The sequence below is a fragment of the Actinia tenebrosa genome, unplaced genomic scaffold (genome assembly GCF_029948245.1).
Source record: "Actinia tenebrosa isolate PJP-AT-01 unplaced genomic scaffold, QUT_ActTen_1.0 PGA_scaffold2__45_contigs__length_23673736, whole genome shotgun sequence".
Lineage (NCBI taxonomy): Eukaryota > Metazoa > Cnidaria > Anthozoa > Actiniaria > Actiniidae > Actinia > Actinia tenebrosa.
Genome location: NW_028292579.1, coordinates 18,987,960 through 19,132,138, shown reverse-complemented (window position 1 = coordinate 19,132,138; position 144,179 = coordinate 18,987,960). Strand labels below are relative to the sequence as shown.

Sequence of the window (144,179 nt, the reverse complement as noted above, 5' to 3'; positions counted from 1 at the left end):
GTGTATTATTTGGGCACCTGTAGGTGATGGTGCAAATTAAGCCTCTATACTACTATTGATAAGGTGCATGGATATAATACAAGAGCAGCAACAAAAAAGTCTTTTTATTTACCCAAGGCTAGAACTAATTATGGAATATTTAACATACGATTTCAAGGACCTAAAATCTGGAATTCTATTGATGAATCATTTAAGAAATTGTCTCTTTATCAATTTAAGAAAAAGCTGAAAATTGATTTAATTTCTAAATATTAAGATCAAGTTTTAATACTTTTACAAATTAACTTAAATATACTGTAAAGACTGATGATGCTCTTGTACGCTGCGTGTGCACGTGTATTTGCATAGTTTTTATGTCTTTTTTGTCACTTTTTCAATCATATTGACTTTTTTGCCTATGTGTTTATACGGTGTGTTATTATGCTCATTATTATAATTGTAAATAGCAGAAATCCCGACCCTAAATGTAATGACTTTTAATTAAGAATATGTAAACCGACTTCCAAGCATTTTTAGCTTTCTAGTTATTTTTGGAAGTTGGTACCCCTCAATCTGTTTAACATAAATAAGGTATCAAATTAGAAAATAATGTTATAATGGGTACAAATAAAAGTTCTTCTATACTGCTGTATCATGTGATATCTACACAATTTGTGATTGGCTAAAATTGAATGTGTACTCGCTGTGAACACAAATAGTTAAAAAAATTCAACTTGTTTTACAATTGTGTACTCGCTTGTACTTAATTGCTGTGTGGAAAAAAAGTACTCACTAGTTCATTGGAGTGCTTTCAGGGATAGTGGAGAATGAACTAGTTTTAAAGCTTATATAACCAAACAAAAACAAACTGTTGTTGAACATTTTGATGGTTTTTGAATGTCTGATGACCAAGAAATGGTGGACATCAGGGCTAAAAATAACAGCTGGTCAGTAGCCAGTCATATGCTGACTGGCCAAATTAGTTTTACATAGGTCATACCTAATTACTGGCTCAATTAGTTACTCAGGTCAAAATGACTGCCAATTTTGGAAAGACATTTTCTAGCAGGGACATATATCTGCTGAGGTGCTATAAGTCAGTCTGTTTTATTTCTAACATGCTTAGGTATTTTGTTGTTATCATTGGATAAAGACACATACGAAGAGCTTGGACTGGTCGGAAAGCAGTCAATATTCCAGAACAAATTAAGATTTAGTAAGTAGTACTATTTTACCCCTGGATCCGCACTGTTTATATAACTTAGAAATCTGCAGTGGATTATTACTGATAGTGCAACATGCAAAAGTAGGTGCAGGCAGAGTTGGTTTGTGAGCAGCCTTCACCCAGGGGGGGGTTTAGCGATTTTACTCTGGAACAGGGTATATAAAATCGCGCTCGCTCTGGGACAGGGTATATGAAATACTCTCTCCTCTCTGGAAAAGGGTATCTATTTTCTCAATACAGGAACTGGGTATGGTTTTCAGCGATCTTGCTCTGGAACAGGGTATGAATTTCAGCAATTTTACTCTGGAACAGGGTCAGGGTTCAGAGGGCTCAGCGGCACATCCCAACCCTAAACGGGCAAGAGTACCCCCTGGCAGCCTTCAGAGCTAGAGGTCCATTATTCCATCCTCAGGATACTTGTTTGTTTTGACTTTTCTCTGTTCTGTATAGCTTTAGATTTAAATACCATTAGTATAAATACACAGGTTGGTGATCATTGAAAATCTCGCACGCTGATTGGTTGAGAAACTCAGATTATCACACGATAATTACCTCCAGTGATAAAAATGGTGGCCAGCTGCTTCATTGTTTAAAAATGTGTCTTTTATCTTCTTTTTTTTCTTTTTTTGAAAGAATCACCTGTGTATTTATACTAAAACAATTATTCACCTCAGGCTCAGTGAATATCGGGAATTAGCATATACCAACTTGTGTACTTCCTAAGAACACGCATGCTCATTGGTTAATTGGAGGTGAATATTGTACGATATTCACCTCTGAATCTTGGAATATTGAGTCAGCAACAAAATGGCATCTACCAGCAATCATTTTGCTACAATTTCAGATGAGGAAATTGAAAAAATGAAAGTAAATGCCATTCCTATCAATACTAAAAAGGCAACGAAGTATGGCCTAAAAGTTTTGCTAAAAGTTTTGCATGAATTTGTCATGCAAACTGCAAGTTTCTGTTTGTTTGTTTTTATTGAATTGTTGTATATAAAAATAAGTTACTCTGTACACAAGTTGGTACAGGAAAACAATTATTCGCCTCAGGCTAAGCGAATATGGAGAATATTTACCTCGCTGCTCAAAGACTTGCGTCTCAGTAAAATTAATATTCCCCGATATTCACTTCACCTTCGGCGAATAATTGCTAATAATAACCTCAACTTATTTTTATACTGGTATTTATTTTCTGACACTGAAGCTTAATTATTAACTATTAACTAATCCATGATCAAGTTATTGACATAACCTCTAGTAGTTAATGCTTTTATTGTATCTTTTTTATTAATTTTTGATAGTCGTTGAAATTGATTTAAAATCACCATCGTTCCATCCTGGGAAAAATCTTTATGAGAGGGTAAGATGGTGCTTAAAAGAGCATTTGGACTTGGAATTTGAATTTGTCTTCACTTGGACAGATACAGGTAAGTGAACAAGGAAGGTAGTCTGTTAATCTATCAGTAGAACTGCTGCCACCTAGTAGGTGACGACAACCGTGACCAAGAATTATTTATCATTAAAATTGCCATGTCTCCTGAAAACATTTGTCTGTGAAACGTGATCTTGGGTCAAGCCCTGAGATTTATCCACTGGGCCAGGTTGTACGAAGGGTGAATAGGGCTATCCAATGGTTAAATCCTTATCCATTGATAAGTCGATGCTGTTAGCCAATGAATTTATCCACTCTGGATATAAGATTTATCCATCAGATAGCGTTATCCATCCTTCATACAACCAGGCCCTGGAGTGTACAGATGCTAACTCACATGTTATCTTACTACCTTATCCAATTCTTTCTAGACAACAAACTAGACATCAAGGATATCCAATCCCACTTCAGGTTATATAAATGCTGTCCATTTAAAAATAAAGAAGATATAAGATCTCTAAGTAATGCAAGAATACCAGTTGTAAACTCTCAGGAAACACAGTTAACAGACAAAGATAACGACAACATAAGCTGTGCTGGTGCTAGTGGTTTCTATGAATGGCTTGGTAGCATTCACTGTGATATTGAGTGGTAAGTTTGAGAACTTTGTTAAATGTGGTAGTTGTGTTTGAATTAGTATATTAAGGAAATCGACCTCTTTTATTACCTTGGGTGTAATTTTGTCCCATTTCAGACTACTCCTCATTTCCTAGAGTATTATTTCTTTGTTTAATGGTTGCACATTTAGAAGACACCTGAATTTTGGTGAAAAAAAAAATTAAGCAAAGAATCTTATTTTCAAGTTTTGACATATGAAATGGGAAACCATTTATTTATTTACACCCAATCAATTGTGGTAAAGAGTTCGTATATTATTGTGCAGCCAATGGGCCAGCCCCTAGCCAATATTGACAAGAGTGTATCATTCACACTGAAAGGATTACCCCGTGTAACTAAAAATTATTTTGTAACTCCAGAAATTATCCCTACCCCACCCACATAATTTTTTTTTTTGATATCCCCACCCCACCCCCCAGAAATTCCAATTATCTCTCATACAAACTCTGTAATTTCGTTCTTTCTCTGTACACCCACCCCGCGGAAATTCCAAATCCCTCTTACAGGGGGGGGGGGGGGTGGTTATGGATAATTGGGTATGGATAATTTCTGGAACTAAGCATTTTTATATATTTACCTCTATCTCTATTGACACATTGCCAGTGTTGAAGATGTGGTTAACATAGCAAGGGGGGGGGGGGGGGGAGGAGGGATCCAGGGGGGCTACTAGACCCCTCGCCTTTTACACAAATAAAATAATAATGATTTGAAAACATTAATCCAGATAAACTTTCAACTTGGTAAACATCATCTAAACAACCTTCATCTAGATATACTTAATTCCTGTCAATAGACCATGGCCATTTTCCAATTATTATTCTTTTGTTTGCCCCTACAGCAAAAGATTATCAAAGGGGATTAATTTTATTGACTTGCACGCCATAAACCATTTCAGACAATTAAATTTTTGTTCATTATTTGATTATCTTTTTATCTAGTTCATCGGGATCACCAGACAGTTATGTGTCAACATTTACCTGTCCAAATCCTTCAACAGTCTCTAAAGAAATGGTAAAATGTCAATGGACAGGTTTTATAACACCACAAAGAATCCTCAATTTACTAGAAGCATCAAGGTATGTCTGCAAAAGGAATATTAATGACATACAGAGCATTTTCACATGACATCACAGCTGCCATCTTGGCGTACCAAAACAATACATTTTCTACCCTTGGGGAATTGGACTCTATTTTTATGCTAAAACTGTGCAGGAAGTTTCTATTGTTTGGTACACTAATGTGGCTTGTCATTTGAGTGAAAATGCTCTATACTCAATTATAGTCACCAAAAACCTACAAATCTGAGATTGCTGAGGATCATTAGAATAACTAAACTTTCATTTCAAACAAGGTAAGCTTTTGATTCAAACTGAGGTCTGAAAATCCATCAATGCTTGTGACACGGTTGAAACATGTAAATTATATCTACCCATAATCCTCGATGGTCTCAGCTTTGGTAGTTTTCTAGTGACTAACGTTATTGAAATAAGTATATAGGACAATGTTCACACCATTGGGATACCTGTGTAATTCATAACACAGGTAGCCCACCTATCAGGGACTGAAAGTTTTAAAAACTTTGTAAACCTTGTCTAAGATTTTGGAATTCAACACCAAATTTCATTCCCTAGAGAATAATTGCATTTGTTTCTGATAATGCAAGAGGAACTAGACTTGGTCTTGAAAAAAACATAATTTACATTAAAAGAAATGGGGGCAGCAGAATCAACTTATCAAATGACAAGCAAAGTTTGTTGTGATGCAAAGGAACTACTTTTTGTGATGTGAGGTCTGCGTTGTTCAAACCACAGGGATTCCAGCTATCTGGGGGGTTAAGGGGGCCATCATTTCTTTAAGCAACACTTGGGAGAGGGTGCTATCAATATGGATAATAATTTCTGAAACTACTCAGTGCCCAACAAAATTGATGCACACCATTTGCACACTAAGTCACACGATTATTTATCACAACCTTTACATCATTCCTTAAGCGTCGCCTGAAAAGCCACCCTGGATAGCTCTAAATGTGTTTTACACACCATTTGCACACTATGTCACACGATTGTTTATCACAACCTTTAGATCATTCCTTCAGTGTTCACCTGAAAAGCCACCCTGGATAGCTCTAAATGTGTGGGGTTTTGCCGACACCCCTGTTAGTTGGCTCAAGAATGAGCATGGCTTCCACTATGAAGGAGACAACATGTACACTATGATCATCTTCCCCAGTGACATATACTGGTGCTACATGGCTCTTGGTAGCAACGATGTATGCTCATAAACTTTGTAAATAAAATAAAGGCATTCTCAAATCTTGAATCTGGTTATAAATTTTAGCTAATCAAATTTCATCACTACCTGTAAAATCCTGGTTATGATGATATGCCTTTCAGTTATGATCCCTCCCACTTATAAGTTCACTAATCTCCTAACGCAAATGTCTTTCCAATCATAAGCCCTCCCAATTGCCCTATTTCACTATGACGTCACATCGAGACAATCTATATATTGTTTAAATGCAAAGGATCATGATTGTCGGAGGGGGTCAAATCAACGCAATTTCACCGAAAATTGTTCTAAAACCCGTATCAATCTGCGAAGAGAAGTAGAATAGCCAGCAAATGCTCAGAATATCTTTTAGTACATATTAACACATATTATTTAACTGTTTCGCTAGGAGCAAATTTTGCTGAATTTTCTATTGGATTTGGCGATTCTATCCCCCACATAAACAAGCAGTGACGCCATAGTGAAATAGGGCAATTACTTAAATGTCTACTTACACAAATATTCCAACCCCCTCTCCCCCCATCACAATTATAAGCCCTCCCATTTTTTGGGTGCCTACATTGCTTTTAAAACATCTGTTCAGTCATTAAAATGCAAAGTCATAATAATTAATTTAAAAAACTATAATTAATTTTATTTTAGTAATAGTATTAATCATTTCTTTAATAACTAGACTAAGAGTAATTTACATGTCAATCAATCAAAAATTAAAAAGTATAAAAATTTTAATGAAGTATTTTAAGACTTCAGCTTAGAACAGTCCTTAAAATTTTTTACTTTTAACCACAAATAATAATTGTTAATTTCTCGCATGCTGATTGGCTATTTTTTGCAATCGATAAGAGGACAGACAAATAAGCCGATGTCAACAAGTGCCCTTTTTTTGGTTGTTTTGATCACTAAAAAACGTTGAAAAAATGCTTGTTAGTGAATTTTTTGTGGTAAACAAAATTGAGGTCCCTTTTCTATGGTCTACTCTGACTAACTTATCGAACATGCAATGGCGTCAGTATATGATCTCGCTGCACTCATGGTTCCACTAGAGTTTGGATCATATGCTGACATCATTCCATATTCGACAAGAGTACAGACCATAGGAAAGGGACCTTGATTTGCAATTAAAATTCATTACAGGGTAACAATGAAGTACATGTGTAATGGAGCATTATCAAGTGACATTGCAGCAACCATGTTGGTGCTGTACCAAAATCTATACATTTTCTATACTCCAGGAATTGAACTCTATTTTATGCAAAAACTATGCAGAACGTTTTTGTTCTTCAACATGGCTGTCTTCTCATGTGAGTGAAAACGCTGTAGATTGTGCATTTATAGTCATAATGAAATAGGGCAATATTGATTGTTGATTGCTGTTACAGTGAAAATTACTGTATATGGCGACCCACTATTTCAAAACTTTGGTTGGATTTTGTTTTTTCCTCTAGCTGCCAATCATCTTTGTGGGCGGGACATGAGCAAATAAATATACCTATCACTCAGCTTCGCCTCTTCACTAGTTCTCCAAATGATTTAGAGCTGAGATACTTTCAAGGAGTCCATTTCCCTAGGTCTTTTCCTGTCCTTTAAGATGAAATGATTTCTTTGCTGTGAATGTATGGTAGACAGATGTGAAGGAAGAGGGACATCTGCAGCTCCTGTTTTGCCAAGATTCTTGATTCCTTCAATCACACTTGGGCCCTCGAACTTGACTGTGCATTTAAAGGGGTTTTTGGTGATGTCTTGTTCTTTTGATCCCTTAAATCTAGTCTCCATCTGCAGAGAAAAAGAGAAAACAAATGAAAAATTTTTTTGTATGATTCTCCCCTCCCCCAAGAATCTTGTCAAAGTGCCTGTTCATATCTCTGGTTTCTGTAATGAAGTGATTAACACAGTTTTTGTGCTGAGGTAACCACTTAAAATTAAAGGACTATTCAAGGAGTATACAAGGACCCAAAAATGAATTTTCAAGGAATATGTTCAGCTGACTATGCCAAGGTTTTACGTGGTGGTTGCACAATCTTTCTGACTAGATCTAAGCAAAAATTCAAGTAGTTTTCAAGGAGTTTAGTTAAAATCGTAAAATTCAAGAGCTTTTCAAGTGCCCTTGAAAACGTGAATTAAATTCAAGGAGTTTTCAAGGAATTTAAGAAGTAGCACGAACCCTGTTAACACTGTTGGACAGACTGTTAATGATATCAATAATGGTACGGATACTCATTATGAGTCTATGAATAGCTAACTTATGAGGCTAGATGGTTATCAAAAACAGCTGCAGCAGTACATGCATGAAAACTTACGGTAAATTTTACTTTCTCCAAAACAGGCTGATCACATGAACCAAAAGCATTCTTCATCCATTTGTCTTTTTCCCCAATTTCTTCTTTATTTTCTTCTGTTATTTCAGACTCAACGATTACTTTTTCACCTTAATTTGTAAAAGAAGTTGAAATAAAATGGGTAAACCCTAGGCTACATGTATGCTGGGGTGGAGGGGTACTCACCCGGGGGAGGGAGGTACTCAAGCATTGCCTGTTTAGGGTAGGGATGTGCCGCTGAGCCCTGACCCTGTTCCAGAGTAAAATCACTGAAATTCATACCCTGTTCCAGAGCAAGATCGCTGAAAACCATACCCTGTGCCGGTATTGCAAAAATAGATACCCTGTTCCAGAGAGAAGAGAGCGTGATTTCATAATTACCCTGTCCCAGAGCGAGAGCGATTTTATATACCCTGTTCCAGAGTAGAATCGCTGAAAACCATACCCCGTTTGGCGGCACGTACCTGTATAGAAAATATAGGGGAGTACTCCCCCCTCCCCCTGGGGTACTCAAACCCATTTCGGATAGAGTGAAAAATCCATACCCTATTCAAGACAAATAAGAAATTGTATACCCTATATAAGGCACATCCGGACCCAGTGTTATAGGAATTTCAGATGCTTCACAAATTTTCTTTTTCTTTGAATTTTTATTCTCTCATGAGAAGAGTAAGACAATTGGTGCTAATTAACTGAACAAAAGAAAGTGTGTAAGGGAGTCTGGTAGTAGAGGTCAATAATGCCATCGTGCAAACGTCCTATTCAATTTAATGCTGGTTTTCAAGTCACTCCATAATGTAAGGTTACAGCAAATTAAAATATTTACCAGAATGTCTCCTCTTTCGTCTTGCAGAGTTTTCTTGACATAGAGGATTGGAATCCATTTTCTTTAGCCTGAATTCACTGAAATAACCCTTAGAATAGCAAGAATGAACCAATTGAACATAATAAATGTAATGTGTAGTTCCTGAAAATGTCCACATCCCCGCCATGGAGGTGTAATTTGTAAAAGGACCCCCCTACCCCCAGTAATTTTGTTCTTTCTCTGACCCTCCTTTTCAGAATTTCCAATTTCCTCTGTGAGTGAGGTATGAATATTTTCTGGAACTACACAATCATACATGTAGCAAAGGCTAACAAGGTTGTTATATATGGACTTTCTAATATCTTCTCTAATATATACCAATAAAATTGTATATTTCAAACATTTTTATTTATTAAAATGATTAGTTATATGGATATTGAATGGAATGGAAGGATGGATGAGTGAATGGATGGGTGGAATAACTGAATGAACGTGAATGGATGAATGGATGAGTAAATGGGAGGAGATGAATGACTAGATGGATGGATGTATGGATGGGTGGATGAATGGGAGGGTTGAATAATTAAATGGACATGGATAGATGAATGGATAGGATGGTTAAACAGGTGGAGATGAATGGGTAGATAAATGGGAAGATGGATGGATGGGTGGAATGAATAATTGGATAGATGAATGGTTGGGAGGGTTAAATGGGCGGATATGAGTTGTTGGAAGGATGGGTTCAAACAAAAATGCTAACCTGGCTCTTTTTGTTCAGCAACAAATCTGCCAAGGACTGGACATCTTTTCCTGATAATTTCTGTTGCTTAAGTTCCGTACAACCAAGAACATCAGTTACAGCCTGTCAAATGTAAAATTATCACAGTTATGATGCACTGTGTGTTAATTACATTTAGAGAGTGTTTGCATTACTGACTCAAGCATGAAGCCTGAGAAAATGCTTTGTCCAGTAACAATTCGTTCAGTTCAATTATGTTGGAGAGATGCAAAACTGCAATATGCATAAAATTAGCCTCATTAGCATCATTGATGATCTAACCTTACTGACCCGACAATATTTCAATTTTCAATTTACTGTAAACAGAAATATATATATTCCCATCACAATAAAGACCCAATGAAATTGCTAAAAGACTCCAAGTCTTGCTCAATATTTTCTCAATCTGTTCTTCGGTACTGTAAAATATTATGTTGAGCTATGCTTTCCTGCCATAACTTTGGAATGTTGTCATAAATCCATAAACAGCAGACAAGTATTCCGGGAGGGGGGGGTGGGGGGTACACTTACCCATTTAGGGTAGAGATGTGCCGCTGAGCCCTGACCCTGTTTCAGAGTAAAATCACTGAAATTCATACCCTGTTCCAGAGCATGATTGCTGAAAATTATAACCTGTTCTGGTATTGCGAAAATGGATACCCTGTTCCAGAGGGGAGAGAGCGTGATTTCATATACCCTGTCCCAGAGCGAGCGCGATTTTATATACCCTGTTCCAGAGTAGAATTGCTGAAAACCATACCCTGTTTGGCAGCACGTACCTGTATAGCGAATATAAGTATATGTATATGTTTACTATTAAGTATTAATACTATGTTTACTATTAATAATAAAGCCATGGACTTTACATAGCCCACACTTAACTGATGAAAACATCAATTACAATGCTGTGCTCTATAACAGCAGCAACCTATGGATAAATTGAATCACTGTAAAAAGCTTTGTGAAACTGACGTTTCCAACGAAGGACTAACGTCCGAAAAGCCAGTTTCACAAAGCTTTTTACGGTGATTCAATTTATCCACAAGTTCCTGCTGTTATATTCAGAAACACTGATGCATTCCATGCTAGTACTCTACTAGTTATCACTGCTTTAGATATAGTGCAGTATATATCTTCAAATCTGATATTAGGGAAATATCAACCAAAAGCAAGAATTATTTGTACAGACTGAGACTTTGACTAACCTGTAAGATGTACTGCTTGTAAGCTGCTTTCATCTTCGTTACCATAATGTAGGGTGAGAGGGGATAGTAGACAAGATATACCTTATCCTTAAATGTGGATTGTGAAGTTTTATTTTCTAAGAACGCCAGATGGATCCACAGTGCATTGTTGTAAAGCTGGACACAAACATCCTGCATCAGACAATAATTACAAACGTTTAGAAAAACAATAGAAGTGGGGTAATATCATTATTGGGAATCAAGGGAATGCACTTGTCCTTCAAATCTGGTAACTTCTCCCTGGTTTGATTCCTGGACTCAGCATCACACATGAGTATACAGTTTAATAAGTCTTTTGCAACAACAGGTCGTGTGACCCTACCCCCCATAAAAAGAGACGTTGTGTCAAAGTGAACACCAAAATGGAGCATTACCACATTAAAGTATAGCTGTAGTTTTGAGCAGATTTGGGTTTCAAAGTTCTTGGGATCTGTTAATCCACTGCCTCTAGCTCTCTCAGGATCTATAAACAAAGGGGATATTTGGATATTTTTGAAATTAAATATTTAAGATAATCATGGAAGCAAGGCTGGTTCTAGCTGCTTAATTACTACAATTTTCATAAACATGCAACCTCTGTGTCTCCGAGTTGCATGCTGAAATTTGGTTTTTTGCTGCCGCCAGTCAAAAATATGAAAGGTACCGACTGATAAGGTTTGATTGATGGCGGTGAAAAACCAAATTTCTGCATGCAGCTGGAGACACAGAGTTTGCATGTTTCTTGCATTAACACTCTATTAAAGGGGTTTGAACTGTCATTTCATTTAGTCTAGAGAGCTCTGGAGCCTCTTTTTAATTTTGTTACCTATGTATGTGGCAAAGATTCCGAATCTGAGTCAATCCCTTTGAGAATGCAATGATGAGGTCAATAAAGTTCGTATACGAAGAAAAGATTATTAGGAAAATGTTATGCCCAAGGTTAGAGGTCTGTTGAATTGATGCATAGAAACCTCAAATAACATACCAAACCCTGACAATAAAAAGACATCCCATTCCTTGGTTTTAGGGTGAAGTTGGTGATCTGAAAATAAGATAATTAATACAAGTATATCAGCAATGATTTAGCATCTCAATCAATCAATCAATCAATCAATCAATCAATCAAACCATCAACTAAAGTCATTAGCAGTGGGGTCCTATGCATAACAAGATAAAAGGTTAAAAAAACTAGGGTTGGATTCAGAGTGAAATTATAGAGGTACAAAAATGGAAGGTACTTTATGTCACATATACAATATGAAAAGCCAGGTGTAAACAGATCAGACTATTGTGTATGGGGAATGGTGATTTCATGACCAAACTGATTCCAAAGAACCCTTAGACAATGGACTAAACATCACATATGACTAAGAAAAGCTTCGTTGGTGCAGTGCTTAGTGCTCCCGGCTTTGGTGTGGGAGGTTCTGGGTTTGATTCCTGGCTCATTCCAAAATCGAGGTGTCAAAACCTGGCTCTTAACATTGGGGATTGTGAATCCCTCTGGGCTTGGATGACTACGTTAAATGACGGTCCCGTCTCAATAAAATTAGAAGTAAAAGAACCACTGAGTAATGCAACAAAACCCTGGCTGTGGCCACTCTCAGTGTCAGCAATTGAGGCCGGCTTGAAGTATAGTACCCAAGCTATTGGTGAATGAGGCCTCAAAAAAGGGCATTACAACCAGTAAGTCCAATGGTACTGAATATGAGTGCTGGAAATGCAGAAAGCATAAACAGGAAAGAAATGTGGTCACACTATCATGGAAACATGAACCAAAAAACAATATCGTCAACTCTACATCCAAGGTCTCATGGTGCAGACATTGTTTAGGTATTTAAGAAATGAACATGAAGACATTCTTATTACTCAATCATTCCTTTTGCTTGTGCAATTACCAATCACTTATCACCATTAGCATTTTGCCCTTTCAATCTTTTTTGTAATAGCTGTAATTTCATGTTCTACTAAACATTTTGAGATTGCAGACTTGACTTTGCCTTTGACAGGGAATTAATCCATGTTAAATTTGAATGTGAATGAGGACGATTTTGTATCTGATTTAGACATCTCCCTGGTTGACTGATTTCTACAGTATTTTCCTCACCATTTATTCATAATATTCGATAAGCAAATATAACTATCATCATAAGTAATATTCTATTGCTATTTTTCAATCATAATCCCAAGTACCCTGCGAGCAGAGGTTTTTTTTCTGACCCTCCTTAGAGCTGGCTCCAAGGAGGGTCAGAAAATAAACCTCTGCTCGCAGGGTAAATTCCAAGAGGAAAATGCACCTATGAATGGTAAATTAACTGGAACCGGTTGTAGGAAGGGTGGATAGCACTATCCAGTGGATAAATTTATTGGATAACAGCGTCGATTTATCCACTGGATAAGGATTTATCCATGGAAGAGCACTATCCACCTAACATTTGATTGTTCGACACAGCTGATGGGAAGAAAACTTAAAAGAACAAAATCAAACAAGCAATTGAATCAGCACTAGTAAAAATGTTTAACTTGAAGATCATAGTTTACTTACAAATCAAATCCAATACGGCAACTTGTTTATCGGACAACTTTTCGCACAGGAGTTTTAAAATTCGACTGACGCTTGCTGATTTTGTTGCAGTTGTTCTTTGAAAACCTTCGTCTAAAAATCCTCTATCTAATAAAACGTCTATAAGTTCATCTTTCTTGAACTTGTTAAAAAGCTTTTTGAGGGCATCGCGATGCATTTTAAAAAATAAAAAAGATTTTTTTGCTCTCCAATAAAAAATACTGTTATCTTTTGTCCGCCATTTTCGAAAACTACCGCCAAACATATCAAAATGACCAATCAGAATAGAGGATTGGAGTTTACCCACAAGGCCTCACGAGTTCTGATTCCACAGGCAACCCAACAAGAGAGCACGGCAAATGCGCGCACGTATGAAAGCATTTACGACAGCATTTACAGCAAATTTATGGGACGGATTAAAAACATATGTAATTTTTTACTGGGATACCTTTTGCTTATTACACACAGAGAATATGTTCGTTTTCTCTTGATGTCATCATTCGTATCATCATATATCGTTATTCATTAAATACAGGCAAGATGAGAGATGCGCTGTCTTAGATAAATTTTGAGAAAGCCTTGACTGACCTGCGTCCTGCGCAAACGTTGTCAACGCCCAAATGTACAATCAAGTAATAAGGTTTCTCAAACTGCTCGCACTAGTGAGCGCTATCAGAATTCGTCTGAATGTTTTTTCTTTTTCTTCTTCTTCTTCTTCTTCTTCTTCTTCTTCTTCTTCTTCTTCTTCTTCTTCTTTTTTTCTTCTTTCCTTTCTTCCTTCCTTCCTTCCTTCCTTCCTTCCTTCTTTCTTTCTTTCTTTCTTTTCTTTCTTAATTCTTTCTTTTTATTCTAGGTTGTACGGTCGAATGAATGGGCTATTGACTCAGGCAATGAGAGCGAAAACACTAACTGTTTTAGTCAAATCCAACTAGTCGGTCAAATATAGGTGCAAACAAGTTTTGAATTGACTTTAAATTTAATGTTTTCGTTTTCAAGTTGGCACTAGCTTTTCGTTACTGGTAGGATATCATCCAATCCGAACGCAGTATTGATGATATAATAGCTAGTTGGATTTGACTAAACTAAATTTGCTTTGATCGATGGATACTTCTAGCCTGCCGTGCAGACGTTTTTAGGCTCGTTCCGACACTAAAAACGGAACGAGCCGGCACTAAAAACGTCTGCACGGCAGGCTATCATACTTCTCAACTTCACTGGAAACGAATATCATTTAAAAAATTATTTTACTCAAGATGATGATTAGAGGAATTTGTTTGTGAAGTTAAAATATATGCTTAGTACTTTTCTCAAGTTTTCTATCAGAAGGGAGATGCTTTTGATTGGACGATAATATCACGTGATCTTTGTCGCTGTTTTCAAAAGCAAACGTGAAGCACGCGAAGAAGTGACTCCATAACAACACTACTAACTGCTTTAACCTGAATTTAAAGGAAATTATCCTCCCTAAAAAAGGTAAATTAATGCCAGATAAATCTCATCATATTCCATAGAAGCTATGGACAATATTTTTTAACTTATTTGTATCGTAGTTCCAAGCGTAAAAGTGCTGACATGCTGAAACTGTTTTAAGGTGACTGACTACTTAAGCAAGTAATAATTAGAAAACTTTATTAACAAAAATGTTTTATTTTACTTTTTAAGATATGTTAATGTACAGAATCTAACGCTGATTCTAAAAATGTAAAGAAAAATAAGATGTCCCGAGCTCGCTTTCGAGTTATTGAATACTACCACCTTGACAAGTTTTCGAAAGAAAAATGGCAAAAACCAAGCTTTGAACAAAAAAATTAAAAACTAAAAATTTAGAAAAGCTACAGAAGGAATTTTTTCATGACATCGATTTTAAACTCTATTTTTGATGACTAACTTAAAATATTTGAATAACGTTTTGAAAATAAGCTCGAAATATGGCATTTTGTTTGTTCAATTTACCAAAAAAATTGTACTCAAACGTGGTGACAAGAAAGACACAAGCAACGGGTTTTTTATGAGTTTATAATTAGGTTTTTTCAAAATTTGACAAAAGAGTACTTCATTTTAACTTGTTGTTTTAGGAAATTAATAATGATATAAATAGGACTGAGTGGATTCCAATAGACGACTTGCACTAACAAGTCACGTGACCCCACTTCCTTTAAAATGAGCAGCTGCGCTAAAATGACCAACAGAAATGAAAAGAGCACCTCGACATTAGTAGGGTGGCGGAGTTTTAGCTCACAACAAGCGAAAAAGGAAAAATGACATTCAATATAAAATGGAATGGCAAATGCTGGATGACAAAGCACATTTTTCCATACATGGTAGGGTCACGTGACCTGTTAGTGCAAGTCGTCTATTCGGTCTGTAATCATACGAGTCAACAAATAGAGGTTATTACACTATTACAGCCGGATAATTTTACGAGTGAAAGCGGCCGTATTTTTTTATTTTTCATTTTTTAATACAAAAATACAGACAAAGAAGTACAAAAATACAAAATACAAAAATACTGACAAAGAAATGACCGTAAATAATTTTCGCTATTGCGGACGCTCGCTATTACGGACATGAAGTGACGGTCCCGAGGGTGTCCGCTGTAACGAGAGTTGACTGTGTATCAGATTTGAGGAAATTGTAATAGTTAGGGACTGGTCAGAAATTAGCAGGGTGTGCAATCTTTACTAACATAATGTCATAGAAAATCCTGTTTATCAGACACCACTTCTAAACGACAAACTTTTCCTTTATTTTAGATTAACTATTACCTTTTTCGCTCTTGTCGAGAAGAGCTTTGCAAAACAAATATAATGGCGTTCTGGTCAAGAATATTTCCGTGCATCAGACGCACTACTCGAGTTCAAGCATTTGAGCCCGCCCGCACTCGTTATGGTTTAAAGAAGTTGGCCATCATTGCTGTGGTAGCAGTTGTTATTATAATAGTGCTAAGCGTGTCAATCGCAGTCCCTTTGAGTGTAACAAGTGCATTAAGTAGTGCATCATCTGGAACAAGAGGTGGCCCCACAAGTAACACAACAATTAACGCAACAAGTGGTCCAACAAATGTTTCAACAGGCATAACAAGTGGTCCAACAGGTGGTGCAAGCAACGCAGCAATAGGTGAGTAGTTGTCTTTACTTGCAGTGAAAGAGCGATTTACACAGTACAGCTTTTGCTTATGACTGTTGCATGCAATCTTCTTACTCCATTAGTACAACACGAATTGCTTTTATCGCAGTTGAGCACGTCACTCCGACAAACCAGACTATCGGGTTGAGCTTCGAAGAGCTTGCTAAGAAATCAAATCTTCGAGAGATCACATTTTGATAAATATATCTTTGTTATACAAAGTATTTTTTTTTTTTTTTTTTGTCTTCCTAACTGTGGTCAAACACTATATAGCTTTTGAAGGTATGACCACAGTTTTGAAGGCAGAAGGCAGAAGGCAAGGAATTCTATCGGGCATTTGCCACCGAACAAAATTCATAATTTGCCCCGGTTGACAAAATTTTGAAAGAACACTCCAGTCGACACAATTTCTTACATTTGTAGCAATAATTTCAAATACCGAATGCTTTTTTAAGCCACATGGAGGACAAGGGATTTGTGTGACATTTTTGAAGCCAGTATCTGTGCCATAAAGTTCGCTTTTATCGTAGAAAAGATAGAAATGTAGTGATCGTTCGTACGGCCAAACATACCCGGACTTGTAAACTACCATATTGATTACGGCAGTCGAATTTTTGGTAATCTAAAAGAAACATGAATCAAACTATGCTATGTTTGTGAGCGTTTAGTCTGCTAGTCGTGACCATCGCATTATTCGGTCCTTATTTGATAGCCCCAAGTTTGTGAGTCTGTAAAGCTATTCGCTTCCTATTTCTAAACGAAGATAGGATAGTTAAGATTCGAACAACTCTTTTTAACATACTTGAGAACTTAGGCCCTGGCTAAACGAGAAAACATGTTTCCAGAAACATGTTTTCTTAAATGATGTTTCCAAAGGTGGCAAAACTGTCAGGGAACATCGGGAAACATCTTTACTTAATATCGGTTAGCGCATGCGCACTTTCAAGATAAAGCTAGCGTTGCTAAGTAAAGAACTTTTAGAATGTTGACTTTCGTGGCTAAACGAGGAAACATTGGGAAACATTGTTTCCATGCGTCTTGGAAACATGAAATCGCATGTGGCTAAACTTGGAATCATCGGGAGAACAAGCGAGCGGGAAACATGTTTCTGGAAACTTGTTTCCTCGTTTAGCCAGGGCCTAAAGAACAAAATTGACATCCGTACGAATTAGAGCACTTGTAACCGGTGTTTCAACAAGAGCCTCTTCGCATAGTGTGCACAGTGTAAAAACAAAAAACTTGGACTGCATACATCTCGCCTTCAAATCATTTATCTTTCCTCCCAGTGGCTTAATGAAGCATTCATATTCGAAATGTCGACTATAGATGTAAGACGTTTTGGTAACTCACAGTTCTCTCGACGTATTTGGATGAGCCATGCCATTCAGCGAGTAACTTTTTATAGTTATCAATGGTAGCATAAGCCACGATAATTTATTGCGTTCTGCCTTCAAACTGTTCATACATCCAAAAGCTATAGTCGGTTTGACCATAGTTAGAAAGACGACAAAAAACTTTTTATAAGAAAGACATCCATCAAAACTGTTGTGACCACTCGAAGTTCTGTAGTAAATTTCTTAGCACGACCCGATAGTCTCGTTTTGATGTTACGCTCATTGCAATACCGCTGGTTTGTTGGAGTGGCGCGCTCAACTACGATAACAACCAGAGCAAGCCTCGTCCCCAGGGCCCTCTCTGCCGACTCCAAATCATGGCAGTCGTCGGGGAGAAGACCCTGGTGTTAATAAGCGCTATTGCGGGCGTTTGATTCATATTGACTAGACGCCCGCAATAGCGCATACTCGGTGTTCTTCCGTGTTTAAATAATAAAGTTGTCGACCTTCAATTCCTCGTAGTAGGCTTTCACCGAGTTTCAAGTCATTTTTACTCGTAGATTCTCTTTTGTTCACTGGTTATGAGATAAAATATCCCTAGGCTTCGATCGATATTAGACACACTTAACCGCCGTCTCGGTCAACAACTCGAAGATTTGCAACAAAAAGTAACTAGCGATTTACATATCCAAATAAAGGCAAGTTATGATGAAAAGGTAAATTATACACCGTGAAAAGATGAAAAAACTTACTGACGTTTCGGACGCTAGTCCTTCGTCGGAGTAAAAGAGGAAGCTCTTTTACTCCGACCAAGGACTAGCGTCCGAAACGTCAGTAAGCTTTTTCATCTTTTCAGGGTGTATAATTTACCTTTTCATCATTACTGTTTCATTAGAAACACCGACGCAGCTCACACTAGTTTTTAGCTAGTTATATCCAAATAAAGGCAAGTTGAATAATATTTCTAAAGGAATTTGTAGAAAAGATCGGCTTATTTTGTCGAGTAAATGAATATTTTCTGATCTTGTCGCATTGTGACGGCATGTTGACGAGTACTGTGACTGACATGCATTAAAACGCAACACTGTTCATGATAAGTGTGCTACATTTCACACCCTTCTAATATTCGGTGCGCCATTTTGAATAATTTATCGATGACGTCAAACGCGGAAAGATGAGCCCTTTGTTATATATATTTCCCGCCATGGCCACTTGTAACTCAGCGCTTCACGTCCTGCAGATGTATTTAGCCCATATTCAAAGAAAATTAAAAGTATTAGAGCCTTTACTTCAGTTTGTGAATGTTCCAAATTTCTATACGTATTATTTAAACCTCCTGGTTGGAGACGAAGAAGAAATTGTTGCGGCTCCAGCTGATCCAAGTTGTACATACGACAAGGCAAGTTAATAATAGGTCAACGTTCGTTCAAACATCACCGAGCTATTTTTTCAAAATATTGCTACTTGGGGTCTATCGAGATCACAAGGGAGTCAGTAGTTAAGATTTGGAATAAATATCAACCTCAGAAGACGATAATTTTTATTGTTCAGTAGCCGTTTATTTCGAAGTTGATAACTGAATTGCATAGTTTTGACAAAGTACAGAATCAGCGATGAACAATATTGGCGAGGAAATAACAAGACAAGATTTTAAAGAAATGGTTAAAAACCACTCTAAATGATATGTATCGAAGTATTTTTACCTTAATAAAATCTTTTCTTGGCGAGAACTTTGCAGTTCGTAACTTCAAAACCGTTTCGAATATTTGCTGTTTAGTTACATATTAACACGGGGATACCAATCAAAGTATTGTTGCTTTTTGATTTGTTATAATAGAAGCCTACATAGTCTCCCTTGCATCCATTTTTAGTGTCGGTCTAAAAACGGATGCGAGGGAGACTAAAGCCTACATTAACCGTTCTGAAAAGCATGTGGGGGAAAAATCTAAACCATTTATCGTAAAAAAAGTTGAAAAAGGAAACAATGATTTATCTAACATAAAATGGTTATAGATTGGCTTTCTAAAATATCCTGGGAATAAAGTTATTATTATTATTATTATTATTATTATTATCATCATCATTATTATTATTATTATTATTATTATTATTGAACAGTTTGCAAAGGAGGTTGGATTGAGCGTGTTAATATGTCTACTTGGTATTGCTTCAGTCATTCTGCCCAACGTACCTGGAACCAAGCAGTTGAAGCATGCCGCCTTATAGGTGGTCATTTGGTGGATATCCGTACCGAAGATGAATGGTTGTTTGTTAAGGTTCACCTCATCAATGGTACTGCAGCACATGACCAGTACTTCATCGGCATAAGTGATATTGCAAGCGAAGGCTCGTGGAAGTATCTCGATGGTACCGATGCCACATACGTGAATTGGGCTAGCGGGGAACCAAACGGAGGTCGACGTGAAAACTGTGGAGCCATGTATTCTAATTTTGAGTATAAAGGTCGTTACAATGATAACAGTTGCACGTATAAAGGACGTTACGTTTGTAAAAAATGAAGATAAATTTTAAACTTCCTAAGCAAATGAGCTTTTATCGTTTTCTTTTTTCTTTTTGATTGTTTTGGTTTTATTAAAAGACGTTTGAAGGCAAATGAAGTTACAATCAGAATTTTTTTAAACTTGGCACAAACATACCCCAACATATTCTTGTACAAAAAATTAGATAACAAAACATGTGGGTTACCGAATTCTTTTTTCTTTTTCTTTGCTAAACGTAGTATTCATCAAGGAAGAAACGCGCGTAGAATTGCCACAATTTAAGTACGCCGAAAAGATTAGGCTTTTTTTCGGCGAAGCGATCGACAAGTCGCGAGTAGTCGACCTCAACTTGTCCAGCGTGCAGTAAATCAAATTTAATTTGCATAAAACTGGCGCGAAAGAGTCGCATGTACATTTTCGCTGCTAAAAGATGGCTGAAAATTACTTACTTTCGCTTGGTCCGTGTACTGTTGATCCAAATAGCCTTCTACGTCCCGTGAAAAATTTGAGGGTTTTGTCCTGTTGAAGTTCGAAACGCGTATGGTTCCTCAATAAAATCATGTAGATTTTACAGCGGTTTTTGACACAGGGAGCCCAATTTAGATTAAAGTGAATGGTGAAAATAAAATCGGAAAAATTAAATATTTAATATTTTTTTAAATTCGAGATCAAGATAATGTCCTCCGTAATGCGAAAGAATAAGAAAATCAATAAAAAATGCACTAGAACATTTTTTTTTCGCGCGCGCCTTTGTTTTCCTATGCAATTCCCCTATGGTATCTGATGTCGATCTTATGTATATATACTCTGACAAGGGAGGAAACTTCAGTTACCATATTTGAACAACCAACTCACTTTAAACCACGATTTAATTGTCTTTTAAACCTCGAACTCCACAAAAAACTTGATAAAAATGATTCCTATCATGGGGACTCATTTATTTCAATCATTTATTTCAATCATTTATTTCAATCATTGATTCATAATTTTATGTAAAACAATAAGTCTATCAAATATGATGTATTTATAAAGTTGTTTGTAATTATTATTGTTTAAAGATTTTAATGTATACCACTTAACCACACTAAATATCTATATAGTTATATTTTTATATGTTTTATCAGATCTTCTTGTAAAGCGCCGTTGAACCATGGGGATATTAGCGCTATATAAATCATAATTTATTATTATTATTATTATTTATTATTATTAAAACTCTGAGTGAAATTTTCGTGCAGAAAATGTTTCGCTTGCAGAAAATGTTCTGCCATGTTATGTCAAGGTTACTACCTGCGTAGGACTCGGGCGAGAACGAATTTCGACCTTACTACTCTCCCGCACAGTATTTTCGTAACGTGCCAGTACACGACCCACCACCAGCCACCCTACAGAACTTTTTCTTGCCAAGGATAAAACATAAAATTCTAACACCACTACTGTTCATCATTTGCGACCGTTTGTGAAAAGTAAGATTGTATTTGCTGTGGGCTGAGGTATTCCTCACAGCTAAAGAGCTTTGAGCCATCCATATTTCGGGCAAATCTCACATCACGAGAGACGGCATTTGGATCTTGCTTCTGACTTGTGGCCTGACCAAGGTTGAACTTCTCTTCCAAGTATTGCTCTTAGCGTCATTGAACCGATTGGCTTTTCTATTTGTTTTCAAAGCTCACCCTTCAGGTAAAGTAGCAGTGGCAGATGTGTTGCTATGTGCAGCTGATGTTGTTGACGAAATGACGCTATCGGCACCTTCAGCTAAAAGAAGATGATACCTTTTCTTTGCTGAATCAAGAAGGCAGTGGCGGATTCAGGATTTTTCAAAGGGGGGTTCCGGCCCGTTTCTTAAACTGCGTATAATTCACTTTTGTTTAGTCGATGTCTGACAAAAAAATTGGCTCTAATTATCACCTAATTTACTATCTAGTAACGGAACTTTAGGTAAAGGTAAATTAAACATTATAACAGCAAATATTTATCATTTCGTGTTCAACATTATCCTTGTGGATACTTTTAAGCAAAATTTATATAAGACAGATTTCTATTACCTAAAAGATCAAACCTTCAAGGGGGGTTCCGTGGAACCCTTCGAACCCCTCCTGGATCCGCCACTGGAAGGGAGTCCCTTTCAGGAGGCATCATCTTGCATTGTCCGAATGAAAGGTGTTTCTCGAGACTAGAGTAACGTTGGTACATCTTCACACACCCTTCATTTGGACAAGTAAAGATTTCACCTATAGGTGAACTGTCTTGCTGCACCCCTTTCGGCTGCTGGTCTTTCACTTTCAAAGAACTTTCCTTCGAAACATTGACAAAGTCGCAAGTGGAAAACTTAGTCTGGAATAAGCAAGTCTAAAGATAGTCTGGAACTACAAGTAAAAAATGAACAGCCTTTTATCACGTCACCAAAGGGCAATGCAATGCAATACAAAATGATGGGGTTCCGAGAAACCATGCAATTACTATCCAACAACAACAAAAAAAAAACTAAAATAGCATAAAATTAACTTATTTTCAAAGATTTTGAGATAAGTAAAAAAAGGGAAAAGGGTGAATTAAAAAAAAAAAAAAAAAAAAAAAAAAGAACTGGAAAAGCCTTGGGCAGCTATTTCAGTGAAGTTTGGGTTATTGCTCTAGCTGCTCCTAATAGCTGAGCTACAGAAATATTTTTAAGAATGAAATTACCTCTGATTTCGCTTTCTTTTAACAATTTTCTTTTGCCTATTTGAAATGCCTTCCAAACTTTTATACCCTTATTACTGTACTCGAAATTGTTCAGGAAACTGATTCCGGCTAGTTTTACTTGAGGCACTTTGGAATGCATTTCCGTGTCATCTGCATCGACCAGAGCAACACGGACACCATTTAACCCACCTTCAGATACAATAGCATCACGGAGATCTTGAGCATTCTGCACATCGTGGCCCTCATTGATGTATCGCCTTATGTGAGCCTTTCCTGTCGCACGCCCCCTTGCCTCCTTGGGTGTCGCTAAAATCAGCCCCACGAATGCTGATTCCAGTCTTCGTCTTCATCAGACAACAAGACGCTATCAAAAGTGAGCTATGGCATCCAGCGTTGTCCTGGCGAACATCAGCTGTTGTAATCTCTGGATGCTCAGATTTCAGTGAACGTAAGGTGTGCTCTAGGATACGTACGACAGATAATGTGTCTTGAGAGCATTTCTCAGCAATGTGAATAAAGGACTGAGTTTGCAGGTGTCCATCCAGAGACTTGTTATGTCATGCATTTTCTCTTGTAAAATACATCCAACAGCGTACGTTCAACTAAAAAAGTACGGTGGTTTTTTCAATAGAATTCAATCTAAACCATATAATACAGTCCGTGAATTAGTTGAATTAACTGAATCCACTTCTGTTTTTTGCCTAGATAGTCATTGTTTTGAGAAAATATCCAAAAACCGTGTTTTTGAGCAGTTGTATGGGCTCACATGAGGGGGCGTGAGCTTGAAATCGTCGATGACCAAATGTTAACAGATTTTTTCTGATGAACATCGGGATTAAGAGTATTTCTGTAAAAAAATTTCCGTGTAAAAATACGCTTTTTAGTAAACCTTTTTTTAAAAAAGACTTGTATGTGAAACATGGTTTCATATATTCAGGGTTTAAATTCTCTTCGAATTTCGAAAATATCAATTAGGCAGCATCGGGAAATGACTGGCTTCTGATCTGACAAAGGCAACCCAAACTGGTGTCAAGCTTAGTGTCGCTGTGGCTCGCAGCAAAAACGTTAAGAGAAGAGAGGCATTTGATTGGACGATGCATATCACGTGACCTTCTTCGCACGTTTTCACTTTGAAAACCAACTTGAAGTAGAAAGAGCGACGCCATAACTCTAAATACTGTTTTACTGGCATTTTCCTCCCTGAAAAAGGTAAATTAATTCAATATTGAACCTTACATGTTCTGTAGAAATTGTCGATTATACTTTTACCTGTTCTAACTGTTTTTCAGCGTTTTAACGGACGTCATTTTATTTGCAAACTTTTGAAAAACTTGCAGACCAATCTAATTGTGGAAACTCGCTAAGGCTTTTAGGGAAAAACATATTAGCTTAACTCCAAGAAAGAATGTATGCTTTAGAAAATGTCTTTCTTTTTTAAAACATGAACAATCTTTGTATTCATATTTTAGTTCAAGCGTCAAAGTTGTGTTTTTAGCTTTTGTTGCTTCATCAATCATTTGCTGTCTCTGTTTTCTTCATTTTGACAAACCTCGGTAGTCAGAAAAACTGTTTTAAGATTATAATTTAAAGCCTTCCGGTAAGTTTTTCTCATGCTATCCTGAAATAGGTTATCTTCTGTACAGTTCAGTTTATTATTTTAGTTTACTTACTCCATGATTTTGAACAAGGCTTTAATAAAACATGTCTTTTTTTACCAATAACGAGCCAAATTCTTGGTAATTTGTCCGCCATTTTGACTTCCGTGACTCCGCTCAGTTTTGTCGGCCAAGTACGTTAATAGTGGCTTTGAAAACCATGGAAAAAGAAAAAACATCGTTGAAAAAAAATAATTCACAGGTCGGGAAAGAATCATATGAATCTTGAGCTTTTGCTTATTTAGCTAATGTGAAATATTTGAAGTCTTGTAACTAATGAGCTTTTATCAGGTATTTTCAAGTTAGTCAAACAGAAAATACTATACGAGCTAAAAAGAGCATTTTAGGATAAATAAAGCTGTATCTTAAGTTTGGGAAAAAATAAGTCCAAGATTCGCGAAGATAGAATTTTAAAAAGTGTTGATTTGTATTGAGTTAATCGTATGGGGTCGAGTGTTTTCAAAGTTTTGAAAGTGCCCGAGTCGCGAAGTTTATCATATGTAGGGCAAAATGCAACGCAAAAAATCCCTCTTGAAACCAATATAATGTCCGTGCACTGTCATTAATTCTGAACTATCAAATCAAATGTAGTTATGGTTCAAAAGAATTTTATTTAACAGACACAGGATGTTGAGAGAACACGAGAGGAGCGTAGGAAACCACGCGTAATAGATTAAAATTTGACAGTTGCAATACTCGCGCGCACTAAAATGACGCGAGCGCGTTTTGATTTAACAGATCAAAAACAGTTTTCAATGTTTGATACTCTGATCAAAACACGCGGGATGTTGAGAGAACACGAGAGGAGCGTAGGAAACCACGACGCGTAGCGGAGTGGTTTCCAGCTTCTCGAGTGTTCTCCCAACATCCCAAGTGTTTTGATCAGAGTATCAAACACAGAAAACTGTTTTTGATTTGTTTTATAAAATAACAAACTCGTGAAAAGATCGAAAAAAAGCAAATTTAAGTAAATTCTCCCTACATGCCGTCTTATTCAATGAGCGCGCGCGATAGATTAAAAATGACGATAGCGTGTTTTGATACTCTCATCAAACATTATTTTCGACCAATCATTAGCGCGCGTAGTATCCCAATTATTTTATAAACTCTCATCAAACATGGTTTTCGACCAATCGTAGCAGCCGTAGTATCCCAATTATTTTATAAACTCTCATCAAACATGGTTTTCGACTAATTATAGCGCGCGTAGTATCCCAATTATTTTATAATCAGAATTCAAACGTGTGTCTTCATCATTACGTGTGCTCTCTTCTATCAAGCTTTGGACAAGAATACTTCAAGGCTTTCTCAAAAAAATAGAAAATATATCATCGATCACTGAGTTTAAACAATAATTATTTGGCAAGTTTCCCTTGGATCCCGGTGAATGAAATGTTAAATCTTGAAAAAAAGTGCTTCAACCGAAAGAATGGCAAACGTAAATTATCACGTCAAAACCAATAAAAACATGCATAAAACATGATTCCTATCGACAAAGTTCTTAATCTGAATCAGAATCCAAAGGAAGAAGCCGATTAAAGTGGTGTTTTGACTGATTAAGTCCAGAGCAAGATGATCGTACTGAATTATTTCCAGCGATGGCATTCAAAGTTACATTTGGAGCTGGTGAAGTTGTACACATTTGGGACTACTTGATTGGTCTTTCCGAGGCCCATTTACGGAAAACATTTATCCAAACACCTGTACTCTTTCTAGTGTTCTTATTTTCTTATGTTCTTGAACTTTTTAGTTTTCTTGTGGTTTCTTCGTCTGCCGATGCAAAACATGAATTCTTTTCTGCTTGCAAAAAAGAAAAGTTTACAGTTTGCAAGCGTTGCTAGGCAACTTAACTACCAATCATAATCCAGTAATTCGGCCTCGCGAATTACGGAAAAAAGCCCTCCTTCATTAGCCAATCAGCATCATGTAATTTTGCCCTGTATTTGATAATATAAGAAACCTTTACTTTTTGACATCTTATCTTATTCGCGAGATGATAGATAATAAAATATCATTGCGAAACTGCTACAACGAAAAAACCCTTTTTAAAAAAATTTATGGGCAATTTCAAATTTTCAAGATTGTGCTCCGGTTTCGATAAAATACTTCTTTACCACCAATGTAAGTTTTCTCTCATTTGAAACTGATCACACTTGTCATTTTACAGTGTATTGGTAGCGAGTTCCATAGTTTGATAGATCTAGGTAGAAATGAGTTAAGGTAATAGTATTGTTTGAAGAGATTAAGTTCTTGGAAATTGTTTTCGTAGTAGTTTCTTAAGGCAAAATTAGGTTTAGGTACAGGCTGTAGTTATTGCTTAAGACAGGAGTTTATTTTATCGTTTATGCATAGTTAATAGAGGGGAATGAACCTAAAGGCAAAGTGTTCAAAATAAGTTGCTAAGTTTTGAAAGGCAGTTGCAGAGATACGAATGTTCAAACTCATCGAAAATATCCATTTTGAGTTGCCGAGTTCCTTGTATTTTACAACGTTGTCGTTGTTGTAGATTCGCTGCGCTTGGTACGTGCGGCATGACCTAAAGCCCAATATGTTCCCGTCCGACCCTCCCACTCAGTCACTAAGTTTATAATATTTGCTTCGAGTTCATACTTAATATCAGACAGCTTTGTGTATAAAGCGATGAGTAAAACAAACAGGTTTAGTTGGCCTGTGACCGTTAAATACTTAGATTATTTGTCCATGCAGTCCTAAAGCAGGTTTTCAGTCAAAATAATATGAAATACTATCTAGTATTGAGATAAAATGAAAAGTACTGGTGACATGAGTTTTACTAAAATCTTACCATATAAAACCATTTGTAATTATCAAAAAACATTCCTAACAGGCAAAACTTTTCTTTATTTCGCAGATTGACTTTTTAAAGCCAATAGCGTGAGCCTGAAAATGGCGTTTTTGTTGAGAAGACTTCGCAACACAGAAAATACTCCAGTTGAACACGTTGAAGGAGATCCCAGTCAAGATTCTTGGGTTTCCAGAATTCGAAATTCCATTGGCTTGCAGTTTGGTTGGAAACGGTTAGCCATTATTGCTGGGGTAGCAGTTGCTGTTATAATAGTCTTAAGCGTGTCAATCTCAGTCCCTTTGAGCTCAACAAGTGGTGCATCATTTGGCGCATTAAAAGGTGCAGGGAAAATGGGTAAGTAGTTGTCATTATTGCAGTAGAATTATTCTATATATCAGGGGGGATATGAAGTAAAGCTATTCTATATATCAGTCAGGCAAAGACGTTCGATCAGGCAAGGGCACTAGGACACCGAATGTGGTTGGATTTCTATAGGTTTTTTCCCCTTTCGATTATTTGAATTAAATCAACGTTATACTTGTTTACTTATTAAGGTGAATTTGATTAACCGCATTAAGAGGCTGTCTCTGTAAGAACCTCATAACCATTTTGGGTGAAAAAACAGATTTCTTTCAAACTTTGTGTGTGAGTGTGCCCTTCCAAGGTTATTTCCAAAACACATGTTGTTTTGTGTCTCGGCGCTTTTTTGCAAAGTTTCAGGGGGGGTCCCCTTGGGGGCCAAATTTGTCATTTTGACTACTTCTCATTCATGAAATTTGGGCGATGTTTAAAAATTCGTAATTCCATAACAAATCATCACAACACTAAATCCTTCCATATTATAGTAGACATATATCTTATGCAAAGATGAGTAGCCTTAAAGTTAAATATGAACTTATTCATATCTAGATATTTTAATTTTACCGACCATCGATAATCGACTTTGGCCAGTTGGCTAAAATATGGCTTAGGAAAAAAAATCAAAACTCAAAAGTTAGACTTCGTAGGACTATAATATTTGAGTACTGCAGAGATAAAAGGTAGTTCTTACAGAAATTGAAATAATATTTTGCGGCCAGCAGGTTTTGAGAAGTGAACAGGTCGACAAACTTTCAGTATTTTTGAGATTTAATGTATTACGTCAAAAAGGTGCAAATAGTTTTGAATGCGATTTATCTTTAAATGTTTATAAATGCACTGTTTAAACTGGCCTAATATATTTTAAAAACATTTTAACCACACAAATTGTAAAAAAACGGTTTTAGAAAACAGTATTGGAATCGAAAGACTGATATCACAACATGCCTTAACTGTAAGGTAAAATGCTGTATACTGTCATAAAATACAACGATAAGTTCACTCGAAATAAATAATTGTAAATTATTTGCACGATGCACAAACATCAATCGATGAACAAATCACAAGTATATTTGTTCATATTTTGCCTACAACCAAAAAGAAATCCAAATAATTCAGATAAACATGCCTTTGAAAACGAGTCATCATCTGCAGTTCGATACAACTGTCATGTTGATACATTTAGGCCCAGAAGTATCCACTTTTAGTCTTCAATTCCGTCCTCAGAGAAGTCTTTGAATATAGTAACATAATAAAACATTATTTTTGTAACTTTATCGAGGATAATAGTTTAAAAAAACTGCCTCGTTATTTTCCTGAGTTCATCTTGTAATTACTCTTTTCTAATAATCTAGTAGTGAAAGCCGCTGACCAGCAAAATAGATTCAGCTGTCAAACCAATGCGAAAGAGTAAAAGTTTGAATATGTTGAGTGTTTGTTTTCATGCGGATAAAATTTTTGGAGAGTCTAGAGGGAAGGTAAATCTTGTAAAACTACGGGAATTGAAAGATTCAAGGTCATATTCTAATGAAGAAATAGAAAACGCGCGCGCGTGCTGTGTGCTGTCATAAAGCACGCGGGGGTTGGCAGAACACGAGAGAAGTGTTAGGAGAAGCACGAGCAGCAGTAAGGGGGACTCGCGGAATCCAAGTCACTAAGCATCGAATTTCACGGTTATTACCTGCGTTTCAGGCCCCTCTAAATGTATGCGTCCGCATCGGGAATTACCCACGCGATGATTTCCTTACTGCTGCTGTGTTTGCGAAGGTTAAAATATTTGTGTCGCAAACGAGGGTTAAAATATTTCTTAGATATAGATGGACGCTATCAGGAGCATTCAAAACAAAGCTGTACGCAAGCTGCGAACCCAGGTATTGGATCGTTTGGACGCCGACTTCGCCTTCACGACGTTTATGGAAGGAGATACGGACGAGACTATGGATGACGCAAGGGCTGAAAAGATAATCGATTTAATGCCCGAAGGCAATTACCGCTTAGAATTAATGTTCATAAAGTATTTAGATGGTGACTGGGTAATAGAAAGGGGCCGTAATCCTATCCGGGCGTCTGGTAAGCAGAACCTGTTTGTCTTAAACAAGCACACCCGCATCGGAGCGTTGGTGGGCATCGACATGCTGTTCTACGAAGTTGCCTATCCAGTCACCGTAGTTATTTATGCTGCTTATGAGATCAAGAAGCCGGATGTTAAAAAGCTTAAGCCAATGCGGTATCCTGATAACTGCGTCGGGAATCTGGTAAGGGAGTTCTTTGAGGATTCTTCCCGTGGTGGTAAGCTTACGTTGAAAAGAAGAGAAGCCATCAGGAAATGGGAAGATGCTACTCGTAGGGCCGGAGCAACGATAGACAACATCAAAAAATTAGAAACTGCCTTAGAAAGGCGCATACGCGTAAAAGATATCACAGACGGGTACATTTATCCTGGGACGCATAAATACGGCGGCAGAGGTGCTCCTATTATTATCTACCAGCATAACGGACACGCTTGGCGAGAACTTCGGTTCCCAAAAAAGAAAGAGACAAAGGTCTACGAGAATTCTCCATTGGTGGAGTTAATCCATGAGAATTCTATTTGGCTGATGGATTCAGAAGTTAGTCAGTTTATGACGCAAGATGGTACTCTTTACCGCCCCGAAATCGAACATCTACGCATCCAGAGCGCCTGCGAAACCCTTGGGGAAGACTTCTCAGATGAAGTGCTCAGCTCTCGTAGCTTGGACTTCTTAGCGGCCAAAAAGAGGAATGGAGGGAAACCTACCCCAAAAGAGTTCAAAGATATCTCCAAGGCCTGTGTAGAACACGGTCATGGAGGTCTTTGGAACATGGAGTACGACGAAGACGAATACGTATCTTTAGACATGAAGCACTGCTATCCTGCGTCATTTAAAGGTCTTGGCGATTGTAAGGAATATTACGACCGCTACGGACACCCAGACTCGCAGTTCTTTCGCGTGTCTTTAGATGGCAGCTACGACGCGCCAGCAACAGGGTTCGTCAGGTTAACGTCTTGGAAGTTGGCTAAAGACTTGCATCCCATAATTTACGCTTGGTATGGCAAGCATTTACAGGAGAAAGAATGGATACCCATACCGCTGCTAAAATTCCTTGAAGAGCGTAAACTCCTGAAATACACAGCGCATGAAGCCATACTCTGCCATAGCGCCTTCACTAAATGGTTACCAGAACACAACCCCACCGCCCGAATTGTCATAGGAAAGTTCACTCAGGGCGCTAAGGAGGGAGAGAAGCACATGCAACGGCGTTTAATAACAGACGAAGGAGAGTTAAGCTTCCTCATAAAACGTGCCCACGATCAAGGAACGATGGTGTCTGTAGAGAAATGGGATTACCTCGTAGAAGATCAGCTGCACAAATGGAATGCGCTGTGTTATTACCAGGACCATCGGCCGCAGTATTACCATCTGCGTGCCAGCATGCTCGCATATGCGCACATTAACCTTCTCGCAATGCTCCTGCGGTTTGACAAAGAAGATATCCCCCGCGTAGCCACGGATTCCCTATACGTGAAACCGCGCGTATTGGAAAAGATGAAGGAATTCTACACTGCCGATGAACTCGCAGAAAGTGGACAATGGCGCGTCAAAGATGAAGAAATAAAAGCCTGGAGGGCACGCGTAGAATATCACGGAGAACACACCCGCGGTTCCATTACGCCGACGGAAGAGCCACTGCCTTCCGTTGCCGACCCCATATCCTACCAACGCTTCTCTTACCTTTACGGTACGGGAGGTAGCGGTAAGACGACGCGTGTGTTAGAACTCTTTCCTAAGATAAAGGTGCTAACTCCAACGCATCGTTTGGAAAGAGAACTCTGCGAAATGGGCCACGACGCTCAAACGTACCACAGCTTCTTTCGTTGGAATGGCCAAAAGTGGGTGCCGGAAGCTATCCACGACATACCTTCCGTGATTCTTTGGGATGAAATCTGTACCGTGCCCTTAGAAATCCTGCAGTAGTTCGTAGACTTCCTCCGCGGAAAGTGCCAAGTCGTATTTGCCGGGGATCCATGTCAACCACCTCCTATAGCCGGAGAAATGCCCCATGAATGGTTAAAGGAACTAACCACCAAAGGTGGTTACTGTGAAGAAATTAACACAGATTACCGTAGCAAGGATCAAGTGAGGAAATTAAAGGCAGAATTAAGGGGCCTTAGCGACGCCGAACAATCTAAGGTGTTACGTAAGAGGGTACGAGCAAAGTCTTACGAAGACTTCCTGTATTCTTGGCATCCTGAGGATTTGGTGTTAAGCAGTAAGCGCGCAGCACAGTCGCGCATACAAAAAGATCTACTGAGAATACACCAGGAGCGGTTCCCTAGTCATTTGGTGCCCGTTTGTTATAAGCCGCGTGACACTCGCATGCAAAGAAGAGATGTCTTAGTACCAGGCACAAATGTTCAACTAGAGAACGCAGTTACCCACGATAAAGCCTGGGTACCCATAGAAAAGGTGGAAAAAATAACCTCACACCCGGATTGGCGCTTGGGCTATTGCATGACAGTCCACAGCGCGCAAGGACTTACCATAAAGGAAACCTTATGGATCATAGACCAGCGGCTGTGTTGGAGCAACCTTATCTACACCGCCGTAAGTCGTGTGGAGTATGCCAAACAGTTAAAAAGAGCCTGGGGTCCGCAATTGCGCTACGATAAAACGCCAGAGGACGTAGCCAAAGAGAACATTGCTATGAAACTCCTTCGCTACAAGCGGCACGACGAAGAAAAGGGTCATGTCTTTGACTTATGCGTGGACGACGTCTATAAGAAAGGGGCAAGGTGTGTCAAATGTAACATACCTCTACTATAGATGTTTGACCCAAATGACGATCAGCAGTTCTCCGTTGCTCGTATCAACAACAAAAGCGGGCATTGCAGAGGCAACGTAAGACTGACATGCCTAGGGTGTAATCGGGCGCGTGGAGCAGCACTACTCTGAGTCTTTGGGGACTATGAGCAGCTCTTCCTTGACAAATCCACGACTTGGGCCATCTAGGTAATACAACACGGGTTGCCCTTCCTTGGTGACGGACTTTCGAAATCTCATACGTTTCCAGGGACCAGTTAGGATCCGTGGCTCTCTTACTGCCACCTTCGAGTTCCCCCGGCTGATAGAGGTATCTGACCACTATGTTGCGGGGGAGCTTTTTTTCCTTCAGTCCGACCGCCCTCGAACTTCTGACGTAGGACTTGTGCTCCACGTGTTTCGTTTTTATGGCATCCTTGGGTTTCATTCCCGTAGCCCTGGCCGCCTCGTTGTTCAAAGCCGCGACGACCTGGGGGAGCCTCTGGGTCCATTCCCTGTTGCGTTTGGAGGGATCTTCCAGCTCTTTCCAATACTGGTACCCAAAGAGACACTCGGCCAGGGTCTTATTGAATCTTTCAACAATGCTCTGACCCCTGTGGTACTCTGCCTCGGCTCTCCTAATCTTAGTGCTGTGGTCTTTCAGGGTTTTGGTAACCACGCCCATGAACTCTGTCCCCGCATCCACTTGCAGCAGCTTAGGCCATTTCAAGACGCGCTTATAAATCCTACCTAAGGCTTCTGCAACTTCCCCAGAATCCTTGCTGGTTATGGGTTCGGCGTCCTTGTATCTGCTTGCGATATCAACTACGGTCAAAGCGTATTTATAGGTCTTTCTTCTCACCTTGTCGTGCGGTAAGAAAAGCAAATCCGCCTGATGAACTTCATTAGGGGTATTTACGGTAAAGCTGGGCCTGGGAATGTACTTGGGCACGGGAAGATAAACCTGCCAGAGGGTTTGTTTTCTTAGCCAGTTCTTAGCCGTTTCTTCTGATACCCTGGCCGCGGTCGCGAGTTTCTTGATAGATGACGCTCCTCTCCAATAGCCTTCGGGTCCATAGTAAATCCTCTTGAGTTTGTCCTCTACGCGGCCCATTATATGAATTCCAAAACAAGATTGATCTTTCGCCCGTTGAAATCCACCGTCTCTCCGTCCACTTTAATGGTGATGTTTATGCTTTCTACCAAATGAGACAAGTCATAGCTCAAAGAAATGGGAGTGTATTCTACTGGGTCAAATGGATTACCTTTGGGTAGAAACTTGGACATAAGAGAAGACTTTTCTCCATTGTTGTAACTATGAACCAAGTCGCAATAGACTTCGTAAGAGGATGCGACTTTCCATTTCACAGGTATGGCTGTGTCGGTAATCGTCTTGCCCGAGGCACATAATAAAGATCCCAATGGGTCAAACGTTCCAAAAGTTACTGAATAGTTTGGCATATTATGTTTGAGGGTCATTTCGTGCGGCAATCCCGTGGTGAGAGTATAACCGCGCTTGGCGAGCTCCTTAGCAAGGGTGATTGGCGTGTAATGTCCATCGGGTAGCATTTCTCCTTGATATTTGCCGGGCGCCTTAAGTACGGTGACCAAGGCATTGACTAGATTATATCAAGAATTGTACAAAGAGCAACTAACCAGCCGAACCTTACAGACTTTGATGGGGGGATTCAGATAAGTGGTAAAGTCATTCTTGTCGCTTTCAAAAAAGACGATCATTATATTCTAGGCGCCAAAGGAGTAGCTTAGACTAAGTACGCCAAAGCTACGCCTCCTGCCAGCCCTGCGACTCCTACAAAGACCAATTCATTGTCTTTTTGTTTCTTAGAAGGCTGGTAGTAATTCTTAAACTGAGGCCTTTTTAACCCCGTCGATGCCGCGGGGTGTGCTTGCGCATAAAGTTTAAAGGCGTAGTCTGTGTTTTCGAAGTTCTTATCCGCCTGCATCTTGTCCTTGGTAATTCTTGTCCAACCAATCCCTGTAAGCTTGTCTTTTTTCATTCCAAGCCGCCACGTCCCTTTGATATTTCTCCAGCGCTAAGTCGTGTCTCTTCCTTTCGGCGGCTAAATCTCCGCTGCGATCACCTCTAACTAATCTATCCAAATACTGACCACCATAATTAGCTCCAGTGAATGCTAAAGCTGCAATGACTCCACCTACGACCACGCTAGCCATTTATACATTAGGCAGGTACTTTTCCTTCCGTAGGTAATCCTTTACCATGATAGCCCCACCCACGGCAGCGGTCATCTTAGCAAAATTAGCGAAGCTCTTGCTTGGGTCTTCAGTAAAGTCTTCTTTGAGCACTTTCTTACCTACCCAACCAATACCCGCAACGATGGAAGTAATGATAGCTGCCTCTTCAACAGTTTTCAATAACGCGATTGACATTATATTACAAAGCGAGAAGGTTATTCCGCATGGGAATGACCTTGCTATTCCATTACGGGTATTTTGCTTCTAGGCTCCTGCGCCACATGCGCGGGTTCTAATTCTACCTTTGGCTTTGCTGCCTTCCATTGTAAGTAAAGGCTACCTGCTGCTATGATGACTCCTAACGCGCCAATGACGTATCCCGGATTGATGGAGGATTCCTCTTCTTTCTCTTCCACCTTTTCCTCTTTCTTTGCTTTGTTCTTTCTATTCATCTCCGCGAGCTTCTTTCCGGCAGCGACTCTGCCTGGAGATTTAGCCTTGGTAATCTTTTGCTCCTCTTGGGGCTGCTTCTCCACCTTTGATTCAGCTTCACTCATTTATATCTAAGGACTCGAAGGACTTGATAAGTAACTTAATAGGACTTGACTAAGTACTTAAGGACGACTTGACTAAGTACTTGAGGCGACCTGGGTAATTCCTGAGGACGACTTGACTAAGTACCTGAGGCGACTTGATCAGGTACCTCAGCAAGTGCCGCCTGGAAGACCTTTTCGACTTCTCTATCATTCTTAAAGTCCTTCCAAGTTGTTCCAAAGGAACCCAGTACCTCCTTCAAGTCGACGTGCTGAGCTACGTGAAGTGCCGCAGAGGCGACTGCCATTAACTTACCACACTTCAACGACAACCACCCACAGGTTATCTTAAGTTCTTGGGCGATGACATAGTCCTCGCTAATGTCCTTCCGTAGTTGCTCCACGTCGTCTATGGGCAGCGCAAGTCCAAGCAATTTAGTCGCGAACTTAATGGCTGAGTCTGCTACGGCGTCCGTGGTCTTACTTGCAAGGGCGGCCTCGTACCTCTTATGGAACTTCTTAACCTCCTCTTCTGACAACTTATTAACCTGCTCATGGGTAAGTTCCTTGCCTATCATTTCTTTACACTTCCCAGAAGACACCAGGATGTTAAGTTGTTCCTTGAGGTTACTTTCATCTAGCTGCGTGGGGACTTCATCTAAGAGCTGCTCAATCTCCATATACATTAGGAATCATAGATTCCAACCGTGTAGGGAAACCTCAAAGAGAAGATCATCTTGGAATGTTGGTGCGTTTTTAAATGCCGCATGTATTCGTGTAACTGTTCCTTGGATATCTCACCGCCGTAGTCGCTTAAGATGGTTTCCAGATCAGACTTTCTCGGAGTATAAAATACGACAAGTGAACCTATGTTTTCCCTAAAAGGCTTAGAGACACTGGTAAGCTGCTGCGAGAGCAACCAAACGCTAATGTTGTCATGTCTGCCGCTAAAGGCGAGTTTAACAAGCTCTGACGTGCGTCTTTTTACGTCATCCCCGCAGGCGATGTCATCCAATATGAGGAGTGTCTGTGTATCCTTAGGGAATTGCTTGTGCCAAAACTTAAGATGTCCAGATAACTCGTTAGGGTCTAAGATATCTACGAAGAAGTCGTCATCTTTCACTCCTATGCCCGTCCAGGTGCGGTTATTCACGTAGGTGGGGCAGAGCAGCACTATGTAGTCGAAGCGGTATCTAAAGGGTCCTAATAGCTGCTCTACTACGAATTGGGTCTTTCCGCAGCCGGTGGGTCCTACTATCAGAGCGTTACAAGGAATATGGTTCGGATCCATTATATCCCTTCTTTCGAAGGGAACTAGAAGCAAATTTATTTGCTGGTATATATGGAAGGCCAAGTGGAAGCAGTCAAAGCAATGGTTAACGTCGTTAAAGAAAAGTCAGACCTGGAGAGGACGGTCGAAATGCAAAGGGAGGAGATAGACCGGCTGAATGAACGCGTAAAAGAGCTATATGAGGAAATGTGCGGTCTAAAGCGCGCAGAACGGTTTGGCGCGCTGATAACGATGGCAACGTGGGCGAAAGAGTCCGTGAAGGACTTTATGAAATATCCTATGTAAATTGTGTGGACAAGTGTTTGAAAGTCGTTTAAATGATGCCTTAGGATGTTGAGGATAAAGTTGTTATCTTGTTAAGTAGGGTACGAAACTCCTCAAAAAACCCCCGTAGGATGTTGAGGATAAAGTTGTTATCTTGTTAAGTAAGGCCGGAAACTATTCTGAGATGCCCGTAGGATGTTGAGGATAAAGTTGTTATCTTGTTAAGTAAGGCCGGAAACTATTCTGAGATGCCCGTAGGATGTTGAGGAATGTGTTGTTATCTTGTTAAAGGATGTTAAATGGAGGCTAAAATATAGTTAAGTATATATGGACTGTTTGATGTGTAAGAGGGTGTTTAGCACCAAGCAAAGACTGCAATACCATGTTCGGCATGGAGTTTGCACAAAGAAGCCAATTAGTAAGGTTTGTAAGGATTGTAATAAGGAATTCAGCACCGTTCAAAAGATGCAGCAACACCAGGAAAGACGCGTCTGTAGAAGCGCCTGTAAGGATTGTAATAAGGAATTCAGCACTCTTCAGGAAATGCAGCAACATCTGAAAAGAGGGGTTTGCTGTAGGACTAGGCAGTGTAGTTTTTGTGATAAGATACTTAGCAGCCGCCAACGTCTTCAGACACATAGAAAGAGGCATGAGGAGACTTATCGATTCCTTTCTAGGACCTACGACATGGAAGGAGTAGATTGTTACCAGTGCGGCGATATTATGAGTCGTTGCGAACATAAAGAGGAATATCTAAGGAATAGAATAGACTACCATAGGAAGATAATCCATGCCTTTCCTTTCTTTGAGCGCACCGAAGGAATTTCATGGACTAACAGAGAATATTGGAGGCAGGAGTGTGACCGCTGCGGATGCGTCAGAGAAGAGGAACACATCTCTAACTGCTTAACAAGATAACAACCTCATCCTTAACGTTCTACGAGGGTTTCTGAGATAGTTTCAGACCCTACTTAACAAGATAACAACCTCATCCTTAACATTCTGAGGGGGTTTCTGAAATAGTTTCAGGCCCTACTTAACAAGATAACAACCTCATCCTTAACATTCTGAGGGGGTTTCTGAGATAGTTTCAGGCCCTACTTAACAAGATAACAACCTCATCCTTAACATTCTGAGGGGGTTTCTGACAAGGATATATGATAGCCTACGCAGCTGCATTGGAGGATTCCTAATCGCCCTTTCAATATATGGACTGTATTACATGTGAACCCCCTGCAGACTGCATCGTTAAAAAAGAGTCGCCGAGCACTGCCGACGACCCTACTTTAAATGCACCTAACCACATAGAGGCGAAGGAAGGACGCACTTTGCGACGTCAAACGCCCAGCGACCATCCTTCTTCCCATACGACCTCAGATGCGTAAACTCCTGCCCCTCTATCACGTATCGGACGCCATCCGGCGCCCACAGGCTGTACGTAACACCCTCATGCGCCAATAACAACCGTAGCCTGTCAATATCTTCAAAGGCTACATAATTTTTTATTTCATACGTAACGCCCTCCTTTAAGTCTCTCCAGTGTATCTGCCTTACAGCCTCAAACTCCATATATTCTATGGAATATCTTTAAATGCGTTCCCAGAGTCTGCGCGTTCTTAAAGCGCTTACAGCACCACCTACATGGTAAACGCATTCCTTGTGCATACTCCGTGATGGCTCTGCAGATGTCGTCGTAATCGTTACTGATCATTACTTTATAACCATTTCTTTCGTATTCGTGCAACAGGCGACGTTGGTCCTCAGATAATACCCCATTGCCTTTAGGGGTCTTCAGCTCTACGCAGAAACCGCGGTATCGCACGTGTGCATTCAAGATAAGAAGGTCGGGCTGACCGCGTTGGTAGCCCTTCTGCCAGCACTTTATACGTTTGCCGTCCGAATCCTGCAGTTCGCCTAGACCAGGGGTCACGAGCATCTGGGGGTAAAACCTGCGGATGTAGTCCACTACCTTTTTATGCAGGTCGAATTCATTTTCGATCTTAAATACCAACTTGTTTGGACCGCCAAACCGCTTTTCTATTGCATATCGACCGTCCTTACGCAGCGCGGGTAGGACTTCCTCAAAGACCCAATCCTGAAATGCTTCTGCCTTTGGTAGCTTTGAGCTAAATATCAGCTGATACAACCCAGGTTCGGAAATGAACACGGAATGTGGGTGTATAGTACAAGTGTCGTGATCCACGACCCCCTTTAACTCAGACAGCCTTTTCTTGTACTTATCCGAAACGTGAGTAATTAAAGCATCTCTAGCATTGGAATATTCCAACGCAGCCGCCACCTCCTTTCCCCTGAAGTACAGTTCGTTGCCTTGCACTATGCATTGGAGTTTGGTTTCGTTGTTTTGAAATACGCGAAGCATATTATACGTAAGGAACATTTTTTGTTCACGAAACTAGTAGGCGACGCTCTTTAGCTGATTCATTTCCACGCTCAGTTGCGCGTCAGACACCACGAAAACGTAGCAGTTTATCCTATCGTCGTCGCCCGCACTGTTGTTCTTGGTGCGCTTAATCGCCAAGGTGATGCCGTCTTGGCTATTTATTAGACGTAAACCCTGACCATGTAGGTCTTCGTCGTTGGTGGTGCGCATGTCAATCCACAGCGCGTACTTATCCTTAAAGAATTCCTCAGGACTTACCTGGTCGCCAAACTTACGCTTTGCCTCCCTGTAGATGTCTACGGGCTTCATTCCCTGGGGGTAGACCTTAACTGGAATGCCGTTGACACCTATTCCTACGTTAGTAATGTTGGGGTTATGAAAGGCCTCAGAGTCGCGTTTGCCGGCCTCGTAGGGTTTGGCAAACACCAGCATTAGCCCCGTGAGACTTCTTCGGGGGAGATTGATAGCTTGGTTAATAACCTCATCCGTCTTATCCAAGAAGCTAAACATCTTGTACATTGCCACGTGGTCGTATAGGAATGCCTTGCCGGAGCTGTATTCCATGCCGGCGCTACGGGCCAGCTCTTCACTGCGCACGGTTTCGTACTGCAGCTCTAAGTTGGTAATAGAGTATGGAGTCGTTTTGGTAAGTGCAGTGCTTAGCCCACCAATGATGTTATTAGCATCTGCTAAGGTTACTTCAAACTGTAACTCGGATAACTGTCTTGGGTAATACACACCGTGATTCGTAACCACTTCGAAGTCCAGTGGTATGACATACTTACTACCATAGGCTGTCTTTATTCGCTTTGCGTCTGCCACTGCGGTTTCTCCGCTGCCGTCAGTAGGTTGCGTTTTCGTAGGTGTGCGGACCTTACGCAGAATGACACTACCAATTCCTTGTTCTATCCTTTGCGCGCGGTCAAAAGCTGTCAACCATAAGTCTTTGTACGTGGTATACAGATCGTACCTACTTAACTCCAGCAAGGATTCCCCTGCGAACTTTACGCGCATCTTAGAGACTAAGTTTCTACCCACGTTGTTAACGATAATTCTTTCGTCTGTGGGGTCAGACTGCACCGCTAGGTCGAACCTTAAAGCCAGGGTGCCAGGAACTAAGACTAGGTTATCCGTTAGACGGGGCACGCCCACGTACAAGGTTTCTCCTGGCTTCGCGCTGGATGGTGTGAACGTGGCCCGGCGAAAGGCGCGTTCTGCCTTCAGTCCGCCAACCTGCTTGGGTAATATGTTGGGGTTTAACTTTGAGCTTCTCATATATAATGGAAGTAGAAGGAACGGATTTTGACCCCACCGCCGAAGAAGGCCAAGTAGACATTAACGATGAAGAATACGACGCATGGACCCAAGGCGCGGAAACCGACCCCCTAATGTACGACGCAGCTTTATATAACAAATATGGCGGTAAGTGGCACGCCGCCAAGGCCGCCCTAAGACGCATGTGGCAATCAAGGAACCGCGGCAGCCCCATCCCTGAATACTTGGAACTTCAAAATATAGACGAAGCAACTACGGGGGAAACCGTAGAGTGGGCAACGCAAGAGCTACGAATGCGCTATCCCCGCTTTGAGGCTGACGACGTAAGGCTCACAGAACGCGGAAACAAAGTCCTCATAAGCGTCCAAGACATGAGATATCCCGACGCTAACCGTTGGACCAAACCACAAATCCTCTTCGATGATACTGGCTCAGTTAAGGTCAACGTGGCAAGATTAAGGGGCTTTCAAGTGGCTACCCGAAGTGCGTTAGAAAGGTTGGAAGCCCTGAACGAAAGGGTCGCGCTAGAAAAACACGCCGAGGGGCTGCAAGAAACGTTGGAAGAAAGGGAGACAGATTACATGAGACAAAACGAACTACTCCTTGATGCTCAAAAAAGAGAAATCGACGATAAAAACCAAAGAATGATAGAAATGAGAGAACAAAGAGACAATGCCCTACGCGATAGGGACCAAGCCCAAAAGGCCTTCGATCTTGCCCTGCAAGACCTGGACATGAGCAAGGAAGAAGCCAAAAACTTGCATGTCACCATAGCCGGCTCTTTGGAGGAACGCCGGCAGTTGGTTGCCGAAATCAACACTAAAGAAGAGCAAATCCGGCAAAGAGATCAGGCCATCGAAGACCTGGAGGGGCAAATAGAGCGGCAGCGAGAAGTAGTTGCGGACCAGACTCGTCCCGAAGAGGAAAGGGAGGCTGCCCAAAAGGAAGTAGAAACCCTTCAGGTGTGCCTTGCGGAATTACAGGCACAAAAGGACAACCTGGAAAAGGAGCTGGGGCTTACTACCAAGGAAAAGGTAAAAAGAGCCCTTTTGAAGTATGGTATTCCGCTGGCGTTTGCGGTCGCTATTAGCACCGTAGTAGGGGTAATCCTTAACGCGCTTAAGGCTACAGGCGCGGGCGTAAAGAAATTAGGCAATGGGCTGACGGACTTGGGAAAAAAGATGGCAGCCGGTCTTCCTGGGCTGCTGGGTTCGGTTGTTTCCTTGGCACTTAGGGCCGGCGGCGAACTGTTGAAGTTCGTGGGCAACAACATTTGGATCTTGGTTGTCGCTATTGGAGTGGTACTCCTGAAGAAGATGAAGGGTTAATCTTATCCTTGTGTATTACTGGGGGCTTATCGTCGTCGGGTACCCGAGGTGTTCTCGACTGGGGATAAGTAAAGATAGTATTCGCGCCGCCTTGATAATGCGGAACTAGCGGCAGCACGCTCATGGTGCTAATGGGCTTATGATTCCAAGTAGCATCCGCCGGAGGACCTTTTGTCGGGGCGGCATTTATCCGAAGGTAGGCAACGTCGTTGGGGAGAACTTGTAACTTCGCATATTGGCAATTGGCTATCATGTGAAAAGTTACCGGCGTTAAGTCTTCTCCGCTTTTTGGAGGGGGCTCCGACGAGAAATGAGCTGGGTTCCTATTATTATCTTTTTTTCTGTAGGGCAGTAATGGGTGGTCATCCTCATCAACGATCCTAAACCCGACATTACACGAATACCCCGTCGAAATGCTAATGGTACACATGACCAATCCCAGGCCCCCAACCTTTACCCACAGCCCGGTGTCATGCCAATGCTGTTCTAAGTAGTCCTTCTCCTCCAGGTAATGGAGAAACCAATCTTCCTTCATGTGTGGGTTATTCATATATTACAGGGAACAAGTCCCCTTCGTTAGAAGGGGCAGCAAACATAGTTTGCTTCTAGAGACTAAGCACCGTAAAAGTGCTGATGGTTGCGTGGTTATAGGCTGTATCCCTTTGATTTTCTATGCTATTTACGGAAACGCTCCCTGAGTCATCTACGCGTATTTGCAGCTTTACCTTTCCATGACAATCGGCCACCATGTGGAAAGTCCAAACCGATAGATTCTCGGCGCTCTGGGGGTTGGGCTCTACGGAGAAATGCGCAGGCTCCCTGTTGTTCGTCTTCGCACGCATAGGCTGCAGTATGCCGTTGTCATCTAGAAACCTGAAGCCCATGTTGGCATGGCTGCTCGTGCCAATGCAAATGCTGCATATTATCAGCTTCTTTCCCGAGTAGTTCAAGTCTACAGACATTCCGGTGACATCAACCCAAGATGCCTGGTTGTATTTTTTCTCGCCTGTGTAAGTCGTATAGACACAATCTACTCCAGCTACGTAGGGGTTGTTCATCGCCATATATAATAGCTCAGACCAATGCTTGCAGCTGTTAAGCCGGCTTTTAGTAAGTTATGATCATATTCCTCAGGTATCGTAGGAAGGACCTTTTTTTGGGGCTTCTTCTTTGGTTCGGGTTTTTCTGCGTGTTCCTTTTTTGGTTTCTCTACGAAGTGAGGAATGCTCTTGGTCATGTCAGAGTTCACGTCATTTGCCCCAAACTTCATATCCTTAGTAGCTCGTTGAAGTTTGTTGTTATAACCCACAACGGAATTAGCGTTGATAACCAAATTACTTGGCATTAACCAACAACCCGGGGCTACTGCATAGTCCAACCTTGCCTTAGAATTTTGTATAGCTAGTTGGTAACGCTGTACGCCCTTGCTAATGTCACCCTCCAAGATCGAACTTTCGAATAAGATCAAGGCTTCGGCTCGCGTCTCTTCTGCGGCGCCAGTATTTCCAATTATACTTAATCGGGTGTTTACCTGAGCTCCAAGGATAGAATACACGTAAGCTTCTATGCTGCGGTTCAAACGGGCAAGGCCAGCTCTAGTTAGCCCTTTACCTACTTTGGGTATGAAATTAAGATATTGATTTGTTTGCTCATCGTTAGTAATCTTAATAATCAGTGGATTGGCCCCTGCATACTTGCCGCCCTCGTCTTTAAACAAAGGCCCTTCTCTTACTACCTTCGTAGTATGACCTGGGCCGTCCCAAATCCACCACATATCATCTAAGTGATAATGGGTTTCTGGGTGAGAAGCCATGGTCCATTGTAAATTCAACGCATGAACTTCCTTATCGCTTAGCACATGTCCACCAATCCCCCAATAAGCCCAAATATGCCCCAAGCCATTGTTAGCACCGACAGTGCATCTAAAATCCTTCCCTACAACACCGAACTCCTTACAAAGCCTGTTATAGGCCGGAAAGTCGTATTTGTTATCTCTTGGATAGAACACAGCATCTCCTGGTAATGCAGTAACGCCCATCTCATGCAGTATTCTTCTAACCGTGAAGTGAAAATGAAACATAAATATTGAATTCTTCATCAAGTTTGCACTTACACCACAGCCGCTAGTGGCACACCAAACCGCAAAGTTTAGTTGCTGCGGCCAATAACGCATGTTAGGACCACTTAACCATTCATGAGATTCCTTAGCGGTGGTATGAACAATGGGAACTTCTTTGAAGATATCTCGCACCTTTAACCGAAAGGAATGGTTGTTTGAGATCCGCATATTCAGCGTTAGGCCCAAGCTTGGATGTTCATCAAATGGAACCGCGGGTATCGGATAAGTACTGGTACCCAGCAATAATTCCTTTGACCAACTAGGTTTAGGTTCGACATGCACGGGTTTAGGCTTATGCGGTAAGATCTTAGGATGCTTCAGCTGAGAGTCTATCTGATCGACCAGCGTAGGTTTCAAATCCTCATTGCTGTACATTCTTTCGCCGTTGAAGTAAATACCGTCGGGTCTTCTTTCGAACTTACTAGGGTCTGCATGCGGAAACATCTTCCTAAAGGCCCTCCAGTTCCAGTAATCCCGGTTGTCGCGATGTGGCTGCTCCTCAATATCATTCCCAAAAGCGTCGTACATTAGTATATATAATGGATGTTATACCATCAGCACCTCCGCTTTATCCTGATTTACCTAGGGAGGGACCTAACGAATTAAACGCGGAAAACTTTAGGCTCAACAAAGCAAATTTAATCCTGGCTTACTTGGAAGGACAAGCAAAACACTACGAAAAAGTTAGGAAGAAATACGTCAGAGCCCGGAGTACGCTACATAAGATTTCGATAACTTCAGGATCCATATCCGTTGTGTTAACGGGCTCCGGCGTTGCTACTTCGCTTACTGGACCGGGAATAATCGTTGGAGTTCCTTTGGCCGGCGTTGGGGCAGCCTGTGGTATTATTTCAGCCGTTGCTACGGGCATTATGAAACAGTTGTCAAGCAAAATATCCAAGCATGACACGACAATAGCTCTGTCAAGGGCTAAAGTAAATACAATTACCGATCTTGTCTCAAAGGCTTTGCGTGACAGAAAGATAGACGACGTAGAATTCTCGCTTATTCTGGCCGAAGAAGACAAATACGAGAAATTAAAGTCGGACATAAGGAATAAAAAAACAGTCGTAAAAGATCTTTCCGAGGAATCTCGCAAAAAGATCTACCAGGAGGCAAAAGAAGAGCTTCAAAGAAAGCTTGCTCAGTAAATATTTACTTTGAAAAGAGCGTGACAGGATTTCGTTTACATATTGAACGCCGGCTGTCTGGAAATTATGCGTAATATAAATTATTTGGTGAATTATTACGCGTAATATAAATTCAGTGAATTATTACGCGTAATATGAATTATTTGGCGAATTATTACGCGTAATATGAATTATTTAGCGAATTATTACGCGTAATATAAATTATTTGCATGACCTTATTTGGCAAATTATTACGCGTAACATAAATTCATCGTATGAATTACGCGTAATATGTTATTGTCGCCTCGGAATCCATCCTAACAGGAGGTGGTTGGGGTCTATTTCGTAAAATATTTCGTAAATTACGTCAGGGTAATAAGGAATATCCTTATCCAGCCGACAAAACATCCACTCGGCTCTTGTCATATCAGAAACCTCGGGAATAGACTTACCGGTAATTTCAGACAAAAGATAGGGAATAGCTTTGTAATATTTCCCTAGCTTTAATTTTTTCAATGTCTTCCGTAGACTTTGCGGGGTTGGCTCTTCTAAGTGGTCTATGATTTTCTTTCTTACTTCGTTGTTTAAATATACCGGTCGATAACCTTGGATATGACTCATCCAGTCCCTAAAGTATTTTATTCTCTTATAAGGTGTTTTCTTACGACCTCCATTGGCGTAATATTGCTCTTTGGTAGCATTAGGTACGGCATTACGAATGTTCTTACCACACTCGTAACACTGTGCTGACGTGTCATCTTCTATTTGCATTTTTTTACCACAACAAATATACTTATTTGGTTTAGTAGGTTTAAACTTGGGTTTCAAGCACTTTACACAGAAGTCATAAACAAACTCTTTACATTCGTGCATATATAAAACAAATATTTTAACTTAATACATAGATTTCGCAAACACAGCAGCAGTAAGGGAATCATCGCGTGGGTAATACCCGCTGCGGACGCTTAGTGTTTAACCCAGGTAATACCCGGGCCTCCCGGTACCCCCTCCGCGAGTCCCCCTTACTGCTGCTGCACGACGCGTAGCGGAGTGCTTCTGGACACTTCTCGAGTGTTCTGCCAATCGCCAAGTGCTTTATTGACTGCACACAGCACAACAAGCAAGTTTTTCATTTCTTTTATAAAAAACAAATTACAATAATAGACAGGAATGACGCAACGGAAAGTGCGCGCGCGTGCAATATGCTCTCATAAAGCACGCGCTCTAAACCAATCAGAACGCGACATTCATAACAGTTATTTTATAAAGTACCATCTTTCACGAGAAGACTTGACATGCTACTCTTCCCAGTAGGCCGAGGTAGTTGTGATTTTTTAATCGCCTTCGTAGCGTCTGTTATGTTATCCGCAGGTACATTTCAAATCGACCACATGATGCCAATGTTGTACCACGAGGACAAGTTTTTTACACCACGTGATTGAAACTTGACTGAATTTTGATCACGTGGTGTAAAAAACTTGTCCACGTGGTACAACATTGCCATCACGTGGTCGATTTGAAATTTACTTCTGGATAACATAACAGACGCTACGAAGGCGATTAAAAAATCACAACTGCCTCGGTCTACTGGGAAGAGTAGTAGTGTCAACTTATCTTGGCCAGGTCAGGAAAACTTTAAGTTAATAATAATGATATCTCTGGTTGGTAGATCTGTCCAAAACATAAATATAGTATTGGGCAGTTCTGGCTTCGAGATAAAAATAAATAAACAAAGAATGGGCTTCCTGTGGTCCACGTGTGACCTGTGCCCTATAAAACAGCAAAACAGATTCAGCTGTCAAACCAGTACGGAATAGTACATAATCCATCCTGCTTACTCATTAACATTAATTAAGATATGGAGAGTCACCCCTGTCCTCGTTGTCTCGATAATAACCTTTGTTCACATATCACAAATCATATATCTCGGTCATAGCACAATCGATCGAAATGCCAAACCTTTTATCATAGAACACCTACCCAACCTTATCACCAATAATTCCCCCAGCCTTATATCTTCTACTTATATTAATTTAATTTAATTTAATTTACAGCTTTTATGACGCATTTCGCTACGCCTCAATGCGTTTACAATGTGTATCACAAATAAACTATAATTAAGACGTAATAATTATAATATATATATATATAGATAACTAGACTAAAATGTTATAATAGTGATAATCTAAAACAAATTAATTAATATATAGCTAATATAAAAGTATTGTTAAAACAATATCACCCAATGTTTTCCCAAACTCATCCCCAAAATAAAGTTATACAGATGCAACGAAAACTAACCCAGACCTCTGACAAGCGCTTATATTGGCCACTAGAGGGGATGGCCACATTTTCTAATTTGCACCTACGACATAGATCGAGCTAGTGAATTAGCCCTTACAATGCTGTAAACATATCTACCCAAAACTTATGCTCATTAACTGAAAGCGCTTGAGTAAACCCTTGCATTGCATTCCTAGCGCTATAAGCGTCACTCAAGTTTTCAGGCAATCTCGACAAGATATCACCGACTCCATCAGTGGACATGACTTGTTGGAGTTTAACATAATGTTGCGCCGTGGTAATCGTTTTCCAGCCGACATGACCCATTATCGCCTGCATGTCCGCTCCCGACAAAGCCAACGATATAGCGCATCCACTTCGTAATCCGTGTAATGTAGCATGACGGCCTTTAAATGTTTCCTTCATGCCTCTGACATAGGTGGAAAGTCTAGCCTGAGCAGCAGAAGAGTCGAAAGGGGCCGGTAAAACCTCTCCAGATGGACTAGTCGGCCTGAACAAATAACCCAGTCTTATGGGGATCTTTAAATAGGCGCACATCTTCATATAAACTTCGAGAGCGACAACCGGACAAAGACCGGGGTCCTTATACCTCTTAAGAGCAAATAGATTAGAACTTCCGTCCCGCAGCGATTTTGTTATCATGTGATTAAACAGCAACATCTCTTTACCAGGGGAATACAACAATTCTTTGGACTTCGTCCGACCCAAATCCCCCGCTCTGTCACCAGCAAAAAACTGTACTTTAAAGAAAGCTTGATCCCGAGCATAAATATACAACTGACTTGACGTATTCGATTCTCTTTTAAGATGTTTCAGAATTTTCCTTGCGATTGCGGCTAAATCGCTGAGAAATAGTGGTTGCGCTTGCGAGGGTAGTGTTCTTGCCTGTAACTGCTCCTCCCGAACCAGCGAAAGGTATTTCTTGACCTTTACATCTGACGCAGAATTCCCATAACCAGGCAGAGTAGATTCATCACAATTTCTGCCCAGTTGATTAAAGATCGAGCGGAGTTTGCCAATTAAAGTATCAACCGTGGTAAAAGCTAACCTTCTTGGGCATGCGCAAGATGAGTCTCGTTTGTCGCCAAAATGTGAGCAGATATCTTTATGCACCACAGTTTTGCCAAAAGTATCTTTCCAAATTAAAAAAATAATGATATCATCCGGTGTCGCACAAGTTAAATTTGTCGGAGGGACTGCCTGTCCTAAGAATGCCGAAAATTCGGCCTCCAGGGCTGTCTTCTGTCTAGAGTAAGGGGTAGAACTTGCCCTTTCAACTAAGGCTTGTTTCCTTCGAAGAATCTCCTCCCAGTTAATAGTTGCTTTTAGGCATTGCCGACGGTTCACTATCTGTACTCGCCGTCTATATCCACACCTCTGGCAGAAATGAAAGTCCCTGTCATTGGGGTAGCTGCATTCAGGGCAGGAGACCGCTGGAACGAATAATCGTGGAACCAGAGGAAGGGCCTAAATGAAAGGGAGGGCATAAATTAGCATGGCCCTACGCGGAACACCCAAAGCTCGGTTTGAAGTCTTTGTAGCTGAAAACCCTTTTTAGAAGGAAATAGTACAGTATCTAGGCTACCTTTCTGTGCTAACTTCAGCTTTCCCCTGGACATTGAATTAATTACAGGCCACCATATGGGTAAAGGTGAGAGCTTTGGCACCACCATCGTAACCGTAGCCTTAGAAGACCGTATCAGTCGCAATAAAGGACCGACTAGCGAAAAAGGCGGGAAAACGTACGCATTTACTCGTTCTCCGTCGCAAATTGTGAGATCCTGGGTGAAAACATTCACCCCTCCTGAAAGGGGCGTTGGGAATGGCGTAAAATGACGCAACGGTGTGCCCTGATAATCTTTCTGAACGTGACAAGTGTGAGTCAAGTGACATTAAATCCAGATTATGACCCTCTGGCCCTCCAAACGCCCGCTGCACAGCATCCCAGCCACTTGGGGAAAGCATAGCATCTAAGCGCGAAAGATGACGGGAGAAATAATCAGCCGGGTTAGCACCTGAAGGAACCTAAACCATATGGAGTGATAAGTTTCTTTCCGTGGTCGCGTGAAACAGTTGGCGAGCCACCTCTGTTAACTTGAGTGACTTGGGGCCATGTCCCTGCCAGATATTTAGGGTCACCTGGTTGTCGACATTCACATCTACCCTGCAGTCAGTGACTGAGTCGGGAAGAGACCTAATCGCTTGCAACACAGCGTAAAATTCCTTCACATTAATATGCTCCTTGCGCAAATCCTCGCTCCAGTAATCGCCTAGCTCTTCGTCACCGGAGGCAAGATGCAATGTTGCAGCCCAGCGGAAAGAGGAAGCATCAGTTGACATCCTTAGCGACACATGTCTCTCTTGTCTCCAAGGGATGAACCTGTTCCAGGAGTCTAAGAATCGCCAGAATTCTATCTCCTTCCTTAGATCCCTTGATAAAGTCACCTCTGAGCCACGATTTGCCTTCCCGATGGACGCAGCCATTTCTCTAATGTAAAATCTAGCCCCGGGGAATGCCAAAGAAAACGATGAGCATTTTCCCATAAGTCTTTGTATAGATTTCAGAGACGTCGACTCTTTGCACGATAAGATAACCTCTCGTAACTCTGCAAACTTAACACGCTTATCTCGTGGGACTGAGAATGCTTGCGCCTGTGTATCCATGATCATTCCGAGAAATTGAATTTTGACAGTGGGTAAAAGTATGCACTTCTTAAGGCCAAGAAAATAGCCTAAGCCTAACAACACTGCGCAAGTCACGTACAACGCCGCCACCGCCGCTTCCCGGCTAAAGTCATCATCTCTTATCTCCAAACTGCGAGACCATCTTCCCTCCTCACTATAGATTTCGCCTAACAACCGGTCATCGATGTATAGGCAAGAGGTGATGCCTCTTTCCCGGAGGAATGTGGTTGAACTTAGACCAATGGACTGGTAGACGAACGGAGAGTTTTTCCAACCGAACGGGAGTGTGGTTCCAACAAGCCACCACCCCTTCCACTCGACCCCAAAGTACTGTTGGGAGTCCTCTGACAGAAGAACATGATCATACCCCGATTTGTCATCTATCTTCGAAAGGTATGAACCAGGGTACGCAAACTGGGGGACTGACACCAGGGTGTCGAGCTTGAAAGGCGTATCCCTCATCCACAAGTTTAGGAATCTTGCGTCCACGCACAAACGAGGCTTATTAGGTTCGACCGTTAAAGGTAAGACCAGCCAAGGGGGATCGACCTTCCCAACCTCGCCCCAAGTCCGAGCAGCGCCTGAACGGATGCGATCAGCGAGAGTTATCGAGATAAATTCTTGAAATCGGTCACAAGATCGATGATTTTTGAACATTTGTCTAGGGGGCGATGGCGAGTCGCACTTGATGCCTTTAAAAATTCCCTTAAATGGTTGTATAAAATCTTTAACGTTCACTCCATTTTGGAGCCATCGTAGGATCTGGTCACCTACTGGGTTGTTCTCCAAGATTTTTCCCCACATCGGGATATGCCTATGAATCTCCCCCGCCCTGAAGCTTTCAGGGTCACAAAACTGAAGCATGCCGAAATCCGCTTTTTCCCCACTTATCACTCGATCTATGTCAGCGAGCACAGCGCTGGAAGTGCTAGTCACCCTTCCTGAACTTGGGCTTCCATCCGCTTGGACCCATCTAATCTCTTTATCGTGGGCTGTTCCCTCTACACACAAGGGGTTGAAAACTATTGCCAACTGTAAATACGATCGTAAAACGAGAGTAAGGTGAAATTTTAACCCAAGCCCAGGAAAAAGGCGACCACCACACAGCTCGCTAAAGCGGGCTCAAGGGCATGCCCTAATGGGCAATACGCTTGCGGGAGGTCCTTTTCCCGAGTTAAAACAAAAACAAAGCAAAATAAAACAAAGAACAAAACAAAACAAAATATCTGATGCAACTTGTTTATGCAGTAAAGTAATATACGCATTATTTCATTCGATCATCCATTTCCTCGCAAAGTCCGTTCTCACAAATCAATTCGAACCTAGTGCCACCTAGCGGCGCTTTACATTAAGTGAATTAGTGGGACAAAATCGTGCAATGTGCCCCTCCGCGTTACAGACAAAACACCTCCTCGGGCCTCGGTTACGACGGGTATACGGTGCTGTAGCCCTAGTCGTTCGCCCAGCAGCGGGAAAGCGGAATGGCGGTGTCAGAACAGAAAGTGGTACTTGAGCTACCTGGGCCACCTGAGTCGGGTTTTGAAGCCTTATAGCCTTATCGATCGTCTTAGCTATTTCCGCTTCTTCTTTACTTGCTACCAACGTAGTCAAGATTGGTTGTAAAGACGGCTCTACCACAAGTGGGCGACACTTTCGCAAGATGATATTAAATTTTGTAGCCCTCTCGTCATTTAGCTTCTGTGCCGTATAGACAACCTCTTCCAAAGCCGCTATCGCAGCGTAAGCATCGAATAAAGCCGTTGGGCGACCCACCAAAGCCTGTAGAGAACTTATCGCCCCATCTACCGTGTTAACACCCGCTTTTTTCTTCATCTCCTCAAGTTCTTTCCTTAATTTCTCTATCTATAGCAGAGGATCAAGAAAGAACTATTACTTTACGTTTGAGACTCTTTGCCAAGTTATTTTTCCCTCTCAATGTGCCAACTACATTTAACTCATACCCGACCTCTCGGGTTCAGTCCTTTCGTTAACTTAATCTCTACCCGACCTTTCGGGTTAGCGGCCTCTTAAGTTGATTCTACCCGGCCTTCCGGGTCCAGGCCTTGTTTTTTTTTTTTTTTTTTTTAAATTATTATTTTATTATATAACCTCTACCCGACCTTTCGGGACAAAAACTGTGTGTAAAGCTATTTATCACTAAATTTGTGACCCGTATCGGGTACTGGTCCGCACAACCAATTAATCCCAATATTTTATAAAACTAACGATGCACAGCATAAAATAGAACAATAACCAAGCGAGACAAGATATGCACGCAAGAAGCACAACACATGTAGCAAAACAATAGAACGAAAACAACGAAACAATTAAACATGCAAATAGGACTAAAACTTAAATAACCAACGCTTGTGACCTAAACGTATAGCGTAAAACATTCCAATAAATATAAAACCCATAAATATAAAACACAACCATACTAGAAATAGCTAAGGTGAAACCCAAAGATATTATTAAAATTAAACATAAGACAGCACATGGCCAGGGAGTAGCTACTGATGAACATACGCGTATGACCGTGCCAAAACTGAGATATACACTGACAAAGATAAAACTAAGTGCAGCTCGGCAAAACATACCTCCGAAACCTGCTGAGTTTCGGTTTGGTTTAAAGACTTTCCCACAGAAGAACGTGGCGCTCCCGCCGAAGACACCGTAACCACCGAATCTTCTATCCCCGGTACGGCCAAAGCTGCCGAGACGTTTAAAGGCACTTGAGACGTGGTAGAGGAAGTTGGTGGATCAGCCACACTAACAACCACATCGGTTGGATTCAATTCTTCAATAATCTCAGCCGGAGAAGTCATAGTGAAACGCTGCTGAGTGAACGAACTACTTGATAAATGGATTTCTTTCTCCAGTAGGGTTCACGCCAAGTGACATACTTGAATATTTAATGATCTCTTAAATAATACTAATGACGTCATCAGGATGTCTGATGAATATTTAATGAGATAGAATAGTAAAAGTTTTAATAGAGCGATATCACATAACCAATGTTTAGCATGCAAATGAGCTGGTGAGTAAAATAGCATGCTAATGCTGTGCTCACGTGGCTACACGCTTCGGTGAACCAGCTAAAGTTTTAAAAAAGACTATAACGACAAAAATTGGCTGGTACAAAATATTTAAAATGAATTATAACGATTTATAAGATATGGGTTTAATGCAAGCTTACTGTAAACAACATTTTTTTGGGTTCACATATCTCAAATATCTAAACAATCAAAACATAACAATTTTCATTTAAAGGAGTTTATAGACTGCAGAGTCGAATTTAAGATGTAAACTCCTTTCTATAATATATTTTTGACTTATAATTTCTATGAAATGCATTGATATCGTTCACTACAACTTAATGAAAGTATAGAAGGACGGGTTTCCAGTAAATTCATAGATTTGTTGAAAAAGTCTGACCCGTCTTTCTGCCAAAAACGCCACAAGCTTAATGCAAATTGGCATCAACCACCTTGGATGTCTCCAAATATTTGCTATAGCCTTATAAGTTTTCATGTCCTTGAAAACGTGTTCTACTTTAATGCGTCTTCTTGCCAAACACCTGTTAAATTTCCGAGCTCGCCTTTGGTCTCTAGCGTTCAGTAAATGCATTTGCATCGCTCGTATTGGAGTAAGTAGGGGTCCGCCGTCTGGGTAAGCTCTATCAGCTAGAAAATTAGCGTCACGCGGAAGGCTAAGGGGTTGTCCAGGTCCAATCGGGGTCATAAGCCGGTATGCAGTCGCATCGTGTGTACTTCCTAGGAAGCCAGCTTGCACAAAACGCAAATGCCCTTCGTTATCTATGACCAGCTGAGTGTTAAAACAGTGATAGTGACGGTGGCCACTGTAGAATTGTCTCTGTGGTTCGATTAAGGGCCGATAAATCTCGTGCGGAGTTGAATCAATCGCACCCACTGCATTCGGAAATTCGGGCCAATTACCCATCAAGTTCGCCCATTCCAGATCATTGAGCCATCTTATTTGATTATGGAAGTACTGCCAGAGCTCAGGCAAAATTTTGTAAATGATCCGGACGACAGACATAGGATCGATGTCATACAATAGCGCCAGGGTGTCAACATGGGGATACTTCCTCAACCACATGAGCACTAACAAAATTTGGTTGATAAGATTTATCTTTTGTCGCCCTTGAAGCTGTCGTGGTTGCCCGCGAACATTCAACTGAAAAAGGTTTGGTGTCAAATCTCTAACCAGTTGTAAAAAAGATCCTGGAGTCTCGCCAGTGTTCCTCCAAAATAACCAACACTGCCCAGAAATAAGAGAAAACACGTCCCGCCCTCGAAAGTCATATCCGTGAAAACCCGGTAGCAAACGCTGGCTCAAGGAAAAGCGACCACCTCTTAGTGGAGGCTGCAAGGCAACAAAAAGCAGCACGACCGCTATTAAGGATCGAAGCAAGGACTGTAGCTGTACGAGATCCATCAGGTCTTCTCACATGCATGCACTGTATTTCATGGTTGCATGGTGATGCTAATTAAAGGACAATACAAATTACAAATTCTTTCATGCATTTTTTCCAATCTCTCACCATATTTCTCGCCAGTGTTGCGGGTGTTGAGTTTTAGGAGCTGTTCTATATTTGAAATATTTTCCGCAAATATTCGATTTCCACGAAAATATGGAGTCCCTTGGAAGTAGAAAGTACCTCTTCAAACGATAGACTCGATGAACAAGAATCAAATAAAGCAGGTAAGTGCCCAGGGAGTTGAAACTGCAGAAAACTCGCGAATGAAATATTTCAATACTTTGACATTTTATTAATCATTTCCCTTCAAAATAAAACAGGCACCGAAAAGAAAGCAAGAGCGAATGTAGGTGACCTGGAAAGGAAGTTTAATCTCCAATGCTACGACCCCTATCCATGGGGAAGGATTGGAAACATGTCCTTCTGTTTACGAAAGAGCGAATACTAGATGCGGAGCTGCCTCAACGTGTTGTGCAGATATACATGGCTTCTCCACAAGACCGCGTTATAAACCGCATGAAAAATATCGTCAAGAAGGCCCTCTTATCTCCACTCCCATCCACTTCCACGTCGGCCTCCTCTAAGCCAATATATGTAGAGGAGCAAACCGAAATACAGGAGAACCTGATGAAGTACGCGTCAAAAGGGACCCCAGCCCATAGAAAGTTGCAAAACAAATTGCGTAAGGATTTTACTGCATCCTCCACAGACAGTGACAACGAAGCAAGACTAGAGCAAAGCAAGAAGAAAATTAAAAGTGATAGGGAAGTTGCAAGAGAAGCTCAAGAAGCACATAAAGATTTGTGTACCAAGGCGATGGACACACTCGAAAGAGTGAACAGTCTGCTAGTCAGTGTGGATAATCAAATTAAGAAAACAAATCAAGATAAGCCTGTCTAATGGTTAAATTTGTACGAAAGGACTGCAAGAGAGATTATTTAAGATGAAATTTTTTGCATGTTTTGTTGAGCTTATATTTGTAGTTTGGCTGGGGAGGTAATAGAAAAAGGAATAAATTTTCTACTGCTTCACAGCGAATTTTTGTCGTTATAGTCTTTTTTAAAACTTTAGCTGGTTCACCGAAGCGTGTAGCCACGTGAGCACATCATTAGCATGCTATTTTACTCACCAGCTCATTTGCATGTGTTACACACGGTACTTTTGATCCCGTTCGAACCAATAGTTGACACGTTTTTGCTGGAACTTATATTTACTGCTTCTTTCTTTGAGATCTATGCTCAGTACATGTGTGTAAGAATATATCCCTATATATCTCTGGTTACAAAACTACTATCTGGTTACATGAACATTTCGTCACACACTCTAATATTTACATAAAGACTTAGTCACGAAATGCCGTACTAGTTTTGTGTCTCACATACTCCCCCACTTAAAATGATGTCCTCCTGGACATGACAAAACACTAAACATAAATCAGACGTGTACACTATTCAAAGACTATCTACAGATTATAGAGTTCAAGTGAATTGGGTTGATCAGGCCCAATCAGTTCATTGCTGTCTCGTTTTCTATAGTCCATATGACTTCTCTTGTCCGCCGGCGCTGGGCACGTCGTCTCTCTAATGTTTCGTGTAGTAGGACGTGTGTAGTCCCTGACTAATCATTGTGTATTTGACACAGTCCCGTTCCAGTTTTTTTTTTTTTTGATAAACTATAAGAATAATATGCTAAAAATATATCTGTTAGTACTGCGGGTTGTAAGTGTTGTAGCCATTAAACTGTTGGCGATACACTGTCCATGGGTATACAGGTTGGTTGTAAGGTTGTTGAACTTGTCCTTGTCTAGACAAGACTGGTGGGTTGATGAAGGTCCCTCCGTGTGCGGGAGCGGGGTAGTGATACGTCCCTCCGTAATAAGGGTAAGCTGCGATACCATTTGCATGGTACCAGTTAGTCATTGGTGTCCCAAGAGTGTTGTAGGTTAGCGTCTGTGGAGGGCGTCTCTCGCGGACTGGTCTGCCTTCCGGTTCTGTAGGAGGAACTGCTTCTAATTCTGTGTCAGGTTCGCCTACAGTGATGAGCTGAGGTTGAGCGTCCTCAAGGTTCTGAGCTTGGTCATGGCTTGCGTAGTCTTCCTGAGGTAGATTGTCTTGCTGGGATACCTGGTCTTCTTGTGGGGGGTCTGTTTCCGCTGACTCATTATGTTCACGTTCATTAGTTGCTGGATTCAGTTCGTTTGGTAAAAACCCTCTAAACTGTTCTTCTGACTCGTCATCAGATGGACTGTCATTAGTTAGAAACTGAGGTTGTGTCAAGGCCGGTCTATCTTGATTCTGGTTTGCTTGCCTTTGTTCCATTTGTAGCTGGGTGTGGCCCAGTGGAAGTGAGTCACATGGTAGGAGTAGATTCCTGTGGAGTATTCTTCTTTTACCGTCGATTGGGCGTCCTTCCGGTCTCACAACGTATACCGGGATTCCCTCTCTCTTTTGTACTACCACATGAACCTTGTCCTCCCAATGTGATCTAAGCTTTCCTGGCCCTCCACGTTCAGAGAGGTTCCTGACCAAAACGCGGTCACCTGGCTGCAACTGTGTGTAGTGAACCTTCTGGTCATAGTTCTTCTTTCCTCTAGAGGTAGAGATATCAGCATTTTTCGCTGCCTTCAGGTATGCTTCCTGCATTGCTGTGTGCCATTTCTTAGCGAACTCGGTGTAGCTGGATGTTCCCTTTCTGTTTGATGTTCCGAGAATTATGTCGATCGGTAGTCTTGGAGTCCGGCCAAACATCAAATAAAATGGCGAGTAACCAGTTGAGCTGCTTTTAGTACAATTGTACGCGTGCACTACTTTATTTAGCGAGTCTTTCCATCTACTTTTCGCGGTTTCAGGCAAAGTTCTTAACATCGACAGCAGTGTCCGATTGAAGCGCTCTGCTTTCCCATTGCACTGTGGGTGATATGGAGTCGTCCGCACTCGAGATGTTCCTGATAGACGCTGGAGTTGTTGAAAGAGTTTGTTCTCAAATTCCTTTCCTTGATCGTGTACGATTGCACCAGGAAATCCGAATCGGAGAAAGAAGTCGTTGTACAGTCGTTCAGCTGCAGTTGCTGCTGATTTGTTTCTAGTTGCATATGCCTGCGCAAAGCGAGTGAAGTGATCGACTACTACCAGTATGTACTCATAACCACCCACGCTGCGCTCTAGATGAAGGTAGTCCACAGAGATTAGTTCAAAAGGCGCGGATGTGCTGATGGGTTGCAGAGGAGCACGAGTCTCTCGATTCGGTTTGCGTTGCTTGATACATTCGCATACGTGAGATACAAAATGAGTGATGTCTCTCTCCATGTTTGGCCAGAAGACTCGTTCACGTGCGAGGTGTACAACCCTCTCTGCCCCTAAATGTCCCATATCCTTGTGGAGTTCCTTGAACACTAAGTTGTGGTATTGTGGAGGAAGTACAAGCTGTTTATACTCTCCAATATGTCGGCGTAGTAGTCCACAGTCGTCTATATGTAGTTTATTCCAGTGTCGAACCAGAGATTTTGTCTGTGGTTGCTCCCTCCTCATCTCTCTGACTGTGGGGCAGCGTCCTTCAGTCTTCATGGCTAGTACGCGTCCTATTGCTGGGTCTTGTCGTTGAGCTTCCAAAATGGTATCTGTTGGGAGGCCGTTAATTGTCACTCCACTCAACATTTCTTCATCTGGAGTTATTAGAGTACCACCCACTGCTGCTATCCAGACGGCTTCACCTTTCTCTTGAGCATGGAGTCCATTGAAGGCCGCTGAGACGTCTTCTCTCGTTGTCGTGGTTGTGCAGGATTCCATGTAGGTGTTGATGTCAAGAGGCATTCTCGAGAGAGCATCGGCGTCACCATTTACGCTACCTGGGCGATACTTGATTGAAAACCTGAAATCAGCAAGTTCTGCTACCCAACGTTGGCCGGTCGCGTTCAATTTAGCTGTCGACAGTACATACGTAAGGGGATTGTTGTCTGTGTAGACGGTAAACTGCGGTGCGTAATAGAGATATTCGCGGAAATGGTTACAAATAGCCCATTTTAATGCTAGGAATTCTAGTTTGCCTGAATGTAAGTTGTAATTCTTCTCAGCCTTCGTGAGTGCCCGCGAACCATACCCTATCACTCGCATAATACCGTTCTGCCTTTGATAGAGCACGGCTCCTAATCCCTCCTTTGATGCATCTGTGTGCAGTACAAACGACGTGTTGTAGTCTGGATAACCAAGTATGGGTGGTGTAGCCAAACAATTCAGCAGCTTCTCTAAGGCTTCCTGATGCTTGGCTGCCCAGGTTACTGGTTGCGAGGACGAAACGGCAGGCTGACTTCGTTTTCCACGGCGGAACGTTTTCTTGCACTGTTCTGGTGTGCTAGTTTCGTTTCGTCCTTGTAGGAGTTCAAACAGAGGACACGCAATCCTTGAGAAGTCCTGAATATATCGCCGATAATATCCGACCAGCCCGAGAAGTTTTCTTACATCCCCGACTGTTTTGGGTTGCGAGTTTTTCAGTACTAGTACTGCGGCAACGTTCGATGGGTCGGGTTTATATCCTTCTGCGGATACGATTTGTCCCAGGTAACGGACTTCTCTTTGAAACAGCTTACACTTAGCAGGTTTTAACTTAATACCATGGGATCGTAAACGACGTAGAACCTGTCGGATGTGCTCGACATGGTCCTCAAAAGTCCTACTGTACACGATGACGTCATCGATGTAGGGGACGCAACAGTCATCTCGCATGTCGTGGAGACAGCCTTCCATGAATCGTTGGAACTCAGCAGGCGCTGTCATTAAGCCAAAAGGAATTCTAACCCATTCATAGAGGCCCCATGGAGTCACGAATGCTGTAAGGTTTCGACAAGATGGATGGATGAATCCTTGGTGATAGGCTTTTCCTTGGTCCAACAACGAGAACCAGCTGTTCCCTCCAAGGTTCTCTAGAGTTGTCTGCACACGCGGCAGTGGGTGTCGGTCTGGAACTGTGCGCTCGTTCAGCTGACGATAGTCGACACACAGACGTAGGCTGCCATCCTTCTTACGAACGCACACTACTGGTGAAGAGTAAGAGGATCTCGAGTGTCGTATCCAGCCACGGTTTAGAAGGTCCTCCACGTACTGTTTTACCTCAGGATACAGAGGTCTCGGGATTGCTGTGTACGTTTTCTGGACTGGTCTGTTGTCTGACAGGTTGATAGACATTTGCAGCTCTTCAGCACAGCCGATGTCGTTGTCGTCTTGGGAGAAACTGTGGGCCTCTTCTTTGAGCATGCTCAGAGCGATGTTCTTTTGCTCGTCTGTCAGGCCGTCTACGCTAGGTAGGTGGGAGATTTCCTCGGCGCTAAAATCCGTTTCGCTGGGTGGTGTCGCTTGTTGACATGGTAGATCTCTCCGTGTTACCTCGACAGGTGTCACCGACCGTACTTGGTAGAGGCTACCGAGAACAGTGTGGCCCTTAATACGTACGTCATGGTCAGAGTGGTTCTCGACACTGATTTTCACGCGACTGGATGAGCCTCCCGAGATAGTCACTACAGATTCTGGTACATTTATTTCACTCGGCCACGAGGCTTGGGGGTCTGGTTCAAACAAAACTGGAATCTTACCCTCAGTCGGACCAACCTTTGCTGAGCACTTTATAATTGTTGCTTGCTTTTTGGGTATTACAATGTCTCGCTTGCAAGTTTTAATTTCGGCAAGTTCGCAGTATGGATCAACCGCGCGCAGCGTACTCACTAGCCCTTCTACGTCGCTTCTTTTCAGATGAGTCATTGTCGCCGCCATACTGTCTACTATTCCGTCCTTTGTTTCCCCTTCACGTTTAACAAGTTCTGCGATAACATTGTACCCAATAATAGGTGTGTCTAATTGGTCTCGTGAAACCAAGAAAGGAACTTTGACTTTAGCTCCCTCTCCTCCTGACAAAAGCTCAAAGTCTATTTCGACCCAACCCTCAAATGGGAAAGGGGTACCGTTCGCCGCTGTCAGGTTTAGATTTTGCCCATCTAAAAGTTCCCCTATTTTACGCACGGTAGTCCCATCCATTTGTTTGTCAATCCAGTCTTTGGGGAGGATAGAAACCTGAGCCCCAGTATCCCATAATGCATCAGTTTTGCGACCATTTAACAAACAAGTTATCATGCATTTCTTCCCCACCAAATTAACAACTTTGGTGAGTTGTCCTGGCGTGAGGTGTGTGCGGTAAAATCCTTGTTCTCTCATCTCTTCATTCTCTTGCTGGGTGAGATAGCCTATTGCATTGCAAAGTGTTTTGTGCTCATTCCAATGTGCAAACTTACACGCACTTGAACAGTAATTAACACTTTCGCATCCCGAACAAAGTATGACTGTTTCTTGTTTCCCTTGTACTCCGCACGACACGCACACATGGGACTCTTTGTTTTCCCGGACTACTCCCTGTCCCCCGGGCGTAGCCGTCGGGAGTTTCCCGACTTTGTTTTGCAACCCCGCGCGAAGTGTTCACCCGATCCACATTTAAAACAATGACTACAACTTTCAGCGTTGTTTTCTTCACATTTAGTGCAACGGCGAACATTCCTCTCTTCCTTCCTTCTTTCGCGCGGTTTATTTAAATCCGATCGAATTGCAGCCACTTCAGCCTGAAGAGCCTTGAGCGTTGCCATGTAGCTATCTTCACTCTGTGCTTTCCCACTGCCATGGTTCTTTGGCGCTGGTATTTTTCTATCGTTTTGTTCGACAGGAGCGTGAATTTGATTAACGAGCGCTTTGCGTGACCCAGGACTCAGCTTACTCATGCGCTCAGACTCTTCCGACGCCGCAGCATTTAATTTCTCCATTAGCTCTTCGTCACTAGCGTCAGCGTTTAACAGATGTGGCCGAAGCTTTGTGCGTATGGATTCCGACTGCAGGCCGGTCTCGATCACGTGGCGAAATAAACCATTTACTAACGCAGAGTCATACTTAACAGTTCCTTCGTTCGTTTGCGATGCAAAGAGAACTTGTTGGCGCAAATCCATGACTCTAATTAGAAAATCTTGCGGAGACTCCTTCGCAGCCTGACATGCCGTTGTCAATTCTTGGTAAAGCTCTGTACTAGATTTCTGTTTATAATGTGCTTTTAGAATCTGCTCAAGTTTTCCTATCGTTAGCGCTGGCATCATTTCTAAATAAGATCTTAATTTAAGTGATGGACTAATCGCTCTGATCACGCCTTCGATTACTTCTGTCTCGCTGTATTTGTTCTTAAGACCAACCTCGATTTGCCTCAAGAGACTTACGAGAGACAAGCGGTCTTTGTGCGTATCTCCTCCAATCATACCAATGATACGAAAATCGCGCCTGAGTGCATTTCGTACATCTACGACGCCTACGTCACTAAGAGTACATACCGGTTCGATTGCTTCCTGTTTTGATGATTTGTTATCTGGTTGTAGAGATACCAACTTTTCGTTTGCTTCGTTGATTTGCTTCTGGTAATCCTCCATCATCTTCTTGAAGTTCTCTTGCATCTTCTCTAGTTCTTTCTTCGCTTTGTCGTATTCAGCATCCTTCTGCGCTGTGTTGCTCTCCTTGGTGAATTTGCCGATGTCTTCAATGACTAACTGTTTGTCCTCTGAGCTCTCTATTACTTCTTCGACTGTCCTCCGTATTTTCCTCGATAACTTTAGTTTTCCTTCATCTTCACAAGGCACCTTGAGGTGCTCTGCTAACTCCTGCAAGCGTTCTAGCGACAAATTTAAAATTTCTTGCTCCAATCTCAACTGCTGAGCCTCTAAATCAAAATCCATCGTAGCCGGCTTGGTCTGTTATTACACCACACCCCCAAATCTTGCAAAACCACGTTCTCTAAAGTTTTCTGGCGTCCAAACGGACATTAATTCCTCTTAGGCCACGTACATCAAGTCTTCAGTACCATACGAAGGGAATGCTTGACTTATTTGCGATGAAAGCATTCAAAGGAACGCTAATTTCGTATCCATGTGCGTCCAACACAACATCAACTTCTTTGACCACGAGGTCAATCGTCTTCCAGGTCTAGAGAACCGCCTTTTTACGAGAAATTCCTCGATTAGCGGTCCTGGCAGGGTCGCCAAAATGTTACACACGGTACTTTTGATCCCGTTCGAACCAATAGTTGACACGTTTTTGCTGGAACTTATATTTACTGCTTCTTTCTTTGAGATCTATGCTCAGTACATGTGTGTAAGAATATATCCCTATATATCTCTGGTTACAAAACTACTATCTGGTTACATGAACATTTCGTCACACACTCTAATATTTACATAAAGACTTAGTCACGAAATGCCGTACTAGTTTTGTGTCTCACACATGCTAAACATTGCTTATGTGATATCGCTCTACTATGCCGAGCGTTTGTTTTTATGCTGATAAAAATTGTGGAGAGTTTAGGGGGAAGGTAAATCTTGTAAAACTACGGGAATGTACAGATGATATTCAAGGTCATCTTCTAAAGTACCATCTTTCACGAGAATACTTGACAGAGTATTAACTTAACTTGGCCAGGTCAGGAAAATTCTAAGTTAATGACAATAATGTCACTGGTTGGTGGATCTGTCCAAAACGTAGACATGGTATTGGGCAGTTCTGGCTTCGAGATAAAAATAAATAAACAAGGAATGGGCTTCCTGTGGTCCACGTGTGACAGCTGAATCTATTTTGCTGGTCAGCGGCTTTCACTACTAGATTACTAGAAAAGAGTAATTACAAGATGAACTCAGGAAAATAACGAGGCAGTTTTTTTAAACTATTATCCTTGATAAAGTTACAAGAATAATGTTTTATTATGTTACTATATTCAAAGACTTCTTTGAGGACGAAATTGAAGACTAAAAGTGGATACTTCTGGGCCTAAATGTATCAACATGACAGTTGTATCGAACTGCAGATGATGACTCGTTTTCAAAGGCATGTTTATCTGGATTATTTGGATTTCTTTTTGGTTGTAGGCAAAATATGAACAAATATACTTGTGATTTGTTCATCGATTGATGTTTGTGCATCGTGCAAATAATTTACAATTATTTATTTCGAGTGAACTTATCGTTGTATTTTATGACAGTATACAGCATTTTACCTTACAGTTAAGGCATGTTGTGATAGAGTGCAAATAATATACCCGTGAAATAGATAGCTAGCTAACTAATTACTAACTTTGTGCTATTGGTTGCCTAAGTCTAATTAGTCAAAGAAATAGGCGAGCCGTGACGGGTGAACTAGTGCACGTGTGCTACTCAAGGGCGCGCATTTTTAAATATTTTTATGCACGCCTGCAAAAACTGAAACAATACTTTATTGTACATGCTTTTCCTTCGTATAATTTTACATGTATCTGTTAAACAACAAGTGGAGCTTGATTCATGTTTTATGACTTGATATTCAGCTGACGACTGTATAATCTTCAAATTGTCTAGTGTTTAAGAGCGACTTTCTGTAAAAATCGACCAAACGGCGGCACAAGTCAAAAAATCGATTTCGCTCATATTTTGTCGATAGGTAGCCTATAGTGTGAAATGAAACGTGCTGTACTTAGTTTTTTAAAATATTGCTTTGTTTGGCGAGAATTTGAGAAAAACGATTTTGACCGGAAACGGCACTGAAATCGCCTTTCGCAAAGGTCAAAACTATCAGATTCTAATGAGCCTCGCGCTGGAAAACTACGGCTCTGAACATCGTTGAAACACTATATTTTCTTTTTTACTATATCTCTTCTTAGTTTGGCATTGAAATACTTCCATAATTTTATTTATTTTCGTCTGGAGAAAATTACAAATTTAAGCTATAATCGTCAAATTGCTTGTAAACAAATCATAGGGTCTGAAAATCGCTTACGTTTCATATGTGCTCTTCCACCAAATTGCTCAAAAACTGTCTTGTAGGCTTTATAAGACAATAATCTTCCACAATATAAAGAGAAATCGCTGGGCAAATTATTTTGACTGAGCCGCTGGAGAGCTTTTTGATCAGCTATTTAGCAATCTTTTTGGCTCGTGGTATATTGCGTGACGTGACAAGCTATTTCAGAAATCTCTAAAAATCGACTTCAAGAATAGTGAAATCGATGAAGATTAAGTATTTCTTTCATTTCTAGAATTTTAAGCTATTATTTGGAAAATTTTTGGACTGGTTGTTTACCTCCGAGGTCATGAACCTTGAATCTTGCGTTACATTGTAGTCAACAGAAATGACTAGGGACTTCGCTGCGATTCCTGATCATAAATGGTTACAAAAGATTTTTTAATTTCTAGGCGCGTCGTAAAACATTTGTGCTTGCAGTCTTTCTTACTTAGTTTTAGCGAGCAAATTAAATATATATCAAAGATTTCGATGCAGGTTTGCTATTATTTGTTTTGGAACAAAATTTCATAAATGGGATTGCTGAGTGGCAGTTTGTACATTTTAATAAGGTGCTATAACTACGCACAAAAATCCCGTGAGAATGTTGTTTTTATCACTATATTGCTGTGAAACACTCAAAATAAATCAGTAGTAAAATGGAAGCGCACTGTTCATTTGTTCACTGTTCACTGCACACGCTTGTTGGAGGGCATTGTACCTACGATCGGAGAGACAGGAAGCACTCAACAGAGATAGTTCCTTTGTTAACGTGCACAAAAGATATTTCTTCTCACAAATCACTTTGGAGCTTTCAAGATGTTGACAATGAAGTTGATTTAATTCTTGCCCGTGCATCAATATTTGAACGCTCGGAAAACATCGAGTCAATGAGCATTTGTCCCTTCCATCGCCTCACTCTTGGAATTGGATGGAAAAGAAGTAGTACCAGGTGTAGCGTTCCTCAAATGCTATCTTGTCATGCCGGCAAAGCAAAATTACCAAAGGGGGATCGAGGAATGTCAAAAGTACTCTCTCGCCAAGTAAAAAGCAAAGGGGTATTTTGATTCCAGTTGGTTCAGGTAATATCAAGTAAATCGATAACTTTTCATTCCTGAGAATAAAGACATTTAAATATTGAGATGAAATTATTTATGGTCAAGGGTTGTGCCGATCGTGCAGAGAGAAACTTCAAACCTTTACTGAAGTACAAGAAGATGAAGAACACTCAACAAACAAGGAGGAAGCAGAGGAAATCGAAAGTCTGATTGACGGAATGTACAACTTGAGTTTGGTAAGCAGCAACTAGTTTTCTTTATTCCACACCATTCAAAATACTTAGACCGCAATGCTTGATGGGTATGCACCGTAGAATATACCACCAACTTTATAACGACGCCCTTTCTGGATTCTGATTGGCCCGCCAATTTTCAATGGTTTGAGATAGATAAATGTAAGGCCGCTGATTCAAAGAACTTATTAAATGGGATAGGTTTGATGTTATTTTCTTCAGATAGCATTTGTATCCCATATTTCTTTCTTCAGGTCTGCTGACTCACAGTAAGTTTAAGTTAACTTGTGTGTATTTTTATATCAAGGTCGAGAAACATCAAACCCTTGAAGTACAAGAAGATAAAGAAAACCTCCCAGTAAAGACGGGGAAACCGAGAGAACTTCCCAATTCTGTAGAAATCGAAAGTCTGATAGATGGAATAACCAACTTGAGTTTGGTAAGCGGCAACTAGCCTTCTTATTCCATACCAACGAAAATACTTAGACCGCAATGCCATACAGCCAATTATATAACCAGGCCTTTTCTGGCTTCTGATTGGCCCGCCTATTTGCAATGGTTAGGGATAAATACTGTATGCGCAAGGTCAAATTAAAAAACTTTGACTATTTCAACTACAAAAATATATCTGAAATTATGCATGGATACCATTGATGACATTTTCTTCACATAGCCTTCGTAATAGATTACCAAAAAAATATCAGTGGAGCTATCACATAAATTTTCTTCAGGTCTGCCGACTCATGTTGAGCTTACTTTTTTTTATCAAGGATGGTGACAAAAAATCAGCTGATTTCCTGGGAACTAGCACTCCAGCAGCCGAGCGACCATCATGTCTCTTTGAAGCCGATGTGCGTTTGGAAAGTTTGTCCCTGCATTCAGATATTTCAGATGATTCTACCTCGAAAGTGCGCGAGAAAGATAGCGCCAAGTATCACCTTAATAGGTTTTTGAAAAGTAGAGATATCAGCCCCGTGCGATCCTGTTTAGATAAACCGTGGAGTGAAGCTGGAGACCGGACCAAGCGATATTACGTGAGGAAAGCTAGCCAAGCCGTAGCAGCATCTTTAAACATAATAGCACCTAATGATTCTGATGAATTGTGGCATTCACTAGTTGGTTCAAAGGCAATTCAAAAGCAGATACCGACATCATCAAACGACGCTGAAAGTGTAGACAACGCCCTACTTGAATGCCTTGTCCAGTGTTATAATGAGGCAGATCAGTGGGATACCCGCAGACAGATACTATCTATCATGGTTGAGAAAATAAGCTACAAGACTCTTTGCATGTGGATCCCGGATCTGAGTCGATATCGCTATCAAATCGCCAAAAAACACTCACTAATTCATGGTAAGGGAGTGCCTGTTCCAAGACCGTGTCATACGAGAATGCGTGTTCCTCAAGAAAAATTGGACCATTTTATTTGCTTCATAACGAGCCAGCACATCATCCAGGATTTGCCCTTTGGCGAGAAGAAGCTCACCCTGTCGTCTAATAAGTAATCACAGTACCCAATGTTATCAGGTCGATGGTTCCAGAACGCATTGTCAAACAATATCAGCAGTACTGTTCAGAAACCAAATTTAGTCCGCTAAGTCGGAGCACTCTTCTTCGAATTTTAGAAGTTTGTACAGCATCGGTTCGAAAGTCCCTACAGGGCCTGGATTATATTACGGCCTCTGGTGCGAAAGGCTTTGATGACTTGATGGAAGCAGTTGAAAAGCTAGGAGATCTGGGCATGGGTATGTCTTGGGCCAAAGAGAAGAAACAGCAGTTGGCGTTGTGCAAGCGTTATCTGAAAAGTGACTATAAGGTAATGGCCTACCACTAGGAAGTGGGATGGGTGGGGTAGGAGAGGCAGGGTGGTAGTAGAGTGGTCCATTAACCTCATGTGTTAATACGTAATATTTCTGACCTTGACGATAGGTCCACATTTCTATGTCATCTGATGTACCAGACCACTGTCGAAAATACGCTCTAAGCGATCCAACCGCGAAAGATTACCAGTGTGCATGTGATCACATCCATGATGGCCATTGTGCACGTTGTGACCTCTTGACTTCAATCATTAACGAAATCGAGAAATCACCTGACAAGATATCTGGAACCAAAGATGAAGCAGACGATTTAACCTTCACCATTGAACAAGCAAAGCACAGCATTCTTGCTTGGAAGTCCCATCTACTTCGTTCCATTAACCAGGAGGACGCAAGGCTTGACTTGATAGATAAATTAGATGATCAATCAGTCTTTTTAGTCCAAGACTGGGCGATGAAATATTTACCCAGAAAGTATCGTGAAAGCCAAAGGGATTGGTACGGAAAACGTGGGATACCCTGGCATATCACTGTGGCGTTCAGACGTGGGCAAAACAACGAGCTCGAGATGACCACCATTGTTCACATTTTTCAATCTTGTAGCCAAGAAAGTGATGTAGTCTTGGTTATCATGGCCGATGTAATAAGGCGTTATGCCCAACCTCGAATCAGTGTATTTTAGATCAGACAATGCAGGGTGTTATCACTCGGCATTGACCATCGCCAACGCACAAAAAGTCGGGGGAAAATTTGGTGTCAATGTTCGAAGGATGGACTTTTCCGACCCACAGGGGGGGAAAGGAGCCTGCGACAGAAAAGCAGCGACTATAAAATCCCACATGCGTCTATTCCTCAACGCAGGCAATGACATTGAAACTGCTGTCCAGATGAAGAGAGCAATTGAATCTTCAGGTGGAGTTCCAAATGTTAGTGTCACGCTTTCGGGTTTGCCAGATACATCAGCTCTTAAAACTTTCAAGTGGGCGGGAGTCAGTTATGTCAATAACATTGAGTACGGTGAAAATGAGCTGCGCATTTGGAAAGCGTACAATATCGGATCTGGAAACCTCATTTCTTGGAAAAGGTTTGCCACAAATTGTAAAGCTGAAATACCGACTCTTCCGGTAATTGAGAGCAGTATGGCCCAAAAGATCCAGTTCGCAGCGCCGAGGTCTGGAAAGAAAGTCAGTGACACACCAACAGATAACGACGAAGAAGAGTCGGACAGTGAGCTCCCAGTCAACCCTTCATTTGACAAACTCTTCTGCTGCCCCGAAGAGGGGTGCATGAAATCCTTTCAAAGGTATTCTAACTTACAGTATCACCTTGAATGTGGAAGGCATAAGAAGGTGCTGGAGCAGGGAACCCTGCAAGACAAGACTATGATTGATTATGCAAATAAGCTCGAACAAGGTAGTACCAGGTTACAAGAAGTTGCTGTTGGTTCTTCGTACGATAAAGAGGTCAGCTCCAATCTACCGTCTCTACCGAAGGGTTTGGCCCTAAAAACCACGCGACGAGGAAAGTTCACGGCCGCCCAAAAAGATTACCTTCTTAAGAAATTTAGCATTGGTAGAGATACTGGAAGAAAACAAGACCCGTCTACTGTTGCTAAGGAGACGAGGCGCGCAAAAGATGCTGATGGTAATCGCTTGTTCAAGAATTGCTTCAAAAAGCAACGTTGGTTTGATTGCAGAAGAAGCTGCAGAAGAAGAAGAAGAAGATGATGATGATGGCGACGAGGATGAAGGTGTATGCAGTGCTAGACAGGAAAAGACATTGGAAGAGTTGAGAATACTAGTAACAAAGGAAATAGGCCTCAGTCATCCTATCATGTATGACACACATAATATTTGCGAACTCCTTTCCAATGGGAAACTCAGTGCTAAGTTCAGCGTTTCTGCATTACGAGATGCGTGCTTTTACTTCGACTTTGATGTTTCTGAAATCAAAGCCAAGCGAAAGAAACCGTATGTCGACAAGTTGCAGCAGTTGGTAGAATCGTGTACCTGTTATCAAGCAAAGCTAATTAGATGAATTGAATAGCTTATAAACCTAACTATGAGTATGACGAGTGTGTTTTGTTTTGTTTTTTATCATTTACACATCAGTTCTACTAATTAAGCATACTCAAACAGCGTGGGCTACCTGTGTTGTCGCGGATCTCTTGAGCTTTCAGTGGCATGACTGGATTAAGTTTAAATCAAGAAGTAGAAAAAAAAGCAGGCGAGTATCGAGGAAAAAAGGAAAGGACGGTCTGCTTGTTGTTATGAAAGTATCTACTTCTGCGTGAGGCAATTTTATTGCGGACAAAAAAAGATAAATTAATTCAGTGTTTACCGGGACTCTGTGCCGCCTTCACAACAATTTAGTGTAACGCAAGATTCAAGCTTCATGATCTTGGAGGTAAACAAACAGTTCAGAAATCTTCCAAATAATAACTCGAAGTTCTATAAATAAAAGAAATACTTAATATTCATCGATTTCACTATTTTTTAAGACGATCTTTAAAGATTTTTGAAATATCGTGGCGAATTTCTATCATGTCACGCAATATACCACGAGCCAAAAAATTGCTAAATAGCTGATCAGAAAGCTCCCCAGCGGCTCAGTCAAAATAAATTGCCCAGCGATTTTTCTGCATATTTTGGAAGATTATTGTCTCATAAAGCCTACAAGACAGTTTTTGAGCAATTTGGAGGAAGAGCACATATAAAACGTAAGCGATTTTCAGACCCTATGATTTGTTTACAAGCAATTTGGCGATTATAGCTAAATTTGTAATTTTCTCCAGACGAAAATAAATAAAATTATGGAAGTATTTCAATGCCAAACTAAGAAGAGATATAGTAAAAAAGAAAATATAGTGTTTCAACGATGTTCAGAGCCGTAGTTTTCCAGCGCGAGGCTCATTAGAATCTGATAGTTTTGACCTTTGCGAAAGGCGATTTCAGTGCCGTTTCCGGTCAAAATCGTTTTTCTCAAATTCTCGCCAAACAAAGCAATATTTTAAAAAACTAACTACAGCACGTTTCATTTCACACTATAGCCTACCTATGGATAAAATATGAGCGAAATCGATTTTTTGACTTGTGCCACGAAAAGTCGATTTTGGTCGATTTTTACAGACAGTCGCTCTAAGTCATTGCTTTTTCGTTCTTAAAGCTAAATTACAAACGACGATAGTTTTTCTTCATTAATTGTCCACACTGCGGGCAGAAGCAAAAGTGGCGTTCTACGAAGCTCAAACAAATAGGGCTAATACGGTTCAAGCGAAATGGTTTTTGGACTGGCTAAAGCCAATACGCAGAAGACACCTGGAGTACTGGAACACAACATGCACATTGGAGTAATTTATGCCTTTCTCGCCATTTCCAAGGAACAAGTAAGAAGATTTTATGGTGAAGATCTTGGCGAATTTATATTTAACTTGCTTTTTAAATTATCTAATCAATAACGATTTTGATGTTCTACAAATTTTAATTATAAAAAAATATAAAGATAAAAATGGTAGAAAACACGTTCATTTGCGTACTGGGTCTTTTTTAGCTATAATTGTTTGAGTCTTGATTTGTTTTAGTTTATAAGTGCGTATTGTCTTGATTTTTAGCAAGATACTAAACAAATAAAAATGGTAGAAAACACGTTTATTTGCGTACTGGGTCTTTTTTAGCTATAATTGTTTGAGTCTTGATTTGTTTTAGTTTATAAATGCGTATTGTCTTGATTTTTAGCAAGATACTAAACAAATAAAAATGGTAGAAAACACGTTTATTTGCGTACTGGGTCTTTTTTAGCTATAATTGTTTGAGTCTTGATTTGTTTTAGTTTATAAGTGCGTATTGTCTTGATTTTTAGCAAGATACTAAACAAATAAAAATGGTAGAAAACACGTTTATTTGCGTACTGGGTCTTTTTTAGCTATAGTTGTTTGAGTCTTGATTTGTTTTAGTTTATAAATGCGTATTGTCTTGATTTTTAGCAAGATACTAAACAAATAAAAATGGTAGAAAACACGTTTATTTGCGTACTGGGTCTTTTTTAGCTATAGTTGTTTGAGTCTTGATTTGTTTTAGTTTATAAATGCGTATTGTCTTGATCTTTAGCGTGATAAAACAAATAAAAATGGTAGATAACACGTTCATTTGCGTACTGGGTTTTTTGTGTCATGATTTACTGCAGAATTAAATGTGCTTCTCGTGTCTTGATTCTTAGCTCAATTCAATAAACTGTTAGAAAAAACGTTCATTTGCGTAATGAGTTGTTACTCTAGTAAACGCCCGTGCCCTTGTCATGCATCACTGAATTCCTATGTGTTGTCTAATTAAGCGCTAACTATCTCCTATTTAATCCTAACTATTTCACGGGTATATTATTTGCACTCTATCAGTCTTTCGATTCCAATACTGTTTTCTAAAACCGTTTTTTTACAATTTGTGTGGTTAAGATGTTTTTAAAATATATTAGGCCAGTTTAAACAGTGAATTTATAAACATTTAAAGATAAATCGCATTCAAAACTATTTGCACCTTTTTGACGTAATACATTAAATCTCAAAAATACTGAAAGTTTGTCGACCTGTTCACTTCTCAAAACCTGCTGGCCGCAAAATATTATTTTAATTTCTGTAAGAACTACCTTTTATCTCTGCAGTACTCAAATATTATAGTCCTACGAAGACTAATAACTTTTGAGTTTTGATTTTTTTTTCCTAAGCCATATTTTAGCCAACTGGCCAAAGTCGATTATCGATGGTCGGTAAAATTAAAATATCTAGATATGAATAAGTTCATATTTAACTTTAAGGCTACTCATCTTTGCATAAGATATATGTCTACTATAATATGGAAGGATTTAGTGTTGTGATGATTTGTTATGGAATTACGAATTTTTAAACATCGCCCAAATTTCATGAATGAGAAGTAGTCAAAATGACAAATTTGGCCCCCAAGGGGACCCCCCCTGAAACTTTGCAAAAAAGCGCCGAGACACAAAACAACATGTGTTTTGGAAATAACCTTGGAAGGGCACACTCACACACAAAGTTTGAAAGAAATCTGTTTTTTCACCCAAAATGGTTATGAGGTTCTTACAGAGACAGCCTCTTAACTCTGGACGGTTGAATATTACTGACGTAAGGAGCATCGCGCGGTCGAGTTGTTGTTGGTATAGTACAAATAGAGTCAAGTACGGAACGGCCGTTAAAGAAGTAACGCTCATCGGCTATTCAAACCGTTTGACCTTTGGAATGAAAACGGCTGCATTACAACAGCGAAGGAACACGGACACAAGATAAGTAAACAAGTATAACGTTTATTTAATTCCAATAATCGAAAGGAAAAAAAAAAAACCCTATAGAAATCCAACCACATTCGGTGTCCTAATGCCCTTGATCAGGGTGTCGAGGAAAAATTAAACTACGATTTAGAATATGTGAATAACTGGTGAAAGACAAATAAACTAAACAAACTTCAGGATAATAAGATCCAGACAAAGTTTAGAAAAAGTAATGATAGTATTGACTTAGCTATGAATGATAAATCTATAGAGCGAATGACAACGCATTAAGGTGGATACTACTACTACTGTGGTAAATAATAAACAGAAAAATGAAAATTGAAACTTTTTTAACCTGAGATTTCGAAAATGCAAAGTAAAATTGGGTGTCCCGTGATTGTTTTTGAGATAGTCACTCTGGAATGACATGCGTTTGGACAATTTTGGAGGAAACAAAATAGCGAAAATCAAGCTCTGTAGAAAACAAATCATAAAACCGAAACTAAGGAAGAACAAAGTTAAGAAAAAGTAAATAGTATTGACTTAGCTATGAATGTGTAGGCACTAAAAAACGTTGAAACGCTCACTGGGTTGTGGAAACTATTTCTGTATTTAACTTGAATCAGTCGAAGTACAATAAGAAGAATAAGTTCACAGTAAGGTGAGTTGGGTAATTTGATCGAATGAATCGGGTGAGTCGAGTGAGTCGAGTGAGGTTTCTAAACAAAAACAAACAAAATATTACAAACTAATATGAATATAAGGAAAATAATGCACTAGTTACATACCTGACGGTTAAAAGTCCTACATAAATCTATGATACGAAAAAATAAACGAAAAATACTACGGATGATTTTGCACGTGTAAAACAAAACTCGAAAGTAAAAAACTACCGCGCAGGCCTGGGTCTGATTTACCTTTTTTGGTAATTTATGTTAATTCGTTGTTACAGAATGGTAATTCTGTAGAGCGAATAACAATGCATTAAGGACATTCATGGGCAAAAGCCCATCGTCAGTTGATGACTAACAATGACAGAATGACTACAGAGCTATTTCTTTAAACCAACAACGAAGGATGCTCCAGAGGAATCTACAGTTAAAAGCCCGTGTAACCTCTACTGCACCAAATTAACAACCGATTGTGTTGTTTAGCGGCGCTACGATCCAAGCAGGAGCTTTCAAACATTGTCATAAATTCTGTTAAGGTGACTCGACCCAAAATTTTTGAACCTCCCATGCCTTAAAAGATTGATTTCGATTTCATATTGACTAGGATGCATATGTTACATATAGACTAAAGTGCAATTTAATATTTTTTAGAGGAGATCGGATCACATATCATGTGGTAATGACGTCACACCTGTCTCACCTTATCTCTGAGTCGAATTTTAGCCCTCAACCGCATTTACTAGGGTACTATTTCTAGTTCGGCTGTCTTGAATTACGGCGGTCAACGAAATAGAACATGCGTAGACATAAACCTCTGCCACGTGATCTGCTACCTCCGCCCTCTCATAATCACTTGACAACATAGTGGCATTGATTGACATCTGGTACATGATAATTGATTGGACTATTGTAATGAAGTAGACTACAGTATAATCTAGTACTTTATTCTTGAACATGCTCAACACTGTCAAACAAACATGGCTGCTCTCGAGTCCCACGCTCCAGAGTCACGTGACTCGCACATAGGTTACTATAGACGGGAACCCTATAGCAGATGCCCGCAAAGGTCTCTTGGGTAAGTTCCTGAAGACCCCTGAGTAACTATTGCGCAGCTTTGTCATTTTGTCGCGGAGGAAACACACACACACACACACACACACACACACACACACACACACACACACACACAAAGGCATTTTACGACTGTGATATCCCTGGTATCCCAGTAATAAGACACTCGGCCCAACTTTTAAATTAAAAACAAAATTCAGAATTTGTTTTTCAGAAGACTCAGCAAATAGAAGTCCGTCGAAGTCGTGTTTTGTAATTTAAGTAACTTCAGAAAATCGATTCAGAATGCGCTTCCAGACTAAAACAAAACTAGACCCTGACTACAGGGTGAACTCAGGCCTCGTTAACGTGATTTCTGGGAGTAACGTTAAACATTGTGAAGTGAATATGCGGATTTTCAACAGCCGATATTTTTTTAGTGAATCGCCACTTTTTGAAGGAAAATTAAAGGAGATCAGTGACGCTTCGAACGGCAAAGATCAAACCCTGGAATGTGCGTAGCAAATTATTTATTTTGCTTCTTAAATCAAATAGAATCTTAAAATAAATATTGGCTATGTACCTCATGTTCCTTTGTGAGTAGTGGTGTATGCGCAGCACGGGCCGGATTTTGGACGCGCAAAGAGACGGGCAGGGACGGGCACATAAATTATTCATCAAATATTAGCATAAAATGACGAGTCGGTATTGTTTGAGGTTGCAATGACGACCGAGTGACGTGATGAGTTTATTGTTAGGTAAGTTTGGGCATTACTTTTGTTTACTAATCCAATTTAAAGAGCGTGGGGATTTTGAATTTTTTACTCCAAAACTCCACCAACCAAGCAAGCAAGTCCTATCAAAAAAATTTACTTTTGAGAAACGCAATGGCTACGTTATTCCAGTTAGGATCTCGAGGCTATCACGCTACCGTCAATAAATTCAAAAGAATAATGAAAATAATTTTCTTTTTTTTTAAACAATCTTATGTGTTGAGCAAATTCTTGATAACATCCTTCCATAATTCTTTTAAAAACAAACACCAAGATCAGCAATCAACCAAGCGTAAATCTTCCAAACTCTAAAGATATCCCTCATCAAACTCAAGAAATACAAGAATGACTCATAAACGATAAACAATAAGACCTACTAAGTTCTTGCTAATTATGTAAAAATCAGCTGTAAATGATTAGTTCTGTTATCTTGTTCTTTATTATGTGAACAGCGATCATTTTATTTCATACTGAACCGTAGTACAATGATTCTAAAATTCCCTGGCATTCAAGCTCATTAATGCTGTCATATCTCTTTTCCTTCAATCATTTTTTGTCACGTGATAAATAAGGCACGGCATCAAAACAATTTTATGAATGAACAAATCTACAGGAAGCCCATAACCGATTTAGTTATTGAAAAACACAGAAAGCCCATGGCCAATACTTATTTCCACAGGCAGCCCATCCGAATTAGTTATTGAAAAACACACGCTTGTTCGTGCAGAAAATACTGCTCTAGTAGATGCATCATGAATAGTTTATAACCAAGACAAGCTATTGCCCATGAAGTTCATTGAAAACCGTTCGTTTTTTGCTGCTAGGACAGCTTCCTCTCAAATGGAAAGAGTATCGAACATTGATACAAAGATAACTTATTGTGTGGAAACTTTGATAATATAAGGCCATCACCTTTGGACCAAAAAACAAAGATAAAGATATTGAGCTGACAACTATGGACAAAAAAGTAAAGATCTTAAATGAACTTAAGATATTAAGAGTTACAATAGATGACAAGCTTAACTTTGGTACGCATATAAGTAATGTTTGTAAGAGTATAATAGGGTAGGAGGAGTATCAATGAGATTACGAAATATGAGAACTATGTATGCTAAATTACAGATGTATAAATCTGCTATAATGCCGCACTTGACTTACTGTCATTTGATATGGCATTTTTGCCGTGCGTCAGACTCACTGTAGGAAATTAGAGAGAATACAAGAACAAGCACTGCCTGCTGTTTTTTGTTATATGTCATCAGACTGTAATACTTTATTGAAACGAGCTAGTCTACCAACGCTATATAATAGGAGATTATAGGACCTAGCCATACTCATGTTCAAAGTCGAGAACCAATTGTGTCCGAAATATATTCAGGATTCATTCCAAGTTAAAAATAGCAGGTATAATTTAAGAAAAGCAGAATTCGTAATTCCTGGTTTCAACTCAGTTACTTATGGTAAACATAGTATAAGTTATTTAGGGCCCGTGGTATGGTCAAAATTAAATATCAACATTAAGTCAATAACCACTTTAGGCAATTCCAGGAAAGGTACAAAGGCGCTGAAATACGAGACAAAAAAAAAGCGTCCAACTTGTTGCGGTGCAAGTTCGAAAACAATGTTGCTTTTTACACCCTATCTATCCTAACTTGTCACGCAACAAAATCTTTTGTTGCAAGTTAGGAAAACTTGTTGCGAAAAGTAGAACGTAGATCAACTTTCTGCAACAAATTTGCGATTTGTTGCTCGTTTTTCAGCACTCTTCGAACTTGTCACGCAACATTTTATGTGCAGAAGCGGCCGCCATCTTGAATTATGTAGCTCGTAGCCAATCATCTTGCAGAATACCACCGTGATAGTCCCAGCTTGCAACATTAGATTTTGTTGCGTGACAAGTTGGATAGATAGGGTGTAAGACGAGCAACATTGTTTTCGAACTTGCGATGCAACAATGTTGCGCGACAAGTTGAACGTTTTTGTGTCTCGTATTTCAGCGCCTTAAGGAAAATAGATTTATCTGAGCTTTTAGAAGTAAATGTAATTATAATTGCGTCCTTTGTTCAAATTAGTGTGTGATTATGTATATCTATTTCAATATTTTATTATGCAATTAGAATCACCATTAGAATTTTATTATTGTATTATATAATTTTATTCTTTAATCTTAGCCATATATACATATACACATGCACATGCACATGCACATAGGCATGGGCATAGACATGTACGTATACATGTACGTATACATGTACGTATACATGTACGTATACATGCACGTATACATGTACGTATACATGTACGTATACATGTACGTATACGTATACGTGTACGTATACATGTACGTATACATGTACGTATACGTGTACGTATACATGTACGTATACATGTACGTATACATGTACGTATACATGTACGTATACATGTACGTATACATGTACGTATACATGTACGTATACATGTACGTATACATGTACGTATACATGTACGTATACGTGTACGTATACATGTACGTATACATGTACGTATACATGTACATATGCATGTACATATGCATGTACATACCATCTACATATCCATCTACATATCCATCTACGTACTAAGTATTTATTATTTATTTATTATTTATTTATTCATATATTTATCTTTAAGTTGTAAATAGTGTCCCCAATTAGTAGACTTTTCATTCGGCTATTTTTCTTAACTTGACACCTAAATATAAAGTTATTATAATTATTATTTATTATTATTATTTACAATTTTTTTTTCTTAGTGAGAAATTAATGTAGATTTTTATTAATAAATTAAATTAAAATATATATATTATTATTATTATCATACAGCTTCTCATTAATCCAATATAGGTAACTGTCCAATTACTTTCTTTATTATTATTATTAAGTATTATTATCATTATTTATTATTATTATTAATATTATCATCATTATTATTATTGAACAGTTTGCGAAGGAGGTTGGATTGAACGTGTTAATATGTCTACTTGGTATTGCTTCAATCATACTGCCCAACTTACCTGGAACCAAGCAGTTGAAGCATGCCGCCTTATAGGTGGTCGTTTGGTGGATATCCGTACCAAAGATGAATGGTTGTTTGTTAAGGTTCACCTCATCAATGGTACTGCAGCACATGACCAGTACTTCATCGGCATAAGTGATATTGCAAGCGAAGGCTCGTGGAAGTATCTCGATGGTACCGATGCCACATACGTGAATTGGGCTAGCGGGGAAACAAACGGAGGTCGAAGTGAAAACTGTGGAGCCATGTATTCTAATTTTGAGTATAAAGGTCGTTACAATGATAATAGTTGCACGTATAAAGGACATAACGTTTGTAAAAAATGAAGATAAGTTTTAAACTTCCTAAGCAAATGAACTTTTATCGTTTTTTTTTTTCTTTTTGATTGTTTTGGTTTTATTAAAAGACGTTTGAAGGCAAATGAAGTTGCAATCAGAATTTTTTTAAACTTGGCACAAACATACCCCAACATATTCTTGTACAAAAAATTAGATAACAATACATGTGGGTTACCAAATTCTTTTTTCATTTCTTTTCTTTCTTTTTTTTTGCTAACGTAGCATTCATCAAGGAAGAAACTCGCGTAGAATTGCCACGATTCAAGTACGCCGAAAAGATTAGGCTTTTTTCGGCGAAGCGATCGACAAGTCGCGAGTAGTCGACCTCAACTTGTCCAGCGTGCAGTAAATCAAATTTAATTTGCATAAAACTGGCGCGAAAAAGTCACATGTACATTTTCGCTGCCAAAGGATGGCTGAAAATTGCTTACTTTCGCTTGGTCCGTGTACTGTTGATCCAAATAGCCTTCTAAGTCCCGTGCAAAATTTAGGGTTTTGCCCTGTTGAAGCTCAAAACGCGTATGGTTCCTCAATAAAATCGTGTAGATTTTTCAGCGGTTTTTGAGCGCGCGCACATTGTGGGCTCAAATCGAACGTTCAAAAGTGACAGCATTCCAGCGTGCAGATTGTGTTGTGGGGCCATGTTGCACCGACCAACATTATTCTTTAATGAAGGAGAAAGAAAGGGGAAAAAGGAATTTGTCTTGCAACAAGCTGGCTCCTTAAAGAAAAATCTAGTTCAGAAACTATTCACAAGAAACAAAATTGTTTAATGAACAATATCAAAACGGAGCAGCTAGGTTATGGCATGGTAGTTTCAACAGGAGCCCCTCCACCGTATTAAATCTTTTGAGAGAACCACTTTTAAAATTGCTCACGAAAGGCTTCTCTGCATGTTAAAATGGCATAATAATGTATATCTCGGCTCTTTTTCTTGCCAAGGATTATACATAAAATTCCAACACCACAAGGGTATGGACGGAACCGGAAGAAACAACGGTACGTTCTTTTCTCGCGCCAACTGTGACTTTTCCGACAATATACAATATATACAATTTCGTGTAATACGTTCCTGCTTTAGGTTTGAATCTTTCCTTTATGAATTTGAAATCGCCAAATGTGACTTGCTTGCCTCCTAATGACCGACCGTTCCACGTGAATGCGAAGTTTTTATAGTGCAGACGCGCAAGGCATTGTGGTAGGAAAGAATTTTGCATTGTGGGATAGAAAGAACAAAGAAATCTATTGTTTTTTCCACCCTCGCTAAGCATTGTGGTCCTAATCAAAGCTCGATTTTAGCTAGCTATTGACTGCAATAGGATCGCTGCCTTGCTCCGCTCCCTCAGGCTCGCTCCGCTGCGGCAGAAACTATGGTTGCAAACACGCCAACGGTATGTTTTCTTTTATTTGTATAGACTAGATTTGAAAAGCAATGATGTTTCAAGGGAATTGATTTCGAGAAGTCTTTAGTCACGCAATCACCAAACAATGCTTTCTGCATATTTAGTGAGTCAAAATAAAAGCTCTCGCGCAAAAAGAGCACAATTATGCTTCAGAAATTTCGACTCCATACAGTGTTTTGCCACCTTTATTATCAACTCCAACAGAACTTTACAAAGAAAAAGTACGAAAGAAACACAAACGATATAACCGGTGGTCAGCGGTAGCTGTACCCACAAACCCCCGCGGTCTTCCATCATCGCCGCCATTTTTATTTTCGCTGCAGCATTGCAAGAGGAGGAATTATGGCTGAAAATCCCAAGATTATCAAGGTAAAACTACGCTTTCTTCTCCCACTTCGGTTCCGGCGATTTTTGCCGATCCGAAAGCAATAAATCTTTCAGCGGCCCTTATTCCCGCTGTAACTTCGGCGATTAAAGCCATGGGAAGCAATGTAAGCTCAAACTCAGTACAGAACAGTGCAGCTGGACGGTCTTATGACACAGCTAGCAGGAAACGCTCATCCGATGATGAAGCAATAGCTCTTATCGTGGTTGAGCACGCCACCCCAACAAACCAGCGGTATTGTGACGAGCGTAGCATCAAAACGAGACTATCGAAATAAGCGAGTCTTACTCTAAAAGAGGCCGTTTTGATGACAATGAGGACGATCGTGCAGACCCAACTGAGATCGATCCTGAAGAAGATCAGTACGTCGGCCTCCACAAGGACGGATCCAGCCAAAATTTAAGGGGGGGGGGGGGGGGCTAATTGAGTTAATAAGGGGGGGAGGGGCTAATTGAGTTAATAAGGGGGGGGGGGGGCTAATTGAGTTTCTTCCGTCAACACAAAACGGAAAACAATTAAAAAAAAAAAAAGCATTTAATTCTTCAGTTTTGTTTGTTTGTTTTTTTCTGCTGAAGAGCGACTTCAGCCCCCTTTGCCCCCCCCTCCCCACCCCCCCCCCCCCCCCGGATCCGCCCTTGCTTCAGATGGAAGGCCTCGGCAGAACTTGATGCCTTTATTGAACTTAACCAGAAAGGTCTTATCAAAGTTTACCAGAAGGTCTATCACTAAAGAGTTTCCTAGACCTGATGTGGCAGCTGCTTATACACCGTCTCTTAACTCTTACTTGGCAGCTCTCATCATAGGAGTTCAGAAGCCTGATAAGTGAATTAAAGGCCGAGCAAGATAAAATCCTGGACGCCTTGGGGCCCCTTGGGACCATGTTTGAGTTCTTACTGGTGCAGTTGAGCATGCTAAGAAAGAGGGTTTTGTCACTTTGAATCTTGAACAAGCTCAATCTCTGCTCAATGCTACCAGGTGAAAGGTATTCAGCTGAGTTGGAAATGCCTCAGCATGGTTATCTGTAAGCCGATGCCAGCAAGTTTTAACAAAACTGAACCTTACTTTAGCATCTCTATCTAAGGAGGATAACTCTCAAAACTAGAGCAGAAACTAAAAAAACCTTGGCCGAAGCAGCACAAGTGGGCCAGCACCCTTTTCAGAAGAAGCCCCCTCAAGGTCGAGGGGGCATGTCTTATCGTGGCAGGGGATTCCAGATAGGATTTCACACCTAGCAAATATAAAGAACCTACAGACCCAGGGGCAGGGGCAGGGGCTTTCAACCAAGAGGAGCTTTTCAAAGCCACCCCCAGCTCCCACAACAGCAACTTCCTCCACATCTCCATATACAGGTATGTTTTATCACATTATGTTACAAAAATATAACTCATATCCCCATAGTAAGGAGGTTAAAGTTTTTTCTGACCCATTGTCAATTTATAACAAAGGACCCATGGGTTTTGTCGATAATCCATGAAGGCTCTAATCCGATAACCACGTACTATTTGTTAGACTCTGACTCTGACGTCACCCTTATGGACCCTGCATTGGTCAAGGAGCTAAACAATAAAGGAAGTTCTGGAACGCTCTACTTTAACACCGTTAGTGATAAGGACGTGTCTAACCATGCGGAGAAGGTGAGCTTCAAGCTAGCACCCGGCGAAGAACAAAACAAGAAAGTGCCGGGGCGGTGAAAGAGCTTACAATAACACCCAAACACCTAAAGATCGTTAACCATGTGAAACAGTGGCCATATTTACAAATATGCTCCCTTCCCTGACGTTGAAAAGGAAGAAAGCATCAGTATATAGAGGATATTACATGGGCGCGCGGAGACGTATCTCCAAGAGGCCATGTAATGTTCTGTTTATTACATAGATATCGATGAAACTTAAATAAAACAAAAGCTCAAAAATTCTTTATTAAAATAGCAAGCCGATTCAACAGCGATATCTTCACGTGTGAAAGATATGATATCTTCCACTGGTGAAAGATATCAAGTTTTCGACACTAGAGAAAACCTGGTATTTCATCGATATCTATATAATAATAATCGTTACCAACGTTAGTCAAGCTTTTGTTCCACTCGAGGTAAAGAGAGGAAAGCCAAATTGCCATAAGGACCTGTCTACGATGGAGTATTTTTGGCGGTGCTGCCAAAGAATCGGTGAAACAACTTGCAAACTTGGACTTTGTTGTCGGTGAAGACCTCCAGCTCTTTCGTCAGCTACAAGAATTCTCGAACGTAGAATCATACGGTACCTATAACTTTGAAGCAAGACCATTATCCGTGACGGATAATGGTCTTGCTTCGTGGAGTATCAGCAAGCACTGAAACGAATCGACACCTTCACAAAGAACGGAGCCGGACCGTTACCAGATGAGCTTTCTGTGGAAGGATGAGAGCATTTCACTACCATAATATAACATACAATTCACCTAAAGAAACGACTTTGCCGTGATCCCGCACTGGAGTCGAGATACAGAGCCACGATGGAAGAATAATTGGCGAAAGGCTACGCCAGAAGGTTGACAGATGATGAAGCTGCCCAATGCAGTAACGTGACGTGGCATCTCCCACACCACCCGGTCTTGAATCCGGCTAATAAGCCAAATAAGGTTGGGATCGTGTTCAAATTTCGTCTCACGAAATTTGCCAGCAACCGTCGAAAAATTCTGGCGTTTGTTATTCCCACGAGAAAGCAGAGCTAACCCTTCGACTAGATTTGGACTTAGATCAGTAACCTATTCAACGCACTCTAGGCATCTGTTGGGACGCACACTCTGACACCTTCTAGTTGAAGGGAGTTTGCCTAATGGTCGTGGGTCGTGGGTCGTGGGTACGAAGTCGTGGGTCGTGGGTACAAAGTCGTGGGTCGTGGGTACGAAGTCGTGGGTTCCAATTTTTTTCCAAATTTATCATTTATAAATTTAAATTTATCACTATACTTCCAAAACGAAATCGTGTGGCTTTGTTCCTATAAATTCGGTGTAATTGTGGGTTGTGCAAGGTAGTCTGTGTCTGATTTGCGTGACAGTGTTATAAAAATACACCAAAATTGGTGGCCTGGAAAACCTTTTAGCACTTTCTTACATTTCATTTATATTGGCCTTGCTGTTCAAACATAAATTTGGCGGAAAAAAAGAAAAAGAAAAAGAAAAAAACAACAACAACTAGTCTTCTACCTTGTCTCGCTTCAACGAGGAGTCTTCAATGGACTTTATCGAGATGTTACCTAGAAACTGGAGCGACAAGCCGCTGCAAACGTGTGAAGTTGATGGACAGCAAATTCGCGTTTTCGGCATCGCGTTTCTCCTCGTTCTATGTTTTTTGTCGTTGCGAGAAAGCTTGTTTCACTATTTCTTAGTAGTTTTCTGTGTTAGTATGGAAATCCTGAGTAAACGACTCGAAAGTGCGGGGTTTACCGTTACCTACGACTCCAAGGTTGATAGGAACTGCTTTTATGCAGCGGCAACGTATCAGTTGGGCTTAAATACCAAGAAGGTCAAAGAAGTTATATTTAGTAACTTAGAGAAGAACCGATTTGATGTAAGTATAATCAAAACGATGTTTTATTCTTGATTTTGCGGGTCTATACCTAAATTATAAGGAAAGTAGAAATTCCAATAGAGTCAGCTCTCTAAAAATCATGTCCACCAACTACATGGAATGAATAATCGCCGGTTTAGGAGATTCCAACACGTGTCTCCATCTTCATCTTCATCACCAGTCTCAAACCTTTTATTCAGTTTTATTGGAACCACATTTTAATTTCATGTCTTAATGTATACGAGAGATCTAGTATCTTTTCGTATTGGGTGCGACTGGAAAGAGCCTAGCTATGCCATAGATTGAAATATTTTACTCTGCATTGCTCACGCTGTGTGGACACTACAAAACCTTTTTTGAATTTCGAATCATTCTCAACACACTTCTAATTCGATCGCTTTTCACATAGTCTATTTTTGCTTTTAATTGTTGGTGTAAAGTTTATGGAAATATCTGATAAGATGCTCCTTTCGTTTTCTATTATCAAGCCAAAACTCAAAATATTTGCTTTTAACAACTACCAATGACAAACAAGAAATATGTGACCCAAGAGGTCAAGATTTGCGTGACTACCTAATTTTGAGGACAGCAAAGTTTGGGGATTTTATAGACGTTACCGGTTAATCCTGGTTCAGAGCTTGGTTTGCCTTTTCAAAAAAAGGAAAAACCCTGAGTTATAACGCGGGGAGCTTGCGCAGTTTTGAGAACCACCTTACTGAGAACCACTTTGCATAGTAGAGTCGATATTTAAACCCATTAAAAAACCTATAAACTAATAATAGAGACAAAAAGCTATAAGCTTTACGTTAATACTTCGAGTCGAGTTCGCGAATTTACAGGAAGAAAGCTACACAATCTCGTTTTAGAAGAATAGTGAAGAAATGATAAATTTGGAAATTTGGAAAAAAAATGGAACCCACGACTTTGTACCCACGACCCACGACTTCGTACCCACGACCCACGACTTTGTACCCACGACCCACGACCCACGACCATTAGGCAAACTCGCTTAAGGTCATCCCAACCGAAAGACCATTAACCAAAAGAGGAATTCCGAGTCTCAATGTTGCCAGCTCACTATATTTGATCCACTCGGATTCTTGGCGCCATGCATCCTTCAAGTAATGATCCTTGGGAGGTATCGCCCCATGTAAGGAAATCTGAACTTATGATGGATTCCGGATTCCAAGCGCTGGATTACGGATTCCGAGACTCTGGATTACGGATTCCAAAAACTTTTGTATTGCGGATTCCGGATTCCATATCGTTAATTTTCAGATACTTTCTCTGAAAATTATATTTGATATACTTGCCAGTATGAGTAGAATCGTCTATCAATCAAATCAGCATCTGATGACAGATATTCTTGGTGGAGATATTACACAGTGGGGGAGGGACTACATCGGTTCAGTCTAGGTGGAGACGATAGCATTTGAGTGTATATACTTTGAATTTCAAAGTAGCGGATTCCGGATATTCCAAAAGGATCGATTCCGGATTCCATTATAAACTGGATTCCAGATTCCAAGGCCTTGATTCCGGATTCCAGAATGCTGGATTCCGGATTCAAAAGCCTAAAATTTCGTGAATTCCGAATTCCGGATTCCCTTACATGAGGCGAGAGGTAGGATTCACCGAGAGAGCCGATCGGAATCTGCAACAGTATAAACTTATATGACCCTCCCACTTTTTCACTGCCTGTTTTTCATGACCCTCCTTTTTCAGGGGCTCAAAAAGTCATGACCCCTCCCCCTTTACCACATCCTTCTCACCGCTTATTTCTGACTGAAGTCCCTAAAAAAGGCGCTAGAATCAAAATGTTCTCCTGTGGTTTGATTCATGCGGATTGGGTTTTGAATTACCGCTGACGCACGCGGGAAGATAGCGCAGATTCAAATCAAAATGGCGGACATTACGGACAATATTCGTTTTAGTGTTTTAGGAGGGAATCTAGCCAAACGAGTCACGAAGAGCAAGATTCTTGTTGTTGGAGCTGGTGGTATTGGATGTGAGCTGATCAAAAACCTTGTCCTGACTGGTTTTAAGGACATCGAAGTGGTAATGTTGAGTATTGTTTCAGCGAGTATTATAGTGCTATTCATTGACATTTTAGTTTCCGGATTTTTAAGTTTATTCTGTTGTGTGATTGATCGTTCTGCTAAAGCTCTGCTAGAATGAGTATCAACATCGAAGCCTTGGGTAGAATGATTATCCATTGCTAATTTGATTCAAGTTGGGGATTTATAAGATTTACCATTTATAAAATTTACCATGTTTTTATAAAGAATTGATGTGACCTGGCAGTCGTCGAAATATGTCAATCAGAATTATATACACACTGTAGTAACGCGAAATAAGCTTAATTGAAAGAAAGGTTGTAGTAGTTTGAAAAGGAACTGTTTTTTAATGGAACAGCAATGGTAAAAAGGTAAATTATACACCGTGAAAAGATGAAAAAACTTACTGACGTTTCGGACGCTAGTCCTTCATCGGAGTTGGGGACTAGGTTGATTTTAATTAATTTCTAGGCAGGCTATCAAATCAAGGGGATCCTCTTGTATTCATGCTCAATAGTATTTTACAATTATTTTTGGAAGAAACAAGTAAATAAATGGGGTGACATTATCAAAGGAAACAGGGTTTAATGGTATTTTGACATACTGCATTCCCAATTAAATATAAATAAGTGGTTTGTTATATACCAAGTACATGTCAAATATACATATATAATAGGATATTACACGGTGGCACAAAGATATCAAATTTATCTTCAAGTGGTGAAAATATTTCATGAGTGAGCGCAGTGAAGAAGATAAACTTCATATCTTCAAGGCAATGTGTAATTTTTTAAAAAACCTCATCAATATCTTCACTAGTAAGGATATAGAAAATATGCCACTGAGGTCCCGCATATAGTTCATATGAAAACTATGAGTGCCATATTTAGGGGTTAGAGACTGATTTGAGTGTTTTGTTTACAAATACTCGCACGAGCTGACTGTACAATGAACAAAAAATTTTCCAATACTGCTCACAAAAAAACCTTGTCATCGCTTATTACCACCGCAAGTACAGCAGTGGCACAGCTCAACGAACTGAAGGCATGCGAAGGCGCCTCTGGCAGCTGCTATACAGTCATTGTATGACCCCAGAGCACAGCTCTAACCAGTTTGAATTCGTTGGGGTTGATTTGAGAGGAGGGAGGAAAAACAGGTGGACCGGAAAAACCCTCGGAGTCAGAATGAGAACCATCCAACTCAGCTCACATGGGGTGACTGGGATTTGAACCCCGGACCTCAGATGTGAGAGGCGAGCGTTTTACCCACACGCCATCCTGACTCCCCAAGGGCAGAGCTGAGTACACTGCTATACAAGACTTTTGCCGTTTTTGACAATGACAGACCGAAACAAATATGAGGAAGAAGTTATCAATATCACAAATAAATTAGAAGAAAAACTTTATAAAGAAGCCCAAAATTGGCTAAGACCTTCGTTTAATCCACAACTCAAGCACAAAGACCTTAAAATAATTCAATGATTAATACGTATCCTTTTGTTATTTGTATAACATATTTATATACTCACAGATTTTTCTCGTACTTGTAATTGCTGAAACAAGTATTATACTGTAGTCGTAAAACTATGAGTTCATGAACTGTGGTGTATTCTATACTATATTTATTACTCTGAAGTGGGATATCCAAATAGTATATCATTTAAAGTTGATTTTTAAAGATTTGTTTTACCATTTTTTGCTTTTGTTTTGACTAAATTAACTAGGACCTGCTTTATTTCCAGATCGATCTTGACACCATAGATGTGAGCAATCTGAACAGACAGTTTTTATTTCAAAAGAAGCATGTTGGTAAATCGAAAGCAAAGGTATTTAAAATATGACTGAACAAAGCCTTGTTATTGAGGGATTTGCAGAGGAGGGGATGAGGAGAGGCCCACACATGGTATACCATAAAATGCCAGTCATAATCCTTGGGCTTATACTCATTTGTAAAGGATTTTTGATCGGCTTTTAATGAGGCAGTGTGAGTTGGGGGGGGGGGGGGGGGGGGTGCTTATACTGTAAGAAGAAGGAATTGCCCTATTTCACTATGATGTCACATCAAAACAATCTATTGTTTAGACGCAAAGGATCATGGTCGTTGGAGGGGGTCAAATCAACTGGGTGATGGAGGGGTGATGGTTTCTAAAACCATACTCTTACTGTTTTTATCTCCTGTTGTAATTGAGCTGTAATTGAGCCCAACACACTGAGAACCATTAACAGTAAGGTATCCCCTCCAAATACATGGCCCCGAGGACAAACCATTCAAAGGCCTGGCTAACTAAGAATCAAAGACCCCTTAAGAGAATAAATACCACAAGCCACAATGTAGTTTTGGATGTTAAAGTTTAGATAACTATGGTTGATTAATTTTGCTTGATATATAGGTGGCAAGAGAGAGTGCTCTGAGATTTAACCCCAGTACAAACATCACAGCACACCATGATAACATCAAAAGGTCTGTTTGTCTGTTTGTTTGTCTGTCTTTAAAACCTTTTCTCTCTTTTTGTTGCGTTGTCAGTGGTTCTTTTACTCCCCCAAATTGGAGATGAGACTGCCATTTAACATGGTCCTCCAAGTCATGAAGGGATTCACAGTCTCCAATGAATAGAGCCAAGAATTTTACACCCTTACCCCCCAGACAGAGCTATAAATGAACCAATGACCTCTGGAGTGAAAGTTGGAAGCACTAACCACTGCCCTGCCAAGCCCTCTAGGAAGATCCCTCTAGCGTGGGAGGAGCCCTCTAGTGTGGGAGGAGCCCTCTAGTGTGGGAGGAGCCCTCTAGTGTGAGAGGAGCCCTCTAGTGTGGGAGGAGCCCTCTAGTGTGGGAGGAGCCCTCTAGTGTGAGAGGAGCCCTCTAGTGTGGGAGGAGCCCTCTAGTGTGGGAGGAGCCCTCTAGTGTGGGAGGAGCCCTTTAGGAGTAAATATTCTTAGATACAACATTCTTGACACATGATTTTGGTTGTTGGAAAGAATCACTCTTTAGCTTATAATATGACTTGGACAACTTGTTGTTCAGTCAAGATATACCAAGATATGTTCCACTGTGATTTTTAAAATGGGGGTTTATGGAGAATTTCTGGAACTACACAATATAAAAATAGGCGGTCGTAAACCGCATGTGTCTACTGCCAATTTAGAAATGGATTGTTTAAAGGGGCACTTAGATGAAAACACCCTGATTTTAATATTTCTAACAGGAAATCTATAAATGTTAAAATTGTTGTACGTTGGACTACTGACATTATCGAGATGTAAGTCACACTGACCGAGAATAGTTTTAAGACAACTTCCATAGTCATTTACCACAGCTTCCATAGTAGTTTCTTGGATAAAGAAAGACTCAGTGTCACAACAAACATGTGATCTCTGTAAAACAGCTGATCGTCAGTTTTCATTTACCGGAAGGACCTCTTCAACGGGCTGACTAATCCCACAATAGGGCACAATTATCCTCAAAAGAGGGTTAATTATCCTCGGAAGAGGCTCAATCATCCTCCGAAGAGGGTGATATCTGGCATTAAACGCCATTTGTTTTCCCAATATAAGGCTTTTCATTGGTTGAGAAAGTTCATTGTTTGAAGCCCTGTTTGAAGTCAGGCAGCTTTGTTTTCGGCAAAAACATCGGCCTAAAATTGGAATGACGCTTACAAAACCTTTCATCTTATTGTATAGTATACTACATGATGAAAGCTGTGATAAATGATATTGATAGATTTTATGAAAGCACTTTAATTACTTGAAGTCTCGAGCAGCGAAGAACGAAGACAGTCCAAGATGACAATCCTGCTTTTAAAAATGCGTCATCCTTACATCGGTTACAATTCGGAAATACCGAGATTTTGTTATTCAAGCTATGATTGGTTCCATAGTTTATCGATATTGAAGAACGTGAGTCACTTATCCCTGATTGGCTCTGAAGTTTAATGATTGGTTCCGAAGTTTATCCATTCATCAGTTTGGGCTTCCTGTGGTGTTACTGACAGACTTACACGACTCGATAGCATAGTGGCTTTGCCTCTCTAGGAGGCAGTAGCCACAAAAATTAATGCTTCATTGCATTTTGCTAAAAAATGTTCACAATTGAATTTTCATGATATGTTGTTTTGAAAATTGTTTCAATTCATGTTAGTAGTATCCCAATGTGTAGTTCCAGAAATTATGTACAATGTACCCCCTCCCCACAGAGAAATTTGGAATTTCCAAGCGGTAGGGGGTAGGGGGTCAGAGAAAGAACAAAATTACTGAGTTTATATGGACGACAATTGGAATATCCAGTGGAAGGGGGTCTTAAAACAATCCTCCCTTGAAGGGGGGGGGGGGGGGGGGGGATGGATAATTTCTGGAACAAAATGTTGATCCTGGCTCTACTTTTGTTTCTAGCTCTGAATATGGTGTCAGTTACTTCAAACAGTTTGATGTTGTGATGAACGCACTGGATAACAGAGGTAAATAAATTATAAAATTATTGAGCCTATTTGACATTAAAATGCGGCTATATATTGTAATCAACCTGCGCTGTATGGTAGGGTGTCGGTATGTGGTCAGCATAACACTTACTGACACCTTGCCTTATCCTATCCCGAAAATAATTAAGCTCTATCCTGTTTTTTAAAGAGAGTGGCCATGTTCTACAAAAATTGCAGCATGTACAAAGGCAATTATAGCAGCTAGCTAGCCTAATCATGAGTAACTGTTAGTGCATGAACACTATATATTTTCAGCTGCAAGAAACCATGTAAACAGAATGTGTTTAGCGGCAGATGTTCCTTTGGTGGAAAGTGGAACTGCAGGATATCTGGGACAGGCATCTGTCATCAAAAAGGTATGTTATTAGAGGGTACAAAATTAACTTTTAAACGCACTAGCAAAACCTTGCTAGTAAGTAAGCCTCGGCCGGACCAACACTGAGGGCCTTATTTATTTATTTATTTACATAACTTTATCCATGAGGATTATCTAAGTTCCTAAGCTATCATGGAAGGGGTAAGCACAACAGAGCTTGGCTCCAAATTAAGTGCACCCCAACATGAATTTAAATTATAATAACAACAACAAAATACAAATAATGATATAAACTCCAAGTGAAAAAATCGAGTAAAGATTTACCAAATATACTTAGATGATAGTAGCTATTTTAAAGGCTAAGAGTATGGCAAAAAGTAGTCCGATCGATTCATCGATTATATCTTAAGTAATCTTTAAGATAAGAATATCAGTAGTAGATCTAGGATTTTGTAATCATAATTATTAGTAGTTCATTAAAGTTCATTGTTTTCATTGTTCTTCAAAGTAGAAAAAACAACTGAAAAAACAACTAAAAAAATAACTGAGGAGAATGTGCTGCCTTTGTAATAATATCTGCAAATGGTTAGACCTTCAAGTCTTCTCGGACAACGACTTAAAACCGTAGGCCCTGTCTGTCTTCACTATATAACCCTGTATAAGGCAGACGTAAAAGATCCACTGAAGATGCTGGTGATGACCATCTTCAGTGCCCATGCTAACCGGGTGCCCGTAGTGGAGCCTTGCTCTGTGGGGTTTCCCTGCCCATGTGGTGAAGTTTATAAAATAAAATGAATAAAAAATATGCGAGGAAGGTGGAAAACCAGAGCACCCAGAGAAAAAACTCTACTCAATGGCAAGCAGGGAGAGGACAACACATCAAACAAACTCAATTCAAATGTGGATTCCACTGCTTTCAAGAGGGCATGGTTGGCTGATTTTTTAACACTAAGAGATACCCTAAGAGATACCAGAATATGCTGAAATACTAAATTCCTGTTTTAGCATCGTAAATAGATATAAAACCACTGCTTTTTACCCCTAAGACATACGAGGAGCATTCCGCAATACTTTTACGCTGGAGTCACCCTTACCCGTGGGGGGTCACCATAGTCTATTATCTAATATTTAGCTTTTGTAACTTCTGTCCCCATCACCGCATAGCACTAGTAAAATGTATAATCTTATTATTTTAAGGGTGTTACAGAATGTTATGAATGTCAACCAAAGCCCACCCAAAAGACCTTCCCAGGATGCACCATACGCAACACTCCTTCTGAACCCATCCACTGTATTGTATGGGCCAAACATCTGTTTAAGTAAGTATAATTACTGGGGCCGTCTCATAACATCATTTATTTTAAGGGTGAGGGGAGGGGTGGAGTAGTTTACATTATACTGGACTATGGTATCATAGATAATGTAGCATCCTTCTCAAACTCAAAAAGAATTATTATGATAACCAGAATTTAGGTTTGGATGAAAATACCATTGATATCCCTTTTTGTTACAAATTTGATGATCCCTGCTGCATTCCTCCAGCCCTGGGTTTAAGGGAGAAAAAAAGGAAAACAAACGAAACAAGGGGACTTAATTTTCATAGGTGGGATGATTTTTGTCTGCAAAGGAACTTTTTGGGAACCAACAAAGATATTGTACTGTATATTTCATTCTCTCTCAAATCTTTAAAGTGCATATGACACGAAAAAATTTTAATGTTAAAAATGTGTATTTTATTGGCATTAATAAGAATATCACGGTTAAATTTGTTTCAAAAACGTATTTCTCTAAAAATTCAAGAAAATTTAGCACAAGTTGTGACGTCATTTTGTTTACAAGTCTCCAGGTTTAGTTACAAATACACGAAATATGTTTGAATGTAGAATCTTAATTTCAGGTAGTACACTTTTCAGTTTCCCAACATTTGAAGAGTACTACGTAAGCTATCAAATGAAGCTGAATAGAATATTCCTTTTGTTGTTATTTTATACAAATTACAATTTACATTTAGTGCATTACTACTGAATCTAGAGTACGTGTCAACAAAATGACGTCACAAATTGGGCTTAATTTTCTCACATATCTCAAGAATGAAGCTTTTGAAACAAATTTTATTACAATATATTTATTATTATTAACAAACTTTACATTTCAAACGATGAAATGTTTTCATGTCATATACACTTTAATGATCTTTCAGTCAGCTGTTTGGTGAAGCTGATGCAGATGAAGAAGTATCACCAGATACTGAAGACCCTGAGGCAATGGGTGACGCAGGCATGAAGGCTCTGGAGAAGGACCATGTACCTGACGCAATAGGTGGCGTTATGAGACAATCAACAAGATCATGGGCAGAACAGACTGGTTACAATGTAGTTAGACTCTTTAATAAGGTAAGTTATGGTCACTTTTTTCCGCCGTCTCACTAGTACTATATTAGAAGGCAATATATAAGTCAGTTGCAATAGCCAATATGGTATTATGGGATGGGCATTACAAGATGCCGAGGGGGCAAATATTGGAAAATTTATAAAATTCAAAGCTGCCACGTTGACTTTATATGTTGAGACAGACAACAGCTTTACGACAATTATTTTTTTAGCTTTATCAATATTATAATTGAAATCAGAGACAAACATTTCAAGATATATTTACAGCTCAACTTATAATTCCTCTCCTTTTTCAACTCTCCATCCATCAGTCCGTCCGTCTGTCTGTCCGTCCATCCGTCTGTCTGTCCGTCCGTCTGTGAGACCATCCCACCCAGCCACTAATCCATCCTTCCATTCATTCACTTAACGATAAAATATATAAGAATAAAAATCAAAAAAGAGATTATGCTAATTTCAAATTTTTATAACAATAATAAAATATAATGCAAACATTGATACAGATACAGATATTCAAAACTTTGACTTTTCTTCACCAGTTCTTCTGTGAAGACATCAAATATTTATTATCAATGGACAAACTGTGGAAAAAGAGAACTCCACCAAATCCATTAAACTGGGATACAGTTTTTCAAGGTAGTGTTATCTTGGTTTTTCTTCTAGTTGCACATTTCAAATCAAACTTGGAAAACCTATTTAAGCAGTATAGGTTTTTTATAAGTGTATGAATAATCTTGCGCCTGATTATCTCAGCAGCTTGTTCAGGAAATGCTCTAGGATACATCATTATAACACCTGAGAAACAGCAATGTCCCTAAGTAGCGCATTACTAAGGCCCAAAATTCTTTTTTTTTTATAGAGGGGTTTCTGTTTGGAATTCCCTCCCTAGTGAAATCACAAATTCTGCATCAGTGTCTGTTTTCAAAAGAAAACTGAAGTCCCACTATCTTGAATGTTGGTTACACTCCTAGTCCTTAGTACTTAGTCTTTAATTAGATTTCTCACTTCAAAAAAGCTAAGAATAATTTACGGCATTAGGGGGGTGTCCGGTGCACCTCCCCGGTGAAAACCCCCCTGGATCCGTCCCTGCTGATCCTGCTTCTCTTCCTAGCTACCTTTCTTCTTTAGTATGGCTTGCAAAGCAATGAGAGTGCTTGTCTCTAACCAATGTGACTCATGTTAGATTCCCGGACTTGACCTTGTTTGTGGTTAGAGTTGCTTGTCAATTCTCTCCTATGCTTTAAGGGTTTTTCTCTAGGTCTTGCAGTTTTTCATCCCTGTGCAAAAGTCAACTTCTAATTCTAATATATTGGAAGCCAGTGGAAGAAAAGGCACTCTGTATAACCACTTCTCCTCTTCCTCTCCCATTTTTAATCTCCTACTGTCTTCCTTGCCTTTTTCCTCCATTCAACATGTTCATTTTTTTCTTTTTTGCCCTTCCTGTTCCTTCTCAGTTCAGCTCAACTCACTTTTCCTTCTCCTATTTCATGGGAAGCATGGGTGGCGTAGAAGTTAGATCGCTCGCCTCTTATCAATGTGACCCAGGTTCGATCCTCGGACTCGTCATATTTGAGTAGAGTTTGTTGTTCCTTACCTGTGCTTCAAGGGTTTTACTCCAGGTTCTACGGTTTTCCTCCCTCTGCAAAAATCAACTTCTAAATTCTAATTCAATCTAGAAGGGCCTAGATAAAGATTACTCTGTGTAATTCTAGTCATCCTACCAAACTGAGTATTTTTTTTTTTTCATTTCTTCCTCTTTTTACCCTTCCTTTTACTATTATTCTTCTTTCTTCTCCATTTTTGATTTCCTACACAATAATTGATGATTGAATATTTTTTCCTTCTTCCTTCCACAGAAAATAATGAAGCAGAAAATGGAAATGAAGATAGTGAGCTGCAGGATCAACGGATATGGAGTATTCAGGAGTGCTCTAGAATATTAGGAAAAAGGTTAGGTTTCTCAAGGATTATGTCCTTTTGAATTAGACATATCATTTTCAAGAGTAGGGGCTTAATGTTATTGAACCCTGAAGCAATCTCTTGACTGCATGGTCAAAATCAGGCGGGAATGGCTAACTCACAGATCGAACCCTAAAACAACCTCTGGGCTGATCTAAGTCAGGGCATGGTTAACTCACAGATCGAACCCTGAAACAACCTCTGGGCTGATCTAAGTCAGGGTATGGCTAACTCACAGATCTAACCCTGAAACAACCTCTGGGCTGATCTAAGTCAGGGCACAGCTAACTCACAGATCAAACCCTGAAACAACCTCTGGGCTGATCTAAGTCAGGGCATAGTTAACACACAGATCGAACCCTGAAACAACCTCTGGGCTGATCTAAGTCAGGGCATGGTTAACTCACAGATCGAACCCTGAAACAACCTCTGGGCTGATCTAAGTCAGGGTATGGCTAACTCACAGATCTAACCCTGAAACAACCTCTGGGCTGATCTAAGTCAGGGCATGGCTAACTCACAGATCGAACCCTGAAACAACCTCTGGGCTGATCTAAGTCAGGGCATGGTTAACTCACAGATCGAACCCTGAAACAACCTCTGGGCTGATCTAAGTCAGGGTATGGCTAACTCACAGATCTAACCCTGAAACAACCTCTGGGCTGATCTAAGTCAGGGCACAGCTAACTCACAGATCAAACCCTGAAACAACCTCTGGGCTGATCTAAGTCAGGGCATGGTTAACACACAGATCGAACCCTGAAACAACCTCTGGGCTGATCTAAGTCAGGGCATGGTTAACTCACAGATCGAACCCTGAAACAACCTCTGGGCTGATCTAAGTCAGGGCATGGCTAACTCACAGATCGAACCCTGAAACAACCTCTGGGCTGATCTAAGTCAGGGCAGGGCTAACTCACAGATCGAACCCTGAAACAACCTCTGGGCTGATCTAAGTCAGGGAATGGCTAACTCACAGATCAAACCCTGAAACAACCTCTGGGCTGATCTAAGTCAGGGCAAGGATAACTCACAGATCTAACCCTGAAACAACTTCTGGGCTGATCTAAGTCAGGGTATGGCTAACTCACAGATCTAACCCTGAAACAACCTCTGGGCTGATCTAAGTCAGGGCAGGGCTAACTCACAGATCTAACCCTGAAACAACCTCTGGGCTGATCTAAGTCAGGGCACGGCTAACTCACAGACAGTACGCCCACCATTACCAGTTTCTAACCTAGTTTACGCTAATCATTTTCAACATTTTTCAACTTATTTTTTTAGCATTGAAGTGCTGAAGACAAATCTCGAAAACAAAGAAGAAGAACTAGTGTGGGACAAGGTAAGGAATAGGGTTAGGGCAATGTGCCGCTGGAATTCGAAAACTCTGGCACTTTCTAAGACAAGAATATATTGATTAAACATACACCTTTTGCCGTTCATTAACAGAAAATGTACATTCATTTGTGCCAATAGTTGTATCAATAACGTGTAATGTACTTTCATCAACACCACAAGTAACATCATTAGCGCGGATCAACTTTCAATAACGACAATTGAATATGCGTGTACATTCATAGGCATCAATGGACAATCAATAGCGCGTTTGTACATTCATATGCGCGGAATGTATTTTCTTGTGCGCGAAATTCAACTTCAATAACACCAAATGACAAACAATTGCATTTATGGACAATCATTTACCCAAAAGTGAAAATTCATTAGTGCTATTAGCATAATCATTGACAATCTATAACGCGCTTGGACAATCATGAGGGTCAACGTTATATTCTATAGCGTGGTTCGACAAACATTTGCATGATTCGAATGAACAATAATGTACATGTACAAACGCGCTATTGATTGTCCATTGATGCCTATGAATGTACACGCATATTCAATTGTTGTTATTGAAAGTTGATCCGCGCTAATGATGTTACTTGTGGTGTTGATGAAAGTACATTACACGTTATTGATACAACTATTGGCACAAATGAATGTACATTTTCTGTTAATGAACGGCAAAAGGTGTAGTAGAGACGTTAAAAGACTTTATAAGTTGAATTACAATCGAGTGTCATCCTCTATAAAAAATGTTGATTTGTTTACTTTATCTACTGTATACCCTGTTCAAGACGATATCATGGAAATGTCATACCTTGCAGGGGCGTTGCGAGGACCTAGGAGCTGGCGGGGCACTGACCCCCCCCCCCCCCCCCAAATTACTCCTCCCCCCATAAAACAAATAAACGAATAAACGCGCAAACAAAAAAGAAACAAATTCGTATTGGTATAAACTGATTTATACAGCGCACTTTCCTAGGTTGCAATAATCTATTTTCTTCTTTCGTTTTGGTTTGATATGTTTTGTTTTTGTTTTTGTTTTTTTTTTTTTTGTTTTTTTCGAAAAAGTTGTTTAAAAATTTGGGGGGGCACGTGCCCCCCCCCCCCCCCCCCCCCCCCCCCCGTGCTCCCCTCTCTACGATACTGATACCTTGTAAGACCAAAATCCCCAAACCATACCATATCCAATGGAATGCTGCTGTATAGGCTATAATTGGAGTACCCCCCCCCCCCCCCCAATGAGGGATCTGAGTGTGACTTCCATTAAGGAGCATCGAAACTCACACTCGTACAGTCAGCAAACAGCAGGGGTTTCATTGAGAATCGGAAATTCTCCGGTTTAAACTACCATTTATAGAGGCTTTGCACCATCATGTAATGGCAGCCATGACGGGAGTCTCAACAATAGAGTCTTTTCCCCTTGGAATCTAAATTATTTCTCATGTAAATCATATTAGATTGTTTATGCCAACTGTTCCTGCCTCCTGTCATGACTGCCATAACGAGATGATGCAAAGCCTCTATAAGAAGATATAACTAACTAAAAACTAGTGTGAGCTGCGTCGGTGTTTCTAATGAAACAGTAATGATGAAAAGGTAAATTATACACCGTGAAAAGATGAAAAAACTTACTGACGTTTCGGACGCTAGTCCTTCGTCGGAGTAAAAGACGAAGGACTAGCGTCCGAAACGTCAGTAAGTTTTTTCATCTTTTCACGGTGTATAATTTACCTTTTCATCATTACTGTTCCAAAGCCTCTATAGTTTAGTAATTTGTAAAATGTTTACTTAGACTCTCTGGCTATTTCATGACCTTCTCCTGTGATTTCAAAACTTAATGGAACCCCTATAACAGTGATATTAAATTATATATCTAAAAATTGAATGTCATTAGGATGACTCGCCATCAATGGATTTCGTAACATGCGCAGCCAACATCAGAGCCCACATATTTGGAATACCAATGAAAAGCCGTTTTGATGTGAAAGGTATGTTGTATGTGATTATCAATAATAACACTTTATTTACTTTTTTCCAATTTGGTCCTCCTAAAAAGACTACTATCGTTGTGTGAATATTTTTTAAACAATGTGTTTGAACTGATTAAGATTATTTGTGGTTTCGAAATCCATGATATTGTAAATGCACTCAGACACGATGCGGCATCAGGTTGGGAAGCATGGTTGGCGTGCCCACTGCTAATGAGTCGCCTCTCGGCAATGCGACCCCATGCAGGTTTGAGTCCTGCCGGGCTTGGTGTGATATGTGACTAAAGAGGTGCTTGTTTTTCTTCTTCAAGGGTATTCTCCAGTTTCCCTAGTTTTCGTCCCTCCTTAATAATCAACTTCTAAATTTGAATTTGATCTTTGGAGATATTATTGATAGGGCTAGAGTCTTATATCTCCTTTCGCTCTAACATTATCATCATAACCATCATCACCATAATACAAATACAGTATTTTATAAAAGGTTAAAGGAACAATTCCCTGAAACAACCTCTAAGCTTAATATAGATCAGGCTAACTCACTCTTGTTTCGCTGGCTACATGACCTCAAAACATACCATATTTTCCCTCTTCCTGGCGAATGAACAGCAAAAATCCACTTAAGGTATCTATTAAAGGCATATTTATTGCATTTTTCAAAAATGAAGTTGAAAAATACTTGAATTCTTTTTGACAAGAAGTCGTTGTTTTGAGGTCATGAAGTCGGCAAAACAAGACTAAACACTTCGTAGGTCTTCACACCGTAGCGCACAAAATACCATATTTTTTCTCTTCTTGGCGGGTTTATAGCAAAAATCTACTTTAGATATCTACTAAAAATATATTTCTTGCAAGAAAAGGGGATTTTTATCGTTATTTAGTGCGCTAACTTACCTTATCACCAAAAAAATCTCCCGAATCGCCATCTTTTTTACATTCTCGCATAGCCAAGATCCTGTAGAATGCCAGCCACAATGGCCGATTTGATCACTTGACCTCTTAGTGTAAGTCGCCTATTGAAATTTAGTTTGTTCGGTTTTGTGGAGAAAGGAAAGAGGGAGAACCCGGAGGAAAGAGGGAGAACCCGGAGGAAAGAGGAAGAACCCGGAGGAAAGGGGGAGAACCCGGAGGAAAAAAAGAGAACCCGGAGAAAAACACTTGAATCATGAAAGAGACCTAATGAATTCTGATCACAGGTGACTGGTGAGTCCAAGACCTGAACCCGAGACCCCCAGCTACGCCATATTTGATTCCCACTGAACCATTGATTGCCAATGCAATAATGCTGTAGTCTCCTTTCTTATTTCCATAGCTATGGCTGGCAACATCATCCCTGCAATTGCAACAACTAATGCTATCATTGCAGCCATCATAGTCATGCAGGGGTTAAACATACTTAATGACAGAATTGACAGATGTAAAACGGTACGTGTACAATGATACTCATACATGGGCCATTCTAAAAATGGCTATGCTTGGGGTGCATGTTACGTCATTATTGTCTTTAAATGGTTGTTACATCTGGGTCAGTTTCAATGCATTTTATTGCATTGACCCAAATACCTCGACTTGAAACAATAAAGGTTTTGCACCATCACTTGCCGGCGCCATAATCCAGCTTGGACTGCCTGTGGTTAGATGGCAGATTAAAAAATTCTTTTGCTCTTGGAAATTGAATTCTTTCTCATGTAAAACGATTGTATTGTTCCTGCCATCTAACATGGCTGCCTTCACGTGCCTCGATTGTGTACAAATGTGTTCTTTTCTTTTATTAAGTTCCATTGTATAGTAAGGAATGTACGTACTACGGAACAATACGAGTTGATTAAAATGCCACGGGTTTTGGTTGAATAGCTGAATATTCACAACCGAGACTAAGGCTGAGCAAAGAGAACTCGAAACTGGAGTATTGATTGATTAGATGCTAAACAGGACAATTCTTGTCAACCAATCAGATTTGAGGAAAATTGTGTATCGCTTTCACCGCCAAAGCAGCCATTCATCTCATACACGCGGTTAAGTTTTGGGAACACTAGTTTTGCCGAGCTGTGATTAAGCTACCGGACTGAACTGTTATAATGGAGAAACGTCGCCGAAGGGGAGGTGGGTGAGGTCAAAAATCCGTCTAGCACTGACTAATACAGCAAACCTGAACAAATGAGGCCGAAACCTTGGATTTTCTCGCTTAAATAGGCAACTGCCGACCCTGGGGCATTCATAATGCTTCTCACCTAGGAATCACACCCAGAAAGTCATGATAACATTCCGCGCGTACTCGTTTCATTGCTGCTTTAAGGGTGAAAATAGTAATAGCTATAATTAGCCAGAACGGAGCCAGAAAACTAAGGGCAGAAAAGTATAAATTAACGGTCTCTTTTGGGTTTGTAGGGTTAGTTTTGTATTGACTTAAATTTATTGTTTTTTTAGATTTATCTTAACCGGCAACCAAATCAACGGAAGAAACTTCTTGTCCCATGCGCCCTTGAAAAACCAAATCCCAAATGCTACGTCTGTGCAGTAAAACCAGAGGTGAGAACTAACAGGTCACGCGGGTCACGTCACCACACACTTTTAAATAGCCAAATGTGTATCAAAGCTCACAGAGCACCATGGAAAACTGAGCACTGGGGCAACATAGCAGGGAAATTAAAGAAACTATCAGAATTTTTATATTATTTTCGTCTGTTGAAATAGTTATATTTTCAAAGAAAATGTCAAAGGTACAATGGACCCTTCTCAAAATTATCTTCAATTCGAGGTTAACACGAAAATACAAATAAATGAATAATTTCTTTTTTGTCCCTCCTGTTCCTTCTTAGTTGAACTCAACTCACTTTTCCTTTTTTTCATGGTAAGCACGGGTGGCATAGAGGTGTAGCGGTGAGAACACTCGCCTCTCACCTATGCGACATGGGTTCTATCCTTATACTCATCGTATGTGAGTAGAATTTGTTGGTTCTCTCCTGTGCTTCGAGGGTTTTCCTCCTTCCACAAAAATCAACTTCTAAATTCTAATTCGATCTAAAAAGGGCCTGGATGAAAATTACTCTGTGTAAATCCAGTTACCCAGTTCCAAATTTTTCATTTTTTTTAAAATGCGCATTACCATACATGTGTTTTTGAGACGAAGGGTTAAAGACACAACATCGACTGAAAGAGCATCGCATGGTCAATGGGTTGTAGAGTGGGAAAGCATGCAACGGATTCTTAAAGGGACTCTGAGGTGCCAGACACATCATAGCTTAAAATGTACATCAAACCTTGTTGATTTTGAAAATCGAAATGAAAATTCCATGAAATGCGTTTTTTGGGGTGATATCGTCCGTCAAAGTTGCGAAATGACTTAAGCTGGGCTCCCTGTGGAATATCGCGGATTTGATGGCTTGGGATGAATGAGGCGTGATGACGTCAGATAGTGGAACATGTTGGATAGCTGGAGCTGAATCAACCAAATTTCGCTATGGAAGTATGGCTGTTCTTTATCAATTTGAGCCGGAAATTGCTTGAGGAGAAGAATATAATACACCCGATGAAAGTGTGAGCGAGGACAGTGAGCTAGAAGAAGTGGCGAACGAGGAAAGGCTTCTAGGAATCGATCTTAAAGTCAACAATGTGTCGTGATGAAAACAGCTAGCTGATATGTGTTTATGTTGTTAAATGAGCTTATTAGGTAGAAGATTATGAGGTAAATGAAACATTTTATTTCACTTAAGATTTCAATATTTTCTGATGTTAAACTCAACGTAATTATTAGACATGACATGCATCACGACTATTGTGACTGAACCGAGATGTGCTTAGGACTGCATTTAATAGTTTCTCTTCATGACAGAGAAGGCTCATTCCAAATTGAACAAATATTACAAATAAGTGAGTTTTTTAAAGTATTTTCTATTACGTTCTTATATTCCAAATAAGTGAGCTTTTTTCGGTATTTTCTTTTTCATATACGTAATTTCGCTGAAATGCTTTTTCAGCCCTCTGCGTTGTGCTAGTTCTGATATCACCAATTTATAATTACATGGTGAATGCACGGTTATCTTAGCAAAAAGATCAGTATGTGTGGTATCTAAGATATTAAAGATCTACCTTCCCTGAATGTATGAGGAAGATACTGGCTTTAAAGAAGATGGAAGTGAAGATGAAGTTGCTGACACGTACACCACATCGATTCCTTGAAGCCTTTCCTCGTTCGCCACTTCTTCTAGCTCACTGTCCTCGCTCACACTTTCATCGGGTGTATTATATTCTTCTCCTCAAGCAATTTCCGGCTCAAATTGATAAAGAACAGCCATACTTCCATAGCGAAATTTGGTTAATTCAGCTCCAGCTATCCAACATGTTCCACTATCTGACGTCATCACGCCTCATTCATCCCAAGCCATCAAATCCGCGATATTCCACAGGGAGCCCAGCTTAAGTCATTTCGCAACTTTGACGGACGATATCACCCCCAAAAACGCATTTCATGGAATTTTCATTTCGATTTTCAAAATCAAAAAGGTTTGATGTACATTTTAAGCTATGATGTGTCTGGCACCTCAGAGTCCCTTTAAAAACGTCTAGAATCACCGAGGCAAGAGTCTTGTCTGTTTGTAAAAGTTACGCCTTTTTTTCCTTTCTTTCCCAGGTTACAGTTCTTGTCAACACTGAAACATTAACCTTAAAGAACTTGGAAGAAAAGGTACAGTGAAACCAGTTGACGTTGAGGTTTTTCCTTTGGTTTTTTTTTTTTTTTTTTTTTTTTTTACATGTCTTGCTTGTAGCATCATGGCCATGGCCACGCGCTGTCTTTTTGGTTTGATTTTAAACGTTCCTCATTCATACTTTCCTAATCCGTATTTTTGGAACTTGCAACATATCAAGGACATATGTCAGAGATCCTGCCGCTCCTGGAATTGAGAAACGTATTGTCTTACAAAAGCTTTGATTGAACCTTATAAGCTGCAAAGGTAGCTTGACGGCAGATTGCTCTCATACAACTGTTTTAAGTCCAGGCATTCGGGTCAGTTTCTATACATACACTGTATTGTTGACCAAAATGCCTTCGAATTGAAACAGTTATTTGAAGCCAAAAGAGTGTTACTCTCTGATATTATTTGCTCTTATGTCACTCAACATGCGCCATTGGAAATTCAGCCAATCAGAATGCAGGATAGCAGTCGTACATTCAGCAGTATTCCATTGCTTCTTCCCGTAGGCATTGCGGCGTAAATGAATTTTCATTTCCACCCCCGAAACAGCCATTCACCTCTAAAGCGCGGTTTAGTTTTGGGAACGCGAATTTTGCATGGCTATGATCAAGTAGCGCTACTGAATTGTTATTCTAGGGGAAACGTTGTCTAAGGGGGAGGGGGGGGGGGGTTGGGTATAACAAATACGTCTATCAGAGATATTCGGCCTGTCCTTTCTGTCAGAGATATTCTGTCAGCACGCATTTAAAAACGGTTTATTCAGTTTATTCTTGATCAAAATGATTTTAAATTTGGTGTCTTATTATCTCTATTAGATTCTAAAAGAGCGATTTGGCATGGTAGCACCTGATGTCGAAGTAGATGATGGCAAGGGTGAGGTTTTGATCAATTGGTTTTTCGAGAAACTCATAAGGGGTGGAAACGTGTAACAGCTATTCTTCGTTTGCACATGACGTCATAGTCGCCATGTTGGATGATTTTAACAAAAGAATTGTCAATGAATTCTTTCGTTGTATCATCCAACATGGCCGCCGTGTCTTTTGTTATTTCACTCCCTTGGGATTGATTTGAAAACCAGCCATACATTTCTTTTGTGCGATGCTCCGGAATATTCAACTTTTTTCTTGTCAAATTTCTTCCAAGTAAATCACGTCCTCACAAAACTAAATTAAAGATAGATATCCCTAATGTTTGATTAAAAGATTCAGTAAATCTCCTTGAAAGCCAGGAAATTCAATATGTAATAGAAGCGGCCATCTTGAAAATTCCAAATATGGTATCGAAACTCCCATAATTTGCATATCTGAATATTCCGAAGCATGGTTATGGCGTTACACATTTCAGCTCCCTTGTAAGTTTCTGACCTTTTCTTAAAGGGGGACTAGCATGAAAATCTTCCGAAATTTAATTCGGCTGAAACTTCAATGGAATGATCTTTAAGGGTTTAATAATCACTGGTTAAAGTTTTTTCTTTATAATCCAATGGGAAGTATCATATTTTTATATTATACTTCTATAGGTGTCTGTGACGTCATACACTCACCGCTAAACATTGCTCCATACATACCGTAGCAACGGTACCTAGGGAGAATCGGAACCATGACTATGTGGCTGAATTAATGTAGTTACTTTTCTCAAGAATCAATAAATGAATGGCGTATTTACTGAAATCTCAGTTTATTCAATATTTTAGGTACCATTCTTGTGTCCAGCGAGGAAGGAGAAACCGATGGTAAGATAACTTGTTAAACAAGTTTAAATACCTAATCCTCGGCGTCAGTCATTGTCATCTTGATGATGGGACTTTAAGATTTGCAAAATCTACAAAGGCGATGTCAACCGGAAGTGTTGAAGAAATCTCAAATGAACAGAACCCCAAAGAGAAATTGTTTACACTTCCGTCGATGTGGCCGTCGTATGTAGATTTTGATTTCGTAGTTTAGAAAGCGCACTTTCTTTGTTCTAAAATTCCTTTTTAATTTTAATTTTTAATTTTAATTTTTCATCTATTATTTTTATCTTTGTTGGGTTCCCTGTGGTTCTGTTTTTTTTTTTTGGCTACCGCACAACCCAGAGCCTGGAATTTCGTCGAGCATGCGCAGTAATAATGAAATGGCTTTCGGTCGAGAGTTCTTAGTGCAGTTTTCGTATGACCTTGAAAAGTTCACGGTACGAACACGGTCGTGACACAGCAAGGGATACGCCAGACAAATCACATTGCACGAGAAATTACTCTCCATCCAATCAAATACCCGGAACACGGCATAAACACGGCGCGGACACGGTCACGTCAAGAGCACGGCAATGCCAGACCAATCATATTGCGCGTGGAAAAAAAAGAAAATCAGCCAATTAAAATTCTAGAAAGTATCACGGTAATGGCACGTCACGCTTACGGCACTGAGCTTTTCACAGTCTGAAAACTGCCCTATTTAGCATGTGCATATTACGTCATAGACGCCATGTCAGTTGACGATAACAAAGCATTCTTCATTAGCTTCTCTCGTTAGATATTAACCAACATGGCTGCCGTTTTATTGTTATTCATATCATATTCGGTCACATGGTTGCACACACTTTACATTCGCGCTCTTTTCGTTTCAGAAATTTCTTCAAAGGTGTTGAGTGACTTCCATGTTACCAGTGGGACAAGGCTAAAGGCAGATGACTTCTTACAAAACTACGAGCTTGTCATTAACATCATACACAAGTAAGTGTAGTTGATGCAACCATTTGATTGGGCTGCCTGTGGTATCATAACACGCACCACAGGCAACCCAAGAAAGTACAAAAGCTGCGAATTTCCAGGTACTCAGCTTCCAATTTTTGATTTCAATTTCTTTTTGAATAGGACGGATCTTGATCAAGACGTTGAGTTCGAAGTCGAAGGCGACATACCTGAGCAAATAGCCCCCTCTGACGACAACCCTGAAGAAATCACCACAAAGGAAGCCCAACCCACTGATGACGGAACTGGTGAGCCCAAGCAATATGAATAAAGTTCGAATACTCTCATTTCGAGTTCGTTTTGCTCAGTCTTAGCCTCGATTAAAACTTCACGTGTTTTAGTTGGATAGGCCCCGTCCACATGTTATGAGAGAGAAAATGAATGTTTTTACAGACTAAGCTAGACATCAGTTTTTTAATTACTATTTCTTATCGTATGAAAACAAGATAAAGAACGATCAATTAGTTATTGAAAATATCGATATAAGATTTCAGTAAGGCTGCCATCACGCACGAGTTTAGATGATGGTATGCTTTGAATTTACAAGTAAACTACTTAGCTCCTCCCATTAGCATGTAAACCTATGGTTACGCCCTACACACTCTTTACCCCTTTGTCTAGTTATTTTAGCACTATTCTTTTAAATCTTATGATACATATATTCCTCGTAGACCTTTCTATACATTTACCATATATTCACATATTATCCTTAGTTTAAGTTGTGTTTAGTTCCATGATTTTCACTCGTATTATTCTTAATAAGATATCACACTCAGGAATTTACTATTTCCATTAGCCAATCAAGGCACAGCGATAATATCATATTGATTGTAGAATGACACCTGTCATGAAGTTATTATAAATAGAGCTCATGTAATTAGTTTTGGTCCGAGTGAAGAGAAAGTAGAATAAAGATCCCGAGTAGCTCTACCGAGAGCGGTCCATCCCATAACACACACTAGTTTCCCTCTGACGTTTGTGAGGAGGGAAACGTTGCGTGAGCGTGACAACCCTAAGAACGGCTGCAAAGAAGGCTACGTCCACACGTATCCGGATATTTTGAATCCGCAACTTTTTTATTGCGGATTGGGCTTTCGTCCACACGTATCCGGCAAATACGGTAGACGAATCCGCAACTTTTTGAATACGGTCTCCGGCTTTCCGCCCTCCGTAAAAATCCACTTCTAAATTCCAATTGGAATCCAGTGGAAGAAGAGCCACTGTGGAATCAACTGTTAATCCCATTATTATTATTTATTATTATCGTTATTAACTCGAAACTGGAGTATTGCTTTGCAAACTTTTGCTCCAGTTCAGTTTTTGAATTTAGCGATCACTTCAGCGATACTCAAATATTTCCGAGACTAACGGGCAGATTGCAGAAATAAATGTACTGTCTTTTTGAAAGCTTGTAAAGCGACGTATTTACAGCAGACAACCAGTATCGAGCATTTCAAAAGGTGTCTGAGGGGGAATGGGGTAGCTATAGGTAGTCACGGCTTAAATAAATAAACTTTAGTAATTACTTTTGACCTTGCTCCTCAGTTATCAAACTATTGAACCCGTTACCACCGGGCTGTAATACAAAAACTCTTTTTATGCAACAAACTTCTAGCTTTTTCAGACATTCACAATGAAAGCTTTGAATACTAGTGTTTTCTAAATTTTTATTTTCAACACCGCATTATCAACACATTCAAGTCTTGATTTTTTATCAACACATTCAAGTCTTGATTTTTTATCAACACATTCAAGTCTTGATTTTTCCCTTTCTTTTCAGTCGAAAAAGAAGAAGTAATGGTGATTGACAGGTCCAGTTCTCGTAAACGAAGAGCCGAGGAGGATGATGAACATGATGAGCTTCTCTCCAATACGAAGCGTAGTCGAGTAGAACATGACGACGACGTAATTACGCTTTGATAACAGCAAACAAACACAAGAACAAAAACAAAAAAAAGGACATGTGGTTTCAGTTTCTTAAGAGTATTTTTATCACAGGGACGTATACATTCATCACTAGAATTTTTTACATTTTTTCCTTTGCTGTATTCACCATTGCTAGAATGATTTTGTATGAGTGCATATGTATGGTTGCCGAAAGATAACGTTTCATTTTCGTCTATGAAACCTGGTAACGTTTCGGTACAATATGCATTCTTGTAGCATTCTCAGTTTGTGAAAATTCCAGTTACCTGTAAAAGTATTCAGTTTTCATTTCATGGGACTGAAGCTTTTCTCTCAAAGCCAACGAAGTCCTACACAAACCCTTGGCATTCAAATGGCTTCCACTCACTAACACTCACTCAAAAAGTTTTCTTGAAGCAAATGGTCCAATCAAAACGTTTGAATCCAAAAATCTAGTTGAGCTTTCAAGCTGCAGACTTTGATTTTAAGTAATAAAATTAGTGAAAGTTCCAAATTTGCCTAGACATTACCTAATTATATAAGTGTTTATGTTGTAAAACGTTTTTAACTTTACTGATGAGATATTGTTTACACTTGTCTCAGTCTCAACTGTAACCCATTTCTGTTGAAGTGAAGTCACTAAACCCGTGCCTAGACATTACCTATTATATAAGTGTTTATGTTGTAAAAAATTTTAACTTCACTGATGAGATATTGTTTACACTTGTCTCAACTGTATCCCATTTCTGTTACAGTGAAGTCTCTAAAACCGTGCAATAGATATTAGACTAAACAAAAAAATGGATATGTGCAATAGATATTAGACTAATGCACTTTAGGAGACCCTAATTCCATTGTTTTTGTGTCTATTTGACTATTACACGTTGACTAGTATGTTTTATTTCACGGGTTGATGCCTTCACTATAGGGACACCATCTTTCTGTATGTGATTGGGAGTCAACTGGTTTCCCAGGAAGTTAAGGCCAGCGGTTTTTTCCATGCATTCTCGGTGAAGCTAATTAAAGGAGGCTACGGTAAGCAGGTTCGAAAGCCAGTGTCTTCCTGGTAGAAGGAACAAATGTCATTTGACCGAAAAGCCTCGAAGATTTTAAATATCTATTGAATTTCACCGTATACGCAGTAGCTTTTGGTTAGTGTAACGAGTATTTCGAACAGACGCCAACATTTCAGCGTCTCTATAGTGTCTAGCTCGCTCGTAGCTATAGCTAACTTGTGTTCTCGTAACCTAATAGAGTGATTGCAATTCGTAGGTATACATTACAAAGGTATATCAATGTTAGGTATAGAACTAAATTTAATTCGTTCTGTTATGTAAATGAGGGGGAATCTTTTTCTAGTGGGCAAATGGCACAAGCTCCATTTTTGCTTGTTGCAACTGATCAGAGTCAGTGACCAGGCGGCTGTGGCCAGACACGAACGCCATTAATAAAGTTCCAACAATATAACTGTTCTACTTTATCATCCCCCTTTTTGTTTTCATCATTAAGACAAAGTATGACTTGCTGACCCAGTTGTTTTATAGTCTAAAAAATTATAGTTTTGTATTCTCACGTGGCCTGATATACTAATATACCGTTTTGATAAAGAACGTTGGTCTCCTGAAAAGCTACACAAAGCTGAGGATTATGAGTAGATACATCAACTGTCTTGTTTGCTTTGAATAACAAGAGATAACTAGCTAAAAACTAGTGTGAGCTGCGTCGGTGTTTCTAATGAAACAGTAATGATGAAAAGGTAGATTTTACACCGTGAAAAGATGAAAAAACTTACTGACGTTTCGGACGCTAGTCCTGCTTTGAATAACATTAAGTCCCCTGCAAATGTATCACCCAAACCAACACATGAACTCTAAAATTTACTAACCAGCTAGCTGCCCCAAAGAAACCCCAAAGATAAACTTCTCAATAACGAATTGATGGACTTAAGATTTTTTACCAGTTAGAGTTCACCTTCTTGTGAGCTACTTTAATCTGCAATTTGTATCAAAAAGCTTCAGTTATTTGTTGGTACGGTACGTGTACCGTTATTTCAACACTGAATATGCTACTAAGCAATATGCCCTTACAGATTGGTTATGAAACTGTCTCATCTTCGCTCAGCAATCTCAGCTATGTTATGATATGCATGTATGTTATCTATTTTTTGTCACAAACTTTATTGAACTTTATCATAAGTTTAATAAACTGAAGTACACGAACTTTTATTGGTTTCATTTCATGGTTTCATTTTGGCGCCGTTTTTACATTGACTCAGTCACTTCTTGCTAAAAAAAATCCTGCAGTAGCGGTTCTAAACTCAGTACGTAGCGGTTCGCTAGGTGAAATAGTTTGAGTTTCCACTGGTTTGTTTATAATTTTTCTTTACTCTTGGTTTAATTTTGGCGCCTTTTTTGAAATCGGCGATGGCTTCAGATCTAGGATTTAGTAGCTCTAGGTTTGGTTTAATTTTGGCGCCTTTTTTTGAAAGTCGGCGGTGGCTTCAGATCTAGGATTTAGTAGTGGCTTGATTTGACTTTCCTCTTGGTTTTGTTTAATTTTTGCGCCTATTTTAGTCGGCGGCAGCGTCTAGAGTTCAATAGCGTGGCTCGGCTCAGTTTGACTTTGGCTCTTTCTGGGTTTAATTTTGGCGCCTTTTTTAAAAAAGTCACCGCAGAGTTCGCGGTACCTTTAAACAACACGCTTGTAAGCGGCACGGAAAGAACAGTAGCGTCGTGACAAAGAAGGCGGTTTCTTGCCATCCCATTCATTTTTTCTGGGTAGAGTGCCGCTTTGACGTTTTGTTCTCTTTAAGCTGGCGTGCGCGGTAAGTCTGTGATGGCACTCCGCCTTTAATTGACTTAACGATCCATTTTTATTGTACTCTTTTTTGCAAGGACCCGCTAAATTCATTAATAACAGCCGTGTCATCTATCTGGAAAATGCCTGTGAAAGTTCAGTTCAAGTGCTTCGGGTTTAACACTTAGAAAACTTCACCACCGAAGGGCTTCAATAACCTGGACTGTATATCAATAATGTTAAAAATTGTCTTTTCATTAAAACTTTAACCTTGAGTATTTAAACAAGTATGTGTAAATTAGTTAACGATTAACGCAGGTTTAGACACAAAACGGACAGACCGAGCAAACCGTGGGTGACAAGTGCGGAATACCTGGCGGTGCTGAAAGCGAAAATCACATAACAACTACTCCATTAGCCTGAACTGAATGTATCTTTGGGAATTTTAACGTATTATATTTTCGGCGTAGGATGTCATAGAGCTCGATAAAAAATGATCGGGTGAGCCGGATTTGCAAAATTGAACTGTGGATTTTAACCTTGGGAACAGCTAGTTTTTCCGTTTTCCTTGCAATAGCATGAAGTCATAGCAAATCAAGACTTTTTGTCGCTCGTCGGGGTAAAGAGGAATGTTATAGCTTATGCATGATAGAAGCGGGTTCCCTGTGGAAGAGAGAAAAGGAGCTCGTGGGAATGGGACAGAGTTGATATAGGGAAGAGTAGACAAGTTGTGGTTCTTAAAAAATGAATACGGAATTCGAATGATTTTATCTTCAGGACAGCACATATGTGTAAGTATATTGATTCCGTTTTTCTTGGACAGAATATATTCTCATATAAGGTTTTGCAATTGTCATTCTAGCGAATCGTGAAAACCTGAAATCGTGAAAACTTGAACTCGTGAAATTAATCCTGTAACGTGGAATTGTGAAATCATTGACTGACTGAACTCTGAATAAACTGATAATCTAGAACTTGAACGTCACGCATCTTGACTATAGTCCTCGAGATAATCTAGAACCTTTACAAAATTCGACATATCGTCAAATCTGAACGAACTGATTGAGAAAGAAAACACAAGATGAATGCCGAAGGAAACCCGAACTTGACCATCGAGCAACAACATGAAAGAATCCTCGAATTAGAAAAACAACTTGAAAACATGATAAAAGGACCGTCTGAATATGGGAGACAACTTGAGCGAGAGTTGGATCTTGGATCCCGAAGAGGTAAGAGAATTATTCAAGAAAATATGAAAGATTTCGAAGGCCGTAAAGCCGAACGGATTACACAAAGACGACATTCCTTGGCGGGATATTTATCCCACCTGTCAAGACTTGTCAACCAAGTTGGAGACGTGGAACGATGCTTCGAAGCCGAAAAAATTGTTGATTATTTAAAGAAATTAGAACTTGCATGGGATTTGTACAGAAATGAATACAGTGTTTACATCGAGGACGATGTAAGTGAAACAGAACTTTTACGAGTAAAACAACAACACGAACATGCCAAAGATAATTATCACAAGTGTGCCTATGCCGCATGCGAGCGTTTGAGACAGGCACAACAATGTCGAGAAGACGAGCAGGCGCCAGTTCGCCGACAAAGAGATAATGAGACAATAAGCCAATATTCCTACGCAGGGGGGTCTACTAAGTCGAAAACTAGATCGCTGAGCTCTTCGAAGAAACGAGAACTACAGAAAAACGCGGAATTGAAGAAAATGATGGCAGAACAAGCTGAAGAAATAGCAAAATTGGAAGCGGAAATGGAAAAGCGCAAGATAGACATTGAACTAGAGAAGCAAAAAACAGTAAGAAAACTGAGATTTGAAGCCAAGATAGCAGAAAAGGAAGCCGAATTTATGTCAGAGGATGAAGAGTCCGATCTAGAATTACCACGTGGACCATGCCTTTACACAAGCACCCCCTTGACAAAGGAAGACCAGACCACTGATTGGGTCGTGAACGAAACCACACGCATCCATGTACCGGATGACCGCGATGAGAGAATAAAACGAGAATATGAATATGAATACCAGAGAAGCTCCCAATGCCCCGAGAAGTACGATGAATATTGGAGAAACTCCCACGTTCCTAAGAGGTACGACATGCAAGAAGAAAGCGCTGACAAGAGCCACGCCCAAAACGTTATAGCCGACGAAAGATACCATTCTGAGAGACCTCGAAGAGAAGAATCCATCTTACAAGAAACTACAACCCACAATGCAATTATGCTGAAGTTGAACATGTTGCAAGCCATGCAGCCTGTAAAGTTCTCCGGAGATGCTGACGACTTCCCCAGTCTTAGAAGCCGCCTGAAAGACAATTTAGAGGACGGATTATTGACCGACGGACAAAAACTGGAGTTCTTACCGAAATTTGTCTGCGGAGAAGCGTATGAAGTAGTTCAACGAGCGTCTGGATGCAAGTACGACGATGTTGTGAAGCTGCTAGAGGAACGATACGGACACCCATCCGCGGTTGCAGCCGCATGTATCGAAAAACTGACCATTGGTCCAAAGTTAGCCCATGATGACAACAAAGGACTACGTAACTTTGCAGAACAACTTGAATCAGCATCGAAGAAGCTGGAAGGAGAATACGAAATTGAAGCAAGCACGACGTCGAACCTGAAGCTGATCGTAAGTAGGTTGCCAAACTACCTATCAGCAAGGTGGGGAGATACCCTGTACTTCATCAGAGAGAAAGGGATGTCACCGAAGTTGAAGGACCTTGCGGCATTTGTGAAAAGACAAGCAGCAATCAAGAACGATCCCGCCTTTGTCACTACAACTTCATCACGGAACAGTGAATCGAAAACGAACACTGCTAGACCAATGAGATTCACTCACAAGGTAATGAAAGCTCAACCTCCGCTGAAAACCGCCACCTTCACGACCGACGTCAGACCTAAGGAAGCGTATCAAGCCGGTAGTAAAACAGAAAACGCAAGTACGCCGGGTCGCTGTGTCTGCTGCTCTGGAAGCCACGACCTTCTACATTGTACACAGTTCGCAAGGAAAGACATCACGGACAGATGGAACGTCGTGAAGAATAATAAACTGTGTCATGTTTGCTTGAAAGCGGGACACTTAAGAACACAATGCAAATCGAACGAGAACTGTGGATGCGGAAGTGAGCGCCGCCACCACAAGCTGCTACACAACTTTCTCAGACCGAAAGCAGCCCCAGTCGACAAGAAAGCTGAAGAAAGGGAACAAAGAAAGGATCCACCGAGTAACGACCAGAGGCCTGCTCCTGAACAGAGGAAAACCGACCAGTACGCAACCAACGTACGAAATACAGACAAAAGTATACTTCTGCACGTGGTACCGATAAAGATCTCCGCGCCGGATGGAAGTGCGATAACGACGTATGGACTCCTGGACAACGGGTCCCGTGCCACCGTAGTTGACGCCGAAGTGGCAGAGATGATAGGACTCAAAGGAAGAAAGAAAAGAATATCGGTCAACACGCTGATGAATAAAGAAGAAGAAGAGTTCCAACTGGCTGAGTTCCAGATACAGTCTGCCGATGGCGAAGGACAACCAATCACAGTAGAGGAAGGGTTGATATCACAAAAATTCAGCATTTTTGAAGACCTCTTGCCTTCCAATATCAACAGAAATGCGTACCCTCATCTGATAGACATTGAAGTACCGGAAGTAGAAGTCCCGCGGGTATCTGTGTTGATTGGCAAGGATGTTGACGAAGCACACGAGATAATTGAAGTACGGAAATCTGATGAACCTACCTGTAAGCTCCAGGCTCAGAGAGGGCCCCTTGGGTGGGTCATTACGGGTACTATTGAAGGAAAAACACAACGAACGATACTTGACTTGCACTTTACTGACATAGAAAACCTGAAGTTACGTGAACAGATAGAAAGATTCTGGAAGATAGATGACTACGGAACAAGACAGGATGTCAAAGAAAAAGAGGTGCTTTCAAGAGAAGATCTGAGAGCAGTAGCGAAGCTTGAAGAGACAACAGTGTTTAAAGAAGGACATTACGAGACCGGACTGCTGTGGAAGAAAGATGATGTGAAATTGCCAAACAATCGCGAGCAAGCTGAAAAGAGACTGTTGAGCCTCAAGAAAAGGTTTCAAAAGGATCGAGCGTTCGAAGAAGTGTATCGTGACACCATGAATGGCTACATCGAGAAAGGATACGCGCGCAAACTCTCCGCTGAAGAAACTTCGCAGATTGGACCGCGAACATGGTACTTACCTCACTTCGGAGTTACGAACGTTAATAAGCCAGGAAAAGTGCGTATTGTTTTCGACGCCGCTGCTGAACATGAAGGTACGTCATTGAACAAGAATCTGCTTCAGGGACCCGACTACACGAACAGTCTGCTTGGCGTATTACTGCGCTTCCGTGAAGACAAAGTTGCACTTGTAGCGGACATCGAAAGTATGTTCCATCAAGTCGGAGTACGTGAAAAAGATCAAGACTCTCTAAGATTCTTATGGTGGAGTGGAGATGCTGATGATCCTCCTGAAGAGTATGTGATGACAGTCCACATATTTGGTGCAAGAGACTCGCCGTGTGCAGCAAACTCAACCCTGAAGAAAACAGCGGATGACAACAGCGACGACTTCGATACTGCGACAGTTCACACTGTAAAGAACAACTTTTATGTCGATGACGTCCTAAAGTCGTTACCTAATGCGGACGCTGCAACGCGCATGGCTGACCAACTGACACAGCTGTGTATGAAAGGAGGCTTCAAGTTAACGAAGTTCATCAGTAACGACCGCGAGGTCCTAGCTGAGATACCAGAAGAAAAGAGAGCCACGTCCTTCCTCGATCTGAAACTCCAAGAATTACCAACAGAAAGAGCCCTCGGTGTACGCTGGGATGTCGAGTCAGACACCTGTGGGTTTAAAGTGTCAGAATTGCAGAAACCGAATACAATGAGAGGAGTTCTTTCAACTATTAGTGCGGTTTTCGACCCTCTAAACTTTGCAGCACCAGTGATATTGCCTGCAAAAAGAATCATGCAAGAACTGTGGAAGAAGAAGTATAAGTGGGACCAACCACTTGAAGGTGAGATCCTACAAAAATGGTCAACCTGGAAAGAGAATCTTCCACTGCTGGAGCGAGTATGCGTACCGAGATGTTATTTTACGCAAACAAGTGAACAAAGAATTTCTCTTGAGCTTCACCACTTCTGTGATGCATCCGAGGTCGGGTATGGAGCAGTATCGTACTTGAGAGCCGAGTATCATGATGGAAGAATCGAATGCTCATTTGTGATGGCTAAGTCCAGAAACACCCCTATCAAGACCCTCACCATCCCTCGTCTTGAATTGCAGTCAGCGGTACTTGCAACGCGTCTTGACAAGACAGTGAGGAAAGAGCTAGAGCTTGATGTCCAACAAGTAACATTTTGGACCGACTCCATGATAGTTCTAAACTATATCAGAAACGAAACTCGACGTTTCCAAACATACGTCGCAAACAGAGTGACCGAAATCAGAGAGGAAACACTGCCCGAACAGTGGAGACATTGTCCAGGCAAGGACAATCCTGCAGATGATGCAAGCCGTGGTCTTGACACTGAAGAATATCTCAAGAACCAACGCTGGCTTAAAGGACCAGAGTTTCTGTGGAAGACGAAAGAGAACTGGCCCGAGAACAAGTTTGAAGAAGTTAGCGTACAAGATCTGGAAGTTAAGAAAGAAGCTTATCTGACCGTACCTGAACGCAGATCATCTGTGGAGGAACTTACAAGGAGGTATTCCAACTGGATAGTACTCCTGCGCCGAGTTGCCTGGCTAGTCAAATTCACCGAATGGATCAAGTCCCGACACGTGAAAGAGAAACGTATTTCTACTGAAGACCTGCAGAACGCTAAATTGAAGGTTGCTAGGATCGTGCAACGTGAAGCCTTTTCCGAAGAAATGCAGAGCCTCAAGAAGAAGAAACAAGTTCAAGGACACAGCCCCACAGCAAGTCTAAGCCCAAAGTTACATGATGATGGTCTACTTCGTGTTGGTGGAAGATTGGCTAAGGCACCAATTTCCCATGACGCAATGCACCCAATAATTTAGCCTCGGAAGAGTCACGTTACGACAATCTTGATACGTTACTTGCATGAGAAGAACGGACACTGTGGTCAAGAGCAAGTGCTAGCCCTCCTGAGAGAACAATTCTGGGTAATCCAAGCACGAGTTGCCATAAAAAGAATCCTCGGAAGATGTATCGATTGCAAGAAACAGAGACCTCAAACGACAAACCAAGAAATGGGTGAGCTACCAAAAGTTCGCTTAACACCATATGAACCACCATTTACCTACACAGGGGTAGATTATTTTGGACCCTTCCATATCAAGAGAGGAAGAGGACGAGTAACCGAGAAGAGATGGGGAGCCATCTTCGTGTGCATGAACTCCCGCGCCGTCCACTTGGAGGTCGCAAAATCGCTGGAAACTGACGACTTTATCATGGTCTTGGTAAGGTTCCTGAACCGAAGAGGTCACGTCAAAGAAATAAGATCGGATAATGGAACAAATTTTGTCGGGGCGGACAGAGAAATCAAGGAAGCCATTAAAGAGATAGACTCCCGCAAGATTGCGGGGGAGCTGATGGAACGCGGATGCAAATGGGTATTTCACCCACCAGGAGCTCCACACATGTCAGGTGTATGGGAACGGCTTGTGAAAACTGTCAAGAGAAGCATCAAAGCCATAATGGGACAAGAGACAGTCAACGAAGAAGTGCTACATACCGTATTTACCGAGGCGGAGCGCATTTCCAATGGCAGACCGCTAACTCGAAATCCGCCGAATCCTGATGATGACGAACCGTTAACTCCGAGTCATTTCCTGAACGTCCGTCCAACCACCAACCTACCCTCTGAGATGATAGACGAATCGGACAAATACAGCAAGAAACGATGGAGACAAGCACAGTTGTTAGCCAACCATTACTGGAAGAGATGGTTGAAAGAATATATACCCTCACTGCAAGAGAGACAAAAATGGCGACAACCAAAGAGAAACATACAGATTGATGATTTGGTGCTGGTAGCTGACGAAAACCCTACAAGGAACAAATGGCCGTTAGGCAGAGTTACTAAGGTGTTCCCAGGAAGTGATGGTTTGGTTCGAAGTGTAGAAGTGAAGACTAAGGAAAACAGCTACCGACGTCCAATCCACAAGTTATGCTTGCTGGAAGCCGAAGATGAAGATGACGTTTGAACCAAGAGACTCAGACTTTGCGTTTATAATTTAGTCGAAACTGTTATAGTATGAACGTTTTAGTATAGACCGTTCATAGGGGGCGGAATGTTATAGCTTATGCATGATAGAAGCGGGTTCCCTGTGGAAGAGAGAAAAGGAGCTCGTGGGAATGGGACAGAGTTGATATAGGGAAGAGTAGACAAGTTGTGGTTCTTAAAAAATGAATACGGAATTCGAATGATTTTATCTTCAGGACAGCACATATGTGTAAGTATATTGATTCCGTTTTTCTTGGACAGAATATATTCTCATATAAGGTTTTGCAATTGTCATTCTAGCGAATCGTGAAAACCTGAAATCGTGAAAACCTGAAATCGTGAAAACTTGAACTCGTGAAATTAATCCTGTAACGTGGAATTGTGAAATCATTGACTGACTGAACTCTGAATAAACTGATAATCTAGAACTTGAACGTCACGCATCTTGACTATAGTCCTCGAGATAATCTAGAACCTTTACAAGGAAAAAAGGCGGTGTACTCTTAAATCTCAACCGAATTGAAGGGAAATAATGAGGTTAACGACTTTACAAAAGAATAAAATAGGTACAAAATGACCGCCATTTTTGCCGCCCAAGTGCGCCTTGACTCTGACCACTCCGCTAAATAACCAGCCTTGTGATTGGTCAAGCAGTGTCCTTGTTTCTATTAGGCCTTCCTATTGGCTGATTTGAGAAGCGGCGAAGACGCCTTTGAAAATCTGAATTAATTTAGCGCGTAAATATATAAAGATGAGCATGGAGGATTGTGAACTGTATTCATTTTGATCTTAGATCTCGTGCAGCACAAGCTATATAACAAATCTACATTCCTACGTGAAAAATATATTATTATATCTCTTATTGTGACGATGGCGTTTTCGAGCAACTCTAACATGACGTTTCTTGTCCTTCGCTCTCAAACCAATGGTTCCAAACTCAACGTTGCTCAGGTTGGTTCAAATCCATACAAATATATCCAATGACATTGTATATAGAATGCCCTAAAATTTAAAACTGATGTATTTGTTTCCGTTTTTCTTCAGCTTCCAAAAGATTTTTTGAGAAGCGTCGATCGTCGACTTGGGACGGAAGGAATACCTCAGCTACTTCGCCAACTACGAAAGCATGTTTACCACAGTGATGAGAAGTTCAATATGGATATGTGTGTTAAAAATCTAATAGTAAGTCATCTCTTCAACTTTATGCATCTAGATATAACCTGAACGTCATAATACTTCAAAATCTCTGTCGAGATTTTACTATTTTGTCAAGTTTAAAGCCTAGAAATTATCTCGACTCCAAGTTGGCTTAAGCTCAAACTTGATTTTCTACTTCACTGTTAGATCAAAATATATAGTAATAAGACTTTTTTAAGCTGTGTTTCGAATTCATTTACTCTCATTTAACTTGTGTACTCATGTTAAAATACAAGTCTGATAGAAGTCTTACTTTATATTCAGGAAATACGCGAAACGTTAGAAGCAGAGAACCAAACAAGTCCTGACTTCCCACTTTTAAGCGAAAGCCCATTGACGACTAAAAACTACAAAAATAAAGTACAAGTTGGCAAAGTTATAACCCTGTTTGGCGGAGTAGAGGTGAGTTTATGTTCTTCTATGAGTATCAAAGAGAAAAACTAACGGAAATTGAAGATTAGAGAACATAATTTTGAATTTGAGTTTTGACGACATCAAGATATGCTTTACGATTTTGTTCCTTCAACTGGTTATAAAGCCATTTTTTAAGATTTTCCTCGCAAGTATTCTGACTAAAAATAATAATTAGAAGGGATATTTTCTAATGTTTATTTCGCACCAAAATCCACGTGTTTATTTCTGTCATCAAGTGATTTCAATTTCATCTTGTAGATTGCAATTTATGTAGATTTCGTCTGGTCACGTGATTCGAAAGCTTGTTCATTATCAATATTTAATTTAAAACTGTTTATCAAATAATAAACCCTCCGAAATCATATTTGATGTGACAAGCACTTCAAAAGTCATAATTTTCTCAAGGGAATTGGCATATAACACTTTGACGTCAACACTTTTTTTTATGAAGAATTTCACAGTTTACAAACATCGACATCAGGGATCTTTGAAATCTCTTTGTTTCAGCAGCCAATAGAGGTCTGGTTGGTTGGCACATTAGGTGACTAGCAAGAATAATAGAAATTAGTCAAATTTTTTCGTGTGGGATTTATATTTCAATATTTTACTATTCTCACTTTTCAAAATCTTTTTAACTAAATTTTAATTTCATTTGTGTTAATGCTATGTTATATGCACTTTTTTTGTGTGGGATACATATTTTAATATTTTGCTATTCTCGCTTTTCTAATTTCTATTATCACTAATCTTATAAACTGAATAATGTAGTAATTGTAATATTGTAGTTCTTGACTATTCTTTCTATCATTTTTTGCAGACTCTGGTTGAATTATTGTTCATCCCAACAAAACTGCAACACAAGCCAAAACGGCTAACAAGAATCGCAGCAAGTAAGAACATGCTAAGCTATATGTAATACTATGAGAATTAGGAGAAAAACCTATATTTAAAATATTCTGAACTCCAGCAAACAAACAATGAGACAGACTACTAAAAATAGCTTAGAATACTATACAAAGTTGTATACCATGTGGATGTAATGTCGAGATCACTTTTCAATTAATAACATGTGATTGATTAAGCAACCAAAAACAGAAATATGATACATTTTGATATTATGATGATTATCAATTTTAGAAATTATAATATGATATGATATGATATTTTATGATATGAATTTATTGCTATTTAAAAACTACATCTTCCTAATTAAATGCAGTTTTCTCATTATTTTTAGAAAATATATTGATTTTGATTATTCACTGCATATAACTATTTTAGAAAACTAAGAAGTTCATCATAATGCAAATTTTAAGAAAATGTTGTGCAACCTTATGCATTTTATTGTATCATAAATATAAGAAAGGGCTCCCATAACATCTCTGTTAGAGTCATAGAAGGGAAATACTGTCAATCAAAAAGGTTTTCACTCATTCATTCATTTGATTTGATTTTCCCAGGTATGCGTGCATCCCAGATGAATGACATTGTTGTCTACAGTCTAGAAATCCTTCATATGTTGTGTTTAACAGTAAGTAATACTATTATTTTTTGTCTTTATACATGAGAATGATTCTCCAACACTTCTCTCTTTTGTTCAGCTTTATTAAATAAATCAGTGTCCCAGTGAAGATATGTGGAATTTCAAAATGTTTAGTAATAACAACAGAGTATTATATAGCGCATCCTGAAACCTCAATCACTTTACAATAAGTAATTTAAAGTCATAAATTCAATTATAAATACATTTATAAAAAATAATAAAATTGTGCATCGACCACTTTTATGTTAGTATCATGATTGAGCAAAGCAATAAGCATTGAGAAATTTGTTTGTTTTGAGCTTTCAGTAAAAGAATATCATATTATTTGTACAATAAATAAACTGAAATAATCACATTCATTGATTATATAATTATAGTTAATATAATATAATAATAATAGTAATGATAATAATAATAATATAATTATACTATTAATATATTAAAAGTTTTTTTTGCTACTTTTGTTTATTCTAGGTCGAAGGTGTCGCAGTGTCCCTGGCAAAGAAAACTGAACTTCTTGATCATTTGTTTACTTTGCTTTCAAACCAAAAAGTATTTATGTAAGTAAACTACCATTCTTGACTTGACCACTAATAACTCCAATTTCCGTTAATATATGCATAGTATACATGATGTTATTTTTTCCATTCCTATAACTTGTTCACTGGGTTATTTCATTATTTTTTTTTTGATTCGCTCAGATTATATAAGATGTTAAGTAAACTAACTTCATATTTTCTCTTTCTTTACAGGAATGCAACAGCAGTATTAGAAGACCTTCTTGCTGCAAAAAAAGGACTGATAGATTTAGAATGTCTTGGTAAGAAAGTCATTCAATCCAGTACAAAAAAAATCAGCTACCCAGTTTAAACATCACTAACTTGAATTTTACCAGTAAAAGGATTATTAGAAATTATTGGTGGTCACTAGTTTATCAATGATTTTAGTTCATGTCATGTCACTCTGAAAAAAAATCACTGTTCTGTTTTAAACTTTATTTTGTTTTTATCTTCAGGTAACCTTAGGCAATTGATAAGCAATCTCGATTCCAGTAAGCTGGCCAATTTTTGTCGAGTCTTGTCCTTTACATTAACAGACTTGGAAGCAGTAGAAGACAGGAGCACACGTAAGTGACTTTCAAAACCCTCAAATGTTATATCAATACTCTGAAACAACCTTTGGGCTGATCAGGTCTAGGGCATATGGTATTAATAGCAAGTAGAATTAATAGTATCTTGATATTTACATGATTTAAACTCTAACTAGACATGTTCAAGTGCCTTTTAATTGCATTCATTTTGTGACAATATTTTTTCTTTAATATTTTTTCTAGTGCTTGCACAAGATGAACAAGATAAAGAAGGTTCGACACAAAAAGATTTAGCTGATCAAAATCAAGGTACTCAGCTTTTAATAATTATTAGTAATTATTTTCTTATTGATTCTTATCCATTATATATATATATATATTATAGTTATGCCACTTGTCTGACTTTAGCTTTTGCTTTTCTATTCCAGGAACCTTGATCAGTTTTCCAGAATTTTTACCACGACTTGTGAAACTTGCTTGTAAATCTCTAAGTAAGTAAATCCTATATATTTAGTTCACTAAACTTGTGAAATAAATATTAGACTATTACACATTGCTGTTCCTAATTTCATTGCTTTCTTTTGTAATCTATTGACTATTACACATTGACAAGTATGTTTTATTTCATTTGGGTTAAATGTCTGTGCTCCAACATTTTTACATAACATGTTTGTGTAGTACATAACTTTTATTCTAGAACATTAGTTCATTGAACACCTTTAGTTTTAGTTGATATCAAATAAAGCCTTAGTGTAAATGATGATCTTGTCCAAGATGAACCATGTTAATTCAGTACCTGATGATGCCGTAGACTGCCAAAAGCTTGGACGAGAGCATTAATTAGTTAGTGTCAGGCCTCATTTGAAATCAACTAAATACTTAGACAATGTTACGATACCGAAAGACAACATTCAACCCTTAATCTCTTTTACTATAAGAGTAAAGTACAAGGAAGAGTTTGATATTAGTACTAGTGTTGTCAGATTACTTATTGTATGTTGTTGTTTGTTTGTTTACAGCAGAGTCTCCTGTTTGGCCCACTATTTTTGGCAACAACAGTGAGGGATTGATGGAATGGCTAGGGTTTCAAACCATCTTAGAGGATGTGCTCATCAACATGGATGATTCTACAGGTTTTTTTTTTTTGATTTTCTACTTAAAATAATTTGTTTTTATAGCATCATGGTTTGGAGCTGTTTACATTCATTTGACAAAACCTAAATATGAAATGCAGAGTCTGGCAACTTATGTAAATCTGATATTGTTTTAATCCGAAAAAAAAACGAAAGAGCGAAAAAAAAAATTAAAATTATAATGTAAATTAGAAAAGTTTGAATGAGAAAATATACCTGGCATTAATATTTATAAACTATTATCTTTATTTAAATTTCTCTTTTTATTTTTATTTTTTTGCAGCAGCAGAAGAAACATCCATCCCTTCAATAACTACATCCCTGAAATTAATGCATGAGGTAACTATAATCCATCTAGATTCATATCCCCTTGTGGGATACAATCGTTACTATACTATGTAGAGCTTTGCTCAAGTTGTTGATGTTTCATAATTTATATTAAATCGTTATTTTTTAATTTTCACAGGTCATGCATAAAGTTGAAGTTTTTTACGTTCTCTGTTTGTTCCTGACTGGAAAACATAAGCCAGCTGTAAGTACCTAATATTATTAATATTTGTTATTATTACTATTATCAATTAAGTTAGAAACCAAAACGTTTAGAGACATACGACTGTAAGTTTTGTTATCAAAAGTCCAATGTTGTTAGGGGCAAGTGTTTAAAAGTGAGGATACTGGTGTTGACGTAATAACCTTATGCCATTGTCCCTTACAAAATTGTACTTTTGATGGCAAAACAAAAATCTAATTACATTATTCCAAAATAAGGGTCCTTTTCCTGTCATCGCCATTAATTCATAATTATTATATTATTTTATAATCATTGACCCCAATACATATATATTTTTCCTTGCCTCGATTTTACATATTTGCCTTATACAACATCATTCATTCTTCTGAAATGAATACTATATTAAACTAACCATAAACTCTGTTTCTAGGTCCAGGAGCGGCTATCTGAACTTCATCTGATTCCTGGAATGTCAGACCTCTTTGACCATATCGTTTGGTTACGAAACACACCAACACGGCGAGAATTATTAGACATGGATGGTGAACAAGATTGTACACCGGTAAGACTCATTAATATTATCCTAATAAATTGCTAATAATAATTTTCTAAATTTATAACAATTTTCCAAATTTTGTGAAATTATCAAATCAATAATATTATTGTGCAGTCTATATCAATGAGTGTTATTAACAGTTATTTTTTGACATTTTTCAGGAAAATGCATTAAAGATTCAGTTTTTAAGACTTGTGCATAGTTTCTGCGATCGTCATGAGTAAGTTCATAGCTACATTAAGTTATTACAGTATTATGCCAGTTATTTTAATGGAACACTGTTTTATTTTAGATTTAAGATATTATTCGACTTGTCCATTAATGATAAACCTTTTTTGTGATGAATAGGAACAAGCATCTATTGATGACTGCGGCAGAATTAGATGAGTTGGAAGATCTTTACAGTAAGTATAGCAATATAAACTTTAAATTATTCTGAGTAACAACAGGTTTATGAATTGGACAATAGACTATCGTTGATCAAATTTAGTGCACAGCAATGAGAACAGTGGTAATACTTTTTCTAATTTCATCTTCAAACTTTTAAGTGTCTTGCTAAATTATCTTTCTCTCTTATTTTTCCAGGACAAAATGATGTAGAAATTCCCAGTGGAGTCCAAAACATTAACAGGTATTTTACAGTAGAATATAAGGACAGCAAACTACCATAATTGTATGGGAGGCAGAATTTGGAAAAAAAAGTATAACATACTAGTATGTTTACGATTTAAAGTGGGGGGAACTGAAAATTGACAAGTTAGTGAATTTCAGCAAAATATTGAGGGGTTATACTCCCCTCTGCAATCCGTGTATGACTGGCAGTATGTTTACCATAATGACGTCATACAGACACATAATACTGTACTTACCATCACATTATCATTATCATCATCTTTATGATCATCAAGGCTCACAAAATATTGAATTTTTTTGCTTTTGTAGGAAGCTCTGTTGTCAAGGAGACCGTGGACTTCTATCCAAAATTCTGGAGGTGCTCATCAAGACTCCACCAACTGCTGCCATTAGATTCTGGTTGTCTCGTGCCATTGAAGGGTTCTTAAGAGGTCGTGCATCCTTTGGAAATCAGTTGTTCCTTATCAAGCGTGGTCTTCTGCAGGTAAGACATTTTTCCATATTTTCTCCCAGGATTTGATGAAATTTGAAAGATTTTTCAAAAGTGTGCATGGTGTATAGAAGCCAAAACATGAGAAAATTTGATGCCCTACATTTTTCTGGATAAAATTAATTAAGATTTTTTTTTTTTTTCAGCATCTGGTAGAACACATTGGGAGCTCAGAAATGAAGCCAAAAGAAATCCTACAAAGCAGCTTTGATTTGCTTGGAGAATTAATGAAGTTTAACCCAATCGCTTTCAAGATTTTTAACTCAGTCATTGACGACAAACAGGTAAAGGTCACATGCTTTCTGAACACTCCTGTTTCTAATCCTCTGTTGGTCAGGATTAGCCTCATTTTTGTGAAATTCAAAGTGTTTACAAATTATTGTTGAAATTGTGCATTCTTAAATCCAATGTGGCCAATCCTGAGTAAACAAGTCTGTAATCAAGGAAGTCAGCAACATTTATGAATTCTATGTTACTGGTCTGTGAGCTAAGGGTAATAAATATGATATTGTGATTGTTACAAACACTAATCATCTTCAATCTTTTTTCCTTTTAGTTTGAAAAATTCACTCATATTTTGACATCAAATGTTGTGGACTCAAACATGCTTATTCGCTGCCTGATTTTGAGTCAAGAACGCTTCATGGAAGAAATGCCCTTTGGAGGTGAGTTACTCAAGAAAAACAATAATATATGATAACCAAATAATAGATCATGAGGGGGAGAGATCTATAATTGATTTAGTCTAAACCTGCTCGTCAGTCAAGTATCAAACGTATTGGACGCACACAATTTTCAAATTAGGCTGAAAACATGAGTCAGTCACAGTTGTGAAGTACGTTTATTCCTTATGTACCATTGAATTTAAACTAATCTTTTGACTCGTTTTGTTTTACTTGTAGATTGTGCCACAGGTCTCTGCCGTCTTGGTACATTGATTACTGACTGGGATCAGAGAATGTATCTCCTAAATAAGTTGATCAACTCAATCACAGTGAATACTTTGACTCAGGTAAGTTTCAGTCAGTGTAAAATGATCTGACGTTATGTACGATTTATATTTTATATCAGTCGGTGTAAATGACGTTATGTACAATTTATATTTTATTACCTTTGATACTAGCAACAGACTCAGAATTTTTGTCATAAAAAATCGTATGTTAACAATAATGGATATAAATTTATTTTTATTTATATCCAATAGTGCTTATAGTATTTAATAGTTAGTTTATTTCTTGATGTCAAGATATTAATTAATATTCTTTCCCTTTTCAGGAAAATGTCAGTTGTCTCAACACAACACTTGTATTCCTGATGATTGCCTTAAGCAAGGACACCTTCCTGCCTACCTCAAGGCCTTTGTACGAGAAGAAAGACTCCAGAAAAATCCAGGATTCATTCTCAAAAATCTCAGGTAAATAAAAACTAGCAGTTTCAGTCACTTTCAACTAGCAATTTTAAATGTACTAAGTTTCCTGTGAAGGTTGTTGATGGCAATGATGATGATGAAAAAATGCCTTTTCTATAGACCTTTTGCAAATTTGCTTGAATGATTCAAAACAATGGTTCTAAGACGGGGTTGGACGTAATAAAATACAGTAAAATTAATGTTAAACACATCAAGTCCATCCTCGGCTTGGAACCATTGTTTTGGGTCACTCAAGCGAATTTGCAAAAAGTATTATTCTTTCTTTATTTCAAAACTTTCCTTTATTGAAATATTTGAAATTTATTTCTGATGATGTTGCATGTTTTTCTGCAGACGTCTCCTGGAATTCTGGAAGACCCATTACTTGAAGAGAGGAAAGGATTGTTCTGCTCTTGAACAGGTAGGTTTTTCAATTTTTTTGAAAAGATGTATCTTTTTATTTATACACGGTAGGCTTTAATTAAAGCTCAGAGGTCGTGGGGCAAACAAACTCAATTCACATCAAACAAACTCAATTCACATGGTGGCGACTGCAGGGCTTGAACCAATGACCCAAACCGTTGGACTCACAGCAGTCAAGAAAGACGACGCGTTAGCAGCATATGCCAACCGTGCCACCGTGCTTGATTTCAACCACAACGCTAACTCTGTTCTCTCATCCTCCATTGCTCGCCACACTTTCTCTATACCTCTTCCAACGTGCTTCTAGAGCTCTAGCTTATTAGGTTATAATTATTAAATATCTTATATTAATCTATGTTTTTTAAATTCACTTTCAGAGTTCCTGCATCAGTTTTGATCAGTGGAAGAAAGTTGTCGACATCCTCTTACAAGACGACATTGGAAAGTACATCATCCGTTTTGTACTACCTTTCACCTCATGCAAGCCCACCAGCGCGACACTGCTAAGATCACACATGGGTATAACACAAGCAGATCATGGCATCCCTCACATTATCTTCAATGTTCTGTGAATGACATTTATCTTCAAGCATGTTTTGTAGAGAATTTTAGAAATTGAGGGATGATAGTTAAAATCGAAGTGACCAACTGCTTTTCCTTTAAAATATACAAAATGGTGCAATATTTAGAACTCTTTTAAGCAAAAACTCAGGGCTCAAAATAATTCACAAATGCTCAAAGATGACAAATTGCCTTGCAGTTTAAATATGTGCTCTAATGCCAATGCCTGTTGTCAAAAATTAGCTGAGATTTGAAGCTTTTATTTTCCATTAAAGAACTTATTTTGAGCCCTGAGATGTATTTCGTAATTAAATCCAACCATCTACATCTTTATATGGTTGTCTGTGCAGGCACAGAGGGAAAAAGTCTAACATATATTTTTTATGACGATACGTAAATTATAAAAATCCAACAGTCCATTAGTGTATGGTTCTAAAAAAATAAAAAAAAAAAATAATAGAATTAAATTTCTGTGTTATGGACAGGATATTCTGTAGGTTTTTTTAAACAATATTATAAAATCATAAATAATTATTTTTAGCAATAACAATTTTTAACGCTGGTATTTCTTGGTGTTACTAAATTAACTCTGAGTTGGGCATATTGGAATGACTGTACATATTAAATAGTATTTTATAATAGTATAATATATGATGTAAATAATAAATAAAGAAGTTTGAAATATGTTTGAGTGTGTTGTCTTGTTGATTTTATCTAGTAACTTGTTGTTGTTGTTGTTTTTGTTCCTTTGCCAAAGTGATACACATGTCTTTATCATGTGACATCAGGTCTTCCAATAGACCATTTTCGAATTCCAAACTACCGCTGTGTTCCTTGATTACAGACTCATTTGCACAGGGTTAGCCTCGCATCAGTGTTTAAATATTCACAAATACCAACGGTAAAGTAAAGAATGCAAAACTTCAACAATGCAAAGACTTTGAAACTCGACGGGCCTTGACTGGAACACGTGAATATTCTGCACAAAATCGAGGCTAACCCTGTGCAAATGAGTCTGTAATCAAGAAACACAGCGGTAGTTTGGAATTGGAAATGGGTCTATTGTTGGGTTTCAATCAGCTGTTAAAAGTCTTTGAATCTCATTATCTGCTCCAAATGCTGGTCAAACACTGACCACCATGTGATGTCAACCATAAAGAATTCTATTGAAAACTTGTGATTCTGCTGATGAACATTCTACACTCGAGACAGGAAATTACCTTGAGTGAAACCCATCCTCTGAAATTCACAATGTCTCAATGTGCTTTACATTGCAGTGGAGGACTTTACAGGGCTGCATATTAAGGCGCTATTAGCAGCCGTGCAGCATTACAATCATGAGTGATTTATTTACACTAGTGTTATGCCTCCAAATTGGGATGGGCTGTTGAACCGGGAGACAATCCCCTACTCTCATATCAATAATTCAACAGGTTCTTTTAATCTATATCTTTATTCAAGGTAACTTTTCATTGCAAAATATCCCTAAAAGATACCAGAAGTCTGAACATTTTCTTGTGGGAGTAAACAGATATGTCAAAAGGCTATTGCTTTTCGCTGCTTTCTGATTGGCTCCGCTGCGCAACTTTGGAATGTATTGTTTTTATTCTACAATTTGATTGGTTCTTGCTGTCTAAGAGGCCCCAGTTATAGTAGTTGCACTGTAAAAAGGGTGAGAATGGATGTTCTTTGGCCCTTGAAAGATACAAAGAAATGCAAAAATTCTGCATTTTGATGGCTGAACACCCTGATACAATATTCCTGATTTTTACCCTAAAGAGTATGACACCCAACTCCCCCTCCCCCCACTCAACAGGCAAATTCCCTCACCCACCTCACCCCTCCCCAAGGCAGATTTAATTCTAATTGAAAATACATATCCAGCCTACGGTATTAAATATGATAGTTGTTTACTTTTGTCCTCACCATATAATGAGTTTAAGCAACAACCAGGCTTTGTTTCTACTCAAAATAAAATTTCAACTAATTTAAGCTATTTTTTTCAACAGTTTTGTGCACTGTAAATTAACTCCTTGGCCACACTGTTTTGTTTTACCTACAAGTCTAAACCCAAACCTCTCATAGAAAGATATAGCATTCACAGTGGAATATACAACTAGTTCTTTTGCATGCTTTTCTTTGGTCTTGTCTTCCATGCATTTTAGTAAAGTTTGTCCCACTTTCTGTTTTACATGGTCTGGGTGAACATAAAGTGCTCGTATAACACCAAATTTCCATCCATCTGCAATCAGAATAAAGAAGTTTTTTGCATGATCACATATATAATTTTGCTGACATCCATGTTGGATGGTAATAGATTCCAGCCTTCCAGTGAGGAATTGAATAAATTCATTTATCATGTAAAACAATAAATAAGTGTAACCGGCGGCAAGGCGCTCAGCTATGAATCAGATTGCAAGTGGTTTTGACAAAAGAATTTATTGAAAAATTCACACAACTTTACAATACTCGAAAAAAAACGGGAACAAGATTACAGGATATCTCTAATGAAAACAAGAAAAATATTTACAATGAGATAAAATAAATTTGTAGCTTATCTAAATAGCTAAAAAGTTATGAATAAAATACAGTTTTGCTAGATATAAATAGAAACGGAAATACGTAAATTACGTCACAGGTAATTTGAATATTGCATACTGATTAGCAGTGTTTACAATACGCGAGTGAAAATTACTAGGTTGCAAAGTTTAATGTACAAGTCGGTAAACCGTTTAAAATGAACTAAACCAATGGAAAAAGCAATAGGAAAAATTGACTAGAGGTTAACTATGGCTTTAGGTAAGTATTTTAACCTTTGTTTATGACAAACTAAGAATTACACGGTTTACTGAACACGCGGTCGCGACAATGACCTTGAGTGTAGAGTTTAAGTAGCGAACAAATTAAAGGTTGGAAAGAAAAGGTCTTTTATCCCGCAGTTAAGGCTATTTATCGTAGTAAAAAGGTTAGACAAGCGAGTAAGGCGGTAGCGATCCTATAGTAAACGTTTTAAAGAGTTTAAAAGACAAGATACACTCAGCGTGAATAACTTTGTACTAAATTACGCGCTAATGCGACTAGAATTACTACAACATGAAACGAATGCTTAACAAATATGTAGAAAATCTAAGCTATAAAATATAACGACTAGTTAACGATATTAACATAGATTTGTCCTAAATCTATCCTAGGTATAAGTGTAAAAGGCTTCAAAGATTCATACCTTTACATCGTAGAGAATTCCTTGTCTTGATATGTGCAACGTCTTCAAGAACTTTTACTACACTGATTTAAGCTTAGTTTGGGCCTATTTTTATGGAAAAACCTGCATTCTTAAGACCTTACACATCCTATGCAATGTTGCACGCCCTAGGCGCAAACAGGATGTCCCAAACACGAACTTACGTAAACAAGCGCCAAACCTAGGCATGACTCACTGTAATGTAATTACGTACGGAAATTATTTCTTGCTTACGCATTTTCCACGCAAACAGTTAACTAAAGAATTACATTCCTATGTGTACACGAGGCATTCCTAATTAAAATATAGATTTATGACTAAATAATTACTGTCCGAAATAGTGTCTTTTGACTCTGTCACATAAGTAATATATACAGTATGAGTGGTCGTGTTGTATCAGATATACAACCACGAGGCGTAGCTGAGTGATTGTATATCTGATACAACACGGACACGAATACTGTATATGACTTATCAAACGTCTAGGTTAGTTCCTTTGTGTTTCACTAAAACTTTCAAAATTAAAGTGAATCTGGCCAAGAAAATTGAACTTAAAGTTTATGCAAATGAACACAGTTTTGTATCAGATTTACAACACTCTTCACGGTCGTGATTTCTGTTGTGTTTTCCTCATGGATTATTCATGAGTTTCATAAATATATTAATATATCTAAGCAGTTACAGCACGTTCTGCTGAGAAGTAGCCTGCCATGCAGCTTTTTTAGTGTCAGCTCATTGCTTCACGACAGGCTAGCTGAGAAGCCTCCTCTTTTTTCTTTTCATGATTATGACAGTGAGACAGATTTTTTGAAAGCTGGAGGCCAAAATTCTACTAACTATTATTAATCATAAATAATGTGCACATACTAATTATCAAAAGCACCAAGTCATGCTACCCCCATCTCCTTTTCATTATTAACCCTCTCCATTTCCATTTTGAGTTTTGTATTTTAGATTTTGAAATTAATTGTGTTGTGTGTGTGTGTGTGTGTGTGTGTGGAAGGGGGGTGGTGGGGGCGGGGGATGGCAGGTTATGAGGGGAGGGCACCTTTTATTCCTCCCCCCTCCCCTCCCCCCGAACACTCCCTCCCCAAGGAAATCAACCTACTCTCCTCAATCCCCCCAGTTCCTTAAATTATAGTTTCTGGTTTTCCTGATTTTAGCTTTTAGAAGAAAATCCCGAGGGGGAAGGGATGTCGATTCAACGCTATCCCTCCACTTTCCTGCGATCAAATAACAATATTTGAATCTTTTCTAATAAAACACACACCTTGTTTCATATCAGTAGTCGAATTTCCTCTTGAACATTCTTCCTCGTTGTCGGACAAATGTCCAAATCCTAGTACTTTACCCTCTCCATCTTCAGCCACCAAAATGTCCCCTTTTTCTATAAAATCAACATAGCGACTTTCGCTTTGCCGTTCAATCCAATGCTCAACCTCTTCTTCCTTATAACATTTCGAGCAAATTTCTCTGATGGCTGAAGTATGGATGTGATATATGCTGCCTGCATCAGACAAGTTGGCCAAACGAATAATCATCATTGTTTGTGAACAGGAAATAGGTATGGGTTACCTGTGCTTTATGCCGGGACACTGGCAACCCATCCAGTACAAGTTGCGTCATTCCGTCAATCCATTTCCGGGAGCAAAATATATAATATTTGCTTATGAAATTTCCTGTTTCAAAACATTTTAAGCTTAAAATTATGATTGTTGCAGATTGGGAATAAATTATAAGTGGCATTTTTTGCTTTTAATCGAATGCCTTGTGCCAGAAACACATAACTGAATCACTTATTCCCAACTCGACCCGGAAATGCGTCACATTCTCACATGGGTCGATAAGTTAGATACGTTGACTTTCGTTCCTTCGTATCCTTTCCCTTCCTTTCCTTTCTTTTCTTTTTCCGTTGTCTTTTTGCCTTTCCTTTCCTTCTCTTTCCTTTCCTTCTCTTTCCTTTCCTTCTCTTTCCTTTCCTTCTCTTTCCTTTCCTTCTCTTTCCTTTCCTTCTCTTTCCTTCCTTCTCTTTCCTTTCCTTTTCCTTTCCTTTCTTTAAGTGGTGAGTCAATTTGGGATATTGTTTCGATTAATTGATCCGATCGTCAGATTGTTAACATTTTTTTCTCTAAAGTTAGGTATTACCAAGTATTTTCAAAGAATGAAAATAAGAAAGGAGGTATCCAACTTCGTTTTTAGAGCTATAAGAGATTACAGACGTTATATTTTATGAGATTTTACTTATTGAAACGTTGGAATGACGTTATCACGATAAGCGCGCGCTCTCCAATTGATCATGCGTAGAAGGGATGCGCGCAAACAAAGCCCATGAACGTCTTTAAGAAGTTCAAAATTGCGTAACGCACCCCATGTCTTTTATTAAACCCCACCTCCCTCTACTTCGCATGCTCTAGCTATTATTTAAATTCGAGCATGCGCATTACACCACATTTCGGTAGGTATCCCACATCATCTGTTTCGTATTTATTCCAGCAGGCGATGTACTAACATAACAGCGCTCTGACGTTTCGCAGCTCTTCCACCCGCCAGGCAACCCAGTATACGCTCTCACAGCGTCTTGTTCAATGGTGTATACAGTTAGTTTTACTTTCTCTTACCTACTGGTACTTGGTCCACATACATGACTATCCTGACCAAACGCAACAAGCACAAACACAAGGGTCAAGAGAGGAAGAGTTTAAGCTTGATTGCAGAAAGGTTGTAGTATACATTTATACAGATACCTAATGAGATGCAAGATATCAAATGAGATGAAGAACGTGAAACATGCTTAAACACAATTGTTTAGCCACTAGTACATTTTGTGGAAAATACGTTTTTAACTTGACAAATATCATAGTCATGGTCCTGTGGAGGGTAAACTTATGCTTTGAAAGAGTCAGGAAACTGAGTCAAGCCCCGAAAAGCAAGAAAAATACTCTGCTACGCCTCGTGTCCATGTGCTTTCAGGTTCTATTGTGCTGTACATTTTTTACATTCCTTAAATACATTACGGTTAGTTTTCCAAAACGCATCCCACATGGAAAGTAGTGAGCAAGGGAGGTTAGTCATCAGCGATACAATCGAGGTATTTGGTCTGCTGATCATAGCAAGGGGTTAATCATCTACGGTCTAGGGGCCGACTAACCTCTCCCTTAGGCTTCGGCCGAGCTTCCTGATCAGTCTGTAATTCCCCTGGGATAGCGGTGTTGGGGCCGAAATCTCCAGCGTAGCCGTAAGTCCATACGACGGTTCAGCACTCGATGTCTGGAAGTATGGTCCTGGTTAATTATCAAAAATTATTAAAAATAATCCAAAATCCATACTCCCTAAAGAAAGAATTTTTACAGTAGAGTAACCACAGTAAATCCGTGAAACTTTAGTAATACTAAATAGCACAGTTTCATGCAAATTCCATTGTTTCCTATGGTTTAACTAGCACTGTTTTGTACTAATTAGTAGTGTTTCACGGATTTACTGTGGTCACTCTATCGGTACATTCATCAAGTATGTGTACGTTTCATAACACAAAACACGAACTTACTAAAGGTTGATCCATATAATTTATTTGCGCAAGCGCTTGAGAGATACCTTGACTTGAATGATTTCTATTTTAATGACGTCACTAAAAGGTCTGTCGTAAGTGTTATCTTTCTTGACCAAAACGTTTCCATATTACCCAAATAACTATTTACGTTACAAATTGAATAAGCCCATGACTTATCATCTTCATTATCCGTTACTTTTAGGGTCCGAATCGTCAGTAAAATTGAACTATAATTTCTTTGTAAACAATGGTTCAAGATGATTCACTCATATCTTTCATATTATCCGCTAAAGCTCGTTAAACATATCGTTTTATCTCACCGAAATCGTATCGAAAACTTCGCTTCTACACTATCGTTTGCAAATTGTTTTCGCCCTTCCACACTAAAATGATCCTTACACAGATAACGGATAGAAAATGATGCAATATCATCAACCTACGCAAGCGAAAAACAGACTTGCCGGTCTAAATGACGTCAGCGCATTCAAAAGCTTCAAATGAAACATCGTAGGCAAATGTTTCTTGGAGGTAATTCGCTGCATTTCAAGTCTGGGCTGTTCTAAGTTAAGCTACGCCTTACATGACATGCAAACATATATTTGTATACGGCCTATCGGGTCTTAGCTGAGATGAGAACACAATGTGAGCATCGGCGCATATTAACACAGGGAGCCCACACAAACCGAGATAAGTCCCCGAATGAAATACCAACCGTTTATACATATTATGTAAGACACACTTCAGAATGGATCAGATCGTGTCTTATAAGTAAGGACGTATATTAGGCATTTTTTCTATTATTAGCATATTTTTCTCTGTCGCTAAATGGTTCTTTTACAATGTTTGCTCTCTCTATTTCTATCTCTCTCTTTATCAGTCTGGAAAATTTCGATTTTTTAAGCCAAAGGTATTGTTCCGTATACTACTGCTCTTCAACGTACTACCTATAGAAGAGAAAATGGACTAAGAAAAAGAATTCCCGCGTCCCAACATGAGCACTCTTTGGTGTTATTTTTTTTCACACGCTTGCTGCGCGCACTCTACCCTATTTGCTCATGTTTTCTTGTGTTTTCAACAACAAAAATTAACAAACTGACATTAGTCTTTTATGTGTCTGTCCTCTTATGGACGATAAAATGGCGTCATCACATTGTCAAAGTAGTGTGTAGTCATGCGCAATAGTTAAACAAACAAATGATACTCTTGGGAATGACACGAAAAGATTACATTTCAGCTGATAAAATGTTCTTTTGGATGAGTGACGCCAGTCGAGGCTTTTAATATATTTCATGGTCACATGTCTTGAATTATGAATACTCCTAACTGATTGCAACTAACCAAAACACTACCATCTTTCAAAACTGCTACATCACAAATTCCATTGCAGTCCAGATATCCTAAAGATAATCCATCCAATGTAAATTTTCGAATGCGGTTATTTCCACTATCACAGACAAGTAGATTCTCTTCGCTGTCGATAGCCAGGCCACATGGTTCACGGAGTACGCCTACGGTACTATCTTGTCCATTGATCACTGATATTCTTATTGGTTTAAAGCCAAGGTCTTTCGACTTATTGATTACAAATACATGAACAACGTTGCTATAAGAATCACTTACATAATATTGTCCATTGTGTGAAATCGTTCCATCTGGATTAATATTATTCACCTGACCAAACTGATACTGAAACTTCCATTCCTTACTGAAGACTTGAACCCGATTATTTCCAAGATCACTGACAATGATGTTGTAATTAGAATCAACATGTACATGACATGGATTTATAAACTCAGTCTTTTTATTGCCCCTTTTCCCGATAGTACCCTGCACAGTTCCTGATGTAGTGTTCACTATGCATATTCTGTGGTTATCACAATCTGCAATGGCTAAATCTTCTTGATTTAGAAATGCCATCCCTTGAGGATCACACAAATTACTACAACTGATCAAAAGGTTTCCAATCATGTTGAACACAAAAACACGGTTGCTGAAAGAATCTGCAAGAGCCATCTTTGTGTTTTCTTTATTTACCGCTATACCAGTGAAACGATACATTCCTTTCATGTCGAACTTCTTTATCTTGGCCGGCATTTGTTGTGGCTTTGCAGCTTCAGGAAGCCCGGGTTTTTTAGCTTCGACTTTTACACTGCTTAAAAAATTTAACAGACCGAGATCTTGCTCCGTTTGATCAACTTTTCGAATTGAACCAAGACCTAAATTTGCTTGCTTTATCAACTCTTTGCTTGGATCAAACACAACTAAATTATCATCTCCATCGAAGTTTAGAATTTCAAAAGATTTATCATAGATTCCTACATCATCCCCCTCGCCAATCAACTCACTTGTAAAGCCTTTTTCCAGAAGAGTACTTGCGTAGTCAATCGCTCCTCTAGCCTGCTCAAGGGTACTTTGACCTTTGATTTCCTTTAGCTTGGCGTCTTCGATTTCTTTGTCGAGTTTACTTAATATCTGCTGTGCATTTTGCTCTAATTCTTTGATTGTTCTTTCCAGTGTTTCTGTTACTTCCGCCTTCGCTTTGTCGCAGCTTTCTTTGATTTTAGAAGCTGCGTCATTCATGAATTTTACTTGCTCTTGAATTTGTTTTTCTTGCAACTTTAACTGTTCAACATGTTTGAGGAGGACTGCCTTCTTTGTTGACAGGTGTTTTCCTAGTGAGACGGTTGAATGCCCATCGTGATCCTGCATCCAGCATTCCAAACAGATATTTTGCTTACAATCATTGCAGTAAAGATCCAATGTTTTCTCCAAGTGAGACAGACAATTCTTTTCTCTGCTTAACAATAGCTCAATGATTTTTTCCTTTGATTCCGATTGACCAAGAGACATGATCTTGTGGTTGTTCATCAAGAGGGAATGATACTTCAGGCATTCGTCACACAATGAGCGATCACAGTCAAAACAATGTTGCGTCGCTGTTGAATGACTCTCAGAAACAGAACAAATCTTCTCTCCTTCTATGAATTCTAGAATTTTCAAAATTCTTGAATGTAGAACACTAGATTTTAAATCTTCCACGCTGTTCAGTTCTGGTAGTGGAGTTTGTGATTTACATTTAGGACACTTGAAGACGTTGACTTCCTCGATTAGCTCAGCATGTCTTTTTATGCAAGGCCTACAAAAGGTATGGAAACATGGAAGAATCTTTGGTTCAGTAAGACTATCATTACACAAGAAACATTCGACGTCCTTCTTGAGATTTACTAGAGAAGTAGCCATTTTTAAACCTACTAAAATAAGAGCGACTCAAGCGTGAATATTTCTCAATGGCTTCCACAGCAAACCAAGATGGCGTCTCATTTGACCTCTTTTCATACGAATTACATTCCGGGACCTCAGTGACATATTTTCCATCCTCACACGTGAAGATGTCGGTGACGTCACTTCCGATGTTTTCCTGTAAACTTTTTTTTTACAACTTTATTGGGTAATAGCTATAAGGTACATGCATAAATAAGAATAATTTGGGACATCCTTGATGGAATATGATGTGAAGCGGCTCTTGTTTTACTTGCGTAAAACGCGAAGGCAAATGTGCATTTTGCTCTCCATTGTGCGATTGTCACCAACTGATAGAGAACACCGCGTAGGGATGATCCGATCAGACGACAATTTTCAGTCAAAGGACTGTATTTATTTCAACAACCGTGTGTAGGCCAAATAAGCGACATAAATTTGTTTAGAAATATGTTTAAAATGTTCGGTTATTTGCTTTTCAATAACCGTTCTGTAGTTCTCGATCTCTCCATTATTGATTATATTCTTCATTTTTAGATATCGGTTAGTAAAAGGATTCAAAACTTAGCGAAAAGTATTTACGGCGAAATTTACCAGTTCTATTGCCGCGTAGTATTTAACGATACATTCATGTATATGCCTTATTAACTAGAAACTGAAAGCCGTTTTTCCATTTAAGCTCTACTAACCCACGCGATTGAAGCCAGAATACTGCCGACTGAGTAGCTGTATTAATACTAATAAATATCTGAATTACGATCCTAGAAATCTTCTTTTACTGCTCAAAAGCCCGGAATTACATCCTCAGCTGCTAAAGCAATCTATGAGACCAGAATTTATAAACACGTCATTGAAATCCATATACGGGTACTTTTGCGCAAGAATGCACTTTTTGCGAGAGGGAGAAGACAAAAACAAAAAAACAAACAAAAACAAAACAAAAAAACAAACCAAAACAAAAACAAAAACAAAAAAAAACAAAAAACAAAAAACAAAAACAAACAAAAAAACAAAACAAAACAAAACAAAACAAAACAAAACAAAAAAAAAAGGCCACAGGCAACCCAGTAAAACAACAAAGGCATTTTACGACTAGGCTGCCACAGACAACCCAGTAAAAATGGATGTGAACAACTACCCTATAGGAAGAGCGCGAACGGGACTCTTAACAACAGGACTGTTGCCTGAAACTTGTTGCAAGCGACAAATCTGAAGTTGAATCGTGCTCTACTCTTGCAACATTGCGCGTAACAAATTTCATCGTGTGAACATGGCTGCAACATTACGTGCAACATTTTGAGATTTCCAGCCAGCCAATCAATTTGTACTAAATTTATAACCGCTGAGCAAATGTCTTTACATAGCATAGCAGGACACAAGCGATGTTTCGTTTTTGTTGTTTTTTTTTTGCCACATGTGACACCTCGATTCAAATTTGTTGCGTGCTATGTTGCACTGTCTGTCCCATTTTAGGCACTTCCCTTTAGGACGCACATTAGATAAAATAAATTAAAATAAATGAATATACCATTATCTATGATACGGACGCTTGCGAACTAGTGAACATGCGCAAGGCAAGTCGTTATCAAATACACTGTTAAGGAGATCGCAGTATTTCAGCCTTAGAAAGCAATCTAATTGAGGAAAGGGTGGATAAAAAACTAGGAGAGGCTGTTTTACAAATGGCATTCCAGCGATAGACTATGTGCTAGACCTGCTAAAAGAGACTTCGAGAACATGGCCGGGATTTTGATTTAGATAAGTACGGTCATGAGTTAAATTCAACAAAATTATGAACATTAAGGATAAAAAAATCTTCGTCTTGCCTGTCGTAACAAAGAGGAAGTAAGTCTAGCGCCATAAACCTCTCTTTGTATGGCATCCCGCCAATCTTGGTCTTGAGAATCCATTCTTTGGATTCTTTCGATCTCCGCTTTCAGCTTAAGATGTCTTGGAGACCACACTTCAAGGGCGGATCCAAGGGCAGATCCAGGGGCGGATCGAGGGGGGCAGGGGGGCAAAAAAAAACAACAATTTTTTTAAAATATTGTTTAACAATATAAAAAAGCATCGTTTTTTACTGTGATCACAAGCGCCAAGTACAGTGTCCTCCTGGTTCTGATGTCTGTTCATTGTGGAGGACAAGGACAAGATTAACTTTATCAAGTGAATCTGCTGTCGGTAGTTTAGGTCATGCAGGATTGATAAATGATGAACGATAAGCAATTTTTTGGACAAGTTTGAGAAAAATATTTAACGCTTAATGACTGGTCTCGAGGAAAACAGTAAGTTTTGTTTCCCGAGTGATCTCGATGTTTCCCAAGGCGGCCATCGTGCCGAGGGAAACATTGAGATTCAGCGAAAACAAAACTAACTGGTTTCCCAAGGGAATAGTCATTAAGTACAACAAAGACACATAGTTTTACACAAAGTTTTACTTTTTAAGGCTGATAAGTCAGTTTTTGTCTCCAATTTTGTGTCTTTTGAATGTTTTATTCTACTATGCCAGCAATTCTTTTGCGAGAAAAATCAGCCAGACGCTGCCATTATACGATCAAGTCAGTTAGAGAGTGAATGCTGACAACAATCACAAGTCCTCGTCACGCCACTTTCTATCACGTGCTGCTCACATGCAACAAAGATCACCGGTAAACATTCTCCGCGTGTAACAGTGAACTATTACGCTCTGACGTCATAGATTTTGCAATGTTGTGATCTCAGAAGTCTGCTCAGAAACTTTTGGCGGGAAACAGTTTCATTGTTAGATGTTGTGTCACCATGAATCAACCATTTATGGAGCGCGCGCATTAAAAGAAAACATTCCAGCCATGGCGAAGGCAGAGGCAAATAATTGCATGCCAGATACTAAATAATCACGATATTTTGCTATAACCAAGTTCAATAATTGTTTTATCATTCAAATTTATTCTTTTCGTTTTCTTTTTTATGTGTGCTTTGGTAATTTTTGCTATATAAAAGATATCAAGTCAAGGGGAAGCGAGCCATCCCACCAAGGGGCGGTGGTATCGTCGTGTACGGGTTAACCATCTACGTCATTTTCGGAGCACCGACGGGTTAACCATTACGTCATATTCGGGCAACCATCGGAACAAACTACTATTCGTGTCCTCTACTACTCTTTTCTACCTCCACTGCCGGAAGTCGAGTAGTCTAATATTCTCGTACTTCACTTTTTTCCAAAATCCCTGTGACACTGTGACACTGCCGGAAGTCAAGTAGTCTAATGTTCGCGTACTTCACTTTTTTCCAAAATCCCTGTGACACTGTGACGCTGCCGGAAGTCGAGTAGTCTAATGTTCGCGCACTTCACTTTTTGCCAAAATCCCTGTGACACTGTGACGCTGCTTCATCTCAGTACTGATAGGGTACAGGATACTTCTTTCTTGACCCATTTGGTTGTATTCCTGCACTCTACAGCAATTCCCCAGACGGAACAACAGTAAACCAACCTTGGAAAGCAGTCTAGTTAAGTTAATTAAATTCATATGTATAGCTAGTTTTGTATTATTATATTTTGTAAATCATTTATATTGATGGGCCAGACTGGAAAAAAGTTCTACTTTGTTCGTATCCCAATAAAGAGTTGTTATTAATATTAACACTATGAATGTTTATGAGAGGATGTCAGCAAAAATCGACCATACGCCGGCAACAGCCGAAAAATCGAATTCGCTCATATTTTGGTATTAGGAAGACCTTGATGCGATATAAACCGTGGTATACTTCATTTGCCAAAATATCGCTTTATTTCCGAGAAAAACGAGAAAAACAAATTCGTGCATAATTGACTCTCTGAGAGAGTCAAAATATACTCCAACTTTGGGGGCCTCGCGCGCCTTGGCAAAAATATCTACAGACTCAATCTTGGGAAATTATTTGGGATAGTGATTTAACATTAAAAAGATGGAATTTCACGGTGTTCGAATAAATTCATAGTGGCGAAAAATATTTATTCACCAGGGTACTTTGACTTCGCGTCAAAAATGAGGAATTTTCAAAAAATGATTTATCCGTGTGCTAAATAAAATAAAACGTTGATATTAAGAAATTGAAAAGCTAAAATAATGTTCTAATCGTGGGTGAAGTCATTTTTGGGGGTTTTTGTTCTGCGATGAGAAATAAAATCTAAAAGTTACAGAAATTTTGAAGAGCTCAGACGGTCGGCCAAATCAAAGCGATTGACAAATTTGCATAACTTTTTGGATTTTTAAATCTTAATTTGGCTAAGTATCATAAAAACATCATCAGCATACAAGTTCAATGTAATATAATGACAAATACCGCAAGAATTTCGTTTTTACATTTGATTTTACCTAGAATTTAACAACAATTTATGCCCGGGAACTTCTGTTTACAATCATTTAGTGACTGAGCGGCAGGGCTGAAATGCGTAACGCGACAGATTTAGTTTTTGCAATTTAAAAATAAAGTCTTTTTCTTTTCAATTTCAGAGAAATAAAAGTATTTATTTGTTTGTTTGTCTCTTTAATTTTTCAAGAGAAATCGAAAATCGACTTTTTTCGAGTGAGAATCTGAATGAGAGATCGAAGGCAATCAAACCGTTTAAATCGGATTCAACCGGCTTGTGATCATAATCCTAAACGCATAGTCCCAGTCCTAGATCTGAGACAAGTTCCGAGTTGAATAATTCTTCACAACAGACTTTAACCGTTGTTTTATCAATCGGAAAAAATTGACGTTTGCAGCAATTTTGTCACTATCATCTGCCTATATTTTTTCAAGCAATACTCTTATCGAGTATACTAGAAAAAACTTGATTTATCATTATTTTAGTTAAAGTCTCTACATATTGCTGTATTTGTATATATAAATACAGCAATCACAGAAATCTGATTCAACCAGGCATATCATAGTTAAGTATACGACAATTAAGTAACCATATAATTGATTCGACTTCTAAAGCGCGGACTATACCTGCTTTCGAAATAAACCGGCTACAAGGCTGGACTATAGTTTTATGTACTGCTTGCACAACTACATTGCCTGACAAGTTCATTGAGAATATCGATGTACGGCATTTTGCGATTGACTGTAATACTGGATATATCAAGTTCGAAAGCAGCACAAATATCTTTCAGCATGGCAATAGAGAATCTTGGAAGTTTTGATTGTGAAGACATTTTGCAGATGTCGTAAGTGTGATACATTATTGGGTGTTGAAGAGTAATTGCATTCATCACTTCATCCGTCAGTTCTTGCACATCTCTGTTCACAATTTCTCCAACATTTCCTCCCATTACATCTTTTTCATAAGAGTCTAGATTTTTTGCTTTTGCTAAGCGAGAAAAAAAATTTGAAATGTGCTGAGAAGATAGAAAATACTCTTTCCGGAACATGCAAGAGCCATCAGCATTTTTGGCTTTTCTCGTTGACTTAGATACAGTTCGTGGATCTGCTTTTTGCCCAGTTAATTCACCATTTTTAAAGACTTCCATGAGATAGTTTTTTTGGGTTTCAGTAAACCTTTTCCTCTTTCCTGTAGACTTCAAGGCCCAACCCATCGGAAGTACTGAATCTGCCATACTATTTTCTGATTCAAGCGTGTCTGGCTGAGGGAATGTTGGAACTTCACTCATTCCCTTTTCGAGTTTTGAGGCGTAACCTATCATTGATTTGTCATAAAATGTCTGAAGTTCAAGGGAATACTTGTGTTTTCCAATGTCCAGATGTTTTTCAAGTGAAGAATACCGCTGAAACGACTTTGTACAGCCCTCCTCTGGACAACAGAACAGCTTTTTATCAGCATCTGCCTGTAGATCCTCAGCGTCGCCTTTGCCACAATCAGCATTACCACCAGCATCGCCATCATCATTGTCATCATCATTATCATAACAATCATCAATGCTATTACCTTCATCATCATCGTCACTGGCATTATCTTTGCTCTCTAATTTTGAACTTTTTGGGCCTTTTCGGGGTTTTACAGGAACAAATAAGATTTTGTTGCTATTATCATCCGACGTTTTGTTTAGTTTGGGTATGCCGGTTGGGAGACTTAGGTCATTCCAATTGATGGATTTCCCAGGACCAATCTCATAGGCTCTCCACATTTTCATTCCCTCTTCGCTGTATTGGATATTGTTAATATAGCTAATTCCATCAAATTTGACAGATTTGAAGCCTGATGTAGATTGTGGGCCACACAAAGTCACTGTTACGCCCGGTATGCCTCCAGATGACTCAATTGCTTGTTTCATTTGTTTGGCTGTTTCGATATCATGGCCTGAGTCCAAATATCTTTTCATGTGATTTTTGATGTTCGCGGCCTTTCGATCACATGCGCCTTTCCCTCCTTGTGGAT

At 39.5% G+C, this 144,179-nt stretch overlaps 11 protein-coding genes, 2 long non-coding RNA genes and 1 pseudogene across 14 annotated transcripts in view; 9 read left to right on the top strand and 5 right to left on the bottom strand.

Annotated features, from left to right (window-relative positions):
* LOC148909512 (ribonuclease P protein subunit p40-like) overlaps positions 1-5,576 on the top strand; it is a 6,598-nt gene extending 1,022 nt beyond the window's left edge. Inside the window, exons 4-8 of one of the 2 annotated variants that reach the window (XM_089033527.1) lie at positions 1,106-1,195; positions 2,509-2,634; positions 3,011-3,230; positions 4,196-4,333; positions 5,340-5,576. In XM_089033527.1, the coding sequence (XP_088889653.1) occupies positions 1,106-1,195; positions 2,509-2,634; positions 3,011-3,230; positions 4,196-4,333; positions 5,340-5,538 (773 nt within the window). In that variant the 3' untranslated portion in view covers positions 5,539-5,576. The remainder of the gene's footprint in view (positions 1-1,105; positions 1,196-2,508; positions 2,635-3,010; positions 3,231-4,195; positions 4,334-5,339) is intronic. The other variant, XM_089033528.1, reaches the window with a different exon arrangement.
* A 663-nt stretch (positions 5,577-6,239) lies between these two features.
* LOC116307646 (centromere protein N) lies at positions 6,240-13,459 on the bottom strand. Its single transcript, XM_031717921.2, has 8 exons — positions 13,210-13,459; positions 11,653-11,709; positions 11,063-11,151; positions 10,650-10,820; positions 9,427-9,528; positions 8,688-8,775; positions 7,844-7,971; positions 6,240-7,319 (listed from the first exon to the last, which is right to left on the bottom strand). Exons 1-8 carry the CDS (start codon positions 13,403-13,405, stop codon positions 7,077-7,079), a joined length of 1,074 nt encoding a protein of 357 aa, XP_031573781.1. The 5' UTR covers positions 13,406-13,459; the 3' UTR covers positions 6,240-7,076.
* A 37,815-nt stretch (positions 13,460-51,274) lies between these two features.
* On the bottom strand, positions 51,275-52,974 carry LOC148909511 (uncharacterized). Its single transcript, XM_089034483.1, has 2 exons — positions 52,647-52,974; positions 51,275-51,912 (listed from the first exon to the last, which is right to left on the bottom strand). The coding sequence occupies exons 1-2, from the start codon at positions 52,872-52,874 to the stop codon at positions 51,382-51,384; spliced, it is 759 nt and encodes a 252-aa protein (XP_088890609.1). The 5' UTR covers positions 52,875-52,974; the 3' UTR covers positions 51,275-51,381.
* A 12,047-nt stretch (positions 52,975-65,021) lies between these two features.
* LOC148909510 (uncharacterized) lies at positions 65,022-67,182 on the top strand (annotated as a pseudogene).
* Positions 67,161-68,163, top strand: LOC116309118 (uncharacterized). The gene is made up of 2 exons (XM_031719683.2): positions 67,161-67,469; positions 67,583-68,163. Exons 1-2 carry the CDS (start codon positions 67,185-67,187, stop codon positions 68,153-68,155), a joined length of 858 nt encoding a protein of 285 aa, XP_031575543.2. The 5' UTR covers positions 67,161-67,184; the 3' UTR covers positions 68,156-68,163.
* Positions 68,164-78,202: 10,039 nt separating this feature from the next.
* On the top strand, positions 78,203-78,666 carry LOC148909509 (CD209 antigen-like protein C). The gene has a single exon (XM_089033564.1). The coding sequence runs from the start codon at positions 78,238-78,240 to the stop codon at positions 78,604-78,606; it is 369 nt and encodes a 122-aa protein (XP_088889690.1). The 5' UTR covers positions 78,203-78,237; the 3' UTR covers positions 78,607-78,666.
* Positions 78,667-85,844: 7,178 nt separating this feature from the next.
* LOC116294923 (SUMO-activating enzyme subunit 2) lies at positions 85,845-108,319 on the top strand. The gene is made up of 19 exons (XM_031702619.2): positions 85,845-86,011; positions 87,752-87,835; positions 88,400-88,470; positions 90,399-90,463; positions 90,740-90,840; positions 91,998-92,119; positions 93,001-93,193; positions 93,730-93,826; positions 95,047-95,140; positions 96,434-96,491; positions 98,388-98,481; positions 99,791-99,903; positions 100,906-101,007; positions 103,109-103,162; positions 103,988-104,045; positions 104,866-104,904; positions 105,777-105,882; positions 106,024-106,148; positions 107,681-108,319. Exons 1-19 carry the CDS (start codon positions 85,856-85,858, stop codon positions 107,818-107,820), a joined length of 1,872 nt encoding a protein of 623 aa, XP_031558479.1. The 5' UTR covers positions 85,845-85,855; the 3' UTR covers positions 107,821-108,319.
* A 3,363-nt stretch (positions 108,320-111,682) lies between these two features.
* Positions 111,683-116,662, top strand: LOC148909508 (uncharacterized). The gene has a single exon (XM_089034159.1). The coding sequence runs from the start codon at positions 111,683-111,685 to the stop codon at positions 116,660-116,662; it is 4,980 nt and encodes a 1,659-aa protein (XP_088890285.1).
* Positions 116,663-116,854: 192 nt separating this feature from the next.
* Positions 116,855-117,811, top strand: LOC148909507 (uncharacterized). The gene has a single exon (XM_089034158.1). It carries the CDS (start codon positions 116,855-116,857, stop codon positions 117,809-117,811), a length of 957 nt encoding a protein of 318 aa, XP_088890284.1.
* A 740-nt stretch (positions 117,812-118,551) lies between these two features.
* On the top strand, positions 118,552-128,479 carry LOC116294931 (short transient receptor potential channel 4-associated protein). The gene is given in 25 exon segments (XM_031702630.2): positions 118,552-118,782; positions 118,876-119,013; positions 119,293-119,430; positions 120,260-120,332; positions 120,903-120,973; positions 121,460-121,545; positions 121,738-121,805; positions 122,001-122,111; positions 122,319-122,384; positions 122,504-122,566; positions 123,095-123,208; positions 123,492-123,547; positions 123,675-123,740; positions 124,150-124,281; positions 124,437-124,495; positions 124,624-124,679; positions 124,861-124,906; positions 125,218-125,392; positions 125,545-125,682; positions 125,955-126,063; positions 126,301-126,410; positions 126,674-126,719; positions 126,722-126,812; positions 127,161-127,227; positions 127,607-128,479. Coding segments are annotated over 25 exon segments (2,355 nt in total). The 5' UTR covers positions 118,552-118,701; the 3' UTR covers positions 127,802-128,479.
* Positions 128,480-129,224: 745 nt separating this feature from the next.
* LOC116294915 (uncharacterized) lies at positions 129,225-132,575 on the bottom strand. Its single transcript, XM_031702608.2, has 2 exons — positions 132,302-132,575; positions 129,225-130,032 (listed from the first exon to the last, which is right to left on the bottom strand). Exons 1-2 carry the CDS (start codon positions 132,573-132,575, stop codon positions 129,779-129,781), a joined length of 528 nt encoding a protein of 175 aa, XP_031558468.2. The 3' UTR covers positions 129,225-129,778.
* LOC148909505 (uncharacterized) lies at positions 130,214-131,424 on the bottom strand. Its single transcript, XR_016120488.1, has 2 exons — positions 131,014-131,424; positions 130,214-130,294 (listed from the first exon to the last, which is right to left on the bottom strand). It is a non-coding gene; the product is annotated as an uncharacterized LOC148909505 (long non-coding RNA).
* On the top strand, positions 130,303-131,356 carry LOC148909506 (uncharacterized). Its single transcript, XR_016120489.1, has 2 exons — positions 130,303-130,589; positions 130,982-131,356. It is a non-coding gene; the product is annotated as an uncharacterized LOC148909506 (long non-coding RNA).
* A 2,000-nt stretch (positions 132,576-134,575) lies between the features above and the next one.
* On the bottom strand, positions 134,576-137,899 carry LOC116294955 (E3 ubiquitin-protein ligase TRIM71-like). Its single transcript, XM_031702655.2, has one exon. The coding sequence runs from the start codon at positions 137,816-137,818 to the stop codon at positions 135,872-135,874; it is 1,947 nt and encodes a 648-aa protein (XP_031558515.2). The 5' UTR covers positions 137,819-137,899; the 3' UTR covers positions 134,576-135,871.
* Between the last annotated feature and the right edge of the window lie 6,280 nt (positions 137,900-144,179).

What these genes read in the sequence shown, in the direction of transcription:
- LOC116307646 (XM_031717921.2), bottom strand. Translation starts at nt 13,405, where the DNA reads ATGCATCGCGATGCCCTCAAAAAGCTTTTTAACAAGTTCAAGAAAGAT. An exon ending in CTTTTTATTGTCAGGGTTTG is followed by an intron (nt 11,152 to 11,652) that starts GTATGTTATTTG and finishes CTTTGTTTATAG; the next exon opens with ATCCTGAGAGAGCTAGAGGC. An exon ending in ACGAAAGAGGAGACATTCTG is followed by an intron (nt 7,972 to 8,687) that starts GTAAATATTTTA and finishes TTACAAATTAAG; the next exon opens with GTGAAAAAGTAATCGTTGAG.
- LOC148909511 (XM_089034483.1), bottom strand. Translation starts at nt 52,874, where the DNA reads ATGACTTCTCCGGCTGAGATTATTGAAGAATTGAATCCAACCGATGTG. An exon ending in AAACTCAGCAGGTTTCGGAG is followed by an intron (nt 51,913 to 52,646) that starts GTATGTTTTGCC and finishes CCTCTGCTATAG; the next exon opens with ATAGAGAAATTAAGGAAAGA.
- LOC116309118 (XM_031719683.2), top strand. Translation starts at nt 67,185, where the DNA reads ATGGTTCCAGAACGCATTGTCAAACAATATCAGCAGTACTGTTCAGAA. An exon ending in ATCTGAAAAGTGACTATAAG is followed by an intron (nt 67,470 to 67,582) that starts GTAATGGCCTAC and finishes CCTTGACGATAG; the next exon opens with GTCCACATTTCTATGTCATC.
- LOC148909509 (XM_089033564.1), top strand. Translation starts at nt 78,238, where the DNA reads ATGTCTACTTGGTATTGCTTCAATCATACTGCCCAACTTACCTGGAAC.
- LOC116294923 (XM_031702619.2), top strand. Translation starts at nt 85,856, where the DNA reads ATGGCGGACATTACGGACAATATTCGTTTTAGTGTTTTAGGAGGGAAT. An exon ending in TTGGTAAATCGAAAGCAAAG is followed by an intron (nt 87,836 to 88,399) that starts GTATTTAAAATA and finishes CTTGATATATAG; the next exon opens with GTGGCAAGAGAGAGTGCTCT. An exon ending in CTGGGATACAGTTTTTCAAG is followed by an intron (nt 93,827 to 95,046) that starts GTAGTGTTATCT and finishes TTCCTTCCACAG; the next exon opens with AAAATAATGAAGCAGAAAAT.
- LOC148909508 (XM_089034159.1), top strand. Translation starts at nt 111,683, where the DNA reads ATGAATGCCGAAGGAAACCCGAACTTGACCATCGAGCAACAACATGAA.
- LOC148909507 (XM_089034158.1), top strand. Translation starts at nt 116,855, where the DNA reads ATGGGTGAGCTACCAAAAGTTCGCTTAACACCATATGAACCACCATTT.
- LOC116294915 (XM_031702608.2), bottom strand. Translation starts at nt 132,575, where the DNA reads ATGATGATTATTCGTTTGGCCAACTTGTCTGATGCAGGCAGCATATAT. An exon ending in GACTACTGATATGAAACAAG is followed by an intron (nt 130,033 to 132,301) that starts GTGTGTGTTTTA and finishes TTCTGATTGCAG; the next exon opens with ATGGATGGAAATTTGGTGTT.
- LOC116294955 (XM_031702655.2), bottom strand. Translation starts at nt 137,818, where the DNA reads ATGGCTACTTCTCTAGTAAATCTCAAGAAGGACGTCGAATGTTTCTTG.